The following is a 144,179-nucleotide window of genomic DNA, read 5'->3' on the forward strand; positions in this document are numbered from 1 at the left end:
CAATAGCGCAATGTATAAAATACGCGAGACCGTCTTCGTCTTCGATACGCCGAGTATCACCTTAGGTTTGCGCGAAGTATTTAAAACAATATAATGTTATTAATCTTTATATTTTATATTTTTATATACATAAATACATTATACACCTCATATATTTTATTAGCATACTTACACCTTTTTTAGTGTAGCTTATACCCTAGATGGCTATAGATATAGGTATTAAATGTCTTGCAATTATATATTTTACAATAATTATTAATTTCATTATAATATAATATAACAATACACTCTAAATTAAATTAGTTGTTATCAAGACAGACAGTCTTAAAACAAACTCTTTTCTGGACGTTTTCAAAACGTATTATGCTTAAAAAAAATTGCACAGTTGTCGTAGCAGTCAGTTGCTAGATCAACCCATGTGACATCAAATAGGAATTCTTGTTTTTTTGAAAAATATATGTAACATGTATAGCTCATATATAGACATATAGTTATGAATTTATAGTTAATGGAAATGCGGATGTTTATACTTCATAGATATTTTTTTAGTTAATAATCGTGTAAATAATTTGATTAAACAATAAGGTACTTACCTACTCATCACTAGTATCAATTTTATTATATTACGTGTAAAATCACCAACACAAGGTGCAGACTGCGTTTAAAAAATTAAAAACATAAAATAAAATATAAAATAATGTTGTAGTAGAAGCTGGAAACTGTAGTTTTTTTTAATTTATAATCCAATTAATGTAACCGAGAATGTAACTATTAAATTCATCATTGAATGATTATTCAGAGATCACTTTGGGATAAATGTAAATTAAATTAAAAATAATTAAAAAACATTTTGTGAAAGGAACAAGATTACTGCTAATATGTAAGTCTTAATTGTTATTAATAAATAAATACAAATAATAGATTTTTTAATACCTTTTTACTATTAACATTCAGTGGAAATATAGTTTCTGATTGACTTACCAATATGTAATAAACCTATATGTAATAAAATAATTATTCATATCAAATAATCCTAACAATTTAATGCAAGAATTCTCATAAATTGATCTTACAGCAGCCTTAAACCACCAAAAATACATTTGTACATCATTTACAAAATTTTAGTTCCCTATTATGGTGTAAATAATACAAACAATAAATTGCTATTCGAAAACAAAATTTCGTATACTTATTATTATTTACTAAATACCTACAATTAAATTAAACTAAAAATAAATATATGATTACATACTGAGTGCCTATAATATAATATTATATATGAAAATTGAATCTTTATTACGAATACTTATCGTTTACACAGACCACAAGAAAAAATAATTAAAAATAATTAAAAATATTTAAAAAAAAAAACACACATCATTGTAAAAATATAGTTGGTATTATAGTATTTGATGAATTTACTGTATACGTTTATGGCTTTATGTTAACTCTAAAATCCAGTAATCACATTTTTATTTAATAATATTCATAAAATACAATATGCTCTTATAAAAATATTCTTGTGCTTCTGATATCTATTCACCACTTTAATCAATAATTAAATTGATAAACGAAAATAATAATTTTAATAATACCTATATCATATTATTATAATTCAAATTCAAAATTATAAACTATTTTGGTTTATTGTCATATCAAATTTCAATGAACGAATTGGTCCTTAACACAGAACTCTTTGATATAAAAAGTTGCATTATATTATATCCGTGGATTCATCATATTGACGTACCTAGTATAATATCTATCATTTATTTATTTAATCTATGGCAAATCTCAAAGTCGTTGCAAAAGACACAGTCGATTAAAAATTCTAAAATTTCAATAAGCAAAGAAGATATGAGCAAAAAACTTACTGCGTTTCGTATAATTTTATTTTTCATAAATCACAATATTCTAAGTTCTGGCTGTATTCTGGAGCGTTTCCTCATGGGCGTCGCAGTTCACACACGTCACGGATTCCGCCGAAGGAGTCGATAATTAAAGTAAGTTTGTTTTTATATTCTTTTGGGGCTTAAATTTACTTTTAAGACTTAAAACAAATATTTAATGTCACGAAAAATGTGCTATCCAAGTGTTGTAGGCGCATATTTTAGTTCCGGACTAGAAATGTATAAAATACGCGAGATATAAACGCCGTCGTCGTTTTTCCAGTCCCTGTTTGTAGAATAATTATAATTAATAGGTGCATACCTATACAGGGTACTTAATATAAATATATAAATATTTTGGTTTAGTTTATAGAAATATATGTTATGACTTATAACTGATAATAGTCATAAGATACAATTTTAATTAATAACTGGTAATTTTTTTTCCAAATACAACGTTATAAGTTATAGGTAACTATTAATTTAGTGTCACATACTTAACTTCTATTGTTCACCTAATATCTATATTCTATATCATAGGGATTAGGGATGTATAACCATGTACACATAAAAGTATATTCACGGAATGGTCAACTGCCTATCCTAACGTGTGCGCACTTATGAATAATATACCTACTTATATACTCGTATAGGTATATAAATATACCTATATAAATAGTGTAATACTACATACACGAATGTGTTACCTATTATGTCCATAAATGTTCAACAGTTATTATTATATTTATTTATTTTTTAAATATAGGTAGGTACATTACAAGACTCTAATTAAAATCACATTTATTTTTTATTTTTTTGAACACAATGTTTTAAAAATTATTAATTAATATATAATTTATTGGTATAGTACTAAATAAATTAATGAAATAAAACAAACACAACTACTATAATTATTAGTAATAATAATATATCCACGTATAAATTATTAAAATACAAAACGAACAAACGAAAAACGATTCTGAGCAAAGATATCGTTGACTAATAAATAATATTGAGATTAAAGTAATTTATTTTTTCGGTAAAAAATCGGTATAAATATGAATTATAAATATTTTTTTATTTTCATACCATAACGCGTGTGTGAAAAATTGTTTATATTAAGTGTTTAAGATGTAATAGAATACCTATTCAAATTAACCAATTTGCGTCAAGTAGAAACAAATAAATGTTTTTTTGAAGATAATGTAAAAATATCCATCATCCATCGGTTAGGACCATATATATATTTTCTATGATTGGGACGGTTAGGTTATAATTATAAATAATCTATGGCAAATGACAATCGTTTGAGACGAACAGCGATTCCAATATGTACTCACATATTTCGTTCCATTCTGGTTATTAAGCTAGGTGCCTATTTTTATAAATGTCATTAATCTCAATACTTCCAGACTGAACTTTTGGATCGGAGATATGAAGACGCGCGCTGCATTTTGCTTGGCGGAGACGCACAGCTCTGACACTAGACAATATTATACACTCAAAGGGACCGCGTTTCGCCGGAAGAATAAATAATAACGTAAGTTTTTTCCTACTACTCTGTTGACGCGGTAGACCTAATGTAAATATTTATTGTCAGACAAACTTATATACCCGCTAGACGTAGAGTAGTTTTTAAAATACAGTTGTTATAGGTGTACAAAAATTAGGATATTATGAAAAATACCTTAAATTATATCCAGACAGCATTACAATATTTTACATCTATGTTATCAATATTTTCTGTGAACACGAAAATATTTTAAATTTGTGTTTAAATTATGTGATTTAAGTGTTAACAATAATGAAGCAATATTGTGACAACGACTCGTGGCAGAAAATTCCATATTGTGGAATTATGTTTTTTAAGATATTTTAACAATATGTGGTACCACAGATTTCTAAGATATAGTTAAGTAATATATTTCAGAAACATGTAAATAAACATATTTTTACAATAATAATTGATTAGTGTTGTTAACATATTTTTTCTAAATGTACTCAAATATTTAATGAGACAATTCATTATTTGATGCTTGTAGCTATATAATTGAGTACCTATACTACAGTTACTACTATATATTAAACTATATTCCATTTTATGTATATGCCTTAATCTTACAAACCATGGTACACTAATTAATGTATTAATATATCAGTTTATTCACCTCATAATGGAACTCGGTTCACCTTAATTTAATTTTTAGTTTTGAAGTTATTAATAAAATCCAAATACCTATTGTTCACATTATAATTAATTATTAAGTATTTGGATTCAATCCAATTTAAGTTCAGGTTTTAAGATTATTTTTTTTACTGATCAACAACCATTTTAATTTCTATATCCACAATCAATTCGTATACAGTAAAACTATGGTAAGACACAACTTCTGTAAGATTAGAACACAATAAAAAGAATAATTTCTATAGTCGCGATTCAAATAAATGTGAGCCCTCTATCAAGTCAGAAACTCTGTTAAAGATGGAAAAATTGGACGGGCCTAAGCGATTCTGTCTTAGCGAGGTTTTACTGTACTACTAATTATTACTCAATAATTTAAAATCCAAATCAATCAAATTTCAAAGTGTAACTATAAAATGCCATACAAATCTTCTTATTTATTTAAACATTTTTATTTTAAAGTTTTTTTTTTTTCATGTTAAAACATTACACTTTAATGTTATTTACAATTTTTCTTTAGTTTTTTTAGTAATACGATTAGTGGCTTGAGCCATCCACTTGCTTATTGTAAGTGCTATTTCCATATCAGGAACTTTTTCAAACTTTGAACAGTTTCGAACAGCTTCTAATAACATAAATAGTTAAACATAGATATAAATAAATATTACAATCAGAAAGTAAAAAATTATCAACTCTCACCAAATATTATTTTACACGAGTGCAAAGAAGAAAATTTGTTTTTGCCTTTAAATCCAATATAGGAGTAATTGCGTAACCAATCATCGACAAATAGTTTTTGCATCACGCGTCTTATGGTTTCAGGAATAGTTTTTCCGACTGAAAGTGATAATTCTGAAACCTAAAAGATAAGCAAATAACATACAATTTTGAAATTAAGTAATAGGTTAAATTGATATCTAAATGTTGATACTTACAACTTTATCTCTATAAGCAGAAGATTCGAGTAACATTTCAAAATTGTTTATAGTTTCTTCGTTAGATATAGGAAGGTTTTCATTATTTAATACAGATACAGCAGTTAAATTAGAGTTTTTTGTCACACCCAGTTCTGAGCATCTATTGTTAACATTTTCGAGCATTTTCTTAATTGATTCTGATACATATACCAAATGTTTAATATCATATTTTAAATTGGTAAATGATGTTCTAACTTCTAACATAATCATTGAGTCCTTGAAAAAATTAAAATTAAGTACCTACATCAATAAATGCAGTCAACTATATAACACATTGAATTATAATTAAATCATTACAATATTAAAATTCAAATTAATAACCTTATTTATTATAGTTTTAAAAAAAAAAAATACGGTATTACAGCATTATAACATAATAGATAAATAACTCACTATTAAAATCATCCACCTTTACTACATCTGCAGGTTCAATAAGACTTTGCTTAAAACTTACAGTACCCAATCATACAATTTTACTGTTATTACCTTCAGAGAAAAATGAACTTAAAGTTAATGGCTAAGTTTTTAATTAACATTATAGAATATAATATAAATTCATACATTTTGTCTTACACAATGGGAATAGTAGTAATAGCAATAATATTATTATAAGCAATGTCCAATAATTCAATTTCAAAATCTATGTATAGTTTTTTTTTTAAGAAGAGAACATAGAAAACTATAGTAGATAGTTTTAAAACAAATGTATGTATTATTAATATTATTAAGTTGTATTTTTTTAATTATTAAATATATTTAAATTTAAAAATCATAGAAATTCTACTTAAATAATAATTACAAGTATGGTAAATAGTATCATCATACCAGCATTTTTCTCCAGCACATCATCATCATCACTTTGAGCAAATAGTTTGCGTTTAACTTGAACTTTTGAATCTGGAGTATCTTTTTTTTTAATGGAATTTAATGAATCATCTGCAATAGTAACTGCTGCTCCATCTAGTACTTTCCACTTTCCAACAGGACTATTGATTACTTCTAAACAATCTAAAACTTGGTGATTGATTTACACAACACCAACCATATTTCTTAAATAAGGCTTAAATAATGATGTATTATGTATTATTATTCAACTTTATACTTAATAAATATCAAATACATAGTCAAGGTTTGAATAACTCAAAATAATTTATTATTTTGTAATAATTAAGAACTGTATTAGTGAAAATATGAGAGTACAGGCATGTGAAGATCAAAATAATATATTATTAGATTATAACTTTAAACAGCAATTTAAATTTATTAACTTTTACTACCTAAGCCATATTTGTGGCATTATAATTATCTTTTTGAAAATGGTGCATTTAAGGAAATTAATATTATATAAAAAAGTAAATATCAGACATAGGTAGTATTTACCAATATCGTAATTTTCCAAATGTTTGTAATTTAGTGGAGAGGCACATAATTGTTTTCCACACAGCAGTTCATTACAACTTACACAATTTATATAAGTATAAATTCATTTTAATTTTAGGTAAATATATTACTTAAGTAAGATTAACACTTGTGAATATAACCTTTTTTTTTAAAATGACTGTCATTGGGATTTAACGGAGGCACTTACAACATATTTTGATCTCTATCATAAATATCTGTATTTTCACTGGAATCTATATTATGAGCCTTAGCATAAATCATAATTATAATATTTTTAGAAGAACTTTATTCAGTATAAATACTATATTTATTTAATGAATACTTAACTATCATAATTATTTGTTTACTTATTAGAAATAATTAAAAATTAAATTTATAACATTAATTAACAATGTTGACGCCATAAGAAATTAATTTACTTAGAACCATAGGTAGGTACCTAAAGTTATTTTATTGATGAAATAAATGTACTGTTATTTAATTTATCATTGAAATATCATTTTTATTTACATACCTACCTATATCTAAATAGAAAATCATATTTTATTACTTACTTATAAATTAATAGAAAAATTATTATTTTTTTATGTATGTACTGAGAGTTCTGCAATATTTGTGCCATTTTAATTATAGGTATTGAATTTATAAATTAGGTGTACAAAGTATTAGGTTTATAATACATAGTAACATTTTAATAAACTAATAAAATATAATGATGTGGTATCTAATAAAATAGCAAAATAGGGTACTTACCGATGTGATGTATGTTGTGTACTATATTAAACTGTTATAGGTAAATACTTTTTACCGTCGCTGTAGTAAATAATAGGTATAACAATAAAATTGAAAACTAAGGGAAACTTCAAAATAGTAAGTATCAATAGTTGAACGCTGTATGAGAAAAATAATAAACATGACGTGTTCACTGCTCACTGTGTGTCTGTATAGTGGGTGCAGGAATGGCCATTCATAACGTTTTATGTTGCGGGCTGCGGGGTTGACGGTCGGCGATCGCTGTCTACGACGGCGGTGCGTCGTCGGCTTATCTTGGGTAATTCCGAAATTCGAACATTTTTAGTGTAATAATAATAATTGAATGATATCGCGGTTGTGTAGTGTGTTGTGTGTAAACCTACTTCGCATTCCTGTCCGATATCCCATCTATTAAATTTTGAATTAAATATTTATTGTCGCGGAAAATCTTTTAACTAAGTAACGTAGAAGCATATACGTTTACTACTGCCTACCAAAGGCGCAATGTATAATAATAATAAATTATACGCCAGTCCGAACAATCCAAACGCTGTCTTACTCGTAGTCGAGTTCTAGTTGATAACTGACTTGTGAATAAATGTAATTTTTGTTAGGTATAAAAAATAAAACTAATAAATCCTTGAAGACAACACTTAAAAATACAAACTCTGTGTAATAAAAATTAATATTAGGTATTTATTGGTAGGTTTATATAATATCTGTAGACTGTAACGCATAGGTCATTAGAATATTGTAGAACATTTTACTGCATAAGATGCGTGTTATTTCAGAAATGGTATTCGTCAGTGAACATTTTCAAACTGGGAATAATATATCATAAGCAGATTGAAATGTGTGAACGTTTCAGTGTTTCGAAGACTAAGTTTCGTAGCAGATTTTGATTCCGTCGCGGGGTATGTATTTTCTTATTTCTCAGTAGGTTTTTTTTATTATAGTTAATTGATCAGGGGATGTATTGCCCGAAAATTTTCAATATTTGTATTGTAACTATACTGGTATAACACTATTCGGGCTATCAATAAAGTCGTGTTAAAAATTAGAAAATTGGTGAGGTATGATATTTTTTTAAGCAATTCGAGTAGGGAATTCGCTCAATGATATTTAAATATTTTCATCGATAATCAAGTACGATGACTTGTAGGTAACTAGAGACTGAGTGAATAGGAATTAGGAAGTGTGTGATATGGCGAAGATAAAGAAATGGGTCAACAGGATTTCAGAATGTTTGGTGTATGAAAGGGAAAGATGAAAAAGAAATGTAAGGTTAGGGTAGGTAAGTGGAGTGAGAGTAGCAGATATGAGAATAATAAGTAAGGTGTTAAGGTACAAAAGAGGATAGAATAAGAAATTAATTAATTAAGGGTAGTGTAGGGTAGTGTACATATTGTAGTGAAAACAAGAGAGAATAGGTTTAGGTGGTTCGGTCACTGTATGATAAGAGATAGTGAGAGTGGCTATAGAAGTTAATTTAGGGGAGAAATGATGGACGAGAAGACTGAAGAAGAGATGGATAGACAGAATACCGATCATATGGAGGTGTGGAATGAGAGTGGCTGAACCTGTATATAGCTGTGAGAGACGGGGGAAGAAAAAGTGTAAAGGTAGAATAGTTATGTTAACAATGCCGAATACGTAGGAAAAGATCTTGAATTGCAAAGGCCCTATTGACTCTTTGGCTTCAACTAACCATAGGTTTACCTAACTAACCTTCTTATGACTCATTAGGACATTTTGAATAAAAAGATCCTGAGTCGCAGGTTGCCGAACTTAAGTGTTTGATTATCAAGTTGATCCTTTGATTGTTGACACCTTAATCCATGCTATGGATGAAGCCCATAGATAATAAAGATATGGATAGTCCACGCCTATGTTAAATACATTTGAGGCCGCGTTGCCGGACGGGAAGGCAATTGAGCTTCTTTATATTGATAGTCGATAGTCGATACTCGATATAAGTATACTTTATTTGGCCTCAATTTATTGTTCCCCTCGAAGACCGCTGATAAGACCATTATGTCCTATGCATATCTTTATTATCTATGATGGAGCCATACCCAGCTCACTCGTGTAAATTTGTTGCCGGTTGGGATGTCAGCGCACTATTTGTTTTTCATCTTTGACCCACGCATACCATACCAAATGTACGATTAAGAAAACACTAAAATGATTGGGTCAGAGAGAGAAATAAATGGTGCGCTAAAAATCTGACATCCTCTTAGTGTTATCAAGTTGAAGAAGCAGTTGATTGTTGACAATTTGACATTTAACATTAACTGTGGTAGGTATTATGATTGGAAGTAAAAGTAATTAGCAGGGCTGTGAATTTAATGCAATGAGAAAGTGTTAAATATTTACCTGCATGTATGCACTAAAAACAGACAAATATATGCGCTGAAATATTCAAAAATATGCACTTAAAATTCAAAAAAATACTGAATGAAAACGTTTTTATTAACATTTTTTTAAATTAATAAATTATAATTCAAATTGGTTTACAAAAAAAATTCTTTATTTACACACTTGGTAGGTAGGTATGTAGGTAGGTAACGGATGAACCGAAAATATAAAAACATTTTAAGAAAATAAGCATAAATACGAAGAAATCATGAAAACATGCAATTATATTAACTAACCAAAAAAAAAAACGCATATTGGTAACGGTGTTGTAATAATAGGGATCTCCCAAACAAAATACGTACTAATAGTTCAAACAAATCATAAAAGCCAACTGTAATAAATATTAATTTATGAAAAAGTATATTAAAAAGCATTATTATTATAAATGAAACAAAACTATGAACTATGGACCGTGACATAATATAGGTATTTCTATATTTTTAGCTCCATAATTTCTGTTAAAATATTAGGAAAATGTATTAAGTACCATAAAAGTGCTAAATTTGAGCTATTACTTAAAATATTATATTCATAACAAATTATCATAGAAGGTTAGGTACTGTTATTCCACATACTTATTGTACTTTTAGTTTAATTTAACTACAACATTCTAGTAGATCAAGTCATACTTGAAATCTATGTATAATATACGTATATTGATATAAAAAATTAACTTTAAAGTTCAATATAATACATTATAACAGGTGTTCAAATAAACATTTCATACCAAAAATTTTGTTAATTCACACAGTCTCTCTTCAATTTTAAATTTTTCTTCAAATTATCTACAAAATATAAATGTTTAGTAAATTGGAAGACTTGATAAAGTATTTAATCATTTATCTAAAATAGATGTGCCGGGTCGCCACATTACTATATCGAGGGGCCATGGTGCAAGTGTCGTCCATAAATATCATAACGTATATTATTATATTAGAAATACAAACTTAATATTTCACTAACAGTAAATATTATAAAAAAATATTACGAAATGTACTATACTCATATTATATTATGATTGTATTAGTTACAAACTCTTGAATTAAGAGTTATGTTTGAGGATTTAATTAATTTCCTAAAAGGAAATGCCTCAAGGTTGCCTAAGTAAGTTGAGGGACCTGTAATGAAACGCAATTGGTTGGTAATAAATTGTTTTTATTTATTGAAATATCATGTTTTGAACCAATAAGCTCCTCATCTTAGTTTTGTATAATTCAAATGTTTTGTATAACAATATTTTATAAATTATTTTAATTATACTCATCAGAGTGTACAATAAAAATATTTAATGGGGTTAAAAAAAAAAAAAAAACTTACGGCGATTAGGTTGGCTCGGCGTTCTCGACTCGCTCAATTGAGTATAACGATCGGACGGCGGCGGCGATGGCTCGGCGTTCTCGACTCACTCAGTGGAGTATAGAGTATAACGATCGGCTGGCGGCGGCGATGGCTCGGCGTTCTCGACTCGGCTGACGGATTGACTACTGAGGTGCCTGGTATTGGTCGTCTCACAGAGTGTACGTAGAGCAACGAGCAACAACAGCACACTTTTACACAGCGCACGGTCGTTCGGAGCGGAAAGGGAAAGCCGGGACAGACTATTGAGCATCCGTGTATAACGATGTTTTACTATCGTCCGGCTCACTAATATACCGCACTCAGCGGGGAAATTGTTGTTATGGGCGTGTTTCTGGCTGGTACTTATCATAGTCATGACTTTCACGGGATGCATAAAACTCATTAGAGTGTACAATAAAAATATTTAATGGGGTTACATAAAGTGGTGGGAATGCGAACATATAACTCACAGTTTTGTTCGGTAGCTGGTGAAGTATGCTCTGCTCTCGATGGCGGCGTACTTTCAATAACAACGGCTCGTACAGTGGCACGGTAACACTTTATAATGACTTAGCGGCGTGGACGTTGAATGGGATGTAGATGAGGACGGCGGTTAGGTTGGCTCGGTGTTCTCGACTCACTCAGTGGATTATAGAGTATAACGATCGGACGGCGGCGGCGATGGCTCGGCATATTCGACTCGGCTGACGGATTGACCACTGAAGTGCCTGGTATTGGTCGTCTCACAGAGTGTATGTAGAGCAACGAGCGACAACAGCACACTTTTACACAGCGCTCGGTCGTTCGGAGCGGAAAGGGAAAGCCGGGACAGACTATTGAGCATCCGTGTATAACGATATTTTTAATATCGTCCGGCTTACTCAGTCTGAGGGAATGCTGTTATCTGTTTGGGAATTGGCGTCCGTGTATAACGATGTTCTACTATCGTCCGGCTCACTAATATACCGCACTCAGCGGGGAAACTGTTGTTTTGGCCGTGTTTCTGGTTGGTACTTATCATAGTCATGACTTTCACGGGATGCATAAAACATGTAATAGGTTTTTGAAGATTGCCATGTTTTCTTTTTAGCTTAAAACCCATTGAAATCTATTATCGATAGTTCGGAACATGCTGATTTCAATGATGTCTTCAAAAGGGTTTTAAGTTGAGGGGTTCGGTACGAACATGAGTTTATTAACTCGGGCGGCGTGCCGTCGCAAAGCAAGTTTGCTTCTTCACGCGCTCTAGGTTGCGTCGTGAACGGATGTTGCTGCGTTCAGCGGGCGTAATGTGTTATTGATGCGCAAGAGCGCGTCGCGGTACTCGGTACGCGAGAATAAATGGTTAGTGCGAGAGTGCGCCACGTGAGCGGGGCGTCCGGTTTTGTCTCGTTACAGAACGTAGTTAAAGTGCCGTCCACCAATAAAGTAGATAGAGACTCGTTGATCGCTTTAATGTGCTTCAAATTGTTTACAAGAGTGAGCTGGGTATGGCTCCATCATAGATAATAAAGATATAACATAATGGATAGGACATAATAGTCTTATCAGCGGTCTGATCTTCGAGGGGAACAATTGAGGCCAACTCGAGTATCGACTATCAATATGAAGGAGCCTCAATTTCCTTCCCCTCCGGGAACGCGGCCTCAAATGTATTTAACATAGGCGTGGCCTATCCATATCTTTATTATCTATGGGCTCCGTCCATAGCGTGGATTAAGGTGTCAACGACCAAAGGATCAACTTGATAATCAAACACTTAAGTTCGGCAACCTGCAACTCAGGATTTTTTTATTCAAAGTGTCCTAATAAGTCATAAGAAGGTTAGTTAGGTTAACCTATGGTTAGTTGAAGCTATGGTAATGATAGACGACTAACATCACCGGTCGTGAGCTTTGCGATGATCTTTTCCTACTAACTATCAAGGTATTCGATATTGTAAACATAACAACGACCGAAAATATTTAAATATTATTAATTTGGTTAAGTTGGGTTAGGTTAGGATAGGGCAGGAAATTAGATGTTAACTAATTATCATAGTTTTTAACACGGTCTTAAAGACTGTCAGCAAGAGTTGTACCAGTATAGTTATTAAAAACTTAAATACAGCCAACATGAAATAATGATTTTTTTACCACAACAAATTATAAAATGTATTTTAAAATATAACAAAATATTATTTTATTAGGGTTTTATAAGGTTTTCAATACTTATGAGTTTTTGTAAATAGAAAATGTATAAAATCAATAGTTTTAATTTAATATATGGTTTTGTGTTTTAATATCCTATTGTCAAAGAATTCTCAGGGTTTCCTTTCCACATTTGTTTACATTGTACTAAATCTAACTTTTTTCCGCACATATTTACAAAGACTAAAACAGATATCTGACTATGTTTTTATTTGCATTTAGACTTTATAGTTTGTAATTTAATATTGACTGTAGACCCGTCAAACACAATATTATTTTAAATTAAACATTTTATGTCCTTTATAAATTACAATCACATAGTAGAGTCCGTGCAGGACCTTTTATCATTTAATTTCTTTGCATCCTTTATAATTTACATTCATTTTTATACATTTTCTAATCCATATGTTACCGTGATACACCTCTGATCATAATAAATTAATAACTGTTCGCATTATTATAATGTAAAGAACACCTAGTTTTTGGATTGTAGTTAATGTGTATTGCAGTATTTAGCTTCCAGAATATTCTTTTGCTTAGTATTATTTCACCCAGATTTCTCAAACAATTTTGTTTTTACTTCATTGAACTCTAGTAGATTTTTTTGTATAAATATTTTTCAAGATTAACCGGCTATACCTGGGAGTACGCTGAGTACCTGTGTACATAATATATAATTTGAAAAGAGACTGCCTAGGTTCTCTCACGTTCCCCATTAAATTTATTTTTTTATATATTTAACTTCTTTTGATTCTTTTATACATATCTTTTTTTAAAACATTAACAACCTGGTGCCATATGATTGTTTTAAAATTTTTTATCTACTTCTTAAAATGCGTTTGCCTGCGGTAGCCCACGTTCCCCTATCAATTTTTTTTCATAAATTTAATTCAATTGATTTTTAATATGAATATTTTCAAATTTGTGAGTCTTCAGAAAATTTTTTTCTGTTATTTAATTCCTATCTAGATCTTTCTATAAAGATTTTTTAAACACTGACAAGCCGGCGCCAACACCCTCCTTCATGTTATTTTTTTTTTGTAATGTTACTCTAGTTGAATATTTTGTATCGACTTGAAAATTGATAACTTGGTGCCCTATGAATAATCATTCTTTAATGAACTTAATATATTAAATGGTTTTTTTTGTTTAAGATACTGGGCATTTTAGTTTGTACTTTGTAATGTTTATTCCTACAGTTAAATTTTTTCAAAATTTTTTTTTGGTTTCCTAAAATGCATTTGCCTGCGGGCGCCAACACCCTCCTTCAATTTTTTTTTATGATTTTACCTCTAGCCAAATTTTTTAAACATTGACAATCGGGTACCCTTGAATTATTCTTATCTTTAATGAACTAAATATTTTAAATGGTTTTTTTTGTTTAAGATTCTGGGCATTTTAGTTTGAACATTGAAATGTATTTTTCTTCCGTAAAATTTTTTCCAAATTTTTTTTTGGTTTGCTAAAATGCATTTGCCTGCGGGCGCCAACACCCTCCTTCAATTTTTTTTTTATGATTTTACCTCTAGCCAAATTTTTTAAACATTGACAATCGGGTACCCTTGAATTATTCTTATCTTTAATGAACTAAATATTTTAAATGGTTTTTTTTGTTTAAGATTCTGGGCATTTTAGTTTGAACATTGAAATGTATTTTTCTTCCGTAAAATTTTTTCCAAATTTTTTTTTGGTTTGCTAAAATGCATTTGCCTGCGGGCGCCAACACCCTCCTTCAATTTTTTTTTTTTGTAATGTAACTCTAGTTGAATATTTTGTATTGACTTGAAAATTGATAATCGGGTACCCTTGAATAATCCTTATCTTTAATGAACTAAATATTTTGAATAGTTTTTTCTGTATAAGATTCTGGGCATTTTAGTTTGTACTTTGTAATGTGTATTCCTACAGTTAAATTTTTTCAAAATTTTTTTTTGGTTTCCTAAAATGCATTTGCCTGCGGGCGCCAACACCCTCCTTCAATTTTTTTTTTATGATTTTACCTCTAGCCAAATTTTTTAAACATTGACAATCGGGTACCCTTGAATTATCCTTATCTTTAATGAACTAAATATTTTAAATGGTTTTTTTTTGTTTAAGATTCTGGGCATTTTAGTTTGAACATTGAAATGTATTTTTCTTCTGTAAAATTTTTTCCAAAATTTTTTTTGGTTTCCTAAAATGCATTTGCCTGCGGGCGCCAACACCCTCTTTCAATTTTTTTTTATGATTTTACCTCTAGTCAATTTTTTAAACATTGACAATCGGGTACCCTTGAATTATCCTTATCTTTAATGAACTAAGTATTTTAAATGGTTTTTTTTGTTTAAGATTCTGGGCATTTTAGTTTGAACATTGAAATGTATTTTTCTTCTGTAAAATTTTTTCCAAATTTTTTTTTGGTTTCCTAAAATGCATTTGCCTGCGGGCGCCAACACCCTCCTTCAATTTTTTTTTATGATTTTACCTCTAGCCAAATTTTTTAAACATTGACAATCGGGTACCCTTGAATTATCCTTATCTTTAATGAACTAAATATTTTAAATGGTTTTTTTTGTTTAAGATTCTGGGCATTTTAGTTTGAACATTGAAATGTATTTTTCTTCCGTAAAACTTTTTCCAAATTTTTTTTTGGTTTGCTAAAATGCATTTGCCTGCGGGCGCCAACACCCTCCTTCAATTTTTTTTTTATGATTTTACCTCTAGTCAAATTTTTTAAACATTGACAATCGGGTACCCTTGAATTATCCTTATCTTTAATGAACTAAGTATTTTAAATGGTTTTTTTTGTTTAAGATACTGGGCATTTTAGTTTGAACATTGAAATGTATTTTTCTTCCGTAAAATTTTTTCCAAATTTTTTTTTGGTTTGCTAAAATGCATTTGCCTGCGGGCGCCAACACCCTCCTTCAATTTTTTTTTTTTGTAATGTAACTCTAGTTGAATATTTTGTATTGACTTGAAAATTGATAATCGGGTACCCTTGAATAATCCTTATCTTTAATGAACTAAATATTTTGAATAGTTTTTTCTGTATAAGATTCTGGGCATTTTAGTTTGTACTTTGTAATGTGTATTCCTACAGTTAAATTTTTTCAAAATTTTTTTTTGGTTTCCTAAAATGCATTTGCCTGCGGGCGCCAACACCCTCCTTCAATTTTTTTTTTATGATTTTACCTCTAGCCAAATTTTTTAAACATTGACAATCGGGTACCCTTGAATTATCCTTATCTTTAATGAACTAAATATTTTAAATGGTTTTTTTTGTTTAAGATTCTGGGCATTTTAGTTTGAACATTGAAATGTATTTTTCTTCTGTAAAATTTTTTCCAAAATTTTTTTTGGTTTCCTAAAATGCATTTGCCTGCGGGCGCCAACACCCTCTTTCAATTTTTTTTTATGATTTTACCTCTAGTCAATTTTTTAAACATTGACAATCGGGTACCCTTGAATTATCCTTATCTTTAATGAACTAAGTATTTTAAATGGTTTTTTTTGTTTAAGATTCTGGGCATTTTAGTTTGAACATTGAAATGTATTTTTCTTCTGTAAAATTTTTTCCAAATTTTTTTTTGGTTTCCTAAAATGCATTTGCCTGCGGGCGCCAACACCCTCCTTCAATTTTTTTTTATGATTTTACCTCTAGCCAAATTTTTTAAACATTGACAATCGGGTACCCTTGAATTATCCTTATCTTTAATGAACTAAATATTTTAAATGGTTTTTTTTTGTTTAAGATTCTGGGCATTTTAGTTTGAACATTGAAATGTATTTTTCTTCCGTAAAACTTTTTCCAAATTTTTTTTTGGTTTGCTAAAATGCATTTGCCTGCGGGCGCCAACACCCTCCTTCAATTTTTTTTTTATGATTTTACCTCTAGTCAAATTTTTTAAACATTGACAATCGGGTACCCTTGAATTATCCTTATCTTTAATGAACTAAGTATTTTAAATGGTTTTTTTTGTTTAAGATACTGGGCATTTTAGTTTGAACATTGAAATGTATTTTTCTTCTGTAAAATTTTTTCCAAATTTTTTTTTGGTTTCCTAAAATGCATTTGCCTGCGGGCGCCAACACCCTCCTTCAATTTTTTTTTATGATTTTACCTCTAGCCAAATTTTTTAAACATTGACAATCGGGTACCCTTGAATTATCCTTATCTTTAATGAACTAAATATTTTAAATGGTTTTTTTTGTTTAAGATTCTGGGCATTTTAGTTTGAACATTGAAATGTATTTTTCTTCTGTAAAATTTTTTCCAAATTTTTTTTTGGTTTCCTAAAATGCATTTGCCTGCGGGCGCCAACACCCTCCTTCAATTTTTTTTTATGATTTTACCTCTAGCCAAATTTTTTAAACATTGACAATCGGGTACCCTTGAATTATTCTTATCTTTAGTGAACTAAATATTTTAAATGGTTTTTTTTGTTTAAGATTCTGGGCATTTTAGTTTGAACATTGAAATGTATTTTTCTTCCGTAAAATTTTTTCCAAATTTTTTTTTGGTTTGCTAAAATGCATTTGCCTGCGGGCGCCAACACCCTCCTTCAATTTTTTTTTTATGATTTTACCTCTAGCCAAATCTTTTAAACATTGACAATCGGGTACCCTTGAATTATTCTTATCTTTAATGAACTAAATATTTTAAATGGTTTTTTTTGTTTAAGATTCTGGGCATTTTAGTTTGAACATTGAAATGTATTTTTCTTCTGTAAAATTTTTTCCAAAATTTTTTTTGGTTTCCTAAAATGCATTTGCCTGCGGGCGCCAACACCCTCTTTCAATTTTTTTTTTATGATTTTACCTCTAGTCAAATTTTTTAAACATTGACAATCGGGTACCCTTGAATTATCCTTATCTTTAATGAACTAAATATTTTAAATGTTTTTTTTTTGTTTAAGATTCTGGGCATTTTAGTTTGAACATTGAAATGTATTTTTCTTCTGTAAAATTTTTTCCAAAATTTTTTTTGGTTTCCTAAAATGCATTTGCCTGCGGGCGCCAACACCCTCTTTCAATTTTTTTTTTATGATTTTACCTCTAGTCAATTTTTTAAACATTGACAATCGGGTACCCTTGAATTATCCTTATCTTTAATGAACTAAGTATTTTAAATGGTTTTTTTTGTTTAAGATTCTGGGCATTTTAGTTTGAACATTGAAATGTATTTTTCTTCTGTAAAATTTTTTCCAAATTTTTTTTTGGTTTCCTAAAATGCATTTGCCTGCGGGCGCCAACACCCTCCTTCAATTTTTTTTTATGATTTTACCTCTAGCCAAATTTTTTAAACATTGACAATCGGGTACCCTTGAATTATTCTTATCTTTAATGAACTAAATATTTTAAATGGTTTTTTTTGTTTAAGATTCTGGGCATTTTAGTTTGAACATTGAAATGTATTTTTCTTCCGTAAAATTTTTTCCAAATTTTTTTTTGGTTTGCTAAAATGCATTTGCCTGCGGGCGCCAACACCCTCCTTCAATTTTTTTTTTATGATTTTACCTCTAGCCAAATTTTTTAAACATTGACAATCGGGTACCCTTGAATTATTCTTATCTTTAATGAACTAAATATTTTAAATGGTTTTTTTTGTTTAAGATTCTGGGCATTTTAGTTTGAACATTGAAATGTATTTTTCTTCCGTAAAATTTTTTCCAAATTTTTTTTTGGTTTGCTAAAATGCATTTGCCTGCGGGCGCCAACACCCTCCTTCAATTTTTTTTTTTTGTAATGTAACTCTAGTTGAATATTTTGTATTGACTTGAAAATTGATAATCGGGTACCCTTGAATAATCCTTATCTTTAATGAACTAAATATTTTGAATAGTTTTTTCTGTATAAGATTCTGGGCATTTTAGTTTGTACTTTGTAATGTGTATTCCTACAGTTAAATTTTTTCAAAATTTTTTTTTGGTTTCCTAAAATGCATTTGCCTGCGGGCGCCAACACCCTCCTTCAATTTTTTTTTTATGATTTTACCTCTAGCCAAATTTTTTAAACATTGACAATCGGGTACCCTTGAATTATCCTTATCTTTAATGAACTAAATATTTTAAATGGTTTTTTTTGTTTAAGATTCTGGGCATTTTAGTTTGAACATTGAAATGTATTTTTCTTCTGTAAAATTTTTTCCAAAATTTTTTTTGGTTTCCTAAAATGCATTTGCCTGCGGGCGCCAACACCCTCTTTCAATTTTTTTTTATGATTTTACCTCTAGTCAATTTTTTAAACATTGACAATCGGGTACCCTTGAATTATCCTTATCTTTAATGAACTAAGTATTTTAAATGGTTTTTTTTGTTTAAGATTCTGGGCATTTTAGTTTGAACATTGAAATGTATTTTTCTTCTGTAAAATTTTTTCCAAATTTTTTTTTGGTTTCCTAAAATGCATTTGCCTGCGGGCGCCAACACCCTCCTTCAATTTTTTTTTATGATTTTACCTCTAGCCAAATTTTTTAAACATTGACAATCGGGTACCCTTGAATTATCCTTATCTTTAATGAACTAAATATTTTAAATGGTTTTTTTTGTTTAAGATTCTGGGCATTTTAGTTTGAACATTGAAATGTATTTTTCTTCCGTAAAACTTTTTCCAAATTTTTTTTTGGTTTGCTAAAATGCATTTGCCTGCGGGCGCCAACACCCTCCTTCAATTTTTTTTTTATGATTTTACCTCTAGTCAAATTTTTTAAACATTGACAATCGGGTACCCTTGAATTATCCTTATCTTTAATGAACTAAGTATTTTAAATGGTTTTTTTTTGTTTAAGATTCTGGGCATTTTAGTTTGAACATTGAAATGTATTTTTCTTCTGTAAAATTTTTTCCAAATTTTTTTTTGGTTTCCTAAAATGCATTTGCCTGCGGGCGCCAACACCCTCCTTCAATTTTTTTTTATGATTTTACCTCTAGCCAAATTTTTTAAACATTGACAATCGGGTACCCTTGAATTATCCTTATCTTTAATGAACTAAATATTTTAAATGGTTTTTTTTTGTTTAAGATTCTGGGCATTTTAGTTTGAACATTGAAATGTATTTTTCTTCTGTAAAATTTTTTCCAAATTTTTTTTTGGTTTCCTAAAATGCATTTGCCTGCGGGCGCCAACACCCTCCTTCAATTTTTTTTTATGATTTTACCTCTAGCCAAATTTTTTAAACATTGACAATCGGGTACCCTTGAATTATCCTTATCTTTAATGAACTAAGTATTTTAAATGGTTTTTTTTGTTTAAGATTCTGGGCATTTTAGTTTGAACATTGAAATGTATTTTTCTTCTGTAAAATTTTTTCCAAATTTTTTTTTGGTTTCCTAAAATGCATTTGCCTGCGGGCGCCAACACCCTCCTTCAATTTTTTTTTATGATTTTACCTCTAGCCAAATTTTTTAAACATTGACAATCGGGTACCCTTGAATTATCCTTATCTTTAATGAACTAAATATTTTAAATGGTTTTTTTTGTTTAAGATTCTGGGCATTTTAGTTTGAACATTGAAATGTATTTTTCTTCCGTAAAACTTTTTCCAAATTTTTTTTTGGTTTGCTAAAATGCATTTGCCTGCGGGCGCCAACACCCTCCTTCAATTTTTTTTTTATGATTTTACCTCTAGTCAAATTTTTTAAACATTGACAATCGGGTACCCTTGAATTATCCTTATCTTTAATGAACTAAGTATTTTAAATGGTTTTTTTTGTTTAAGATACTGGGCATTTTAGTTTGAACATTGAAATGTATTTTTCTTCTGTAAAATTTTTTCCAAATTTTTTTTTGGTTTCCTAAAATGCATTTGCCTGCGGGCGCCAACACCCTCCTTCAATTTTTTTTTATGATTTTACCTCTAGCCAAATTTTTTAAACATTGACAATCGGGTACCCTTGAATTATCCTTATCTTTAATGAACTAAATATTTTAAATGGTTTTTTTTGTTTAAGATTCTGGGCATTTTAGTTTGAACATTGAAATGTATTTTTCTTCTGTAAAATTTTTTCCAAATTTTTTTTTGGTTTCCTAAAATGCATTTGCCTGCGGGCGCCAACACCCTCCTTCAATTTTTTTTTATGATTTTACCTCTAGCCAAATTTTTTAAACATTGACAATCGGGTACCCTTGAATTATTCTTATCTTTAATGAACTAAATATTTTAAATGGTTTTTTTTGTTTAAGATTCTGGGCATTTTAGTTTGAACATTGAAATGTATTTTTCTTCCGTAAAATTTTTTCCAAATTTTTTTTTGGTTTGCTAAAATGCATTTGCCTGCGGGCGCCAACACCCTCCTTCAATTTTTTTTTTATGATTTTACCTCTAGCCAAATTTTTTAAACATTGACAATCGGGTACCCTTGAATTATTCTTATCTTTAATGAACTAAATATTTTAAATGGTTTTTTTTTGTTTAAGATTCTGGGCATTTTAGTTTGAACATTGAAATGTATTTTTCTTCTGTAAAATTTTTTCCAAAATTTTTTTTGGTTTCCTAAAATGCATTTGCCTGCGGGCGCCAACACCCTCTTTCAATTTTTTTTTTATGATTTTACCTCTAGTCAATTTTTTAAACATTGACAATCGGGTACCCTTGAATTATCCTTATCTTTAATGAACTAAGTATTTTAAATGGTTTTTTTTGTTTAAGATTCTGGGCATTTTAGTTTGAACATTGAAATGTATTTTTCTTCTGTAAAATTTTTTCCAAATTTTTTTTTGGTTTCCTAAAATGCATTTGCCTGCGGGCGCCAACACCCTCCTTCAATTTTTTTTTATGATTTTACCTCTAGCCAAATTTTTTAAACATTGACAATCGGGTACCCTTGAATTATTCTTATCTTTAATGAACTAAATATTTTAGATGGTTTTTTTTGTTTAAGATTCTGGGCATTTTAGTTTGAACATTGAAATGTATTTTTCTTCCGTAAAATTTTTTCCAAATTTTTTTTTGGTTTGCTAAAATGCATTTGCCTGCGGGCGCCAACACCCTCCTTCAATTTTTTTTTTTTGTAATGTAACTCTAGTTGAATATTTTGTATTGACTTGAAAATTGATAATCGGGTACCCTTGAATAATCCTTATCTTTAATGAACTAAATATTTTGAATAGTTTTTTCTGTATAAGATTCTGGGCATTTTAGTTTGTACTTTGTAATGTGTATTCCTACAGTTAAATTTTTTCAAAATTTTTTTTTGGTTTCCTAAAATGCATTTGCCTGCGGGCGCCAACACCCTCCTTCAATTTTTTTTTTATGATTTTACCTCTAGCCAAATTTTTTAAACATTGACAATCGGGTACCCTTGAATTATCCTTATCTTTAATGAACTAAATATTTTAAATGGTTTTTTTTGTTTAAGATTCTGGGCATTTTAGTTTGAACATTGAAATGTATTTTTCTTCTGTAAAATTTTTTCCAAAATTTTTTTTGGTTTCCTAAAATGCATTTGCCTGCGGGCGCCAACACCCTCTTTCAATTTTTTTTTATGATTTTACCTCTAGTCAATTTTTTAAACATTGACAATCGGGTACCCTTGAATTATCCTTATCTTTAATGAACTAAGTATTTTAAATGGTTTTTTTTGTTTAAGATTCTGGGCATTTTAGTTTGAACATTGAAATGTATTTTTCTTCTGTAAAATTTTTTCCAAATTTTTTTTTGGTTTCCTAAAATGCATTTGCCTGCGGGCGCCAACACCCTCCTTCAATTTTTTTTTATGATTTTACCTCTAGCCAAATTTTTTAAACATTGACAATCGGGTACCCTTGAATTATCCTTATCTTTAATGAACTAAATATTTTAAATGGTTTTTTTTGTTTAAGATTCTGGGCATTTTAGTTTGAACATTGAAATGTATTTTTCTTCCGTAAAACTTTTTCCAAATTTTTTTTTGGTTTGCTAAAATGCATTTGCCTGCGGGCGCCAACACCCTCCTTCAATTTTTTTTTTATGATTTTACCTCTAGTCAAATTTTTTAAACATTGACAATCGGGTACCCTTGAATTATCCTTATCTTTAATGAACTAAGTATTTTAAATGGTTTTTTTTGTTTAAGATACTGGGCATTTTAGTTTGAACATTGAAATGTATTTTTCTTCCGTAAAATTTTTTCCAAATTTTTTTTTGGTTTGCTAAAATGCATTTGCCTGCGGGCGCCAACACCCTCCTTCAATTTTTTTTTTTTGTAATGTAACTCTAGTTGAATATTTTGTATTGACTTGAAAATTGATAATCGGGTACCCTTGAATAATCCTTATCTTTAATGAACTAAATATTTTGAATAGTTTTTTCTGTATAAGATTCTGGGCATTTTAGTTTGTACTTTGTAATGTGTATTCCTACAGTTAAATTTTTTCAAAATTTTTTTTTGGTTTCCTAAAATGCATTTGCCTGCGGGCGCCAACACCCTCCTTCAATTTTTTTTTTATGATTTTACCTCTAGCCAAATTTTTTAAACATTGACAATCGGGTACCCTTGAATTATCCTTATCTTTAATGAACTAAATATTTTAAATGGTTTTTTTTTGTTTAAGATTCTGGGCATTTTAGTTTGAACATTGAAATGTATTTTTCTTCTGTAAAATTTTTTCCAAAATTTTTTTTGGTTTCCTAAAATGCATTTGCCTGCGGGCGCCAACACCCTCTTTCAATTTTTTTTTATGATTTTACCTCTAGTCAATTTTTTAAACATTGACAATCGGGTACCCTTGAATTATCCTTATCTTTAATGAACTAAGTATTTTAAATGGTTTTTTTTGTTTAAGATTCTGGGCATTTTAGTTTGAACATTGAAATGTATTTTTCTTCTGTAAAATTTTTTCCAAATTTTTTTTTGGTTTCCTAAAATGCATTTGCCTGCGGGCGCCAACACCCTCCTTCAATTTTTTTTTATGATTTTACCTCTAGCCAAATTTTTTAAACATTGACAATCGGGTACCCTTGAATTATCCTTATCTTTAATGAACTAAATATTTTAAATGGTTTTTTTTGTTTAAGATTCTGGGCATTTTAGTTTGAACATTGAAATGTATTTTTCTTCCGTAAAACTTTTTCCAAATTTTTTTTTGGTTTGCTAAAATGCATTTGCCTGCGGGCGCCAACACCCTCCTTCAATTTTTTTTTTATGATTTTACCTCTAGTCAAATTTTTTAAACATTGACAATCGGGTACCCTTGAATTATCCTTATCTTTAATGAACTAAGTATTTTAAATGGTTTTTTTTGTTTAAGATACTGGGCATTTTAGTTTGAACATTGAAATGTATTTTTCTTCTGTAAAATTTTTTCCAAATTTTTTTTTGGTTTCCTAAAATGCATTTGCCTGCGGGCGCCAACACCCTCCTTCAATTTTTTTTTATGATTTTACCTCTAGCCAAATTTTTTAAACATTGACAATCGGGTACCCTTGAATTATCCTTATCTTTAATGAACTAAATATTTTAAATGGTTTTTTTTGTTTAAGATTCTGGGCATTTTAGTTTGAACATTGAAATGTATTTTTCTTCTGTAAAATTTTTTCCAAATTTTTTTTTGGTTTCCTAAAATGCATTTGCCTGCGGGCGCCAACACCCTCCTTCAATTTTTTTTTATGATTTTACCTCTAGCCAAATTTTTTAAACATTGACAATCGGGTACCCTTGAATTATCCTTATCTTTAATGAACTAAGTATTTTAAATGGTTTTTTTTGTTTAAGATTCTGGGCATTTTAGTTTGAACATTGAAATGTATTTTTCTTCTGTAAAATTTTTTCCAAATTTTTTTTTGGTTTCCTAAAATGCATTTGCCTGCGGGCGCCAACACCCTCCTTCAATTTTTTTTTATGATTTTACCTCTAGCCAAATTTTTTAAACATTGACAATCGGGTACCCTTGAATTATCCTTATCTTTAATGAACTAAATATTTTAAATGGTTTTTTTTGTTTAAGATTCTGGGCATTTTAGTTTGAACATTGAAATGTATTTTTCTTCCGTAAAACTTTTTCCAAATTTTTTTTTGGTTTGCTAAAATGCATTTGCCTGCGGGCGCCAACACCCTCCTTCAATTTTTTTTTTATGATTTTACCTCTAGTCAAATTTTTTAAACATTGACAATCGGGTACCCTTGAATTATCCTTATCTTTAATGAACTAAGTATTTTAAATGGTTTTTTTTGTTTAAGATACTGGGCATTTTAGTTTGAACATTGAAATGTATTTTTCTTCTGTAAAATTTTTTCCAAATTTTTTTTTGGTTTCCTAAAATGCATTTGCCTGCGGGCGCCAACACCCTCCTTCAATTTTTTTTTATGATTTTACCTCTAGCCAAATTTTTTAAACATTGACAATCGGGTACCCTTGAATTATCCTTATCTTTAATGAACTAAATATTTTAAATGGTTTTTGTTTAAGATTCTGGGCATTTTAGTTTGAACATTGAAATGTATTTTTCTTCTGTAAAATTTTTTCCAAATTTTTTTTTGGTTTCCTAAAATGCATTTGCCTGCGGGCGCCAACACCCTCCTTCAATTTTTTTTTATGATTTTACCTCTAGCCAAATTTTTTAAACATTGACAATCGGGTACCCTTGAATTATTCTTATCTTTAATGAACTAAATATTTTAAATGGTTTTTTTTGTTTAAGATTCTGGGCATTTTAGTTTGAACATTGAAATGTATTTTTCTTCCGTAAAATTTTTTCCAAATTTTTTTTTGGTTTGCTAAAATGCATTTGCCTGCGGGCGCCAACACCCTCCTTCAATTTTTTTTTTATGATTTTACCTCTAGCCAAATTTTTTAAACATTGACAATCGGGTACCCTTGAATTATTCTTATCTTTAATGAACTAAATATTTTAAATGGTTTTTTTTGTTTAAGATTCTGGGCATTTTAGTTTGAACATTGAAATGTATTTTTCTTCTGTAAAATTTTTTCCAAAATTTTTTTTGGTTTCCTAAAATGCATTTGCCTGCGGGCGCCAACACCCTCTTTCAATTTTTTTTTTATGATTTTACCTCTAGTCAAATTTTTTAAACATTGACAATCGGGTACCCTTGAATTATCCTTATCTTTAATGAAATAAATATTTTAAATGGTTTTTTTTGTTTAAGATTCTGGGCATTTTAGTTTGAACATTGAAATGTATTTTTCTTCTGTAAAATTTTTTCCAAAATTTTTTTTGGTTTCCTAAAATGCATTTGCCTGCGGGCGCCAACACCCTCTTTCAATTTTTTTTTTATGATTTTACCTCTAGTCAATTTTTTAAACATTGACAATCGGGTACCCTTGAATTATCCTTATCTTTAATGAACTAAGTATTTTAAATGGTTTTTTTTGTTTAAGATTCTGGGCATTTTAGTTTGAACATTGAAATGTATTTTTCTTCTGTAAAATTTTTTCCAAATTTTTTTTTGGTTTCCTAAAATGCATTTGCCTGCGGGCGCCAACACCCTCCTTCAATTTTTTTTTATGATTTTACCTCTAGCCAAATTTTTTAAACATTGACAATCGGGTACCCTTGAATTATTCTTATCTTTAATGAACTAAATATTTTAAATGGTTTTTTTTGTTTAAGATTCTGGGCATTTTAGTTTGAACATTGAAATGTATTTTTCTTCCGTAAAATTTTTTCCAAATTTTTTTTTGGTTTGCTAAAATGCATTTGCCTGCGGGCGCCAACACCCTCCTTCAATTTTTTTTTTATGATTTTACCTCTAGCCAAATTTTTTAAACATTGACAATCGGGTACCCTTGAATTATTCTTATCTTTAATGAACTAAATATTTTAAATGGTTTTTTTTGTTTAAGATTCTGGGCATTTTAGTTTGAACATTGAAATGTATTTTTCTTCCGTAAAATTTTTTCCAAATTTTTTTTTGGTTTGCTAAAATGCATTTGCCTGCGGGCGCCAACACCCTCCTTCAATTTTTTTTTTTTGTAATGTAACTCTAGTTGAATATTTTGTATTGACTTGAAAATTGATAATCGGGTACCCTTGAATAATCCTTATCTTTAATGAACTAAATATTTTGAATAGTTTTTTCTGTATAAGATTCTGGGCATTTTAGTTTGTACTTTGTAATGTGTATTCCTACAGTTAAATTTTTTCAAAATTTTTTTTTGGTTTCCTAAAATGCATTTGCCTGCGGGCGCCAACACCCTCCTTCAATTTTTTTTTTATGATTTTACCTCTAGCCAAATTTTTTAAACATTGACAATCGGGTACCCTTGAATTATCCTTATCTTTAATGAACTAAATATTTTAAATGGTTTTTTTTGTTTAAGATTCTGGGCATTTTAGTTTGAACATTGAAATGTATTTTTCTTCTGTAAAATTTTTTCCAAAATTTTTTTTGGTTTCCTAAAATGCATTTGCCTGCGGGCGCCAACACCCTCTTTCAATTTTTTTTTATGATTTTACCTCTAGTCAATTTTTTAAACATTGACAATCGGGTACCCTTGAATTATCCTTATCTTTAATGAACTAAGTATTTTAAATGGTTTTTTTTGTTTAAGATTCTGGGCATTTTAGTTTGAACATTGAAATGTATTTTTCTTCTGTAAAATTTTTTCCAAATTTTTTTTTGGTTTCCTAAAATGCATTTGCCTGCGGGCGCCAACACCCTCCTTCAATTTTTTTTTATGATTTTACCTCTAGCCAAATTTTTTAAACATTGACAATCGGGTACCCTTGAATTATCCTTATCTTTAATGAACTAAATATTTTAAATGGTTTTTTTTGTTTAAGATTCTGGGCATTTTAGTTTGAACATTGAAATGTATTTTTCTTCCGTAAAACTTTTTCCAAATTTTTTTTTGGTTTGCTAAAATGCATTTGCCTGCGGGCGCCAACACCCTCCTTCAATTTTTTTTTTTTGTAATGTAACTCTAGTTGAATATTTTGTATTGACTTGAAAATTGATAATCGGGTACCCTTGAATAATCCTTATCTTTAATGAACTAAATATTTTGAATAGTTTTTTCTGTATAAGATTCTGGGCATTTTAGTTTGTACTTTGTAATGTGTATTCCTACAGTTAAATTTTTTCAAAATTTTTTTTTGGTTTCCTAAAATGCATTTGCCTGCGGGCGCCAACACCCTCCTTCAATTTTTTTTTTATGATTTTACCTCTAGCCAAATTTTTTAAACATTGACAATCGGGTACCCTTGAATTATCCTTATCTTTAATGAACTAAATATTTTAAATGGTTTTTTTTGTTTAAGATTCTGGGCATTTTAGTTTGAACATTGAAATGTATTTTTCTTCTGTAAAATTTTTTCCAAAATTTTTTTTGGTTTCCTAAAATGCATTTGCCTGCGGGCGCCAACACCCTCTTTCAATTTTTTTTTATGATTTTACCTCTAGTCAATTTTTTAAACATTGACAATCGGGTACCCTTGAATTATCCTTATCTTTAATGAACTAAGTATTTTAAATGGTTTTTTTTGTTTAAGATTCTGGGCATTTTAGTTTGAACATTGAAATGTATTTTTCTTCTGTAAAATTTTTTCCAAATTTTTTTTTGGTTTCCTAAAATGCATTTGCCTGCGGGCGCCAACACCCTCCTTCAATTTTTTTTTATGATTTTACCTCTAGCCAAATTTTTTAAACATTGACAATCGGGTACCCTTGAATTATCCTTATCTTTAATGAACTAAATATTTTAAATGGTTTTTTTTGTTTAAGATTCTGGGCATTTTAGTTTGAACATTGAAATGTATTTTTCTTCCGTAAAACTTTTTCCAAATTTTTTTTTGGTTTGCTAAAATGCATTTGCCTGCGGGCGCCAACACCCTCCTTCAATTTTTTTTTTATGATTTTACCTCTAGTCAAATTTTTTAAACATTGACAATCGGGTACCCTTGAATTATCCTTATCTTTAATGAACTAAGTATTTTAAATGGTTTTTTTTGTTTAAGATACTGGGCATTTTAGTTTGAACATTGAAATGTATTTTTCTTCTGTAAAATTTTTTCCAAATTTTTTTTTGGTTTCCTAAAATGCATTTGCCTGCGGGCGCCAACACCCTCCTTCAATTTTTTTTTATGATTTTACCTCTAGCCAAATTTTTTAAACATTGACAATCGGGTACCCTTGAATTATCCTTATCTTTAATGAACTAAATATTTTAAATGGTTTTTTTTGTTTAAGATTCTGGGCATTTTAGTTTGAACATTGAAATGTATTTTTCTTCTGTAAAATTTTTTCCAAATTTTTTTTTGGTTTCCTAAAATGCATTTGCCTGCGGGCGCCAACACCCTCCTTCAATTTTTTTTTATGATTTTACCTCTAGCCAAATTTTTTAAACATTGACAATCGGGTACCCTTGAATTATTCTTATCTTTAGTGAACTAAATATTTTAAATGGTTTTTTTTGTTTAAGATTCTGGGCATTTTAGTTTGAACATTGAAATGTATTTTTCTTCCGTAAAATTTTTTCCAAATTTTTTTTTGGTTTGCTAAAATGCATTTGCCTGCGGGCGCCAACACCCTCCTTCAATTTTTTTTTTATGATTTTACCTCTAGCCAAATCTTTTAAACATTGACAATCGGGTACCCTTGAATTATTCTTATCTTTAATGAACTAAATATTTTAAATGGTTTTTTTTTGTTTAAGATTCTGGGCATTTTAGTTTGAACATTGAAATGTATTTTTCTTCTGTAAAATTTTTTCCAAAATTTTTTTTGGTTTCCTAAAATGCATTTGCCTGCGGGCGCCAACACCCTCTTTCAATTTTTTTTTTATGATTTTACCTCTAGTCAAATTTTTTAAACATTGACAATCGGGTACCCTTGAATTATCCTTATCTTTAATGAACTAAATATTTTAAATGTTTTTTTTTGTTTAAGATTCTGGGCATTTTAGTTTGAACATTGAAATGTATTTTTCTTCTGTAAAATTTTTTCCAAAATTTTTTTTGGTTTCCTAAAATGCATTTGCCTGCGGGCGCCAACACCCTCTTTCAATTTTTTTTTTATGATTTTACCTCTAGTCAATTTTTTAAACATTGACAATCGGGTACCCTTGAATTATCCTTATCTTTAATGAACTAAGTATTTTAAATGGTTTTTTTTGTTTAAGATTCTGGGCATTTTAGTTTGAACATTGAAATGTATTTTTCTTCTGTAAAATTTTTTCCAAATTTTTTTTTGGTTTCCTAAAATGCATTTGCCTGCGGGCGCCAACACCCTCCTTCAATTTTTTTTTATGATTTTACCTCTAGCCAAATTTTTTAAACATTGACAATCGGGTACCCTTGAATTATTCTTATCTTTAATGAACTAAATATTTTAAATGGTTTTTTTTGTTTAAGATTCTGGGCATTTTAGTTTGAACATTGAAATGTATTTTTCTTCCGTAAAATTTTTTCCAAATTTTTTTTTGGTTTGCTAAAATGCATTTGCCTGCGGGCGCCAACACCCTCCTTCAATTTTTTTTTTTTGTAATGTAACTCTAGTTGAATATTTTGTATTGACTTGAAAATTGATAATCGGGTACCCTTGAATAATCCTTATCTTTAATGAACTAAATATTTTGAATAGTTTTTTCTGTATAAGATTCTGGGCATTTTAGTTTGTACTTTGTAATGTGTATTCCTACAGTTAAATTTTTTCAAAATTTTTTTGTGGTTTCCTAAAATGCATTTGCCTGCGGGCGCCAACACCCTCCTTCAATTTTTTTTTTATGATTTTACCTCTAGCCAAATTTTTTAAACATTGACAATCGGGTACCCTTGAATTATCCTTATCTTTAATGAACTAAATATTTTAAATGGTTTTTTTTGTTTAAGATTCTGGGCATTTTAGTTTGAACATTGAAATGTATTTTTCTTCTGTAAAATTTTTTCCAAAATTTTTTTTGGTTTCCTAAAATGCATTTGCCTGCGGGCGCCAACACCCTCTTTCAATTTTTTTTTATGATTTTACCTCTAGTCAATTTTTTAAACATTGACAATCGGGTACCCTTGAATTATCCTTATCTTTAATGAACTAAGTATTTTAAATGGTTTTTTTTGTTTAAGATTCTGGGCATTTTAGTTTGAACATTGAAATGTATTTTTCTTCTGTAAAATTTTTTCCAAATTTTTTTTTGGTTTCCTAAAATGCATTTGCCTGCGGGCGCCAACACCCTCCTTCAATTTTTTTTTATGATTTTACCTCTAGCCAAATTTTTTAAACATTGACAATCGGGTACCCTTGAATTATCCTTATCTTTAATGAACTAAATATTTTAAATGGTTTTTTTTGTTTAAGATTCTGGGCATTTTAGTTTGAACATTGAAATGTATTTTTCTTCCGTAAAACTTTTTCCAAATTTTTTTTTGGTTTGCTAAAATGCATTTGCCTGCGGGCGCCAACACCCTCCTTCAATTTTTTTTTTATGATTTTACCTCTAGTCAAATTTTTTAAACATTGACAATCGGGTACCCTTGAATTATCCTTATCTTTAATGAACTAAGTATTTTAAATGGTTTTTTTTGTTTAAGATACTGGGCATTTTAGTTTGAACATTGAAATGTATTTTTCTTCTGTAAAATTTTTTCCAAATTTTTTTTTGGTTTCCTAAAATGCATTTGCCTGCGGGCGCCAACACCCTCCTTCAATTTTTTTTTATGATTTTACCTCTAGCCAAATTTTTTAAACATTGACAATCGGGTACCCTTGAATTATCCTTATCTTTAATGAACTAAATATTTTAAATGGTTTTTTTTGTTTAAGATTCTGGGCATTTTAGTTTGAACATTGAAATGTATTTTTCTTCTGTAAAATTTTTTCCAAATTTTTTTTTGGTTTCCTAAAATGCATTTGCCTGCGGGCGCCAACACCCTCCTTCAATTTTTTTTTATGATTTTACCTCTAGCCAAATTTTTTAAACATTGACAATCGGGTACCCTTGAATTATCCTTATCTTTAATGAACTAAGTATTTTAAATGGTTTTTTTTGTTTAAGATTCTGGGCATTTTAGTTTGAACATTGAAATGTATTTTTCTTCTGTAAAATTTTTTCCAAATTCTTTTTTGGTTTCCTAAAATGCATTTGCCTGCGGGCGCCAACACCCTCCTTCAATTTTTTTTTATGATTTTACCTCTAGCCAAATTTTTTAAACATTGACAATCGGGTACCCTTGAATTATCCTTATCTTTAATGAACTAAATATTTTAAATGGTTTTTTTTGTTTAAGATTCTGGGCATTTTAGTTTGAACATTGAAATGTATTTTTCTTCCGTAAAACTTTTTCCAAATTTTTTTTTGGTTTGCTAAAATGCATTTGCCTGCGGGCGCCAACACCCTCCTTCAATTTTTTTTTTATGATTTTACCTCTAGTCAAATTTTTTAAACATTGACAATCGGGTACCCTTGAATTATCCTTATCTTTAATGAACTAAGTATTTTAAATGGTTTTTTTGTTTAAGATACTGGGCATTTTAGTTTGAACATTGAAATGTATTTTTCTTCTGTAAAATTTTTTCCAAATTTTTTTTTGGTTTCCTAAAATGCATTTGCCTGCGGGCGCCAACACCCTCCTTCAATTTTTTTTTATGATTTTACCTCTAGCCAAATTTTTTAAACATTGACAATCGGGTACCCTTGAATTATCCTTATCTTTAATGAACTAAATATTTTAAATGGTTTTTTTTGTTTAAGATTCTGGGCATTTTAGTTTGAACATTGAAATGTATTTTTCTTCTGTAAAATTTTTTCCAAATTTTTTTTTGGTTTCCTAAAATGCATTTGCCTGCGGGCGCCAACACCCTCCTTCAATTTTTTTTTATGATTTTACCTCTAGCCAAATTTTTTAAACATTGACAATCGGGTACCCTTGAATTATTCTTATCTTTAATGAACTAAATATTTTAAATGGTTTTTTTTGTTTAAGATTCTGGGCATTTTAGTTTGAACATTGAAATGTATTTTTCTTCCGTAAAATTTTTTCCAAATTTTTTTTTGGTTTGCTAAAATGCATTTGCCTGCGGGCGCCAACACCCTCCTTCAATTTTTTTTTATGATTTTACCTCTAGCCAAATTTTTTAAACATTGACAATCGGGTACCCTTGAATTATCCTTATCTTTAATGAACTAAGTATTTTAAATGGTTTTTTTTGTTTAAGATTCTGGGCATTTTAGTTTGAACATTGAAATGTATTTTTCTTCTGTAAAATTTTTTCCAAATTTTTTTTTGGTTTCCTAAAATGCATTTGCCTGCGGGCGCCAACACCCTCCTTCAATTTTTTTTTATGATTTTACCTCTAGCCAAATTTTTTAAACATTGACAATCGGGTACCCTTGAATTATCCTTATCTTTAATGAACTAAATATTTTAAATGGTTTTTTTTGTTTAAGATTCTGGGCATTTTAGTTTGAACATTGAAATGTATTTTTCTTCTGTAAAATTTTTTCCAAATTTTTTTTTGGTTTCCTAAAATGCATTTGCCTGCGGGCGCCAACACCCTCCTTCAATTTTTTTTTATGATTTTACCTCTAGCCAAATTTTTTAAACATTGACAATCGGGTACCCTTGAATTATCCTTATCTTTAATGAACTAAGTATTTTAAATGGTTTTTTTTGTTTAAGATTCTGGGCATTTTAGTTTGAACATTGAAATGTATTTTTCTTCTGTAAAATTTTTTCCAAATTCTTTTTTGGTTTCCTAAAATGCATTTGCCTGCGGGCGCCAACACCCTCCTTCAATTTTTTTTTATGATTTTACCTCTAGCCAAATTTTTTAAACATTGACAATCGGGTACCCTTGAATTATCCTTATCTTTAATGAACTAAATATTTTAAATGGTTTTTTTTGTTTAAGATTCTGGGCATTTTAGTTTGAACATTGAAATGTATTTTTCTTCCGTAAAACTTTTTCCAAATTTTTTTTTGGTTTGCTAAAATGCATTTGCCTGCGGGCGCCAACACCCTCCTTCAATTTTTTTTTTATGATTTTACCTCTAGTCAAATTTTTTAAACATTGACAATCGGGTACCCTTGAATTATCCTTATCTTTAATGAACTAAGTATTTTAAATGGTTTTTTTGTTTAAGATACTGGGCATTTTAGTTTGAACATTGAAATGTATTTTTCTTCTGTAAAATTTTTTCCAAATTTTTTTTTGGTTTCCTAAAATGCATTTGCCTGCGGGCGCCAACACCCTCCTTCAATTTTTTTTTATGATTTTACCTCTAGCCAAATTTTTTAAACATTGACAATCGGGTACCCTTGAATTATCCTTATCTTTAATGAACTAAATATTTTAAATGGTTTTTTTTGTTTAAGATTCTGGGCATTTTAGTTTGAACATTGAAATGTATTTTTCTTCTGTAAAATTTTTTCCAAATTTTTTTTTGGTTTCCTAAAATGCATTTGCCTGCGGGCGCCAACACCCTCCTTCAATTTTTTTTTATGATTTTACCTCTAGCCAAATTTTTTAAACATTGACAATCGGGTACCCTTGAATTATTCTTATCTTTAATGAACTAAATATTTTAAATGGTTTTTTTTGTTTAAGATTCTGGGCATTTTAGTTTGAACATTGAAATGTATTTTTCTTCCGTAAAATTTTTTCCAAATTTTTTTTTGGTTTGCTAAAATGCATTTGCCTGCGGGCGCCAACACCCTCCTTCAATTTTTTTTTATGATTTTACCTCTAGCCAAATTTTTTAAACATTGACAATCGGGTACCCTTGAATTATCCTTATCTTTAATGAACTAAGTATTTTAAATGGTTTTTTTTGTTTAAGATTCTGGGCATTTTAGTTTGAACATTGAAATGTATTTTTCTTCTGTAAAATTTTTTCCAAATTTTTTTTTGGTTTCCTAAAATGCATTTGCCTGCGGGCGCCAACACCCTCCTTCAATTTTTTTTTATGATTTTACCTCTAGCCAAATTTTTTAAACATTGACAATCGGGTACCCTTGAATTATCCTTATCTTTAATGAACTAAATATTTTAAATGGTTTTTTTTGTTTAAGATTCTGGGCATTTTAGTTTGAACATTGAAATGTATTTTTCTTCCGTAAAACTTTTTCCAAATTTTTTTTTGGTTTGCTAAAATGCATTTGCCTGCGGGCGCCAACACCCTCCTTCAATTTTTTTTTTATGATTTTACCTCTAGTCAAATTTTTTAAACATTGACAATCGGGTACCCTTGAATTATCCTTATCTTTAATGAACTAAGTATTTTAAATGGTTTTTTTGTTTAAGATACTGGGCATTTTAGTTTGAACATTGAAATGTATTTTTCTTCTGTAAAATTTTTTCCAAATTTTTTTTTGGTTTCCTAAAATGCATTTGCCTGCGGGCGCCAACACCCTCCTTCAATTTTTTTTTATGATTTTACCTCTAGCCAAATTTTTTAAACATTGACAATCGGGTACCCTTGAATTATCCTTATCTTTAATGAACTAAATATTTTAAATGGTTTTTTTTGTTTAAGATTCTGGGCATTTTAGTTTGAACATTGAAATGTATTTTTCTTCTGTAAAATTTTTTCCAAATTTTTTTTTGGTTTCCTAAAATGCATTTGCCTGCGGGCGCCAACACCCTCCTTCAATTTTTTTTTATGATTTTACCTCTAGCCAAATTTTTTAAACATTGACAATCGGGTACCCTTGAATTATTCTTATCTTTAATGAACTAAATATTTTAAATGGTTTTTTTTGTTTAAGATTCTGGGCATTTTAGTTTGAACATTGAAATGTATTTTTCTTCCGTAAAATTTTTTCCAAATTTTTTTTTGGTTTGCTAAAATGCATTTGCCTGCGGGCGCCAACACCCTCCTTCAATTTTTTTTTTATGATTTTACCTCTAGCCAAATTTTTTAAACATTGACAATCGGGTACCCTTGAATTATTCTTATCTTTAATGAACTAAATATTTTAAATGGTTTTTTTTGTTTAAGATTCTGGGCATTTTAGTTTGAACATTGAAATGTATTTTTCTTCTGTAAAATTTTTTCCAAAATTTTTTTTGGTTTCCTAAAATGCATTTGCCTGCGGGCGCCAACACCCTCTTTCAATTTTTTTTTTATGATTTTACCTCTAGTCAAATTTTTTAAACATTGACAATCGGGTACCCTTGAATTATCCTTATCTTTAATGAAATAAATATTTTAAATGGTTTTTTTTGTTTAAGATTCTGGGCATTTTAGTTTGAACATTGAAATGTATTTTTCTTCTGTAAAATTTTTTCCAAAATTTTTTTTGGTTTCCTAAAATGCATTTGCCTGCGGGCGCCAACACCCTCTTTCAATTTTTTTTTTATGATTTTACCTCTAGTCAATTTTTTAAACATTGACAATCGGGTACCCTTGAATTATCCTTATCTTTAATGAACTAAGTATTTTAAATGGTTTTTTTTGTTTAAGATTCTGGGCATTTTAGTTTGAACATTGAAATGTATTTTTCTTCTGTAAAATTTTTTCCAAATTTTTTTTTGGTTTCCTAAAATGCATTTGCCTGCGGGCGCCAACACCCTCCTTCAATTTTTTTTTATGATTTTACCTCTAGCCAAATTTTTTAAACATTGACAATCGGGTACCCTTGAATTATTCTTATCTTTAATGAACTAAATATTTTAAATGGTTTTTTTTGTTTAAGATTCTGGGCATTTTAGTTTGAACATTGAAATGTATTTTTCTTCCGTAAAATTTTTTCCAAATTTTTTTTTGGTTTGCTAAAATGCATTTGCCTGCGGGCGCCAACACCCTCCTTCAATTTTTTTTTTATGATTTTACCTCTAGCCAAATTTTTTAAACATTGACAATCGGGTACCCTTGAATTATTCTTATCTTTAATGAACTAAATATTTTAAATGGTTTTTTTTGTTTAAGATTCTGGGCATTTTAGTTTGAACATTGAAATGTATTTTTCTTCCGTAAAATTTTTTCCAAATTTTTTTTTGGTTTGCTAAAATGCATTTGCCTGCGGGCGCCAACACCCTCCTTCAATTTTTTTTTTTTGTAATGTAACTCTAGTTGAATATTTTGTATTGACTTGAAAATTGATAATCGGGTACCCTTGAATAATCCTTATCTTTAATGAACTAAATATTTTGAATAGTTTTTTCTGTATAAGATTCTGGGCATTTTAGTTTGTACTTTGTAATGTGTATTCCTACAGTTAAATTTTTTCAAAATTTTTTTTTGGTTTCCTAAAATGCATTTGCCTGCGGGCGCCAACACCCTCCTTCAATTTTTTTTTTATGATTTTACCTCTAGCCAAATTTTTTAAACATTGACAATCGGGTACCCTTGAATTATCCTTATCTTTAATGAACTAAATATTTTAAATGGTTTTTTTTGTTTAAGATTCTGGGCATTTTAGTTTGAACATTGAAATGTATTTTTCTTCTGTAAAATTTTTTCCAAAATTTTTTTTGGTTTCCTAAAATGCATTTGCCTGCGGGCGCCAACACCCTCTTTCAATTTTTTTTTATGATTTTACCTCTAGTCAATTTTTTAAACATTGACAATCGGGTACCCTTGAATTATCCTTATCTTTAATGAACTAAATATTTTAAATGGTTTTTTTTGTTTAAGATTCTGGGCATTTTAGTTTGAACATTGAAATGTATTTTTCTTCCGTAAAACTTTTTCCAAATTTTTTTTTGGTTTGCTAAAATGCATTTGCCTGCGGGCGCCAACACCCTCCTTCAATTTTTTTTTTATGATTTTACCTCTAGTCAAATTTTTTAAACATTGACAATCGGGTACCCTTGAATTATCCTTATCTTTAATGAACTAAGTATTTTAAATGGTTTTTTTTGTTTAAGATACTGGGCATTTTAGTTTGAACATTGAAATGTATTTTTCTTCTGTAAAATTTTTTCCAAATTTTTTTTTGGTTTCCTAAAATGCATTTGCCTGCGGGCGCCAACACCCTCCTTCAATTTTTTTTTATGATTTTACCTCTAGCCAAATTTTTTAAACATTGACAATCGGGTACCCTTGAATTATCCTTATCTTTAATGAACTAAATATTTTAAATGGTTTTTTTTGTTTAAGATTCTGGGCATTTTAGTTTGAACATTGAAATGTATTTTTCTTCTGTAAAATTTTTTCCAAATTTTTTTTTGGTTTCCTAAAATGCATTTGCCTGCGGGCGCCAACACCCTCCTTCAATTTTTTTTTATGATTTTACCTCTAGCCAAATTTTTTAAACATTGACAATCGGGTACCCTTGAATTATTCTTATCTTTAGTGAACTAAATATTTTAAATGGTTTTTTTTGTTTAAGATTCTGGGCATTTTAGTTTGAACATTGAAATGTATTTTTCTTCCGTAAAATTTTTTCCAAATTTTTTTTTGGTTTGCTAAAATGCATTTGCCTGCGGGCGCCAACACCCTCCTTCAATTTTTTTTTTATGATTTTACCTCTAGCCAAATCTTTTAAACATTGACAATCGGGTACCCTTGAATTATTCTTATCTTTAATGAACTAAATATTTTAAATGGTTTTTTTTGTTTAAGATTCTGGGCATTTTAGTTTGAACATTGAAATGTATTTTTCTTCTGTAAAATTTTTTCCAAAATTTTTTTTGGTTTCCTAAAATGCATTTGCCTGCGGGCGCCAACACCCTCTTTCAATTTTTTTTTTATGATTTTACCTCTAGTCAAATTTTTTAAACATTGACAATCGGGTACCCTTGAATTATCCTTATCTTTAATGAACTAAATATTTTAAATGTTTTTTTTTGTTTAAGATTCTGGGCATTTTAGTTTGAACATTGAAATGTATTTTTCTTCTGTAAAATTTTTTCCAAAATTTTTTTTGGTTTCCTAAAATGCATTTGCCTGCGGGCGCCAACACCCTCTTTCAATTTTTTTTTTATGATTTTACCTCTAGTCAATTTTTTAAACATTGACAATCGGGTACCCTTGAATTATCCTTATCTTTAATGAACTAAGTATTTTAAATGGTTTTTTTTGTTTAAGATTCTGGGCATTTTAGTTTGAACATTGAAATGTATTTTTCTTCTGTAAAATTTTTTCCAAATTTTTTTTTGGTTTCCTAAAATGCATTTGCCTGCGGGCGCCAACACCCTCCTTCAATTTTTTTTTATGATTTTACCTCTAGCCAAATTTTTTAAACATTGACAATCGGGTACCCTTGAATTATTCTTATCTTTAATGAACTAAATATTTTAAATGGTTTTTTTTGTTTAAGATTCTGGGCATTTTAGTTTGAACATTGAAATGTATTTTTCTTCCGTAAAATTTTTTCCAATTTTTTTTTTGGTTTGCTAAAATGCATTTGCCTGCGGGCGCCAACACCCTCCTTCAATTTTTTTTTTATGATTTTACCTCTAGCCAAATTTTTTAAACATTGACAATCGGGTATCCTTGAATTATTCTTATCTTTAATGAACTAAATATTTTAAATGGTTTTTTTTGTTTAAGATTCTGGGCATTTTAGTTTGAACATTGAAATGTATTTTTCTTCCGTAAAATTTTTTCCAAATTTTTTTTTGGTTTGCTAAAATGCATTTGCCTGCGGGCGCCAACACCCTCCTTCAATTTTTTTTTTATGATTTTACCTCTAGCCAAATTTTTTAAACATTGATAATCGGGTACCCTTGAATTATCCTTATCTTTAATGAACTATGTATTTTAAATGGTTTTTTTTGTTTAAGATTCTGGGCATTTTAGTTTGAACATTGAAATGTATTTTTCTGCTGTAAAATTTTTTCCAAAATTTTTTTTGGTTTCCTAAAATGCATTTGCCTGCGGGCGCCAACACCCTCTTTCAATTTTTTTTTTATAATTTTACCTCTAGTCAAATTTTTTAAACATTGACAATCGGGTACCCTTGAATTATCCTTATCTTTAATGAACTAAATATTTTAAATGGTTTTTTTTGTTTAAGATTCTGGGCATTTTAGTTTGAACATTGAAATGTATTTTTCTTCTGTAAAATTTTTTCCAAAATTTTTTTTGGTTTCCTAAAATGCATTTGCCTGCGGGCGCCAACACCCTCTTTCAATTTTTTTTTTATGATTTTACCTCTAGTCAATTTTTTAAACATTGACAATCGGGTACCCTTGAATTATCCTTATCTTTAATGAACTAAGTATTTTAAATGGTTTTTTTTGTTTAAGATTCTGGGCATTTTAGTTTGAACATTGAAATGTATTTTTCTTCTGTAAAATTTTTTCCAAAATTTTTTTTGGTTTCCTAAAATGCATTTGCCTGCGGGCGCCAACACCCTCTTTCAATTTTTTTTTTATGATTTTACCTCTAGTCAAATTTTTTAAACATTGACAATCGGGTACCCTTGAATTATCCTTATCTTTAATGAACTAAATATTTTAAATGTTTTTTTTTGTTTAAGATTCTGGGCATTTTAGTTTGAACATTGAAATGTATTTTTCTTCTGTAAAATTTTTTCCAAAATTTTTTTTGGTTTCCTAAAATGCATTTGCCTGCGGGCGCCAACACCCTCTTTCAATTTTTTTTTTATGATTTTACCTCTAGTCAATTTTTTAAACATTGACAATCGGGTACCCTTGAATTATCCTTATCTTTAATGAACTAAGTATTTTAAATGGTTTTTTTTGTTTAAGATTCTGGGCATTTTAGTTTGAACATTGAAATGTATTTTTCTTCTGTAAAATTTTTTCCAAATTTTTTTTTGGTTTCCTAAAATGCATTTGCCTGCGGGCGCCAACACCCTCCTTCAATTTTTTTTTATGATTTTACCTCTAGCCAAATTTTTTAAACATTGACAATCGGGTACCCTTGAATTATTCTTATCTTTAATGAACTAAATATTTTAAATGGTTTTTTTTGTTTAAGATTCTGGGCATTTTAGTTTGAACATTGAAATGTATTTTTCTTCCGTAAAATTTTTTCCAATTTTTTTTTTGGTTTGCTAAAATGCATTTGCCTGCGGGCGCCAACACCCTCCTTCAATTTTTTTTTTATGATTTTACCTCTAGCCAAATTTTTTAAACATTGACAATCGGGTATCCTTGAATTATTCTTATCTTTAATGAACTAAATATTTTAAATGGTTTTTTTTGTTTAAGATTCTGGGCATTTTAGTTTGAACATTGAAATGTATTTTTCTTCCGTAAAATTTTTTCCAAATTTTTTTTTGGTTTGCTAAAATGCATTTGCCTGCGGGCGCCAACACCCTCCTTCAATTTTTTTTTTATGATTTTACCTCTAGCCAAATTTTTTAAACATTGATAATCGGGTACCCTTGAATTATCCTTATCTTTAATGAACTATGTATTTTAAATGGTTTTTTTTGTTTAAGATTCTGGGCATTTTAGTTTGAACATTGAAATGTATTTTTCTGCTGTAAAATTTTTTCCAAAATTTTTTTTGGTTTCCTAAAATGCATTTGCCTGCGGGCGCCAACACCCTCTTTCAATTTTTTTTTTATAATTTTACCTCTAGTCAAATTTTTTAAACATTGACAATCGGGTACCCTTGAATTATCCTTATCTTTAATGAACTAAATATTTTAAATGGTTTTTTTTGTTTAAGATTCTGGGCATTTTAGTTTGAACATTGAAATGTATTTTTCTTCTGTAAAATTTTTTCCAAAATTTTTTTTGGTTTCCTAAAATGCATTTGCCTGCGGGCGCCAACACCCTCTTTCAATTTTTTTTTTATGATTTTACCTCTAGTCAATTTTTTAAACATTGACAATCGGGTACCCTTGAATTATCCTTATCTTTAATGAACTAAGTATTTTAAATGGTTTTTTTTGTTTAAGATTCTGGGCATTTTAGTTTGAACATTGAAATGTATTTTTCTTCTGTAAAATTTTTTCCAAATTTTTTTTTGGTTTCCTAAAATGCATTTGCCTGCGGGCGCCAACACCCTCCTTCAATTTTTTTTTATGATTTTACCTCTAGCCAAATTTTTTAAACATTGACAATCGGGTACCCTTGAATTATTCTTATCTTTAATGAACTAAATATTTTAAATGGTTTTTTTTGTTTAAGATTCTGGGCATTTTAGTTTGAACATTGAAATGTATTTTTCTTCCGTAAAATTTTTTCCAAATTTTTTTTTGGTTTGCTAAAATGCATTTGCCTGCGGGCGCCAACACCCTCCTTCAATTTTTTTTTTATGATTTTACCTCTAGCCAAATATTTTAAACATTGACAATCGGGTACCCTTGAATTATTCTTATCTTTAATGAACTAAATATTTTAAATGGTTTTTTTTGTTTAAGATTCTGGGCATTTTAGTTTGGACATTGAAATGTATTTTTCTTCTGTAAAATTTTTTCCAAAATTTTTTTTGGTTTCCTAAAATGCATTTGCCTGCGGGCGCCAACACCCTCTTTCAATTTTTTTTTTATGATTTTACCTCTAGTCAAATTTTTTAAACATTGACAATCGGGTACCCTTGAATTATCCTTATCTTTAATGAACTAAATATTTTAAATGGTTTTTTTTGTTTAAGATTCTGGGCATTTTAGTTTGAACATTGAAATGTATTTTTCTTCTGTAAAATTTTTTCCAAATTTTTTTTTGGTTTCCTAAAATGCATTTGCCTGCGGGCGCCAACACCCTCCTTCAATTTTTTTTTATGATTTTACCTCTAGCCAAATTTTTTAAACATTGACAATCGGGTACCCTTGAATTATTCTTATCTTTAGTGAACTAAATATTTTAAATGGTTTTTTTTGTTTAAGATTCTGGGCATTTTAGTTTGAACATTGAAATGTATTTTTCTTCCGTAAAATTTTTTCCAAATTTTTTTTTGGTTTGCTAAAATGCATTTGCCTGCGGGCGCCAACACCCTCCTTCAATTTTTTTTTTATGATTTTACCTCTAGCCAAATCTTTTAAACATTGACAATCGGGTACCCTTGAATTATTCTTATCTTTAATGAACTAAATATTTTAAATGGTTTTTTTTGTTTAAGATTCTGGGCATTTTAGTTTGAACATTGAAATGTATTTTTCTTCTGTAAAATTTTTTCCAAAATTTTTTTTGGTTTCCTAAAATGCATTTGCCTGCGGGCGCCAACACCCTCATTCAATTTTTTTTTTATGATTTTACCTCTAGTCAAATTTTTTAAACATTGACAATCGGGTACCCTTGAATTATCCTTATCTTTAATGAACTAAATATTTTAAATGTTTTTTTTTGTTTAAGATTCTGGGAATTTTAGTTTGAACATTGAAATGTATTTTTCTTCTGTAAAATTTTTTCCAAAATTTTTTTTGGTTTCCTAAAATGCATTTGCCTGCGGGCGCCAACACCCTCTTTCAATTTTTTTTTTATGATTTTACCTCTAGTCAATTTTTTAAACATTGACAATCGGGTACCCTTGAATTATCCTTATCTTTAATGAACTAAGTATTTTAAATGGTTTTTTTTGTTTAAGATTCTGGGCATTTTAGTTTGAACATTGAAATGTATTTTTCTTCTGTAAAATTTTTTCCAAATTTTTTTTTGGTTTCCTAAAATGCATTTGCCTGCGGGCGCCAACACCCTCCTTCAATTTTTTTTTATGATTTTACCTCTAGCCAAATTTTTTAAACATTGACAATCGGGTATCCTTGAATTATTCTTATCTTTAATGAACTAAATATTTTAAATGGTTTTTTTTGTTTAAGATTCTGGGCATTTTAGTTTGAACATTGAAATGTATTTTTCTTCCGTAAAATTTTTTCCAAATTTTTTTTTGGTTTGCTAAAATGCATTTGCCTGCGGGCGCCAACACCCTCCTTCAATTTTTTTTTTATGATTTTACCTCTAGCCAAATTTTTTAAACATTGATAATCGGGTACCCTTGAATTATCCTTATCTTTAATGAACTAAGTATTTTAAATGGTTTTTTTTGTTTAAGATTCTGGGCATTTTAGTTTGAACATTGAAATGTATTTTTCTGCTGTAAAATTTTTTCCAAAATTTTTTTTGGTTTCGTAAAATGCATTTGCCTGCGGGCGCCAACACCCTCTTTCAATTTTTTTTTTATAATTTTACCTCTAGTCAAATTTTTTAAACATTGACAATCGGGTACCCTTGAATTATCCTTATCTTTAATGAACTAAATATTTTAAATGGTTTTTTTTGTTTAAGATTCTGGGCATTTTAGTTTGAACATTGAAATGTATTTTTCTTCTGTAAAATTTTTTCCAAAATTTTTTTTGGTTTCCTAAAATGCATTTGCCTGCGGGCGCCAACACCCTCTTTCAATTTTTTTTTTATGATTTTACCTCTAGTCAATTTTTTTTAACATTGACAATCGGGTACCCTTGAATTATCCTTATCTTTAATGAACTAAGTATTTTAAATGGTTTTTTTTGTTTAAGATTCTGGGCATTTTAGTTTGAACATTGAAATGTATTTTTCTTCTGTAAAATTTTTTCCAAATTTTTTTTTGGTTTCCTAAAATGCATTTGCCTGCGGGCGCCAACACCCTCCTTCAATTTTTTTTTTTTGTAATGTAACTCTAGTTGAATATTTTGTATTGACTTGAAAATTGATAATCGGGTACCCTTGAATAATTCTTATCTTTAATGAACTAAATATTTTGAATAGTTTTTTCTGTATAAGATTCTGGGCATTTTAGTTTGTACTTTGTAATGTGTATTCCTACAGTTAAATTTTTTCAAAATTTTTTTTTGGTTTCCTAAAATGCATTTGCCTGCGGGCGCCAACACCCTCCTTTAATTTTTTTTTTATGATTTTACCTCTAGCCAAATTTTTTAAACATTACAATCGGGTACCCTTGAATTATCCTTATCTTTAATGAACTAAATATTTTAAATGGTTTTTTTTGTTTAAGATTCTGGGCATTTTAGTTTGAACATTAAATGTATTTTTCTTCTGTAAAATTTTTTCCAAATTTTTTTTTGGTTTCCTAAAATGCATTTGCCTGCGTGCGCCAACACCCTCTTTCAATTTTTTTTTTATTATTTTACCTCTAGTCAAATTTTTTAAACATTGACAATCGGGTACCCTTGAATTATCCTTATCTTTAATGAACTAAATATTTTAAATGGTTTTTTTTTGTTTAAGATTCTGGGCATTTTAGTTTGAACATTGAAATGTATTTTTCTTCTGTAAAATTTTTTCCAAATTTTTTTTTGGTTTCCTAAAATGCATTAGCCTGCGGGCGCCAACACCCTCCTTCAATTTTTTTTTTATGATTTTACCTCTAGCCAAATTTTTTAAACATTGACAATCGGGTACCCTTGAATTATCCTTATCTTTAATGAACTAAGTATTTTAAATGGTTTTTTTTGTTTAAGATTCTGGGCATTTTAGTTTGAACATTGAAATGTATTTTTCTTCTGTAAAATTTTTTCCAAATTTTTTTTTTGGTTTCCTAAAATGCATTTGCCTGCGGGCGCCAACACCCTCCTTCAATTTTTTTTTTTTGTAATGTAACTCTAGTTGAATATTTTGTATTGACTTGAAAATTGATAATCGGGTACCCTTGAATAATCCTTATCTTTAATGAACTAAATATTTTGAATAGTTTTTTCTGTATAAGATTCTGGGCATTTTAGTTTGAACATTGAAATGTATTTTTCTTCTGTAAAATTTTTTCCAAATTTTTTTTTGGTTTCCTAAAATGCATTTGCCTGCGGGCGCCAACACCCTCTTTCAATTTTTTTTTTATAATTTTACCTCTAGTCAAATTTTTTAAACATTGACAATCGGGTACCCTTGAATTATTCTTATCTTTAGTGAACTAAATATTTTAAATGGTTTTTTTTGTTTAAGATTCTGGGCATTTTAGTTTGAACATTGAAATGTATTTTTCTTCCGTAAAATTTTTTCCAAATTTTTTTTTGGTTTGCTAAAATGCATTTGCCTGCGGGCGCCAACACCCTCCTTCAATTTTTTTTTTATGATTTTACCTCTAGCCAAATCTTTTAAACATTGACAATCGGGTACCCTTGAATTATTCTTATCTTTAATGAACTAAATATTTTAAATGGTTTTTTTTGTTTAAGATTCTGGGCATTTTAGTTTGAACATTGAAATGTATTTTTCTTCTGTAAAATTTTTTCCAAAATTTTTTTTGGTTTCCTAAAATGCATTTGCCTGCGGGCGCCAACACCCTCATTCAATTTTTTTTTTATGATTTTACCTCTAGTCAAATTTTTTAAACATTGACAATCGGGTACCCTTGAATTATCCTTATCTTTAATGAACTAAATATTTTAAATGTTTTTTTTTGTTTAAGATTCTGGGAATTTTAGTTTGAACATTGAAATGTATTTTTCTTCTGTAAAATTTTTTCCAAAATTTTTTTTGCTTTCCTAAAATGCATTTGCCTGCGGGCGCCAACACCCTCTTTCAATTTTTTTTTTATGATTTTACCTCTAGTCAATTTTTTAAACATTGACAATCGGGTACCCTTGAATTATCCTTATCTTTAATGAACTAAGTATTTTAAATGGTTTTTTTTGTTTAAGATTCTGGGCATTTTAGTTTGAACATTGAAATGTATTTTTCTTCTGTAAAATTTTTTCCAAATTTTTTTTTGGTTTCCTAAAATGCATTTGCCTGCGGGCGCCAACACCCTCCTTCAATTTTTTTTTATGATTTTACCTCTAGCCAAATTTTTTAAACATTGACAATCGGGTATCCTTGAATTATTCTTATCTTTAATGAACTAAATATTTTAAATGGTTTTTTTTGTTTAAGATTCTGGGCATTTTAGTTTGAACATTGAAATGTATTTTTCTTCCGTAAAATTTTTTCCAAATTTTTTTTTGGTTTGCTAAAATGCATTTGCCTGCGGGCGCCAACACCCTCCTTCAATTTTTTTTTTATGATTTTACCTCTAGCCAAATTTTTTAAACATTGATAATCGGGTACCCTTGAATTATCCTTATCTTTAATGAACTAAGTATTTTAAATGGTTTTTTTTTGTTTAAGATTCTGGGCATTTTAGTTTGAACATTGAAATGTATTTTTCTGCTGTAAAATTTTTTCCAAAATTTTTTTTGGTTTCGTAAAATGCATTTGCCTGCGGGCGCCAACACCCTCTTTCAATTTTTTTTTTATAATTTTACCTCTAGTCAAATTTTTTAAACATTGACAATCGGGTACCCTTGAATTATCCTTATCTTTAATGAACTAAATATTTTAAATGGTTTTTTTTTGTTTAAGATTCTGGGCATTTTAGTTTGAACATTGAAATGTATTTTTCTTCTGTAAAATTTTTTCCAAAATTTTTTTTGGTTTCCTAAAATGCATTTGCCTGCGGGCGCCAACACCCTCTTTCAATTTTTTTTTTATGATTTTACCTCTAGTCAATTTTTTTTAACATTGACAATCGGGTACCCTTGAATTATCCTTATCTTTAATGAACTAAGTATTTTAAATGGTTTTTTTTGTTTAAGATTCTGGGCATTTTAGTTTGAACATTGAAATGTATTTTTCTTCTGTAAAATTTTTTCCAAATTTTTTTTTGGTTTCCTAAAATGCATTTGCCTGCGGGCGCCAACACCCTCCTTCAATTTTTTTTTTTTGTAATGTAACTCTAGTTGAATATTTTGTATTGACTTGAAAATTGATAATCGGGTACCCTTGAATAATTCTTATCTTTAATGAACTAAATATTTTGAATAGTTTTTTCTGTATAAGATTCTGGGCATTTTAGTTTGTACTTTGTAATGTGTATTCCTACAGTTAAATTTTTTCAAAATTTTTTTTTGGTTTCCTAAAATGCATTTGCCTGCGGGCGCCAACACCCTCCTTTAATTTTTTTTTTATGATTTTACCTCTAGCCAAATTTTTTAAACATTACAATCGGGTACCCTTGAATTATCCTTATCTTTAATGAACTAAATATTTTAAATGGTTTTTTTTTGTTTAAGTTTCTGGGCATTTTAGTTTGAACATTAAATGTATTTTTCTTCTGTAAAATTTTTTCCAAATTTTTTTTTGGTTTCCTAAAATGCATTTGCCTGCGTGCGCCAACACCCTCTTTCAATTTTTTTTTTATTATTTTACCTCTAGTCAAATTTTTTAAACATTGACAATCGGGTACCCTTGAATTATCCTTATCTTTAATGAACTAAATATTTTAAATGGTTTTTTTTGTTTAAGATTCTGGGCATTTTAGTTTGAACATTGAAATGTATTTTTCTTCTGTAAAATTTTTTCCAAATTTTTTTTTGGTTTCCTAAAATGCATTTGCCTGCGGGCGCCAACACCCTCCTTCAATTTTTTTTTTATGATTTTACCTCTAGCCAAATTTTTTAAACATTGACAATCGGGTACCCTTGAATTATCCTTATCTTTAATGAACTAAGTATTTTAAATGGTTTTTTTTGTTTAAGATTCTGGGCATTTTAGTTTGAACATTGAAATGTATTTTTCTTCTGTAAAATTTTTTCCAAATTTTTTTTTGGTTTCCTAAAATGCATTTGCCTGCGGGCGCCAACACCCTCCTTCAATTTTTTTTTTTTGTAATGTAACTCTAGTTGAATATTTTGTATTGACTTGAAAATTGATAATCGGGTACCCTTGAATAATCCTTATCTTTAATGAACTAAATATTTTGAATAGTTTTTTCTGTATAAGATTCTGGGCATTTTAGTTTGTACTTTGTAATGTGTATTCCTACAGTTAAATTTTTTCAAAATTTTTTTTTGGTTTCCTAAAATGCATTTGCCTGCGGGCGCCAACACCCTCCTTCAATTTTTTTTTTATGATTTTACCTCTAGCCAAATTTTTTAAACATTGACAATCGGGTACCCTTGAATTATCCTTATCTTTAATGAACTAAATATTTTAAATGGTTTTTTTTTGTTTAAGATTCTGGGCATTTTAGTTTGAACATTAAATGTATTTTTCTTCTGTAAAATTTTTTCCAAATTTTTTTTTGGTTTCCTAAAATGCATTTGCCTGCGTGCGCCAACACCCTCTTTCAATTTTTTTTTTATTATTTTACCTCTAGTCAAATTTTTTAAACATTGACAATCGGGTACCCTTGAATTATCCTTATCTTTAATGAACTAAATATTTTAAATGGTTTTTTTTTGTTTAAGATTCTGGGCATTTTAGTTTGAACATTGAAATGTATTTTTCTTCTGTAAAATTTTTTCCAAAATTTTTTTTGGTTTCCTAAAATGCATTTGCCTGCGGGCGTCAACACCCTCTTTCAATTTTTTTTTTATGATTTTACCTCTAGTCAATTTTTTAAACATTGACAATCGGGTACCCTTGAATTATCCTTATCTTTAATGAACTAAGTATTTTAAATGGTTTTTTTTGTTTAAGATTCTGGGCATTTTAGTTTGAACATTGAAATGTATTTTTCTTCTGTAAAATTTTTTCCAAATTTTTTTTTGGTTTCCTAAAATGCATTTGCCTGCGGGCGCCAACACCCTCCTTCAATTTTTTTTTTTTGTAATGTAACTCTAGTTGAATATTTTGTATTGACTTGAAAATTGATAATCGGGTACCCTTGAATAATTCTTATCTTTAATGAACTAAATATTTTGAATAGTTTTTTCTGTATAAGATTCTGGGCATTTTAGTTTGTACTTTGTAATGTGTATTCCTACAGTTAAATTTTTTCAAAATTTTTTTTTGGTTTCCTAAAATGCATTTGCCTGCGGGCGCCAACACCCTCCTTTAATTTTTTTTTTATGATTTTACCTCTAGCCAAATTTTTTAAACATTACAATCGGGTACCCTTGAATTATCCTTATCTTTAATGAACTAAATATTTTAAATGGTTTTTTTGTTTAAGATTCTGGGCATTTTAGTTTGAACATTAAATGTATTTTTCTTCTGTAAAATTTTTTCCAAATTTTTTTTTGGTTTCCTAAAATGCATTTGCCTGCGTGCGCCAACACCCTCTTTCAATTTTTTTTTTTAATTATTTTACCTCTAGTCAAATTTTTTAAACATTGACAATCGGGTACCCTTGAATTATCCTTATCTTTAATGAACTAAATATTTTAAATGGTTTTTTTTGTTTAAGATTCTGGGCATTTTAGTTTGAACATTGAAATGTATTTTTCTTCTGTAAAATTTTTTCCAAATTTTTTTTTGGTTTCCTAAAATGCATTTGCCTGCGGGCGCCAACACCCTCCTTCAATTTTTTTTTTATGATTTTACCTCTAGCCAAATTTTTTAAACATTGACAATCGGGTACCCTTGAATTATCCTTATCTTTAATGAACTAAGTATTTTAAATGGTTTTTTTTGTTTAAGATTCTGGGCATTTTAGTTTGAACATTGAAATGTATTTTTCTTCTGTAAAATTTTTTCCAAATTTTTTTTTGGTTTCCTAAAATGCATTTGCCTGCGGGCGCCAACACCCTCCTTCAATTTTTTTTTTTTGTAATGTAACTCTAGTTGAATATTTTGTATTGACTTGAAAATTGATAATCGGGTACCCTTGAATAATCCTTATCTTTAATGAACTAAATATTTTGAATAGTTTTTTCTGTATAAGATTCTGGGCATTTTAGTTTGTACTTTGTAATGTGTATTCCTACAGTTAAATTTTTTCAAAATTTTTTTTTGGTTTCCTAAAATGCATTTGCCTGCGGGCGCCAACACCCTCCTTCAATTTTTTTTTTATGATTTTACCTCTAGCCAAATTTTTTAAACATTGACAATCGGGTACCCTTGAATTATCCTTATCTTTAATGAACTAAATATTTTAAATGGTTTTTTTTGTTTAAGATTCTGGGCATTTTAGTTTGAACATTAAATGTATTTTTCTTCTGTAAAATTTTTTCCAAATTTTTTTTTGGTTTCCTAAAATGCATTTGCCTGCGTGCGCCAACACCCTCTTTCAATTTTTTTTTTATTATTTTACCTCTAGTCAAATTTTTTAAACATTGACAATCGGGTACCCTTGAATTATCCTTATCTTTAATGAACTAAATATTTTAAATGGTTTTTTTTGTTTAAGATTCTGGGCATTTTAGTTTGAACATTGAAATGTATTTTTCTTCTGTAAAATTTTTTCCAAAATTTTTTTTGGTTTCCTAAAATGCATTTGCCTGCGGGCGTCAACACCCTCTTTCAATTTTTTTTTTATGATTTTACCTCTAGTCAATTTTTTAAACATTGACAATCGGGTACCCTTGAATTATCCTTATCTTTAATGAACTAAGTATTTTAAATGGTTTTTTTTTGTTTAAGATTCTGGGCATTTTAGTTTGAACATTGAAATGTATTTTTCTTCTGTAAAATTTTTTCCAAATTTTTTTTTGGTTTCCTAAAATGCATTTGCCTGCGGGCGCCAACACCCTCCTTCAATTTTTTTTTTTTGTAATGTAACTCTAGTTGAATATTTTGTATTGACTTGAAAATTGATAATCGGGTACCCTTGAATAATTCTTATCTTTAATGAACTAAATATTTTGAATAGTTTTTTCTGTATAAGATTCTGGGCATTTTAGTTTGTACTTTGTAATGTGTATTCCTACAGTTAAATTTTTTCAAAATTTTTTTTTGGTTTCCTAAAATGCATTTGCCTGCGGGCGCCAACACCCTCCTTCAATTTTTTTTTCATGATTTTACCTCTAGCCAAATTTTTTAAACATTGACAATCGGGTACCCTTGAATTATCCTTATCTTTAATGAACTAAATATTTTAAATGGTTTTTTTTGTTTAAGATTCTGGGCATTTTAGTTTGAACATTAAATGTATTTTTCTTCTGTAAAATTTTTTCCAAATTTTTTTTTGGTTTCCTAAAATGCATTTGCCTGCGTGCGCCAACACCCTCTTTCAATTTTTTTTTTATTATTTTACCTCTAGTCAAATTTTTTAAACATTGACAATCGGGTACCCTTGAATTATCCTTATCTTTAATGAACTAAATATTTTAAATGGTTTTTTTTGTTTAAGATTCTGGGCATTTTAGTTTGAACATTGAAATGTATTTTTCTTCTGTAAAATTTTTTCCAAATTTTTTTTTGGTTTCCTAAAATGCATTTACCTGCGGGCGCCAACACCCTCCTTCAATTTTTTTTTTATGATTTTACCTCTAGCCAAATTTTTTAAACATTGACAATCGGGTACCCTTGAATTATCCTTATCTTTAATGAACTAAATATTTTAAATGGTTTTTTTTGTTTAAGATTCTGGGCATTTTAGTTTGAACATTAAATGTATTTTTCTTCTGTAAAATTTTTTCTAAATTTTTTTTTGGTTTCCTAAAATGCATTTGCCTGCGGGCGCCCACACCCTCCTTCAATTTTTTTTTATGATTTTACCTCTAGCCAAATTTTTTAAACATTGACAATCGGGTACCCTTGAATTATTCTTATCTTTAATGAACTAAATATTTTAAATGGTTTTTTTTGTTTATGATTCAGGGCATTTTAGTTTGAACATTGAAATGTATTTTTCTTCTGTAAAATTTTTTCCAAAATTTTTTTTGGTTTCCTAAAATGCATTTGCCTGCGGGCGCCAACACCCTCTTTCAATTTTTTTTTTATGATTTTACCTCTAGTCAAATTTTTTAAACATTGACAATCGGGTACCCTTGAATTATCCTTATCTTTAATGAACTAAGTATTTTAAATGGTTTTTTTTGTTTAAGATTCTGGGCATTTTAGTTTGAACATTGAAATGTATTTTTCTTCTGTAAAATTTTTTCCAAATTTTTTTTTGGTTTCCTAAAATGCATTTGCCTGCGGGCGCCAACACCCTCCTTCAATTTTTTTTTTTTGTAATGTAACTCTAGTTGAATATTTTGTATTGACTTGAAAATTGACAATCGGGTACCCTTGAATTATCCTTATCTTTAATGAACTAAATATTTTAAATGGTTTTTTTTGTTTAAGATTCTGGGCATTTTAGTTTGAACATTGAAATGTATTTTTCTTCTGTAAAATTTTTTCCAAATTTTTTTTTGGTTTCCTAAAATGCATTTGCCTGCGGGCGCCAACACCCTCCTTCAATTTTTTTTTTATGATTTTACCTCTAGCCAAATTTTTTAAACATTGACAATCGGGTACCCTTGAATTATCCTTATCTTTAATGAACTAAATATTTTAAATGGTTTTTTTTGTTTAAGATTCTGGGCATTTTAGTTTGAACATTAAATGTATTTTTCTTCTGTAAAATTTTTTCTAAATTTTTTTTTGGTTTCCTAAAATGCATTTGCCTGCGGGCGCCCACACCCTCCTTCAATTTTTTTTTTATGATTTTACCTCTAGCCAAATTTTTTAAACATTGACAATCGGGTACCCTTGAATTATTCTTATCTTTAATGAACTAAATATTTTAAATGGTTTTTTTTGTTTAAGATTCTGGGCATTTTAGTTTGAACATTGAAATGTATTTTTCTTCTGTAAAATTTTTTCCAAAATTTTTTTTGGTTTCCTAAAATGCATTTGCCTGCGGGCGCCAACACCCTCTTTCAATTTTTTTTTTATGATTTTACCTCTAGTCAAATTTTTTAAACATTGACAATCGGGTACCCTTGAATTATCCTTATCTTTAATGAACTAAGTATTTTAAATGGTTTTTTTTGTTTAAGATTCTGGGCATTTTAGTTTGAACATTGAAATGTATTTTTCTTCTGTAAAATTTTTTCCAAATTTTTTTTTGGTTTCCTAAAATGCATTTGCCTGCGGGCGCCAACACCCTCCTTCAATTTTTTTTTTTTGTAATGTAACTCTAGTTGAATATTTTGTATTGACTTGAAAATTGATAATCGGGTACCCTTGAATAATTCTTATCTTTAATGAACTAAATATTTTGAATAGTTTTTTCTGTTTTAGATTCTGGGCATTTTAGTTTGTACTTTGTAATGTGTATTCCTACAGTTAAATTTTTTCAAAATTTTTTTTTGGTTTCCTAAAATGCATTTGCCTGCGGGCGCCAACACCCTCCTTCAATTTTTTTTTTATGATTTTACCTCTAGCCAAATTTTTTAAACATTGACAATCGGGTACCCTTGAATTATCCTTATCTTTAATGAACTAAATATTTTAAATGGTTTTTTTTGTTTAAGATTCTGGGCATTTTAGTTTGAACATTAAATGTATTTTTCTTCTGTAAAATTTTTTCTAAATTTTTTTTTGGTTTCCTAAAATGCATTTGCCTGCGGGCGCCCACACCCTCCTTCAATTTTTTTTTATGATTTTACCTCTAGCCAAATTTTTTAAACATTGACAATCGGGTACCCTTGAATTATTCTTATCTTTAATGAACTAAATATTTTAAATGGTTTTTTTTGTTTATGATTCAGGGCATTTTAGTTTGAACATTGAAATGTATTTTTCTTCTGTAAAATTTTTTCCAAAATTTTTTTTGGTTTCCTAAAATGCATTTGCCTGCGGGCGCCAACACCCTCTTTCAATTTTTTTTTTATGATTTTACCTCTAGTCAAATTTTTTAAACATTGACAATCGGGTACCCTTGAATTATCCTTATCTTTAATGAACTAAGTATTTTAAATGGTTTTTTTTGTTTAAGATTCTGGGCATTTTAGTTTGAACATTGAAATGTATTTTTCTTCTGTAAAATTTTTTCCAAATTTTTTTTTGGTTTCCTAAAATGCATTTGCCTGCGGGCGCCAACACCCTCCTTCAATTTTTTTTTTTTGTAATGTAACTCTAGTTGAATATTTTGTATTGACTTGAAAATTGACAATCGGGTACCCTTGAATTATCCTTATCTTTAATGAACTAAATATTTTAAATGGTTTTTTTTGTTTAAGATTCTGGGCATTTTAGTTTGAACATTGAAATGTATTTTTCTTCTGTAAAATTTTTTCCAAATTTTTTTTTGGTTTCCTAAAATGCATTTGCCTGCGGGCGCCAACACCCTCCTTCAATTTTTTTTTTATGATTTTACCTCTAGCCAAATTTTTTAAACATTGACAATCGGGTACCCTTGAATTATCCTTATCTTTAATGAACTAAATATTTTAAATGGTTTTTTTTGTTTAAGATTCTGGGCATTTTAGTTTGAACATTAAATGTATTTTTCTTCTGTAAAATTTTTTCTAAATTTTTTTTTGGTTTCCTAAAATGCATTTGCCTGCGGGCGCCCACACCCTCCTTCAATTTTTTTTTATGATTTTACCTCTAGCCAAATTTTTTAAACATTGACAATCGGGTACCCTTGAATTATTCTTATCTTTAATGAACTAAATATTTTAAATGGTTTTTTTTGTTTAAGATTCTGGGCATTTTAGTTTGAACATTGAAATGTATTTTTCTTCTGTAAAATTTTTTCCAAAATTTTTTTTGGTTTCCTAAAATGCATTTGCCTGCGGGCGCCAACACCCTCTTTCAATTTTTTTTTTATGATTTTACCTCTAGTCAAATTTTTTAAACATTGACAATCGGGTACCCTTGAATTATCCTTATCTTTAATGAACTAAGTATTTTAAATGGTTTTTTTTGTTTAAGATTCTGGGCATTTTAGTTTGAACATTGAAATGTATTTTTCTTCTGTAAAATTTTTTCCAAATTTTTTTTTGGTTTCCTAAAATGCATTTGCCTGCGGGCGCCAACACCCTCCTTCAATTTTTTTTTTTTGTAATGTAACTCTAGTTGAATATTTTGTATTGACTTGAAAATTGATAATCGGGTACCCTTGAATAATTCTTATCTTTAATGAACTAAATATTTTGAATAGTTTTTTCTGTTTTAGATTCTGGGCATTTTAGTTTGTACTTTGTAATGTGTATTCCTACAGTTAAATTTTTTCAAAATTTTTTTTTGGTTTCCTAAAATGCATTTGCCTGCGGGCGCCAACACCCTCCTTCAATTTTTTTTTTATGATTTTACCTCTAGCCAAATTTTTTAAACATTGACAATCGGGTACCCTTGAATTATCCTTATCTTTAATGAACTAAATATTTTAAATGGTTTTTTTTGTTTAAGATTCTGGGCATTTTAGTTTGTACTTTGTAATGTGTATTCCTACAGTTAAATTTTTTCAAAATTTTTTTTTGGTTTCCTTAAATGCATTTGCCTGCAGGCGCCAACACCCTCCTTCAATTTTTTTTTTTGTAATGTAACTCTAGTTGAATATTTTGTATTGACTTGAAAATTGATAACTTGGTGCCCTCTGAATAATCGTTCTTCAATGAACTAAATATTTTGAATAGTTTTTTCTGTTTAAGTTTCTGGGCATTTTAGTTTGTACTTTGTAATGTGTATTCCTACAGTTAAATTTTTTCAAAATTTTTTTTTGGTTTCCTTAAATGCATTTGCCTGCAGGCGCCAACACCCTCCTTCAATTTTTTTTTTTGTAATGTAACTCTAGTTGAATATTTTGTATTGACTTGAAAATTGATAACTTGGTGCCCTATGAATAATCGTTCTTCAATGAACTAAATATTTTGAATAGTTTTTTCTGTTTAAGTTTCTGGGCATTTTAGTTTGTACTTTGTAATGTGTATTCCTACAGTTAAATTTTTTAAAAATATTTTTTTGGTTTCCTAAAATGCATTTGCCTGCGGGCGCCAACACCCTCCCTCAATTTTTTTTTTACGATTTAACGTCTAGCCAAATTTTTTTGACATTGATAATCGGGTACCCTTGAATAATCCTTATCTTTAATGAACTAAATATTTTGAATAGTTTTTTCTGTTTAAGATTCTGGGCATTTTAGTTTGTACATTGAAATGTATTTTTCTTCCGTAAAATTTTTTCCAAATTTTTTTTTGGTTTGCTTAAATGCATTTGCCTGCGGGCACCAACATCCTCCTTCAATTTTTTTTTTATGATTTTACCTCTAGCCAAATTTTTCAAACATTGACAATCGGGTACCCTTGAATTATCCTTATCTTTAATGAACTAAGTATTTTAAATGGTTTTTTTTGTTTAAGATTCTGGGCATTTTAGTTTGAACATTGAAATGTATTTTTCTTCTGTAAAATTTTTTCCAAATTTTTTTTTGGTTTCCTAAAATGCATTTGCCTGCGGGCGCCAACACCCTCCTTCAATTTTTTTTTTTTGTAATGTAACTCTAGTTGAATATTTTGTATTGACTTGAAAATTGACAATCGGGTACCCTTGAATTATCCTTATCTTTAATGAACTAAATATTTTAAATGGTTTTTTTTGTTTAAGATTCTGGGCATTTTAGTTTGAACATTGAAATGTATTTTTCTTCTGTAAAATTTTTTCCAAATTTTTTTTTGGTTTCCTAAAATGCATTTGCCTGCGGGCGCCAACACCCTCCTTCAATTTTTTTTTTATGATTTTACCTCTAGCCAAATTTTTTAAACATTGACAATCGGGTACCCTTGAATTATCCTTATCTTTAATGAACTAAATATTTTAAATGGTTTTTTTTGTTTAAGATTCTGGGCATTTTAGTTTGAACATTAAATGTATTTTTCTTCTGTAAAATTTTTTCTAAATTTTTTTTTGGTTTCCTAAAATGCATTTGCCTGCGGGCGCCCACACCCTCCTTCAATTTTTTTTTATGATTTTACCTCTAGCCAAATTTTTTAAACATTGACAATCGGGTACCCTTGAATTATTCTTATCTTTAATGAACTAAATATTTTAAATGGTTTTTTTTGTTTAAGATTCTGGGCATTTTAGTTTGAACATTGAAATGTATTTTTCTTCTGTAAAATTTTTTCCAAAATTTTTTTTGGTTTCCTAAAATGCATTTGCCTGCGGGCGCCAACACCCTCTTTCAATTTTTTTTTTATGATTTTACCTCTAGTCAAATTTTTTAAACATTGACAATCGGGTACCCTTGAATTATCCTTATCTTTAATGAACTAAGTATTTTAAATGGTTTTTTTTGTTTAAGATTCTGGGCATTTTAGTTTGAACATTGAAATGTATTTTTCTTCTGTAAAATTTTTTCCAAATTTTTTTTTGGTTTCCTAAAATGCATTTGCCTGCGGGCGCCAACACCCTCCTTCAATTTTTTTTTTTTGTAATGTAACTCTAGTTGAATATTTTGTATTGACTTGAAAATTGATAATCGGGTACCCTTGAATAATTCTTATCTTTAATGAACTAAATATTTTGAATAGTTTTTTCTGTTTTAGATTCTGGGCATTTTAGTTTGTACTTTGTAATGTGTATTCCTACAGTTAAATTTTTTCAAAATTTTTTTTTGGTTTCCTAAAATGCATTTGCCTGCGGGCGCCAACACCCTCCTTCAATTTTTTTTTTATGATTTTACCTCTAGCCAAATTTTTTAAACATTGACAATCGGGTACCCTTGAATTATCCTTATCTTTAATGAACTAAATATTTTAAATGGTTTTTTTTGTTTAAGATTCTGGGCATTTTAGTTTGAACATTAAATGTATTTTTCTTCTGTAAAATTTTTTCTAAATTTTTTTTTGGTTTCCTAAAATGCATTTGCCTGCGGGCGCCCACACCCTCCTTCAATTTTTTTTTATGATTTTACCTCTAGCCAAATTTTTTAAACATTGACAATCGGGTACCCTTGAATTATTCTTATCTTTAATGAACTAAATATTTTAAATGGTTTTTTTTTGTTTATGATTCAGGGCATTTTAGTTTGAACATTGAAATGTATTTTTCTTCTGTAAAATTTTTTCCAAAATTTTTTTTGGTTTCCTAAAATGCATTTGCCTGCGGGCGCCAACACCCTCTTTCAATTTTTTTTTTATGATTTTACCTCTAGTCAAATTTTTTAAACATTGACAATCGGGTACCCTTGAATTATCCTTATCTTTAATGAACTAAGTATTTTAAATGGTTTTTTTTGTTTAAGATTCTGGGCATTTTAGTTTGAACATTGAAATGTATTTTTCTTCTGTAAAATTTTTTCCAAATTTTTTTTTGGTTTCCTAAAATGCATTTGCCTGCGGGCGCCAACACCCTCCTTCAATTTTTTTTTTTTGTAATGTAACTCTAGTTGAATATTTTGTATTGACTTGAAAATTGACAATCGGGTACCCTTGAATTATCCTTATCTTTAATGAACTAAATATTTTAAATGGTTTTTTTTGTTTAAGATTCTGGGCATTTTAGTTTGAACATTGAAATGTATTTTTCTTCTGTAAAATTTTTTCCAAATTTTTTTTTGGTTTCCTAAAATGCATTTGCCTGCGGGCGCCAACACCCTCCTTCAATTTTTTTTTTATGATTTTACCTCTAGCCAAATTTTTTAAACATTGACAATCGGGTACCCTTGAATTATCCTTATCTTTAATGAACTAAATATTTTAAATGGTTTTTTTTGTTTAAGATTCTGGGCATTTTAGTTTGAACATTAAATGTATTTTTCTTCTGTAAAATTTTTTCTAAATTTTTTTTTGGTTTCCTAAAATGCATTTGCCTGCGGGCGCCCACACCCTCCTTCAATTTTTTTTTATGATTTTACCTCTAGCCAAATTTTTTAAACATTGACAATCGGGTACCCTTGAATTATTCTTATCTTTAATGAACTAAATATTTTAAATGGTTTTTTTTGTTTAAGATTCTGGGCATTTTAGTTTGAACATTGAAATGTATTTTTCTTCTGTAAAATTTTTTCCAAAATTTTTTTTGGTTTCCTAAAATGCATTTGCCTGCGGGCGCCAACACCCTCTTTCAATTTTTTTTTTATGATTTTACCTCTAGTCAAATTTTTTAAACATTGACAATCGGGTACCCTTGAATTATCCTTATCTTTAATGAACTAAGTATTTTAAATGGTTTTTTTTTGTTTAAGATTCTGGGCATTTTAGTTTGAACATTGAAATGTATTTTTCTTCTGTAAAATTTTTTCCAAATTTTTTTTTGGTTTCCTAAAATGCATTTGCCTGCGGGCGCCAACACCCTCCTTCAATTTTTTTTTTTTGTAATGTAACTCTAGTTGAATATTTTGTATTGACTTGAAAATTGATAATCGGGTACCCTTGAATAATTCTTATCTTTAATGAACTAAATATTTTGAATAGTTTTTTCTGTTTTAGATTCTGGGCATTTTAGTTTGTACTTTGTAATGTGTATTCCTACAGTTAAATTTTTTCAAAATTTTTTTTTGGTTTCCTAAAATGCATTTGCCTGCGGGCGCCAACACCCTCCTTCAATTTTTTTTTTATGATTTTACCTCTAGCCAAATTTTTTAAACATTGACAATCGGGTACCCTTGAATTATCCTTATCTTTAATGAACTAAATATTTTAAATGGTTTTTTTTGTTTAAGATTCTGGGCATTTTAGTTTGTACTTTGTAATGTGTATTCCTACAGTTAAATTTTTTCAAAATTTTTTTTTGGTTTCCTTAAATGCATTTGCCTGCAGGCGCCAACACCCTCCTTCAATTTTTTTTTTTGTAATGTAACTCTAGTTGAATATTTTGTATTGACTTGAAAATTGATAACTTGGTGCCCTCTGAATAATCGTTCTTCAATGAACTAAATATTTTGAATAGTTTTTTCTGTTTAAGTTTCTGGGCATTTTAGTTTGTACTTTGTAATGTGTATTCCTACAGTTAAATTTTTTCAAAATTTTTTTTTGGTTTCCTTAAATGCATTTGCCTGCAGGCGCCAACACCCTCCTTCAATTTTTTTTTTTGTAATGTAACTCTAGTTGAATATTTTGTATTGACTTGAAAATTGATAACTTGGTGCCCTATGAATAATCGTTCTTCAATGAACTAAATATTTTGAATAGTTTTTTCTGTTTAAGTTTCTGGGCATTTTAGTTTGTACTTTGTAATGTGTATTCCTACAGTTAAATTTTTTAAAAATATTTTTTTGGTTTCCTAAAATGCATTTGCCTGCGGGCGCCAACACCCTCCCTCAATTTTTTTTTTACGATTTAACGTCTAGCCAAATTTTTTTGACATTGATAATCGGGTACCCTTGAATAATCCTTATCTTTAATGAACTAAATATTTTGAATAGTTTTTTCTGTTTAAGATTCTGGGCATTTTAGTTTGTACATTGAAATGTATTTTTCTTCCGTAAAATTTTTTCCAAATTTTTTTTTGGTTTGCTTAAATGCATTTGCCTGCGGGCACCAACATCCTCCTTCAATTTTTTTTTTATGATTTTACCTCTAGCCAAATTTTTCAAACATTGACAATCGGGTACCCTTGAATTATCCTTATCTTTAATGAACTAAGTATTTTAAATGGTTTTTTTTGTTTAAGATTCTGGGCATTTTAGTTTGAACATTGAAATGTATTTTTCTTCTGTAAAATTTTTTCCAAATTTTTTTTTGGTTTCCTAAAATGCATTTGCCTGCGGGCGCCAACACCCTCCTTCAATTTTTTTTTTTTGTTATGTAACTCTAGTTGAATATTTTGTATTGACTTGAAAATTGATAATCGGGTACCCTTGAATAATTCTTATCTTTAATGAACTAAATATTTTGAATAGTTTTTTCTGTTTTAGATTCTGGGCATTTTAGTTTGTACTTTGTAATGTGTATTCCTACAGTTAAATTTTTTCAAAATTTTTTTTTGGTTTCCTAAAATGCATTTGCCTGCGGGCGCCAACACCCTCCTTCAATTTTTTTTTTATGATTTTACCTCTAGCCAAATTTTTTAAACATTGATAATCGGGTACCCTTGAATTATCCTTATCTTTATTGAACTAAATATTTTAAATGGTTTTTTTTGTTTAAGATTCTGGGCATTTTAGTTTGAACATTGAAATGTATTTTTCTTCCGTAAAATTTTTTCCAAATTTTTTTTTGGTTTGCTAAAATGCATTTGCCTGCGGGCGTCAACACCCTCTTTCAATTTTTTTTTTTGTAATGTAACTCTAGTTGAATATTTTGTATTGACTTGAAAATTGATAACTTGGTGCCCTATGAATAATCGTTCTTCAATGAACTAAATATTTTGAATAGTTTTTTCTGTTTAAGTTTCTGGGCATTTTAGTTTGTACTTTGTAATGTGTATTCCTACAGTTAAATTTTTTAAAAATATTTTTTTGGTTTCCTAAAATGCATTTGCCTGCGGGCGCCAACACCCTCCTTCAATTTTTTTTTTACGATTTAACGTCTAGCCAAATTTTTTTGACATTGATAATCGGGTACCCTTGAATAATCCTTATCTTTAATGAACTAAATATTTTGAATAGTTTTTTCTGTTTAAGATTCTGGGCATTTTAGTTTGTACATTGAAATGTATTTTTCTTCTGTAAAATTTTTTCCAAAATTTTTTTTGGTTTCCTAAAATGCATTTGCCTGCGGGCGCCAACACCCTCTTTCAATTTTTTTTTTATGATTTTACCTCTAGTCAAATTTTTTAAACATTGACAATCGGGTAACCTTGAATTATCCTTATTTTTAATGAACTAAATATTTTAAATGTTTTTTTTTGTTTAAGATTCTGGGCATTTTAGTTTGAACATTGAAATGTATTTTTCTTCTGTAAAATTTTTTCCAAATTTCTTTTTGGTTTCCTAAAATGCATTTGCCTGCGGGCGCCAACACCCTCCTTCAATTTTTTTTTTTTGTAATGTAACTCTAGTTGAATATTTTGTATTGACTTGAAAATTGATAACTTGGTGCCCTATGAATAATCGTTCTTCAATGAACTAAATATTTTGAATAGTTTTTTCTGTTTTAGATTCTGGGCATTTTAGTTTGTACTTTGTAATGTGTATTCCTACAGTTAAATTTTTTAAAAATATTTTTTTGGTTTCCTAAAATGCATTTGCCTGCGGGCGCCAACACCCTCCTTCAATTTTTTTTTTACGATTTAACGTCTAGCCAAATTTTTTTGACATTGATAATCGGGTACCCTTGAATAATCCTTATCTTTAATGAACTAAATATTTTGAATAGTTTTTTCTGTTTAAGATTCTGGGCATTTTAGTTTGTACATTGAAATGTATTTTTCTTCCGTAAAATTTTTTCCAAATTTTTTTTTGGTTTGCTTAAATGCATTTGCCTGCGGGCACCAACATCCTCCTTCAATTTTTTTTTTATGATTTTACCTCTAGCCAAATTTTTCAAACATTGACAATCGGGTACCCTTGAATTATCCTTATCTTTAATGAACTAAATATTTTAAATGGTTTTTTTTGTTTAAGATTCTGGGCATTTTAGTTTGAACATTGAAATGTATTTTTCTTCTGTAAAATTTTTTCCAAAATTTTTTTTGGTTTCCTAAAATGCATTTGCCTGCGGGCGCCAACACCCTCTTTCAATTTTTTTTTTATGATTTTACCTCTAGTCAAATTTTTTAAACATTGACAATCGGGTAACCTTGAATTATCCTTATTTTTAATGAACTAAATATTTTAAATGTTTTTTTTTGTTTAAGATTCTGGGCATTTTAGTTTGAACATTGAAATGTATTTTTCTTCTGTAAAATTTTTTCCAAATTTCTTTTTGGTTTCCTAAAATGCATTTGCCTGCGGGCGCCAACACCCTCCTTTAATTTTTTTTTTTGTTATGTAACTCTAGGTGAATATTTTGTATTGACTTGAAAATTGAAAACATGGTGCCCTATGAATAATCGTTCTTCAATGAACTAAATATTTTGAATATTTTTTTCTGTGTAAGTTTCTGGGCATTTTAGTTTGTACTTTGTAATGTGTATTCCTACAGTTAAATTTTTTTTAAATTTTTTTTTGGTTTCCTAAAATACATTTGCCTGCGGGGGCCAACACCCTCCTTAATTTTTTTTTTTTTTATGTAACTCTAGTTGAATATTTTGTATTGACTAGAAAATTGATAACTTGGTGCCCTATGAATTATCGTTCTTTAATGAACTAAATATTTGGAATAGTTTTTTCTGTTTAAGTTTCTGGGCATTTTAGTTTGTACTTTGTAATGTGTATTCCTACAGTTAAATTTTTTCAAAATTTTTTTTTGGTTTCCTAAAATACATTTGCCTGCGGGCGCCAACACCCTCCTTCAATTTTTTTTTTATGATTAAACCTCTACCGCTCTACTATTTCTAGACGTTTACATGGCAATAGTAGAATTCTATTAAACCTATTAGGTACGTAAACAACATTTATTAATATGACAAATATTTAAAATTTCAAAAAAGGGGGACCCTCGAGTTAATACCCCTCACTTTGTTTTTTGGATAGCGCTGGTAGTTTTTGTGCACAAACGTTGGGACCTGGTGCACATTTCTGCACAAACGATGCACAAACGTTTGGCACCTTAAAAATTTCAATTATCCAAAAAGAGGGTGTGTCGTTTCAATGGCCCCCCCACTTTATTTTTTGGATAGCGCTGGGAGTTTTGTGCACAAACGTCGGGACCTGGTTCACATTTCTGCACAAACGATGCACAAACGTTTGGCACATTCAAAAATCCAAATATTCAATGTGGGGGGGCTACCGTTTCAATGGCCCTCCCATTTTGTTTTAGGGATAGAGCTTTCAGTTTTTGTGCACAAACGATTGGACTTGGTGCACATTTCTGCACAAACGATGCACAAACGTTAGGTCCACGCTAGGTCAGAAGTTCAAATTTCGAAAGTGGGGGGGCCATTGAAATGGACCTATAGATAGACGGGAAACGTATTCATTGCCCTGTCAATGTATAACAATTGTACTCAATATCCGTATAATTTAAGACAATTTTGAGTTTTACCTATCACAAAGGACATTGGGCACATTTCTAAGAAATTTCATAGAATAATAATATTTTCTATTTTCGTCCGTATCATATTATGTTAAATTATATAGGCTATTTGTGACGATTTTTAGAATCTTATGAAAAGTATACAAACAAGTTTTCACGCAAATAATATTTACTAATTAGTACAACTAGCAATTCATTCAATTTATTCAACTAATTAAATGTTTTAAAAACAAATAATATCTTATGAAATCTGAACACTACCCGAGTGACATTCAGCTGATCCACATCATATTAATTAATACAAAATGATTATAAACTTAATATATTAATATATTTCTTGTATTTTTTTGAAATTTGAAGTTGACAGAACTAACTAGAAAATTATATTGATTCGAGGACTCTTTTTCGATGTTGTCATTTTTTTCTAATTTTAGATAATTAATAATCTAATTTTTTACACAGTGTTAAACGTCTTGATAACTGTTTGTGTAAATCGTAATACTAGGGCCGTTTATGACTTAAAAATATTGTAACTTGAAATAAAATTACTTTTTTTTAACTGAGTTAAGTTAAATTTATTTTCTATCTAAACTTTAAACTTATCTGGTTAAATTTTTTTTGTTAACTTTTAACTTAACTGAAGGCAATTTAATTGAATTAACTTAACTTGCCCACCTCAGCTCATTACCGTTATATAGTTTAACAACTTATTCTAACTTTTTTTTTCACAAATTACACAGTATTCAGTCATGGGAAAATTCGTGAGTGATCAAAACGTTTACAAATTAATTTATCGTTATATCGATCAAATAGAATTTATAACGCTCCCTAGCTATATGTTTTTCAAATGGTATGAATCAAAACTTTATTATTGATAAAATTTAGTTTTAGCATGCGTTTGCACATTTTTGCATCGTGACCCAATAATTCTCTCTGAACAAAAGCCGCATTTCACAAAGATATTTTACAATATATTTCGCTTTCTTCACGGGCAGCACGGCGTTTTATACAACCATCGTTCGTCGCGAGCTTGCATCGTATTCGTCCGCCACGTGTAGGTATAGGCACCTGAATTACGTAGTTTCTCCTTGAAGTCTCCACCGTGACTGCAATGGGACGCATAGACAAAATAAAATAGCTTTACGAGCCTCGTATCATAATAAAGACGCTGAAATAAATTTCATATAATGTCGCAATGTGTTATTTGTACTTTGTTCAAATTCAAAAGAACCGATTTTATACGGTTACTGCAGCCGCCATGGTGTTTATTTCATCCAGTCGATAAAATAATATGATTTACTCGAACTTTTTGCACATATTATCTTATTATAATATCGTATGTATACCGATATTTTATAATATATACAGAAGTATAAGTTTTACAAACGGATATTTGGATTCCGTTCGCGTCGTATATTTTACTAGTTTATTTAAAGATTTGATTTAAACGAATCACTATACGGTGCAGATCGGGTCCTAACCAATATATAGGTAAATAAACGAGATCTCGGATGATAAATGCTGGATTTTTGTCGAATACACATGAGTAATATTCTGTAATCACGCTTTTTCTTTTGACGTGGCCGGGATTCGAATGCACAATCCGCAAATAGTTTGATGATTTTTTTCCCCTCGGACAACCAACACGTTAAGTTGAAGGTGATAAAAAAAAAAATTGAATATACTGCTCAGGCGCTCAGATTTTAACCGAAACAAGCGCAATATCAATATTGTACTCGTGATAGGTATATTACCTAGGTAAGTTGTCGTGGGTGCGGACGTAGGCACTCGCCGAGTAGTAAGTTTTGATTTACATACAAGGTCCAAAAATGTGTGGAACACATGAAAGTCGAACAGAAAGGACTTACTATACCGACGGATCGCCTTTGTCGACAATCGTGTGCAAACATATTATTAGTAAGAAATAGCAATCAAAAGGTCTGATATACACGGTCTTGAAATTAACAAATACATTTTAATACATACTTTGGATCGCGCACAACAAACAAATCACTGCAAGAAATGGTATTACATTTTTCACTCGCATCAAAGAGAAATCTGCAAGACCATAAGCTCACGGTAAACATTAAACGTTCTTAGTAATCATTATTCCATTCCATAAAATGCTTCAAGCGCCGCTCGACGCATACTGTCACTACTTTCTATTCGGCTATCGCATTTGATTAAAATGTTTGTTTTATATAATACTATTATATGGGCACATGAAAATAATATTATATAGTACTATACGTAGGCTAAAGCGAATAGACAGTCCCACGTATTTAAATTGTAAAATATTTAAATTATATTTACTTAATTGGGTCATTATTGACGAAGTCGTGAGATAATTATTTCCTCTGCTATAAATATTCAAATATTTTTAACTTTTATAAAAGTTTTATTTATTCACAAAATAATAAATTGTAATTTTAAAATTCATAATGACACAAAAAATATAAGTGCTGATGATTAATGAATCTGCGAAGAATAATATTCAGCATGTGTTCATTGCATATTATTATCACTTATTTAACATTCGCATAATATATATTTATTATTTACTTTTAACCATGGTTCAAGAACTATATATACACATTTATTTACATCAATAAAAACTAATAAAATGTCTCAAGTAGTACTGTTTGAATAACCTGTTTAGAATAAAATATTTTAGATATTATTACATTTACAGATCTATAAAAATTTTAGTTGTAAGACATCTCACGGTTTTTTTTTATTTTACTTCCCGGTTTTGTGTAATCAGTTTTTATTATATTATATTTTTAAAATAATTATTTTACGAAAATATTTACTGGGAATTATGCAACTATAATAATTTATATTATATATAATGTATATTGTATACACAATTATAACTATCCACATTTAAGTTGATAATATTAGATATAATATTTAGATAGTGTATTATTTGTTCAATAAAAACTATAAAAGTTTGTATGTAGTCATAAAATTTATCCTTTTATTGTTTTTACTGGCGGTTATTACAATTATCCACTCTACGTTGAAACAGTTTAAACTAAATTAAATTAATTTCGTAATATTTTTAAATTATTAATTTTAATCAAAATCGCTCTTATACACAAACGTGTTTACTATACGCATATTAGATATTTGACCTATGTAGGTCTCAAATTATTATCGCTTATACATTATTAATACGATTATGAAATCTAATACAGTTTAATTTGATCTTAACGTGTATAATTTCCGTGTGGTTAGGTAACTCTCTAGGTTCCAAACATTAGCACTTAATTATATATTTTAGCTTATGAAGACAGTTTCACTGCAAAACACCGTCAATCTCGACATGGTTCACAAATAAATCAAATACGTGGCCCGTGTCCAAGGTAATATGTTCAGTTTGAATCTGTGCAAAAGCTTTTAAGCAAACGATATGAGGCAATCGTTAGAGCGACTAAGACGTGTTTGATGTAAACAATTTAAAATAAAAGTCTTCTCCACTTTGCCGGCGAAACAAATATTTAATCAGCGTCTCACAGGTTAGTGAATTATCACTGAATTTAAGAGCCTACTCGTGATAGTATAATAGAAGTTAAAGAATATATATAATTATACTGGCAACTGGCTAAATGTCCGCTTAACTTAATGGAAAACATTAATTACAATATAAATTACGGGGAACGACGGACGTGTCACATAATATTATTATGATGACGATAACGTGGATTTTATACTTGAAGATTTATATCAGATTTTTAATTGAAAATAAAAAAAGCAAAAGAAGCAGTTGCAAATTTCAATAAATAAATTAAATAAAACTGATACGAAATATTTATTTTTAATACCTAACTATGTATTGTTGGTTTTTAAAGACATTTTTGTATTTTTTATCCGTATGCTTAAATATCATATAATGTATATTATTTTCTATACTGTTCTTTGTTTAAAACATTTTAAAACGTTGATTTTTATTAAATTAATTTTTTTTTTTAAATTTTCCTTAAGAAATATGATTTGTATACAAATTTTGAGCATATTTTACTGTATAAAAAAAAACCACTTGCCATAAGGAATTTATAATTCAATTAAATGATGGAAAAGATTTTATCAATTTCATTTAACATTTAATTTTGTACAAAATATTGAAATAAGGATAATTCCAATAAAGATGGCTTCCATACCAGTGAATTCTAAGAATAACTTCATAGTATACTTATCAGTTATCGTATTATATTCAATATGGGTAGTGGGTATATATATATATTTATTTCATCTGAGCCAATTTAAATATCTTACCGAATAATTGCATAGTGTTTGACCACGATACTCCACATCAAAATATTACCATATATATATATATTCCAAGGAAATTAAAATAGTCCACAAGCTGTGAATATTTAAAAATATTCAGATTAATAGATTTAAAGCTATTATAAATTGTTGCTATTTTGTATTTTTTTTATAAAACTATTTTCTACGTCAAAAAACCTTTAATATAAGGTTCATTTATTTTACTAAACACCCACAAATGTTATTAACAATTACATGGTTTTTGGCAAAGATTTATTCAACCTACAGACATAATTTATTTACATTACCTACAGTCATATAAATAAATTATAAAATATCATAAGAAATAGAGGCTGCCCACTGTTCCTCTCAAAATAATTGTTTTTAGTATTCAACGATTTAATTATAAATTCAAACTAAACTCATCCATTATAATATGTATTAATGTGACCTCCTATATGACAAGATAAACTTGAAACTTACAATACAGCAAGAACACTTCACCTGTTTCTTCTCTACACATTGTTAAAATTAAAAATAATAAACATTCAATATACATTATATACCTAATACAATTTTTTCAAAATTTCACTATTCCATTACTTCTCGATGATATAGTATCAAAATGCAAAAATTATAAAGAGCTATTTTACCTTTTCGAGTATTTTATAAAAGAGAAAAAAATTTAAAAATGATAACAAATGTATAATGCACACAATGATCTTGTTGAAACTTAAGATGACCTATATAATATATTATTTCATTGTGTTTAAGTATTAAAATAGTTTAACGTGTTTTGGTGGAATATTGATCCATTCAATTATTTTGAAGTTCTATACTTACGCCTATGAGACAATAATCTCGCAACATAATAATATAGTTCTATCGTACGTCGACTGAATTTATAACAGTCAAGTGCACTTTACATCCAGTAACAACACTTACCGTCCCAAACATACTTTACGTGTCCACACTCGTATCGATACACAAACAAAACCCCGAATGTCACGGTTAGTTTTGTCTTGTATTATCTTGTCTGTATCACGGGGTTGCCCCCCCTCTATAAATCGTTAAAAAAAATTTATTTTCAACAATCAACAATGTAACTGGGTATAACACTACTACATCATTTTTATCACGTTTAATAGGTATACTTATTGCAAAAACCATCGAAAAAAGTGCACGAAATATGCTCTTTGAAAATTATTTGTATTTTTTGCAATGTTTGGATTAGATAAGTAGTTTTTTATCTAGATAGAGATAAAAGATAACTTAACTCATGTTTATCTAGATAAAGATAAATACTTTTTTATCTAGATAAAAAAAAGATACAATTTTTTTTAAATGGGTTTTAAATTTAGGTATATTTTAGTTGGGCACTAGGAACATAATAATAATAATGATGATAGAAAAAAAAATAATTACATTATTTATAAACCATAAACTTGGTTTGAGAATCTGTATAAATATTTAAATGCGCGTTCGTACAATTTCGCGATTGTTATCAATAAAAAATGTATCTAGATGAATTCATTTAGATGAGTAAAAAAATTATCTAAGATGAACGTTTAGATACCTTGTAACTATTTATCTAGATAAGATAAAAGATGAAGAAATATTTACCTAGATATTCATCTAGATAAGTCCGAACACTGATTATTTGTGAATATTAAATTTGTGTTAAGCGTTTAAAAACATTTTATGTGCACTGGTTTTTCAATTAAACACATGCATACTTAACTAGTATATACTATGTAGAGGAAGCCAGAAATAAATGAGTATACACTATTCGAGAACTTTTGTCGAATCCAAATTTACAATCACTAAATATGTCTTGTCTATTTGTAGCTAGACTAGAAGTTTACTCCAATCAGTGCCGAGTCCATCGATACGTTATAATAATGTACACTAACCATAATAGGACTGTTCAAAGACTTTTTTTAAAACAGATCATTTGTCATCTTATTGTTAAAATAATATTAAAGTTTAAGATGCACTAAAACAAAAATTATAGTTTTTTTTTGTACAAAAAAATATAATATATAAAACACGATTTATTTAAAAAATATATACCATCCATGACATTTCCGTACATAGGTACATGATTTTCTTCATGAATTAATTTATTGTTCATCTATGTAAAATTAATCTAATCTATTTATTTTTCTAGATGTATTTATTCACATATTTATCATTTTGTAAAATATTAGGTAATTAAGTATTTAATTATATTAAATTCTTTTATTTCAGACCTGCTAACACAACTTTTAAATTCATTATTCGATTATTATTTAAACTTCAAGTCGGAAAATGGAACTTTACAAAAATGTTGAACAAATAAATAAAAATAATATGTTGTTATTATATTTTGGAAAAAAATATACAATTTTAATACTATAGATGAATTTTATGTGGTAAGAGTTAAAATTACACACACTGTTAGTGGATAAATAATACCGACCACAATAACACGTTCTACTCTATTTTTTTTGTGTTATTATTATTTCACGATATCTCAAGTAAGAGATCACGACACAGTTATGTTTTAGTCGCTTGGGTGAATTCAACAAATGTAAATGGAGTTGACAGTTTTTTAATAAGAATATTCGGGATGAGATTCCAAACGTTTGTAAAAACATTTCACTTTTTTGTGTAGATTTTCTTTTTATTATTTTCAATGTAAACATGACTGTTAAAAAGTGGCACTTCTATACTTCAAGTAAATGCCTGTTTTGTATATCGTTTTTTGATTAGAAAATAGAAAAAAAAAATAACAACAATCATTTTTGATAAAAAAAAAAAATTCAAATTCGGTATTAATCCGAAGTTTAAATCCATTCGAAAATGTGACAAAAATAACGGTCAACTTTTACTTTAAACGAAAAGAGTAATTAATAACAAAATGAAAAACACTTTGAAATGAAAGAATTCTTAAAAACAAGGGTGACATTTATTATTTTTATATAAACGTCAGCTACAATGATAACGTTTTATTCGGGGCGCGTACGAAAACAAATTAAATACGACGCCACTGCCACTGCCATTTCAACATTTATATAGCGATGGTGTATAATAATATATACTATACAGTATAGTCGGTATGACAACACAACAATATGAAATATCGAAATAAAAATAATAACTGATATCTGCGATTGTATGACTCTAACCTTTATTCGCCGATGAATATTATATATATTTTATGTAGTTAGTAAACACTCAGTAACTTATTATTTTTATGGGTGACGACCCCTCTCAAACTTGGGAATTCGACCTTGGTCTTTTGAATACAACTTTTAAACGTCGTATATTAACCAATATTGCAATCACCATTTCATCCCTTCTCCCGTTCGTGGAGCATTAGACACACCACACACTATTAGTTTTACTCAAATATTACAATACTCGATGTACATGTGCACATATAATACTATTATGTACTCGCAAATTATACGTCATTGGCTGTGTGTACCTCTACGGTCATTTCGTGCAGTCAGATATCGGTATATGACTGCAGAACAATTATTGTGTGCGCAAATCTCTAGAAATTGCAATGTCCACAAATACAGAAACGTCGTTCGAGAATATTTTTTCGAACAACCGGGGTTACGCGATCGGACCTCACTTATTTTAGTTTGGTCACGTGGTCCTGAGCGTTACACTTTGAGGTGGCCCGGGTGTGTTTAGCTCCACCAGTTTTGAAATCGGCAGCTTCATAACATATTTGTTTTATATTTTTTATGTACGCAATCACTTCTAGTAAAGTCCTCGGTTTTTACAACGCAATATGTATAGTTTTATCGATTTAGGTTGAGTAGTAATTGTTAATATTTTTATCATAAAACTGAATCTTATATTTTTAATATTATAATATAGTATCACTAATCTACAGCTATCCGTCGCGAGCCCGTATAGGGATAAGTACAAATCCATCATTGTAAATATCACCAACTATACCTAGTCGTGGTAGGAGGATATGTGGGAGGAAATAAGCGAGTGGCTCATCATGCAATGATTACACTGTAAATTGTAAACTACCTATATTATGATCATAATACTCACTCTAACTTAAAAATATGCGTCTCCAGACTTCAACACTCATAATCAGTCATTTAATTGAAACTGCGCTCCTATTCGTGGTGTTATTTCGTATCGCTTTTCTGGAACATAACACGATGTTAGTAACAAGTTTAAAAGACAGAGTTGGCCCAAAAATCGATACCCGCAGCGGAAAAATGTTTTCTATCGTCGCAATAATAAAAATAATAATAATAATAATAATAATATATAATATGCTGTTGAGAACAAAAGAATGCTTGATGTGCGGCCGTGGTAGGATAAAACGGTAGAAATATTTTGTGCTATAACCGTATTGATCTATTCGGTACGGGATTTCTTCTGCGTTATAATAATATAGTATACATTTATCGTTCTATTTTGTATATTATGATAAATTCTCTAGCCACACCATACACCACCTAATCTCTATAATATATATATTTATTGTATGGTCACGGACGACGTTTTATTTTTCCAATATCACGGTCGGACGGGCCACTGCCGCAACGCAGAACAAAAATAATATATCACTTATGTATTAGATATTATAATGAAGTATCGTCAAAGATCGACCCACACGTTTCAATAATAACCGTTCAACCCCGGCTACCGGTCGTCATTAGTCTTGCACAAACAGTACCTACAGTATTTAAATCACGTGAGTATCGAGATTTTTTGAAAACGTATTCAAACATGTTTTATTTCATAGTGGTAACGGTGTGACTGGCGCGAGGATATTTGCTTGGCGTGTAAGAATCAAATGCGTTAGTGACTCGAGTGAGTTGTCTGTTTCATCACTCTCAAGATAAACTGTAGTATTTTTGAACAATAGTCTGCTCGATAGACTCCATAGTCATCGGTGCAAGAGAAATGGCTATTTAAAAATAACATTTCTAAGCTTTCGAGTTCTTCTGAATGGAAGCATTATAAAAACAGAAGTTTGTATCGTCACAAGACACTTCTAATATAATACAAAAATGTCAACAATTCTAAAAGATGGTCTTTAAGTATATTTGAAAAATGCGTAATATTAAAGTACACATGTGTACATGTATACTAATTGTAATAAATATTATTGTATGAAAAATATGGGGGAGTGTCTCCAAGCCCAACAATATAACTCGGATCACTTAGCTGATTCCAAGCATTTCGTTTACTGTAAAAATTGACAACTCTTAAAAAAAATTGTGATTGTTCAACTCCTTTTGGGTGTAACTATCGCTGCAGAAAGTTCAACTTAGCCACCTCGGTAGGCGATATGTGAAAATTCGATTTGATGCATGATTGTACCTAATCTGCTCGATTAACTAATGGAAACCAATAAAATAATAAACACTAATGTCTACTAATTATTTCTCATATAACCAATAGCAACCATTTATAAACAAAGATTTCCATCTTAAATCTCAAAATCCCTGTTTGAGCACCTCCTCGAGTTAGGCCTACCTGGTCCAATTGTGAATCCAAACCATCCAAGGACCCACTCAAGCACACACAAAAAATCTCATCGAAATCGGTGCAGCCGTTTAGGAGGAGTTTGAATACTTACACACGGACAGAATAAATATAACATCTAATATAATATATAAAAAGATAATATACGTCGTAGTACGCCGACTCTAAATGCGGCGTGTGCAAATAACACCTAACGCGCCGTGTAAGTACTACTCACGACTTTTAACTAGGCGCAGTATTAATGTTTACCTACCGCCGAAACGTTTGGTCGTAATCAAAGTTACGGTGTGGTGTTTGCCGCAGAGATGTCAACTCTCCAGTGAGTTGTCTGTTTCATCACTATCAAGATAAATAATAGAATTTCGACCAAATACCCCATAGTCGTCGGCGCAAGATAGGCGTGGATATCTTTTGTACGTAAAACTAACATTTCTAAGCGTTCGAGTTCTCAATGGAAGCATTTTAAAAACGGAAGTTGATATCGCTACAAGGACACTTCTAAGGTAATACAAAAATCTCAACAGTTCTAAAATGTGGTCATCAATTATTATATTTAAAAACATCTAGAAATCAGAAATGTGTAATATTAATTTTATTGAATATTATTATACGAAAAAAAATGGGGGTGAACAATTATACGCCACCGAGTAGGTTGTTCCTACAACAGAAGAACTCGGATCACCTATATAGTATTACTGACTCTATGCGCGGCGTGAACGAATAACACCTGCCGCGTCGTCTAAGTACTACTCACGATTTTTAACAGTATTAATGTTTACCTACCGCTGAAGCGTTTGGTCGTAATCAAACTTACAGGGCGGTGTTTACAGCAGAGACGTCTACATGGTTGCACGTTTATTTCAGTGTGTACTCGGGTATTTCAATATCGCGATGCAGAACAAATAACATTATCCGCAGGCATATAACACCGATCTGTTTGCGAATAAACACTATAATATAATTCGTAATTAGTCGAAACGGAGTGGTGTGGACTTATAATATTATATCGCCCATACAATATTATGCACGCCCGAACATGGCTCGATTTTGGAGTGGTTAAACGAAACAAATCATTTGTCAACCACTCTAGTATAGGTAGTTTTTAATTTTTTTTATTATTATGAAAATCGATGACATCTATGGCAAATGGCAATATAATATCTACCTGCGTGACCATATAGGATTATTACATATCTTTATTCCAAGCGAGTTAGGTAGATATAATATATATATTATATAGGTATACATAGTACATACTTTATAATAATACGTATAATATGAGTCACATAATAATATTAATAATATTAATTGAATTAATGAATGATAGAATATTATAATAACATATAAGTACATATTATAATAAAAACGTTTATTCATGTTAAATGTAGCAGCTGAGCATCATTTGTAAATTTGTATATTAGGTATATAATACAATTTATAGATATTTTTACATAAACATTCCCCTTGGTTTGAGGTTACAAATACTTACAATTAGACCACACTAACTTTAGCTAATATTTTTGGAGGTGAAAAAATCGAATATAATTATACAATATTATAACATTATTTCGGCGCAGAAGCAAAGTTACAAGGTATATACGGCTCTAAGAAATACAACCTCGAAATGGCACAAAACAGGTGGCGAAGAGCCGACGATGGTGCATGAAATACGTGAGGCAAGCCTACACTAACTTGGTAAAAACGATCATGGAGGACACGATAAACGGTTTCAGAATAGTACCAGCGAACATGGGAGTGAGATAACGGTGGGAGGGGAAGGGACGTTTAAAAACTTTTTAAACTCTATAATATACAAATTACTGGTCTATCATGTCAATAAAATCTATAATTTGGAAATTTCGAAAATAATACTAGATACGTATGACCAAAGAAAATTAGAATATACAAATCGAAATAATTTGGTGTTTTGAAGGGTTATGCGGTACACATTACACGGGATATTTTCATAAAAACCCGGCCAAAATATTATAATATAAAATTAACCAACATTTGAATTTTTCTTTTTTCTCTATGAAACATAAACGATTAAATTAAATATCGTTCCAAGCGAGCGCATTGTGCTCCTGTGTTGATATTTTATTAATTACTAATAACAATAAAAAATAATAACAATCTATATATATATATATATATATAAATGTTTGTCTGTATGTCATTGAACTCCCCCTAAGCCACTGGACATTTTTCGTGTGTTTTTGAATGAGTCCCTGAATCGTTTAGATTCACAATTATATCCAGTTGGTTCAACCCGGAGAGGTGCTCAAACAGGTATTTTGAAATTTACGATAGACATTTTTGTTTATACATTTTGCTATTGGTTATAGGAGAAATAATTAGTAAAAATTAGTATTTTAAATGATTGTCATTAGTTATACTATGGAAGATGAGGTAAAAGCATCCATCAAATCGTCGCACGCTTATGGTTTCGAATAAAGAAATTATATCTTAATACAAATATGAGAGTTAAATGTATTATATTTGTAGCTATTATATAGGCTCTCAAAAACTACTTGACATATTTCGTGAAAATTTCGAATTGTTCTTGGAGATACCAGGAATATTTAAAAAGTAGTTTGAACCACGTTCGATTTATACCAAGTGCTATACCTAATGCACCACAAATAAATTGTTCGCCTTGGTCGATTTAGTTCGCGAAGTTACCGAAATTTATCTATGAACTGATGTACCTAAGTAGGTACACCAAAACCAAGATACACTTATATAATGTTATAATTTTTTTTTAAATTTTTTGGCTGGCGAAATTGGGTTATAGGTACAACTAAAATTGGATGTTGGTTTATCCGAAGTTAATAGCCTCAAAAAATGACCGGACCGTTCTCAATAAAAGTTATTTCAATAGATTATTACTTGAAAATTGGAGGGTGTATACAGCTTGAATTATCAACTCATATAGATTGTAGATAGGTAAAGGGTAGCTCACACGTGATTTTTTTTTAGCATACGAAAAAAGAAATTTTTATTTTCAATCTAAATGGTTGCAATTTGTTACATATTATATTGATATTATAATTAGAAGAAATATGGTATATACATTTTGTACAAATATATTTATTGAAAATACAACTCTTTGGCCTGGACAACGTCGGTCGGGACAGCTAGTTATATTATAATATTATCATTCCGTGCAAGAACAGGTCAAATCCATTTTCATCATAAAAACTCAATTAAGATAATTTTTAATAGCGAGTAGATATTATATAACTATTATATTATCTTTGCAAGAATATCACAGATTCAACAACTTGTATGGAAAATATAACGCACTTGAAAGTTGGAGCTGTCTGGTTTTATTTTCTGGTGAAAAACCGGGTAAGCCCAAGGGAATATTATAAACATAATAATACAATATTATTAATGAATTAACGGAGTTCCAGTCAGAACTAACCAGCTAAAATGTCCAAACATTTATTCTGTAAAAGTTTTAAAAAGCGGAGTTTTCCGGTTCATGCACGGACCTCTTATTCGACAAAGTCGTGGATTTCGATACAAATCAAACTTGGGAGGCGACAACGGCGTCAAAATCAAAAAATGATTTCGGTACAACACAACTTACGGAGAACGAATGCCACGCCGCCGCCACTAGGGTAAAGCTCTACGATTTGCGGAGGATACGAAATTCTGAGAATCACACGACATACTGATTATTGTACGAGACACGATTTATTGGTTTTGACACAATACTATATTCTATTATGCTATTATTATTATTATTATTATTATTTCGGTTAATACCACAGAGGACGGAAACGCTGCGTATATTAACAACGTACTTGTTATGTAGCGGCGACTGGAGGACACGATGACGAGATAATTGTTATTATTAATAACGGCGACGCAACGGAGAGGCGAACCGAGATGGATATTATGACGTATATTATAAGTACCTACGTCAATTTTCTTGATTAAAATTCGTAAAAACAAGACGACTCGAGGAAGTTGTAATAATAATAATAATAATAATAATATTAATTATAATTATCATAATATGTGCACGGGAGAAGGCGCTGCGAAATAACGGTAACGTTCTACGAAACGTAATGTTATGTTATCAATGCGCGGAATATTAACAATTATTACTCCTGCGACGAAAGCCGTCGGGTTACTTAAAATATAAAATATACACAATACGCAGAACTACGCCTATTTGTTCGAGGAGAAATGTGTCAACGCGCTGACTCGGCACAAAAAGTTTAATACAATACTATAATCGGGTTAGGTCATGATATTATTGTGTTGGTATATTATATACCTATATGCTCGACGGCGCGTTTACGACTATAACTATCAATTAAAAACACATATTTTCTTCGTATAGCCCCGACGACTATGTAGCCAAGGGCCTCCGGGGACGATCTCTCCGGTCGTATTAATATAATAAGTTTTTGTTTGACAATAACTCGCGTCCCGGCAACGCTGCAGTCCACCGGGTGCATTATATTCGATATTATATTATGCAAACATTGTTGTCGTATATATTATTATTATTATTATTATAATATTCATATAGGTACACGCCATTACGCACGACCTACAGCAACACCCCTCGCCACGTATTATTATCACGCGAAACATAAAATATACTAAAACACGTTAGCGGAATTACAATATAATAATTACGACGACGATGATGATAATAATAATAATAATAATAATAATAACAATAATAATAATTGTAGCCGGTCCCCGCGTGCACTTAATAGGAAGATTCGCCGTGGAACGCAATAAATATATCAGTTCGATTAATGAACGCAAATGGATTTTATACAGCTGAAGCGTACTATGTCCAGTTGACAATAACAACAATATTATAATATTTATTATGTTGTTCCGCGAAAACGCCTCGTAGGACCTTTATCAGTCGACTGGTTAGGTTGACTGGTTGATTCATACCACTATTATTAATATTATTATTATGTGGCAAGTCGTACCAACTGGAACCTTGATGATTTTTACGGTTCCGGTTCCGGTTCGGTTCTTAGAAAACTAACAATTCTGTTTGGGTTTTCAAAAAAACCAAAATTTAGGTTCTGATTACTTTTCGGTTCTTGAAAAATTAAAATGTCGTTTCCTGTTTTGGTTTTATACTAAAGCGTAAGAAATCTAGTTTCTATACGAATCTTAAGAATCTAACCGTTTCGATTCTTTAAAAATTATAATAAAATATTGGTTTTGTCAATTGCCGTATCAATTGTGGCGGGTCAATACCAATTTACAACCAGATGTCTTAACATTTGTTTAGGACTAAACAAGTAAAATATGTACTCATCCAGTGATGTAAATTGTATAGTACAAATTGTATAATATTGTATTATACTAGCGTATTATACGTCATGTATAAAAAAATACAATACAAATGGTATAAAAAAAATCAGTGATAAATGGTAGATCAATAATACAGATAAAATATACGCAGCACATAAATGGGCCAGAGATTTTGTATGGAATTGTCTAAATACTAAAACTGATGGTAATCATATGAACATAATAACATGGTGGAATGGAATTTGTTCATCTACAAATTTGGAAAAAGTTGCATCGGAAATTTGACAATGTCCACCTACTTCAGCTTCGACTGAGAGATCATTTTCAACTTATGGACTAGTGAAATATAGCTAAAAAGAATAGATTAACAACAGAGATAGCTTCTAAACTAGCGTATGTTAAGCACAATCTAAAATTGCAAAAGAGTAATGATGGTGATTACTAATTAAGTATATTTTACATTTAATTATTAATATTTTTCTGATAAATTGTTTCAAAAAGTTATAAATTTATGTTTCTGTATTTTACAATAAAGTTGCTTTCTATTTTTGTTAAAACATTGTTATTATTAGAACTATGGTGTTTTGGGTCTACACTTACTAGTTGTGTAGCCAGTAGCCACTTACTAATTAAATAATTACATTTATAGGTGCTAATTAATATTAATGAAACCCGATACCTATTCAAAACTTAAAACTAATCTATTCCCATATACTTATTATAAGTTATTAATTTATTACCAGACTGCGATTACATAATTTAATAATCAAATTGCATCATTATTCATCAATAAACTGCAATATTATAAATGCACTCTAGTAGCTATATGTATACTCATACTTAACATTAACCCAAACGCCATACAATTTTTGTAAAATACTGTATTATACACGTGCAATCCCTATATATAAATCAGTAACCCGAGGGCGCCCCCTGTGACGAATTTTCCAGTTTTTTCCAGTTCATCACCTTTTCCAGTTTCCATCACCTTATTCCAGTTCATCACCTTTTTTCCAGATTTATCACGGTTTCCATCACCCTTTTTCCAGTTTCCATCACCTTTTTTCCAGTTCATCACCTTTTTTGTAATTTTCAATCACCTTTTTTTCCAGTTTCCATCACCCTTTTTTCCAGATTTATCACGGTTTCCATCACCCTTTTTCCAGTTCATCACCCTTTTTCCAGATTTATCACGGTTTCCATCACCCATTTTCCAGTTCATCACCTTTTATCCAGTTTCCATCACCTTTTTTCCAGTTCATCACCTTATTCCAGATTTATAACGGTTTCCATCACCCTTTTTCCAGTTTCCATCACCTTTTTTCCAGTTCATCACCTATTTGCCATCATCCTTTTTCCAGTTCATCACCTTTTTGGTAATTTGCAATCACCTTTTTTCCAGTTTCCATTCCCCTTTTTTCCAGTGCATCACCTTTATTCCAGATTTATCACGGTTTCCATCACCCTTTTTCCAGTTCATCACCTTTTTTGTAATTTGCAATCACCCTTTTTCCAGTTCATCACCTTTTATCCAGTTGCCATCACCTTTTTTCCAGTTCATCACCTATTTTCCATCATCCTTTTCTCAGTTCGTCACCTCTTTTTGTAATTTCAATCACCTTTTTTCCAGTTCATCACCTTTTTTGTAATTTTCAATCACCTTTTTTCCAGTGCATCACCTTTTTTCCAGATTTATCACGGTTTCCATCACCCTTTTTCCAGTTCATCACCTTTTTTGTAATTTGCAATCACCCTTTTTCCAGTTCATCACCTTTTCCAGTTTCCATCACCCTTTTTTCAGTTCATCACCTTTTTTCCAGATTTATCACGGTTTCCATCACCTATTTTCCAGTTCATCACCTTTTCCAGTTTCCATCACCCTTTTCCAGTTCATCACCTATTTTCCATCACCTTTTCCCAGATTTATCACAGTTTACATCACCCTTTTTCCAGTTCATCACCTCTTTTCCATCACTTTTTTCCATTTTTATCAGCCGTTTTCCAATCACCTTTCCCCATCTTTTTCACCCTTTTCCACTTTCTGGCACCATTTCAACCACCTTTTTTCCAGTTTCCATCGCCTATTTTCCAGTTTTATCACCTTTTCCATCACCATTTCCAACACCTTTTTCATCTCTTTTCCACATTTTTTTCGCTTTATTAATTGCCCTATTGACGAATTCTTTACCATTAATAACTTCTCTATGAATCAAATTATGACAACAATAAATAACATGTCCTTATAAATTCAAATTAAAAAATAATATTTTTTACGAAAAGTGCTCTCAAATATATTAACTTGTTAACAATTTCGTTAAGCTATAAATATCAGCTATTGCGTACATTCAAATACAATATAGCCTACCCTTATTACTACGGCGAACGTCATTCGAGGTGACTGACCTGCTAGACACTCAAAAAAAGACGTCAGCTATATGATTTTCATGGATGCCCGAAATGTTTTACATTTTTTTTCACGTAATTTATTCCTTAATTTGCGGTTTCTGCAGCAGTAATGAACACTGAGACATATAGTCCAACGTCGAGGTAGCTGACTGACCGGCTAGACCTCAAATGGCCCAAATAAATCGAGGTGGCTATACGATTAGTTGGGCAGTCCGAAATATTTGAATTTCATTACTTGATTTGGCGTTTTTGACGGCAGTAAAAAACTTACAGCTGTCCGGTTAACTAATTTACCATCCTTATAACATATCCACCACTCTTATCATTAATCCAACATCCTTATCAGTAATCCACTTTTCTTATCAAAATCCATTATTCTCTTCATTAATCCAAAATCTTTATCACTAATTTTCATCAATAATCCACCATCCTTATCACAAATCCATTGTTCTTATCATAAATCCAAAATCCTTTTTACTAATTTTTTTCACAGATCCCTATCACTAGACCTCTGTATCACCCATACACCGCATCGGCTTGAGTTGACGACGAGAAGATCACTGCGGCTTCCGACATCGACAACACTCCTCACCAACCACGGGGGTTTGGGGGTCTCCCCCAGTGACGCTCGGAGAGCTAGTCCTTATATATAAAACAGTAACCCGAGGACGCCCCTTATGGCGAATTTTCGTACTTCTATAGAGGAGAATGGAGGGAAAACAGGTCTCCCGGCAGCGGCGGAGCCGTCGCTGCGTTATCACTCCTTCTTATCCCTCTTCGAGATTTTTTTCAAATTTTTTTCAGGTTTTCGACTTTTACCCCCCCCCCCCCCCCCCCCCCCCCCCCCCCGGCGGCCCCCGTTTAGACCTTATTCGCGTTCCCCGCTAAATTTATAGGCCGCTCGCGGCCGTACTTTCTCCGGTACGAATCCCGAAGCCGTGGGACGACGCCGAGAGCCGAGTGCCGATATCGCCACCGTCGAGTGGGTATTACTATATACAGGCATAAATACATGCGACGGAGAGTTCGATTTTTTTTGAAAATCTCGCCGTTTCACCGTTTCGACGTCCGAGGGTGGCGGAGCCGGTCGTCCGCTTACCGACGCAGTCGCGTCGCCCTTTACGACTCCCTCTGCGGACGTCAAAACCACGTTTGCAATTCGCCGGGACGGCGAAACGGCTTAAGAGTCATAGATTCGACACCAGTTTTCAACTCAGTAGGTAGGTAGGTAGGTAGGTAAAGCGTTGGTGCAGATGACCCGGGGTCGTGGTTTCGATGCCGGCCACCGGGATCGAAGTCAATTTGCGGCGGCCGTGTAAATTCGGAATTTTTTTTCCCTTTTTTTTTTGTCATTTACCTTTCGCTATCACTTCCGCCTTATCAAAATATATTCGTATTTAACGAACATTTTACGTTTTTTTTTTTAAAATTCGAGACATCGGACTTCCCCGTTGATGACTTATTCGCGTTCCGCGCTAAATTTATTGACCGCCTGCGGCCGTACTTCGTACTTTGAAGAGTTCAATTTTATATTTTACAGACTTTTGCCTACTCGGTCTCGGTGACGCCGTGAGCTACTCCTATCGGTATTTATATATTTGATACACGATATAGCCACAGAAGGTACTGTAAGTACATGCATACTTAATAAATAAATGTCTAAACGTTAAGAGTTGATACGGTGGTTGGGTTAGTTAAATTATATAATAATATCCTAGCTCCACGATGGATGTGACAAACGTTTGAATACTTCAACGCAGAGTGTATACTATACTACGGGTAGGTATATTTTGTATGCTACACTAAATTTTTGTTTACCAAATTTGATTCACCTAAAAACTGTAATATATTAAGTACCTACTACATAGTAAAGAGCATAAAATCAAATTAATAAACCGTTAATTTAAAGGTAAATAACAAATTTATATACACAGCTATTGCTTTTATTGTCTACATTTATTGAGCAATATTTATTGGGCTCGATTATGTGGTTAAATATTAAATATGTAATACCTATACTATGCAGTAGGTACTTAATATATTACAGTTTTTAGGTGAGTCAAATTTGGTAATCATAAATTTAGTATAGCATACAAAATATACTGCAATAGATTCTAAATAATACAATAACAAAATAGAACTTATGGAATATATGGGACGGTTATTTTATACTTGAATTAGACAATAGTAATATAATTTACCTACATGTATACTATGTAGGTAGTACTAAATATATTACAGTTTTTAGGACAGTTGATTGTTTAAGGTAATATAATTTGCTAATTATAAATTTTATGTATGATACAAAGCTGCTGCAGATACTATATAATACAATAATTATTATAAACTAATAGATCTACATGTATTTAATTAAATTCTGGCAGTTAAATTGTATAATGATATGGCTATACTATTTGATATTACTTATGTAGGTAGGTTTAGTTGCTATCACTTCCGCCTATATTATTCGTAATTAACGAAAATTTAAATATTTTTTTCAAAATTCGAGTTTTACCTCCTTTTTGGACTCCGTACAGTTCCGTTGAAACCTTATTCGCGTTCCCTCCTAGATGTATAGGCCGCTCGCGCCCTCGCTTCGTTCGCGACGAGTCCCGGGGGCCGATTGACATCGCGGAGAGCTCCGCCGTCGTGTCGCTATTACTATCTTATACAGGCTTGAATATATGCGCCCGAAATGTTTTGAGTTTATTACTTAATTTTATGTTTAATCGGATAGCCTATACCCTTATTACTACGGCGAACGTCATTCGAGGTGACTGACCTGCTAGACACTCAAAAAAAGACGGTGGCTATATGATTTGCATGGATGCCCGAAATGTTTTACATTTTTTTTTCACGTAATTTGCCTACCCGGATAACTGAGGTGACTGACCTGCTAGACACCAAAAAAATCGCGGTGGCTATATGATTTTTTTTACGGAATTTCGAATTCCCAGCGGCATAACCTGGGCTCCCACGTCGAACCGCGGTGGTCCTAACCTTATCACCAGACCTCCTTATCACACACAATCGGGCTCGAGACCGTCGACCAGATCAAAAGACCATTGCAGCTTCCGACATCGGTTAAAACTCTTCGCCAACCCCGGGGGGTTTGGGGGTCTCCCCCAGCGACGCTCGGAGAGCTAGTATATGTATAATACACGTATTATACGATTGAAAAATAAAATATGGTATTTTTACATCACTGTACCCATCACTGTCACTTAATATACGACCCTGTTTCAAATAAGAAACCAAAATTAATCTCAAAAAACCTTTTCGTAAAAGAAAAATTATCGGTTCCTGTAAAGTTCCGGTTATTAATTATATACCAACTGACACATTTTTTGAAAGGTCACGTTAGGAATCCGGAAATTGTTTGCGGGCCATCGAAATTGCAGACGTCGGTAAAAAACGGGAAGGGTACAATTTGTGCTAGATAAAATAGAGCCCGCTGGCTGCCATTTAGTGACCCCTGACCTATATCATTGAAGGGCATAGAAACAATTCGATTGAAGCCCAAATTAGTCAATGAAGACTATTACAATACTTAGGGTATCTTACTTATTGGAATTTGAATACATTTTTTACTAGAACCACTCCACATATTTTAAAAATAATACTAGAGTAATAAGTAGGAGGTATAGAAAAAATACGTTCACCAAAATGTTCACCAGGAAAATACTAATAACGAAAAAATGCATTTTAACATTTTTAGATATTTTAATTATTAAATACACAAATTTATTGTGTTAATGTTAAAAATTAGTTTGACTAAATTGTAAAAAAATACGAATAAGATAAATTTTGAAATTTGTTCAATACAATATTATGTTATGGTTGAGTTTAAAAGTTCTAAATTGCCTTAGTTAAAATAAATGATTGAGAATTAGTGTTGAAAAAAATTAATCTAAAATATATCTCGAGGTTAATACGTTCATATGGTTCATCATAAAATCGTTTCATTTTTGTAATGATAACTTATTGCTGACTTCACAAATCATCGTCTATTATATTTTCAACTTTTCCACGTCTTGTATTTTTCGTGAACTTATATTGTAGAATTATCGAAGTCATTTTCAAGATTATAGTTTATAACATATTTGGTACTTGAACAGCGTCCGTTGCAACCGATGTATCGCATAGTTTTTTTTTTTATTTTCACCTACAATTTTTGGCTCAGATGACATATAGGTACCCGATCTACCCCCCACGCCACTCCGAAACGCGACACCCACCAACCGTCCCACCACCCCCGTCATTGCCCGAGGCTGTACATCATATTGTACATGACGTTTCATAATATCATTATAATAATATGTAATAAGTGTACGACACGTCGCGTTGTTTTTTGGACGAATTTCGGGTAGAACGGATCACGTGGCTCATTTAAATATTAATTTATTAACACCGTGCGCCACTATATATAGGTACAGCCGTACAGCTGCTGACACGCTCATGTCCAGACGGATTATTATTATTATTATTATTATTATTGCTATCGCTATGACGTATACCACAGAATACTCCTCAGAATTAATGCGTGTGTGTGTGTGTGTGTGTGTAGGTGCGTTATTATATACCAACTTCCGTTGACGCGGCATTAGATTTCACATTATTGTCTACACCACGGTCGTGGTACATATTATAATACGCATATTATGAAACACGCACCGTACCAATACGGTGAAATTATTAGGAGTCGCTTTTAATTAATGTTGACAGGTGGATCACAATATCGTCATAACGTTATTATTATATTATTAATTATATATTACGAATTACAATAGTGATCATCATCCATATAATATATGTATATAGATTACGTATAAGTAATTAATTTGTATCTGAAACGTATTGTGGTGGGTGGTGCCAAGGCATCGGATCAATTTTCCGTAAAAAAAAGTTTTGGGGAATATCTTACAAGCTCCGTCCTATTCATCATGGCCTCTAACGGCTCTGAGTACTTCATGGTAATGTTCTCATGACTTAATTAGCCTTCCCTCAGAAAAATGTCTCAATAGTTGCACCTAATAAACTTATAACTAATATGTTTTATTTTGGTACCAAGATTGATGTCCCGTCACCCGCATACAGCATTTTTAAAAGGTTTGAGGATAGTCTTATCAACAAAATTTTAATTTAGATGTATTCAAAATATTTTCTTATTATACTATTATAGAAATGTATGATTAATAGTGATGAAAATCGAATAAAAACCAATTAAATAGGTAACATAACAAAGACGTTTATTTGAGTAAATCAATATAATATAGGATTTTCATTCTAACCATATTATTGCCTTTGAACGTTATAAATTCTGATACAGACTATACTAGTATATTATATATCAAACACGACAAAACATGCGTCGAACGAATTTCTTCATCCAGCTCCACAATGAGTGGCGTTTAGGTTTAACCACGGTTACCGGGTCCGGTACATCACTTGGGTTACCAGGTTCTGCGAACGAGCGTGCACTTTAGCTGTCTGCAAGTGGGATTTCTTCGGGCTGTTTACGTACTCGGAGACGTTCCGGTCGAAACATGCACCGCGACGGACTCGATCTCGGGCCCAATATCAAACCTCACTGCCAAGTTTGGCATTCAACAATAACGTCTTCTCCCAACCGGATCCGCGAGAACGCGACTTGACTGCTGCTTCGTCCGGCCGAACCTGCGGCATCGACCAGACGAGAGGTGGCATCGGATAGAAGGAAGGCGTCTCGACCGTGACTTCTGCGTCGACCTCATCACTGGCATGTTCACCGACGAAACATATTATCAAAACATCGGACCGCCGTACATTTTGCCGCGAAGATTTCGGCCGGGCCCGCACTTGACGGAAACTTTTTCACCGAGTCGTCGGTGGACGGTAAATATTGATCGATATACCAGTCGATATCCTGCATAGAGGCGGCAGACGGACACTCTATATCGGGTGCATCACTAGCTGCGAAATTCAACTGCACTGCGATGTTTGCAGGCATCGAACTGAATTCCCTGGCCACGACGAAATCACGATGCCTTTCCAACGCGATCTTGGTCGGGCCATTTGTCTGCAGCTCTGTGGATCAAGTCGGCCGACAGAGTGCGGATCTCGACTTCGGTCGACGTCTGTACTGTAGCGATATTTATATTATATTCCGATATTCGTCGGGATCATAGATATACGTGAGTATAATATTATTATAAAAAATTGCGTTGTGACTTTTAGAACGGAATGAATTGTTCGTAGTGTTCGTTGTATCGATACCTAATACTGAAATAATACTGTGAAACAGAGACGAATAATAATATATGTATATTTCAAACACTACAAATACACATTGCTACAATATTTTTATAGTTTTTTTCATAAGGAATACAATAATATATTAGTTTATTAATTAGTATTGCATTTTAATTTAAAATTGTTCAACGAATTTATTAAAAACGGGTAGATCGTTTGACGTAAGAATCCAATCGATTAATTTTAAATTATAAAAAATATATATAAATTATATAATTGAATAGTTTTATTTAGGTGAATATAACATAATAATATAGTTTAAATTATTTTTATTTAAATGTTATAATATGCTCTATAAAATCTTATTCTAACTTCCAACTTTTCGACTTTTTTCAATATTCATTAAAACATTAAATATAATATAATCAACTATTACAAACATAGTACATCCATACATACATTCATACATACCTACATACCTTTATTTATGAAACACATCTGTTTACCTACTATGATGAAGAAAAAGTGGCTTGACAATGAAGAATTTTATTTGTTTGCACCCCTATTCTAAAACTCAAATGACGCCACTAATTACAATATTGTCCCGGTTATGGTCCTTGACAACCATAATTACTTAGTCTAAACGTATTTATTTAATACAATGTGTTTTAGTGTAGTATTTCTCGTGAACTAATATTGTAGAATGATCGAAGTCGTTTTCAAGATTATAGTTTATAAAATAAGCTTATAACTACAACTACTGGAGCAGAAATAATGCATTAGATTCAAGAACTATTTAGAGTAAATGTTTTGAAAAATTATAGCTTATTATTTGGCAATAATGGATTCTATAATAATCAATCTTAAGTATTGATTGTTCTAGGAGAGTTTACTGATGGAAAATGCAATTGATTATATTGTTAAAATGGATTTTGAAAAGTGCTTTTTTTAAAAACCCTCCGAAGGGCAGGGATAAGATATTGATTAAACATAATTTAATATTTTTGAAAGACAATTAATCGTGTTAAGTTGTAACGTTGTACGGTGGTTAAAGGGTTGTTTTGTAATAATTGACCTAAATTCCAAACGCCCTAAATTGGAAATGTTTATAAAACTAATTTAGCTGTTAAAATTCACTTAGATAATAAAGTTTATATAAAAGTTAAAACAAAAATCTGGTTAAGATTTTACTCGAGTTTATTCTAAATTTTATAAAACGTAGAAAATACCTGTACTAAAATCAATACATTTTATTCGAACTGAACTTTATTTTATTCACAGATTGGTTTACCAAATATATTTTGTACAAAACTTTGCAAGACTGGTTTTTGATTGGACCAAATATATATTATATTTCAATTTATTAATTAATGCTACAGACGCATAAATGTGTTAAACTTACACAGCACCTAATACCAAATATACGAAATTTATAATATATTTTTTCTCTACCCGTATATTAAATATATATTTTTGTTTTATTATTACTGCAAATCGAAGTTAAATTATTACACATAATATATTATTATACTTAATCAAGTAGATAATAATTAACATAAAATATAAATATATAATTCAGGTTAAAGTAAATGGTTGGGAAAGTAATATGAAAACTAGAAAAAAATATCATAACATAAATAAATAAAACAAAAAGGATACAGTAAACATAAACTCATGTAAAAAGGTAAAGGCGTATATGTATCGTATAAATCAATACAATCCAAAAGCTGTTGAGAATTCTATGTTAAGAATTTCCCAATTTTTCACAATGTTATTTGCACTTTTTGTTTCAAGACTATATATTTTTTTAAATCTTGATAGTTGCAAATTTATTGATTTGTAAAAATTTTAACTAAGATAGACCACACATTTTTTACTAAACGTAGTGTTTGATATACAGAGTGACTCAACAAGTATGCTCAACCCTATTTTTTAAATTTAATAATGAGTTCCTTCAAAATCTGATTTTTGAAGTTTTTAAATATTCTAAATAGCCTAAATGTGAAAATACAAACTTTTGTTCAACCTTTTTTTACTGTAAATTATTAATTATTGGATATTTTATTTAAATATGTTGTTAATTCTACTTTAAAATTCAAACGTGCTGTTTCTCAGTTGATAAAATGTTAATAATAGAGATAAAAGTCCTTAAAAATGGCGTACTGTTAGTAAACCTGGACCATTTTACAAATTATAAATTTCGATAAACCATTATTTAATTACTAAAATGGTCCGAGTCATAGAATCCATAACTTCCATTATAATGGATCTATAAATATGATTAAAAACGTCTTAGTTAAATTACTAATTTAATCTACTCAACTAATAGATTTTTATTTTGAAGCTTCAACATTTTTAGAAAAACTAAGCTATGCTAAATAATGTACACTGTAAAAGGATGTTGTCATTTGAAAAACGGTAGTTTGTATCTTAAAATGACATTCCTTAAGCTAGTACAAAAATCAACAATTTAAAAAAAAAAATTGGGAATAAAATGTTATTGAGATATTTTATTTGTAATTAAAATATAATTCAATACATTTAGTTTATTGTAATGTTAAACATCACCATCTAATTCAAAAAAAATTTTTATTAAAAGTACTATAAAAACAAACAGTCAGGTATTGGAAAAATTAACAATTAGTTAAAAAAAAATTAAAAAGTCGATCCAAATTATCAGCGAACATTAAAATTGTTAAAAAGTTACTCTGTAAGCTAATATGGTTCTGAAGCGATCGTCCCTACTTTACTTCAAATATCATTAGACCGTTGTTTTTCTCAAGTTTCTGCAAAACAGTACCATCTGTATCCAATTTTTAATCAATAAATAAGGGGTTGCATATGAAACTTTTGGAGCACCCAAACTGCCGTAAGAAGTGTTAACGAACATACAAAAGCACAATGTTATATTTCACCGATACATTATGACGTCTCGATTTGGTCTGAGTCCACGATATTCATTTTAATAAGAAATACTTTTTTAAGTATAAAACCGAATTAATTTTCAATCAACGACATTAATTTCTACTATCTGGTTTCTACTATCTGGCCTATGTGTATGTATTTACTGCTGTAAATTACAAAGCAACTAATATTGCAATTACAGTGGATTCCGCTTAATGTGGGCACGTTGGGACCAGCTCTGTTTGCCCACATTAAACGGTTTCCCATAAAAACCGAAATTAGTAAAAAAAAAATTATAATACAAAAAATTTTTTATTTTTATTATCATATATGTAATTGAAAAAAAGTGAAATAATTACTATATAAATTAAATTAAATATAATATACAATAAATACAATTAATATTTGAATGTGGAAGGTTTACAAAAAGTTGTAATTGTTCGTTGTCTAAGCTGTTTAGTGTGGATCTGGTTAACAAAATGGGCACACGCTTCAAGCTTATCACACGGACTATTTTCGTTACCCTCTTGCATGAAGAACTTCTGCAACAAATCAATGCACTTAAACCTCTCTGTAACTGGTGGTTCGGTATCTTCTTCTTCTTCTTCATCATCATCATCTTCTAACTTCCTTTTTTTAAGAACATTTTGTGCTACAACATCACAAATTTCTTCATTATCATCAAAACAGGGAGCATTTTCATCAATGTTTTCAAATTCGTTATGGTTTTGAACAAATAAAAATTGTTCATCCAACTCAGTCAACTCAGGTTGTGGACCAATAAAATTAGAAAATCCACGATGAGCGAAACAATTCATAATAGTTGAACAGCTAACTTCTCGCCAACTCTCGGATACAAACTGTATCGCTTGTAATATTATGTTTATTTAGCCACTTATTTGATTAGCAGTTGCAGATTGATCAAATAGGTTTTCCTCAATCTCTTCTAGAATAAAATGAACTAGTTTCATTCTATATCTCACCTTGAGGTTTTTGATAATACCCATATCTAAGGGTTGAATTAAGGATGTCGTATTTGGGGGCAAAAATTCTAAAGTGATGTTTTTGAGTTGAACGTTTTTTGGATGTGCAGCACAGTTATCAATAAGAAGAAGTATGGACCTAGATTTTGCTTGCAATTTCTTATCCCATTCATATAGCCAGTTTGAAAATATGGTTGAAGTCATCCATGCATTTTTATTCGCGTGGTAATGCACTGGCATTTTATTTATAGACATATTTTTAAAACATCGAGGTTTTAAGCTTTTCCCCACTACTAGCAGCTTTCTTTTGTCACTCCCGGTCATATTGACACATAATAAGACTGTAATCCAATCCATTGCTTTTTTTGAACCAGATAGAACGTCTTTTTTGAAACATAAAGAACCGTCGGGTTTCGCTCGATAATACAGTCCAGTTTCATCTGCATTAAATATGTTATCTGGGGAAAAGTCGTTCAAATTTATTTTTAGCCTGTCAACTTTCCAATCATTAGAGGCGGATTCATCTTTTTCACCATGCACACGTTTGAATTTTATCTCGTGTCTATTCTTCCACCTGCTTAACCAACCATCAGTAGCAATAAACTGATTGTTACCAATTTTCCGGGATAATTCTTCGGCTTTACATTTTAACATTGGCGCAGACACGCGAACACCGCGACTTGTTATCAATGAAAACCACTCACTTAAGGCCTCGTAAACTTCGGGATCTTTCCCTTCTCGTTTACGTTTTTGATTACTAGTTTGAGTTAAATTGAAGTTTTCACGTAAAATGACTTCTTCTTTAAGCAGTATCGCCACCGTTGATTTCGGAACGCATAATTTTTCAGCGATTTTATGCTGTGAAGTGCCTGGAGGTAGCGATTTAACTTTGTCTAAAATCGCGATTTTTTACCTATAGGGATAGATCTTTTCATTAAATAATAACATTAAGGTTTAAATAGCATAATGATTTTTATTACTTTCGATAAACACAATCTCATAGATATGACGAAATCCGATTAAATTAGTCGTTTTTAATTACATACATACATATTATGTGTATTGTGTATATTCTAACGCTATGATAAAATAAAATTGCCCACATAAACCGAATCGAGTGCCCATATTATGCGGTTCGATTTAACATTGTTAATATACATTTGTATTGGGACCAGACCTGTTTACCCACAATAAGCGGATGCCTTAACCGGTGCCCACAATAAGCGGATTCCACTGTATTAAATTTATACTTATATATACCGGGCGATTTTTTTCAAGTGTAAATATTTTTTTACATAGTTTCAAGTCACTTATAAAACAACGTTTTTATTAAAAATATTATATTTTTAAATATTTTTTTTATCCTTATGCTTTGGAATATAAAATTAAAACCCTATGTTGGTCATTCAAAAAAGTAATAACTTAAAAAATTATAAGGATAAAAAATATTTTCAAAAAAATCTACACTTTTTGAAATAATGAGTGTTCTTTAATAAAAGAATCACCCGTGTATATATAATATATACCTATACATATAGTGTTTAGTATTTACTTTTTTTTTAACTAAATGGCAAATTGTATTTTGTAAATTAATAAATATTGTATATAAACTGGAAGAAAATAATGATATTTAATAGGGATTTTTGGAGCCTTTTTCGGCACCGAAATAGCGCACAATTTTGTTTTTATTGACATTTTTCAAATGGTTATAATAAAATAATTGATCAAAGTCTCTGCATTTTCATCCTTAAGTTTAAAATATTAGTTTATTCTTCATAATGTAATAATGTGCAAAACCCACTGTCTAATAATGTATTATGTGTTATTTTCGTGAATGGAATTTTAGGTGTTATACTGCAAATTATAGGTATGTTATAAGAATTCATGTGATAGGTACGTGTGTGAAACGCAGACCGTTCAAGGACGCTCCGCCGTGATACGAAATTTCCCTTAGGTAATAATTCAATATTATAACAATAACCTCCCATCATTGAACTATGTGAGCATGTGGTATTTAATGTACACATTAGGTAATACTCGCAATTAAGTAGGTATATAATATTATTCAGTTATTAGTAAATATATCATAATCTATATTATATCAGTAATATAATATTATTCAGTTCTACACCGTCGGCGTGTGTGTTAGTAGTGTTGTATTAACCATATACCTAATACACTCACAACAATTAATACTATGATCGCGTAATATTCGATATCCAAGATGTCGGTCATGCATACCATAATAATACGGCGTTATCATAAATTTAAGATGACGTCATCTTCGTCATCGCCCAAACTCGGGGAAAATATGTTTTTATTTCACTTCTCTTTCCGTGGATGAAGATTCCTCGTCCTTATGAAGAATCATAAGTAACACCTTCGGTCAGCTCTTCTCCTATCATAGTACCGTATCCGGTCTACTGCAAGGTAAGTACACTCGGATCACAGCATTGAGGATAATATTCAGTTCAGTCTTCCAAAAGAGCTATTTCTAACTCATCGATCTCGCCAAATCATGATAATGAAAATGCAATAACAGTTATATCACCTTAATTTCTTGCACAATGTGAACAAAATATAACAGTCCTTTTCACTATTTTTTTGTGTACCTCATATCTCAATATAACAATATCAATATTTATAATATCATACTGAGTTAATTAATATGAAAGAGATAATATTGATATTCCTCAAAAACAGTAATAACTGCCCACCGCAATGTTATGAAACTGTCAAACTTATGGTCACACACGCAACCACCATTGCAATCATAAGTCCCGATGCGTCAAACACGGTGAGGATCACCTATTGGAGGGCTGTACTAAAGACCGAATGACAGCTCTGATAAGTAAAAGTCCTCTACATCAAGGACAACACAGCCAGATTAAGATATGTCGAGTCATCAAATTAATTATCTGCAAGCGCAGGGAAATCATTTCAACTGTCTCAAAAATAACCCTAATCCCGAAGCAAAATTATTTGTGACCCTCCCCAATACTCTCCATCAGGCGGATCTGCCCTGTTACTTGTGGTATTATATTATAGCTTATCTTAAAATCCTAACATTGAATCAACATCATAAAAGTACCGTTCCGACATAATACCATGCACTAATAAATCTTTCTCGCCACTGAATTTAATGCTCAAATTATTCCATAGTCAATAAGGACCTCCATATTTAAATTGTAATGAGCTTATCTTTCTATTCTATTCTGTTTAGTCGGTATAATACATTTTAATCTATAGTTATTAAACTTGTATAGTGTAATCATCAATACGCTATTAATGTTTAAAATAAATAGTAATTACTGCTGATATTTCAATAAAAATAATAATAATTTGCAGAAGTCGTCCACAATAGCTCGCCAATAGTGCCATATTATATAAAAATATGTCTAATTTTTCCAAGCTTAAAACAAATGTGATTTGTTTATTTCGGGATTTAATGGGTCTACATTTACTAGTTAAAAAAAAAATAATGTTTGCTGATCACATGGAAGTCTTGGATTACTGCAATATGTAGGTTTTATCTTTCCGTACTTTTTACCCAATTGTGATCGCTGAATCAGATTAGTTATCCATAGTTCAATCCGCAGTTTACATCAATCAGTTTTACCCACAAACAATGCCAAAGCAGCCATTACTGAATTAGGTTTCTTCGTAACAAATGTGCATAATACGTCGGCCAAAGTGTAATGAAACTCCCAATGTTGGTTTTTTTTTATCTCAAACAAAACAATATTCAACCGGATAGACATTACATTTATCAATTATGTTCAATTAGAATTTCGAAAGTCTTCAGACGTAGTATACCTTAAATAAATGTATTAAATACGACCGGTTTGTTAACAACTCAAAATTATAACGAAATATTAATGACAAAACCGAATTATTCTGGAAGATGGAAAAACGGTCGTTGAATCTCAACCTCGCCGACGAAGAAAAATCACGTTCAACACATTTTAATCAGAACGTTGCACGAAATTAAAACGGTAGATTTGTAGTAAAAAAAACTTTTTATGTGTTGAAAATTTATCATATCCATAAACAGCTCAAAAATAGACAAAATATTTTAAATTGTATGGTTGAAATGTATGGTATATTAAGTTATTTGGGATTTTTTGAGAACATAGATCCTAAGCAAACCTCATGAAGTCATGAGTAATTTAGGTATGTTTTCCGAAATTGTACCACTCTATTAGTTTTATCGGTATGAAAGGCTAAACATTGGATTTTTATATTGTGTTGTTTTTATTGTAATATATTGTTTAAGATTTTAAAAGTTGAATTAACGTTTTTTTTTTGTATATGGGTTTATTTACTTATATGTTATTACTTATCAGTTATCATAATATTTTGTTAACTAAACAGTATTTTAAAAGCTTTTATAACGATTGATTAACAAATTAATATGTTTTTCAATTTTTTATTTCTTTAATACCTACGTCCTATATAGTCACCATACCATTATTATTCCGTGTTTCGATTCCATGTTATTAGCATTGCCCTTGTGGAAAACAATATTGATAAAAAAAAATAATATTAGTTATCCTAATAAATAATATTATTTAGCCACTAACTAATTATATATTAAAAGAAAAACAAATTACAAGTGAAATCTGTTGATTTAAGTTCATAGAAATGATTTTGGTTTAGTTGAGGAGGGAATGGAACCTCCAAATTCTCTTATACTCATGTTTAGGTAGTAAATAATGTCCGTTGAATGCGTTTGCAAAAATTTGCGTTTTTCATAATTTTAATTTGTTAGGCTCGCAAAAGCTTCTGGCCAAACACCCTTCTACGTAACCATGGAATTTAACATATCTGTTGGCTGTCATTATGCAGTGTTTCAATAATTATTGTGTGCTCACCTTTACAAGTCATTACATTTTTGGTATTCGTTTTAAACGTTCTAATAAGTTGAATAATTATTAATTAATATGATTAAGTTTTGTAATTTTTTGATATTTGGAAAAATATCTCCCGGTCATATAAAACCAGAGATTTTTGAAGAAAGAGTTACGGAAGAAAATTCTGTACGTACCTTCCAATCATTCATTTTATACGTCATATATATTTTTTTTCAGTTAAACCTCCCTTAACGGACACCAATCAATAGAGGACACCTTCTAATAGCGGTAATTTTCTTGTGAACCAACTATACAAACGTTCTACAATCTGAGTCCCATGGTGAATTCAACGACTGAGAGTGTCCGGTATTTAGAGGGTTAACTTTTCATATAATTATCTATATTGTATACAAATTAAATAATCCCGCTTTCAATACAATGCTATCCATTACAAGTAATCAACTGTTAATATTACATTGATTTTTCTCTTGTTCATATGAATCGCGTATAATATCATTACAATAATATGTATTGTACCTACGCATACAATCGTTGAAGTTTGATAATTGTATTTAGATCAGTAATGTTATAATTTCACTACAAAGTCAAAGATACGTAATGAAAAGCTCGTCTGTAATAACGACGGTGAAGCGATATGTCAAGATGAGCGCGATGTACGTATTTTTCATATTATACATATTATACTATACAATATTAAATTATTAAAAAAATTATTACACCGGCACGCTTCTATTCCGGACGAGTTTTAAACTATTTGAACGTATAGACGGTCACGACATTTTTGAATGCTCACACTTTTTTCATCTATGTTATAAATCACGCAGGTATCATTATTATTACTATTATTATTATATACATTAAATCATTAAAATTCAATAATACAATTCAGAAACATCAGCTGCAATTAAATATGCAGGAATTGTGTTTATAATATTAATACCGTGCAGATCTCTAGCCATTATTATCACATCATATATATACATATATATATTATATAAAAAATTAACCTGCAGATCTTTATCCCTCACATATAATAAATATTACATACCTACCTAAATATTATGTGTAATCATTCTCTGTTTACGGTACATCCAAATTAAGTATAATTTACAATCGTCGACGTTTTATAATGTTTTTTAGATGGGTTATATGGCCACGATGTTTCCGTTTTCACCACCGGGTGAAAATAATATGCCACCCGTGGAGGAAATTAGCGATTATGCTGAAGAACGTAAACATTGGCTTACACAAGTTCATATAAAACAATAATAAATTATTTATTGTTAAACTATATTATAATTTTATGATAACATTACATAGGTGAAACGTAAAAGAGGTTTAATGATTCCCGAAGACGAACCTCTGTTAAAAAAAACATATAAACGTCATGCTGAATACAAATTTGATTTTGTCTTTACGGTTAGTACCTATATATAAACTAACACGTCTTATAATATTTTTGTTGTACACATTAATTAATTATTGTTTAGTTTAACATTATTATATAGGTTAATCCTGAAACCGTATCGAAGATTTCGTTGGCCAAGCCACCAACAAGAAACAACAGACGCGTGGTAACCAGTTATCGTCACGAAATGTGTAACCATCCAATTTTCATTATTTAGATTAATAAAGAATCATTTTTAGAGAATTATATATTATGTACTCGTATATTTATTCATTTAAATTTGATAATATCATTTAGATGAATTACATTGCTAAGAGTTTACTGAGTTAATGAAACCTGACGAAGCATCTCAGCGTAAAAGAACCTTATATATAGAATCAATATTAGTTGAAAATGTCGTAAAAACACACACACATTATTATAAAATCAATACTTTCATCCCTCCGCTCAGAGTTTAAAATAATATTACAGTTCAGTGAAATTCGATCGAATTAAAACAAATTGAGTTGTTGACTTCGTAACAATAAAAGTTGTGTTTGCAAAACATGAATCGCATAATTACCAAAATTAAATTTTAGATATGAATCAAATTAAACGCGCTCACGGGTGTTGAATTTTAGTACCAGAAAAATATCACGATTATCAACACATAAGTACTCTATATATGGAGATCAGATCCAAACGATGAAGTTAAGATTTTCAAATTGTGCACCGTTCACCTATATTTCATTTATATAACTTTATAATTTAATTGTATTGTTAAAATATAATTAAATAATGGTAAACATTAATATTTTATCCGTCGATCCGTCGCACGAACTATTGAAATAAACAGCATTTACTGCTAATGTTTCAACAATAAAAAAAAAAATAAATAAGAAATCATCCATGTAGCTAACTCCTTCTGCGATTGGACCGAATTCTTAGGGTATAATCAACGTTTGACAGTTAACAACCACTATTAATATAAAACTCAGAAACGTACTTCATCGTTATAGGTTATCTTTTCTCTAATGTACGCCATTTTATTTTACAGTGTTTTCTTCGTTCTAATAAACATTAGTCACAACAACTAATAAATATTAAGCTTAGTAGTTACATTGACTCGACCTGACGTCGATATTGTGACATTTCGATATTAAAATCAATTCAATCAGTTTTTAAGTATTTTTTCCGGAAATAAATTAGTTATAGAAAATAAAAACAATAGGTGCAGTTGTGAGTTTTATACTGGTTTTTTTTTCGAATAACATTTTTTCAGAAGTTTTCCGAAACTTTTTTTATTGAAAATGTTATGAATAAGATACTAAAAAAGGGCTATTTTACAAATTTCTAGAAGTTTTCGTGAAAAACTACAAACAGATTAAATAAATAAAGGTAGGTAGGTACTGTTTTCATATATAAAATCTACACTATTTCTTACAGAACTCGAGACCACGTCCCACACTTGAAAAGGTCCCGTGCTTTTTGACATGTTACACAAAATAACCTAAACTGTGTGTAGCTCAACCAGTGGATTGACAACATGAATAAAATATTATTATTACCTACCTTATTATATTATGTTAATACAATTTACTGTTTTTCATTTCAATAAATATTAAGGGGTATAAAATAATTACCTTTGTTGTGATAATATATAATATTTGATTTTAATTTTAAGTCTGCACCATATTTAGTTATTTTTCTATTTTTTTGAATCTACAATTTTAGGTCCCGAAATGTTTTATTAGCTCTCTATACCCAAGTTCTCAGGTCAACACTGATTTCTGAGAATGACTATTCTAATGCAATACATTGCATATATTTACATATATTTATCAGTGATCTTACAAATGTCATTACAATCGCCACAGTGATAAAAATAATTGTATATCTATGTCCAACTAATTTAACATAATATACTTACAACATTTGTATTTTGTATCACGGTACAAACTAAACCAATACTACCATCTATTTATTACATAACGTTTATCTATACTATTATTCGTAATATTATACAACAATTGGCTGCAGACAGTAAAGGAAAATTAAACACACGATTTTTAAGTGCAACATTAATAATATTATGTGCAGTTTACAGCATTATATAAAATATAAATATTAAGAATTAAATATTTTTAGCAGTATCTATTCAAAACTGTTTCGATATATTAACAAACAATATTAAATAATTATATTGTTATAGTAATATATAAAGCATGTATAATAAATGGGTGTACCTACCAACATGATTTAAACATTTAAATAAAGAAAATATACAAAATAATAGAGGATAAAAATACATTTATAAGTTGCATAACGATGAGTGCATAGCACCTGCATTCAAAGTTTCGTAGGTTTTTACACAGTGATGAAAAAAACCTGACCTATATAGTAATAGTTGTAGTAACTGTTATAGTGTAACATGGTTGGGGGAACTACCAGTTAAAGTATACAATATCCAGGAAGAGTCGTAAGACCCTATATAGATATAATTACCCTGGCCAGGGGCAGATGACTAGAAACTTAAATAACTGTTTAAGTAAATTGGATTCAATTTCTGCTGCAGTTATTATTATATGTAACTAAATACTTACAATACTCACAAAATATGTAAATTAGGTTTTATCATACTATGTGACTGTATCGTCGTCATGCGGAGTTCGACAGTCTAAGGTGCAGTACAGCGAACTGACTTTCTTACACATATGGAGTGAGTTGGCGTGTGGGCCTTGCAATTGCGTGTGTGCAGCGGCGGATTTAAGGGGGGGGGGGGGCAGATATGTCAACCCCACCAAATTAATATTAAATATTTATGTCGTAAAACTTGAAAAAAGACTATACCCCCCCCTCCCCCCCCCCCAAAAAAAAAAAAGTTAAATAAAAGTATAAAATACAATAAGATGGCAATATAGATTGTTATATTGGAAGTTAAGCAAATTATCGGTGATACCCCGATCAATTAGGATAACGATGGATATATACCTACGTACTTTTATCGCTGTATGGTATATTGTCTATTTATTTGACAAAAATATTGATAGGATTACAAATTATTGCGAATCGTTCCATTCAAAGCTGAATAAAGAATTTACAAGTGCCCATCCTAATATATTTTATTTTATGGAGACTTTAAACAGCATTCAGACATTAAATTATATTAAATTTCGAAGTAATAATACTAGGAAACTTACTCGCAAACAGGAAAGAAATAACAAATACTTGGAAAATTGTATGACTGAGTACATTAATGAGAAGCTTACGCGAATTGAATACTTAAAGAAAGTTTGCTTCAAATTTGAAAATCAACGATTTTAAATAATCGTTTTTATCGTAAGTAATCGTGTTTATTATATTTTATTATTTGTATTTTGTACACCTAACCTGAGAGATGACAAGTTGACTTCCAAATCGAAAATGTATTATTTTATATATTATATCATTTTTATATCTCACACTAACGCACATTTTTAACCAAGCCTACTTTTAAGTTGACAGTCCTAAGCCTGTAAAATTGAGAAGGAAAATGTGCGTAATTAAACGGGAACCAATTCGGTTCAACTTTATAAAATACCTTTTTTGAACGGGAACCAATTCGGTACCAGCCGTTGAAAATATTATTGTATCGGTCAGCTGCAGTTTATCGTATTGTTTCTGATTGTATTCTACGAGTATGTACACATTGTTGAGTTTAGAATGTGTACGCACAGCTGGAGTCAAGTAACATATTTATAATTGTCACAACGGCATAAAATTCACGCTAAAATATGGTTTTTTTTCACGCTCAAATGTCGCGAATCCGTGTACACTATTAGGTACACTGCAGTATACCTGGTGCGGAAAATCAGTAGTTTCCAATAAAGATTTCAACTGATATATTTTATGTCGGGCTGTAAATCACGTAAGCCGGGGTGAATTATTCATGCACTTTTACGTCATTGGATTCCGTCAGAAGCACTCCGACAGACAGCACTGCACATTCCCTCATAACACACGACTCGTTTCGTCAGTTTTCAATTTCAATCATTTTAAAACGATTTTTGTTCTCAAAGATAATAATATTATGATAGACAATCCGTTGAAAAAATAAACAGATAGTTTTTCCATAGTAATAATGTATCGTATGCGCACAGCAGGCTGCTCTTGTTTTATTTATTACGACTGACCGCTGCAATATCCGTGATTGCTATTCGCCGTTATATCCGAATACGGTCTTCTCCTACGCGTGCGGAGAATATAAGAATGTCAACGTAGGCCTAACATCGAAAACAAATCGTATTTAACATCCAAAGGGTCGAATGTTCGGCCGAGCGAAAATAGCTTAAACGTATAATAATAATAATAATATGTAAAACGAGCGCATACCTAACGCTGCAGGTATGGGTACAAAACAAATGGCGGTATTTATTTGTTTGCATAAGCGGACTATTATGTTTTTCTTTCGTTTTATATTATTATATTGTATTAACGTATGGTTGTTGGTTGGTTGTTCCGCGAGTGTACGTTATTGCGGAGGAAGAAAAAAAAAGAACAGACTATACAATTCCTACTTACGACTTCGGGCCGCGCGATTCGTTAGTTCGATAAAAGAATATAATAATAATATATACGATACGAAAAACACGAACGGAGTACGTAAAACGACTTCTGTATAATATTTTATATATATATATATATATTATGTGCAATTATCGTACACGGTTAACGCGGCTGATCGTCACGTACACTCTCAAAAGTGTACGATTTATCGCGGTTCGAAACGTTTTTTTTTAATAAAGTCCTGCAAATGCAGGTCTGGTTTTGTTTTTTGGTTACAGCAAAAATGTTCCGAAAGATGATTTTTTTTTGTCCGCAAACGAAAAACTATTCTATACAAAATTCAACATGGCCGTCCGCTAAACTGAGTTCTGCTGGAAACATATTTTAACGACAGCAATCGAATTATTATTTACTATTATTCATATTATATTATTATTATATAATATGACGAGTCCGTAGGCGTGCGAACGGGGGTGGGGCCCACACTGCGAGCTGTTCCATACTTGTTATACACTGCTACTTAGATCACACACATAGTAGTATATATAATAGTAATAAATAACATAATAGTAATAAGACATTATTCTGTGGTTTTAGTATAATTGTGAATTTTGATTTTTTTTTTTACATCACGAAACCTTAATAATAACTACTAGCACATTAAATATCTAGAAAAATTATACAATGCAATTATTGTTGGATTATGATATTAAGTACCTGTATAACGGAGGAGCCGGTTTATCTGTTATATTATGTAATTGTATTATGTTCCCCGTTATGTATCTTGTAATCTTTAGGCCCACAATAGCCTAGCAAAAAAACATGTGTTTGTCACAAATATATTATATTTCATATCTTAAATAGTGGCTGGTGATGATCAGTGAGTAAATGAAAGCTATTTTATATTAACTAAATACATTTTTTTTAAGCATCGTTGACTTGACCCTCTCTGCCACAACTGCGCACGCCTACGAGAACAAAAATTTGAAGACGTTTCTATAGCGTTTCTCGCTATAAATACCTAGTGGTTCTGCCCGAGGATGATAATATTTCAAACGTTCAGGAAATATATTATACACTGTATTATATCGTAATATTTAACTCGGCGATAAATTCTAATCTAACATCGACTGCTGTTGTAGTTATTGTATAGATGGCTCTTACGCAATAATAATCTATAATATAAGAATTTTATGCAATTATTCAACGCGTTGGAACTCCATTTCTCTCTCTCCTCTCACACCAATTGCATTTCCCACAATAGTTGAAGAGAGACTACAGAGCAACAGAATGCATTTTGTATAATAAATAATATTACAATAATATCGTGTCCGCGAGATAGGTGTGAACGATCAAAATTAAAATAGGATGCTTTAGGACTGAATATTCAGTAACGCTTTTAGCTTTTTTTTTTACTTTTAAACTGAGCTTCGAACGCATATAGATAGCTGCTTTCCTATGTGATAAACGCGCAGGGCCTATTAATCGCACTGTATATATTATTATTATTATTCGTTATATTCCGTCGTGTGATGATGACGATGATGATGATAATATCACAAAAGAAGATTTACACTCTTATATATAAATATATTATCGATCGGCAATTTATACCGTGATTATTGAATACTGCATATGATATGAGCCTACAAATGAATAATGCATAATAATATATTATACACCTATCGGACTGCTTTAGTGACGCGTGTGTCCCCATAATAACAATACTAACACTATAGTCCGACACTTTTTATGGTAATCTGTAACAATATATAATATATTACCGTCGACCGTTATTTGATAATTATGTATGGGCTGACTTTGAGTCGGAACGGTATGCGTGTTGAGGGATGGGGGTGGAGTGGGGGAGTAGAAGCATTTCCATAACAAACAAAAAATGGTTTAAACAAATAATAATAAAAATATACCGTTGAAGAATATACGCTATAGGTAGGAATATTAGTCGAGATAATTTAAAATCTATTGTATAATATATTATTTTTCTTTTCTTTTTAATAATTTCGATATTCGCTGAGGGTTTTTCGTTTTATACAACGTCAAGACTCGAGAGAAATGCAAATTCAATAACTATTAATGCGTTCGGATATACTATTTCTCTCTGCAGGAGAACATTCTATACATTACAATTTACAAATAACAACGCTCCGTTGCGGAAAAGGATCTGATATATACTTATTTTTTTTTTTTTTTTACATTCAGCCCGTTAATCGTAAATAGTAGACTATAATTTATAAGTATTTAAAACCATTAAAGTTATTAGTTATTTAATAATTTAATAACTCTTAAAGACTTTTACAATGTTTCATAATACCAGTACGCCAAAGATCGATTTATTTATTCAAATCCAATAGTCTTTCGGAGAAATGTTATACATTTTTTTTTTCATATTGCGAGATTGCACTGTACAATTATAATTTCAAATTTACTCACAACAAAAATCCTAATCACATGTGCAATAAGACATATAATTGTATTATTATGTTCTTAAATTATTATTTTATGAAAACGTTTGTAAATTATATTTCATCATAGTCCATAGACTCGACGTTTAAATTTGTAAAACATTATACATATTATCGTGAGTATTAAATAATATTTATGTTTATATAAAAATTGTATTAACAAAATATTTAACTATTACTCGATGCAATATTTTCAATATAACGTATTACCGGTACCGATATTATATTAATTACTTTTACCTTTGTGCTTGAATTGTTTAAAAACTCCAAATGAGGTAATATTCTTATACTGCAGTATGTTTAATATAATTTGAAAATGTTCAAGCATTATGAACACGTCATAAAACACGTTAACTTTAAGAAACAATATAGTGTATTTCAAAAACTATCATAATTATAAAAATGTTGTTTCTCGATAAAATGTCTTGAAAACAAAAAAAAATAAATCTGGATTCCCACGAAATGTGTTCACGGAATTTCGTTCAAAAAATTGTTTTACTTGTATAAACGGGTTCTCAGGCGGATGTTTTTAGATTTAATAAAAACACTTTTTGTTTATTATATTATCATTACTTTTACAGTCTTTCTGAATACAACCTATAGTTATTGTTCGTTGTTTATAACGTATTATATGTAACTTAATATAATAATAATAATCAGGGCTCCACTCTATCCGTCTCATTATTTCTAGTTGCAATCAACGACCTTTGTGAAGAAATCAAATTCCCCGTGAAATCATCACTTTTTGCAGATGACTTAAACATATGGTGCTGCGGTAAAAACACCCAAAATATACAACCCGTATTACAAGACGCACTCTTATCTCTAGAAAAATGGTCATCAAAATCCGGTTACCGTTTCTCCGCCCCAAAATCTCAGAGCATCATTTTCACCCTTCAAAAAAAATACCAGACATTAAACATAAAAATAAACAATACCCCTATACACAACACAAGACTTTTAAAAATATTAGGAATCGTATTCGACACAAGAAATAATTGGTGCGCCCACCTGAAAGAACTTAGAAAAACAACAATAACAAGAATAAACATCCTCAAGATGTTGGCCCACACATCTTGGGGCGCAAATTCGTCCTCACTCAAAATGATATACAAATCCATCATACTTTCAAAACTAGAATATGGGTCCTTCCTCTTCATAAATGCGAGTTCTTCGAACTTAAAAATGATCGAAACAGTGCACAATTCGGGCCTAAGATTAGTCTCTGGAGCATTTCGTTCGAGCCCAATCCCCAGCCTACTTAACATTACTCAAACCCCCCCCATTTGCCTAATAAGGAAAAAGAATGCCATGCTTCTAGCCGCCAGGCGTACACAAAACAACCTCCCCATACATCAAGGTATCGAAAACCTCCTTCAAAACACAAATATTGATATTTCCGGAATTATCAGACATGAAGGTCCCCTCACTCCCCCGTGGATCATGGATTTCAATATAAACACCACATTATCCTCACTCCCCAAAACCGATACTTTGCCCAGCATATACAGAAAAGAATTTCTTTCAATCTCGGAAAATCACCAAGAGCATACTAAGTTTTTCACCGACGGTTCTAAAACAAACTTGGGTGTAGGAGCAGCAGTGGTATATAACGAAACAAAACAAATGTTCAAGCTACCAGATTTCTGCTCAGTCTTTACAGCCGAAGCAACTGCGATTTCCCTAGCTCTCGACATAATATATGAAAATAGAATGAATAAAGCCATAATCTTTAGCGACTCTCTCAGCACCTTAACCAGTATCCTAAATATCCACCAACCCAACAGTATATCCGGAAAAATCCACAACCAGATACACCGCCTCAAATCCAATACACAGACCATCATTTTCTGTTGGGTTCCTAGCCACGTCGGAATCCGAGGTAATGAATTGGCCGATACTTTTGCCAAAGAAGCCATCTCCTCCCACCTCTCCCGACAAATCCACACCTGTACTTTTCAGGACCTCAAAACTACCATCGACAACCACATTCTAGCCCAATGGCAGATCCTATGGTCAACTCTACACACCAAGCTCAATAAAATAAAGCCCACAGTCTCCCCATGGCCATCCTTCTTATTACCTAGACGCCAGGAAGTAATATTAAACAGACTTCGGATAGGCCACACATGGGTGACTCACAAACATCTTATGGACAGATCCGAACCCGAACAATGCCAAACTTGCGGTGAAACCTCCACGGTTGAACACATAATATGTCACTGCCGTAAATTCGCCGACATCAGAATTAACCTCAACATATCAGACAACCTGGAAGAAGCCCTTAGCCCACAGTCTATCAACATAAAGCAAATAATTAACTTTTTAAAATTAACGGGATTATATCACTTAATATAACCTAGATATTTCTCAAACATACTGTTCATTATTATGTACTCATTTTTCTATTTATCTTTGTATCTATCTATTGTTATTTTCATATTCTATTTCTCTGTACATATCACTATTAATGTTTCTTTTTGTTAAAAAATATTAATGTTTTAATGCCAATAACCTTTGCTGTTGCGGCTTATGTAAATAAAAAAAAAAAAAAAAATAATAATAATAATCATAGATAGTTTTATGTAACACATTGTTCATATAATAATATTTTCAATGCATTTTCGGTCACCAATCATAAATCTAATTATTTCTCACAGGGCATAGGATGACACGCTTTCGCCCCACGATTTCGACAACTACTACAACTTAGTAATCTCCTTGATACATGATAATTCTCAACGTTTAATTTCGAACACTAAATTAAGAGCGATTAAATTAAATTTTATTACGTTTTTGCACAAAAACATAATATTATAAAAGCTTTGCCTCCGAATGGTGTTTTAAAGTTTGATCAAATCCTGCAAAGGATCTTACTGTTTCACGTATCCAGCTATTTTCGAATTGTTAAAAATATTCCACTTTCACTCGTACATAACATAAAGTTGTATGCAAGACTATAATATAATATTATTATTATATATTATATTCTGATATATGGGACGTCGTGTCTCGGTCATATTATTATTTATCCATTATTTAGGACGACGTTCGTCGTTAATATTATAACGATTATAATATATTAATACTTCATCTGAAATGCGTGCGAAATACGTAACCATCATGTGCAGGAGTAAAAGTACAAAAATAAACGTACGTGAATTTAAGGGAAATGACGTGCAGTGAATTTATGTTCGCCCTTGTTTCCTAGTATATTCGCCAGTTTTCGACTCGTGTGTATTAAGTCGGAGGGTGTTTGTGAAAAAGGGCACAAGTCAGTTTTTAAAAATTAAATACCATACTTTTTTTTCGTAGATAATTTTAGGCAGGATCGACTGGTGGCACTGCAATTTGGCTATCTCTATAGATAATATTATTAAGAATGAGATAGCCAAATTTCAGTGCCACCGGTAGATCCTGCCTGATCTGGCGCGAAATAATTTACATAACAAAAGTATAATATTTAATTTTTAAAAACTGACTTGTACCCTTTTTACAAACACCATCCAATTTAACATTTTTATTTTTGTTTTTGTTTTTGTGCACTGTCTGTGCATTTGAGGAGACGTTGCACGCGCATGTGTTGTCTCCGCATTACACACGTACTACATACCAAATTTTCGATCGCCGGATTCAATAGTGTGCTGTTAGTTTTGATATTTGAGTGAATTTACCTATTATAAATTTTAAAGGCAAGATTATTATATAGGGTCCCACGTAGGTTTTCATTGACTTGAAGTTATGACCTTTTTGAAACCGTTTCATTTTAAAATGATCATATAACTTACTTAAAAATAATAATATAAATATTAATTTATATTAATAAATAAATATCAATAAAAGCCTACGTGGGGCTTATAGATAATCTAACCTCATATTTAAATTGTATAATAGGTCAGTACATTCTAATATCAAAACTAACAGCACACTATTGAATCTGGTGAACGAAAATTCGCTATGTCGTACGTGTGAAAGACAGATATTATGACACACGCAGGTACGACGTCTCCTTATATAAACACTGTACATCATCTTAAAAGAACGTATGTAATGTGTTACATTGTGTGACGATATTCTATTTGAGCATAATAAATTGAACGAACCGGAGTCATAATAGTTATTCAATAACATAAAATATTTACGAAAATATATTTTTCTTTTATTCTGACACGCCAACGATATCATAGAGCAGCGTTAAATTTTAAAATTATCTGAATTCGTCCGTTTCGAGACGAATATAAGTTATAGCAGTTTAATTAACAATGTTCTATGCACAGAAAAAAGTATATTCTTCCCATAATAGCTTCCGTTATAAATGAAAACTTAAATTTTAAAAAGAGATTAACCAAATTATACTCTTATTTTCCTATAAAAGTTTGAAAATAACTTAGACAACTCCCGATGGAAACTTTAAGTTTTAATTCCATAATTACGCATTTTTTGACCTTAAATAATGAGAATAAAAATGTCATAAAAGGCTAAATAAATCGTGTTTCCGCCGAAAACGTTCTAAATCATATTATCTAAGAAATCTAATTATTTCCCGTTTTCGTTCGTAATGTAAGTACTTAGTACATACTACGATAATTTTACTCTTCGGATTTAAAGTCCTGAAAAAAAAAAACTATTACGATACTAATCGACAAATAATTTAAAAGCCTTTAGTAGTTATGTAACCGTTTGTGTTATTATATCATTTTAATTATAATTTACATATTTTTTGGGTCTGAGGTCACTGTTCTAATAATTATATTATTATTATTAATATTATTTACTATTATTATTATGACGGAACATTTGTACTTTTCAACAATTTATTTTACACATTTTTCAGTGCCGTTTCGTGCTTGTCGTTATGTTGTTTAGCGTTGTTTCTTTCGTACCACATCAATGTATATGCCATGCAATCGACTTGTCTTTTGCCGTCGTTTACAATATTATTTTTCTTATACGATTCGAATTTGTGATCGCGTCACCTTCGTCACTAATAATAACGTACAGGAAATTTCGCCCGGAGGATGACATGATATACAGTTTCGTCACTTTATATTATACGACATAATAATATAACCACCTACATGAGTCGCGTATTATAACACGTAAGTTGTTCGAATATTTCATTTCGTTAAATGAAAAGTGTATATCCGCCCAAAGCTCAAGCAGAGTAATTCATTAGAAATCACACATCGACGGTCGTTTAGCAACTCCTGCTGGAGCGATGTATTAACTGTATTAATTTTTTTAATGGTTTGGTAAAACACACTTGAAATGATTTGAACTTTTGAAACTTAACCACGAGAAATGGAATACATATCAAAATATAAAATATATAATATCATTTTTAATTGAATATGTGATTTTCAATCAGAGTTGGTTTATTTGTTCATTTTTGAAAAACAAACAAAAAGACTGTATTTTTTTGTTTATTTTTTACATTGGTCTTAAGCCCGGCAACTGAGGCTATTAGCTGTAGGATTTACTGTAGGGTTTTTGGTACGGTGGGTAACGGGTTTTTGTGTTTAGCAGAATTTTCTAGTGGGCACCCGTAGGTATCTGCGATGGCCGGGTGGTGGATGATGGCCTCTCTCTCTCCAGACACCGTGACTGCCGAGGAAAAATGGCACCCGTGGCCGGGATCGAACCGGCGTTGGGGCGCGTGACATCTTAGTTCGCTCAGCCACTCCATCCCTCATAAAATAAATTGTTTGAGTTTTAAACAGTATATTAATTAAAATATCTTAATTTTTATTTAATATGTAATTTACTTATATGCCATAATGCCGTGTACTAGTATATTATGTTTCACTGTTTATCTATTACTTATTTTAAATCTTAAAAGTATTTGAAATGTATTTTAAATATTTTCTGAATGGATGTTATATGTGGACATTATATTATGTATATATTAACTATTAAGTAAAAATATTTTAAATTTGGTAATTTATTCATTAAAATTAAAATGAAGGATGGTAAAAGATATAATATATTATTTAATACTTTTTATTTTATAACTTTTTTTCTGAAGGATATCTATTATTATTAATAATAAACCAAAAAAAAAAACAATATTCACTTGGATTTTACATCATATTAAACAATGAAAAAAACGTTTAAAACAAATGTTTTAAATTCATGTTTAAAACAATTTGTTTCAGACATAACAATGTTATTAATTATTATATAATAAACCCGGTAAAAATAGAAAATATTTGATCCCCAAATGTATGTAGGTACTAGGTAGTATTAAAAAAAAAAATTATAATTGAGTACTTCGTTAAACCGAAGGTCAATAATTTAACAAATAACTGTATAGGTAACAACACTACGCGCGCAGACCGTCCGTCCGGACGAGACATCGCAAAATTAACGAGCAAATGTCGATACAACAACGCAAGCCAATCTGATTTGATTTCATGACGTTACCTGCAGACTTGGACATGTGCACTTGCGTTATAACCGTTAATTCGTAGGTTTATGGTTAGGCAGATCGTTCACCAAAGAACGTACCTATATTATTATAACATGATATCCTTGAAGAGTTGTCAATGGTCACAGTCGCGTATTACGATGATTGCGGGGTACATGCTATAAGGGAATACTCGAGAACTTAAAAAGGCGCTTTACACCGCTGGAACGTGTGGTGAGACGTATAAATATTATACACAGAGTGCTATGTTATATTTTACAACACGTTTATGGATAAAAACAAACATATATACTCTTAACCGACCGATGTCGGTGCGTATAATATAAAGTTTTCGAATGATCGAGAACGCCTGCCGAGTGGACTGATTTTCAGCAAACAATCGTTAAAAAAACGAAACGGCAGAGGGTCGCATATTATATGGAACCCGAGTAAGTACGTATCAGCGGCAGTGGTACGATAAAATTGGTTGTTTCCCGCGAGGACTTCAAATGAAAGCGAACTTCATATATTATTATGATCGTTATTATTTTTCAAACGGTACACGCCAATTACGATGTTATATTATATGTAGGTACTCAATGTATTATGTAGGTAACAGTGTATCATGACCGTCGAAGCACAATCCGACGATCAGAAGATGAAATAAAACATTGACGTTTTCGAAAAACAGACAAATTCAATGATAATATGACTGATAAGAACAAAACTACTCGTGTGAAAAACGTGCAATTCATCAATCTCTACCGATAAAATCAGTTGTTTTAAAAATAACGCGTATGTAGTTATTACATGTTAATATATTATTATAATAGTTATATGCTCGTCGATAGATTTGTATTTATAAAATATGCTTTGGACTTAAGCGTAAAAATTTGGAAAAAATATGATTAAAGGATAAAATATAAAACTTATACACATTTGGATATTAAATTGTCCAGTCATAACAATAATATTATATTGTCATATTGTATGACACTCGTCTTTGACCTCAACTTACACAATGCCATAGTTTGCTAGTACGTATTTACCATTTTTACCACATCGGTTTTCATAGGGACGTCCTAATAAGTGCATAACTATAAAATGTTTCTCGTGTAACTATTGGATTGTCAGGGTCACAGATAGGACAAAATTGTCGTAATAATATTATTAATCGACGGGCAGCTAACGGTGTGAATGGCTCATAAGATGTCCATCATACATAATATCATGCGTACAACAATTTAATTACTTTACCTTTCTAGAAGGACCTAATCGAATTTCCGGCCACGTCACCCATCGACATAATATACCTACTTTTACCTATGTCCGATTTATTTTTAAGTGTAAGCTAAACGCCACATATTATTTTTACTGGCACACGAAGACGTATATAAGTTAATTAATATCAGTTTTTAACGTCATCAGCTGAAGTATATTGAGTTATTGTCGATACACGCCAGGTTGTGTTATTACAAGCTGGTAAAAAGTCGTAGGTAGTGACTTTTAAAACGTTTGAAAATCAAAATATAAAATAGAACAAAAAAACTGCAGCGTGGCTATAGTATGCAAAAACGTAATAAGTAACTGATAATATCAAACCATGACTAATTATATAATAACACATTATAATATATTTATTTTTTAGTATTGGCCGACCAAGTCCGATATTCCATTCAATAATAGCTTTAAATGAATTCGTTTTATTCAATATGGGTCAAGTAAAAAACTTGATGCAAACAAATCGAGTGTATTATTTTAGAGAAAAGTGCGTTTGTGTTTTTTCGCTTAAAATACTTTTTGGAAAACATATATTTTTTTAAAACCGTATATTTTTATAAAAATAAATAAATAAGAATATTCATACTCTCTAAAAAAAACATGGCAGTAAATATAGTTTATTCATTCTTGTAAAAGCGAACATAAAAAATATAAACGTAGTTTTGGAAGTTGTATTAAAATATATATATTATATAATATATGGTATCTAACTACCTCTAAAGGTTTCTTCTCCGTTTAGATAATAATTTTATCATGAACCAACTAGGCATTTTTTCAATCGTGTTCAAATACTGTACTTACTACATATTATTTAAATACTTATATTTCAAATAATAAGAAAAACCATTCATGCAATTAATAGATATACTATTCGCTTCTAGGATTTCGATGAGGTTTTTTTTTTTTAAATTTAGTAAGTTTTCCACAAGAACGTAAAAATGGCAAATGTCTGCATTGTTTGTGATAGTTGGTTTTTGGTTGCATTCTTGTTGAACGATAGTGGAAAATGTGTTAAATAGTCGATATGATAATATGGACTAACATTATTGCTATTATCAATAATATTGTTAATTTTCCTATAGATATATACTCGTAGGGTTGGACATTACAAATAAATTCGAAACACCGATGGTAATAATTGTCATATGATTTTACTAATTGAGGACGTTGACGATTAATGAAATTATACATCCAGACATTATGTCAAAATAGTTAAGTTAATAATTAGTTCTATAACTACCAAATGCTCGTCCAATCGTTCAAAATTGTTATTAGGAAATCATGAATTACATAATTTTGAGTTACGTAAATGGAATATGTTATAATAATAATAATAATAATTTATTGTAAAGAAGAATTTACAATAAATGATAACGCCCTTTGTGAGCAAAGAGTACATTAGGTAATATTAAATTTATAATTTAAAACAACTAATAAACAACTAATTAAACAACTAATTCAAAAATATGAGAATGATAATAGGTAATAATAATAATATGTATAAAGTAGGAATGTAAAAATTAATCTTAAAATTAAATACAATATATTAAATTGATTGCATTTATACATAAGTCTTTAATATTAATATCAATTATAAAACCATGAGTTATTACTTAGAACTTTTTTTCAAATTGTTCAGTGAATTAAAAAAAAGTCAAAATTATTATTTAGAAATTGATATTTAATAAAATTGTATTTAGATGGGTAACTATAAATTATAATGACTATAGTTTTGTTTTTGAGGATATACATAAAAGGTATTTGTAGACCAGAGATTGTGGATTGGTAATATTTAAAGGATTTTGGCTCAGAAGTTAGAACACGGGACAATCGATTAAATTGTTTAATAATTTATATAAGAAATAAATATCATTGTTAAACCTCCTATCTGTTAGAAACTGAAGATTTAATTCTTTAGCCAGGTAATACATTAGATGGGGTGGTCATTGAACTGACAATTTTTCCAAGTCCTACTACATAATATGGAGAAAACATTTGATCAAATTTGACCAATTTGGTAAAAACTCCATAATATGATTGAACCATATTCCACTAACTAACGTAATAATGAACAATGTAATGTTTTCCAACAAGTTGGGTCTTTAATCTCACTACGGTTTCGTTTAGAAACCAAACATACATGTTGTTTTATTGCACATGAATGTAATAATATGTTCATTAGTTAAACTATATAGATTTTTTAGAAGCTTATTATTTTTTTATTTTTAGAAGAATATATATAATCTATATCTAAGACATAATTAGTGCGATAAGAGGGAAACAAATAACATGATTTACATAATTTGGGGAAAGAAGCCACCCAATGATAACACTTTCTACTTAGTTTAAATTTTCTAGAAGTAAAAAAAAAATGCGTGTTTATTAACAGCGATGGTTAGGTTAGGCAACGGTTTATCATACTGGTTATTTGTTGATTTTTTAAGAATTATAAAATTCTTATTATTCATTTTGGTTTTTTTCGTTATGGTTTGCGATGGTACCTAGGTATTAGGATATAATAATCAGCTCGCATATTGTTCGGCGTCCATATAGTCATATGACCTATTTACATTAATATACCGTTTTCAAAGATTTTGGATCGAAGTATTTCGTCCGAATCGGTACTCGAATAACGAGGATGGTCTACATAATATATCGACGGAAAACTACAGAGGTCGACAAATGCTAATAGCAATTCGGGCAAATAATTGCACATTTATTAGCATTATTGTAAGAGTTTTGAATTCGTGGAACGCGATTCTAACTTGTAGAACTATCCAAATTAAATTTCTCAAACTCTATAGGGGTTTGTTTGGGTCGTTGTCTGGCAAGCGAACGTGAAACATCTAACGTCAACATAACCACGTATAGGTACGATATAGAAAACAATATATTAGGTCAGCCAGGCTTGCACCCCGCATGAAAATACCCTAGTTTTTGGTGAGGGTGATATTATGTAGGTCAAAACATTCATATTTTTGTTATAATATAGTGTCGCAAATAATATTCCTTCCGTGTACTAATTTTCTATAAAAGCCATAGACGACAGTGTAGAATTCAGAGTGATGGTCTGACTACGGATCTCTCCTTGGCCAGACGACTGCATACTATATTATACAGATTTCTGGGATAAATTGGCACCGAGCCGATTACTTTCACGAGTAATCTTCACTTGGTTCTAACCTTAACCTATCCGACCACCGAACCTATGCAAACGCAATCACATTGTTACGCGGTTGTACGATGTCACTGAAACGCTCTTTTTATACCGCGCTTATGGTCAAAAAATGTAAGTTAGCAATAGCAATAAGGGTGTAAGTACCGTATGACAGGTCCATTTCCCCAGCACCCCGCCATCAAATTTCAATACGAAACCCATATCAAACGGCTGTACAACGTTTGTACCTGATTTTGCTACAATTCCGTTCGTTTTCATCCGTAATCCAGCTCTGGTTTACTATTGGGGGTAGCTATAGGGCCACACAAAATCAGATTCAGTCCCTCGAGTTTTGTCGAAAATGTTGTTTTACGTACTTACAGAGATAAAATTGGTCCATGGATACCCGTCAGTGATTTTTCGTATATTTATCTTATCTAAACGATTGATATGAGTTTCAACTCCTATTTTGAAAGTGGTTGTGCTGGGGAAATATACCCTTCCGTATAACAGCAATATTATACCAAGCTAAAGTGTTATTTAGATACACCCGGAAGACTTCCAGAGTGTGTAATAATAAAATGATAACAACACTGGCTGAAACAACAAAACGGGTGTGTATTTATATGTACCCGTGTCTTGTCCGGCTTACTTGGCTCCGTCGGAGAAAGTTCATCAGTGATCGTATAATATTATCACTGTGCTTATAGACAAAATAAAACTGCACGATTTAGAGTTTTAATTGGAAGAAAAAATATAATGTAATGGGTTTAAATCAAATTAAAATTATAATATGACAGTATAGTATAATAATCTGCATGGTAACAAAATGTGATTATTCATAATCCAATAAATTACATTTTTTAATCCTATAATTTAATCCTATGGAAAACAATACCTATAAGGTTTTTTTTTGTGAACACCTCATTGTAATATTATCTTCAAATCTTGATTTAATGGAATATATTAATAAACAAAATTAAGTGAATACGTCAATTTACATTTAACCCTTAATCAACCCTGCATTAAACCTAAGCTTACAGATGTTCTGCGAGGATTTAACAACTAAGAGTACTTATACAAAATGACCATTGTCCTCCGTATTAAATACGCAAATCCTTTTGAATACTATACCTTGTTTAAAGTCTAAGGATCCCTCTCGGTCATCCACAATTTATACTTTGATCTTATCCACGTACCCAACTATAATAAATTATTTTTTAAAAAAACAGAGCGTGCATTATACCTATGTTTTCTGAGTATAATGAACTATTACATTTATTCATTATGTTAATATTATTATTATAAAGATTAACCATTTAACATATTTTAAATCTCGTCTGTGTAATGTAATTTCGTTTTAATTTGGTATTTTTTATTATGAACTTAAGCGCATTCACATTTATACAAGTTAAGAAATCAAATAAACGTTCTTTTAATTTATCCATGTACAATCATAAAGTACATTAAAATGAGTACGAATACTATGAAAACTGTACAAACGTTGACTGTTTAGAACGTATCTACAGTATTAAAATTGAAGATGAATTGCATCAAAAGAAAACTAAATAAAAAAAAAATGTGGGCAAGTGGATACCACTCCACTCTATACGAGGTAAGGTATAGGATATATATAACCAATGGAAATTCATTTTAGGTAATCCGATAAGTCGGTCTAAAAAATTAGTAACCAATTAGTGACAATTTGCAACCGCAAAATCAGAATTTTGACCTAAGTCTTAATCCCCAAATTTGTGTTTCATTTTTCGGGTGCTGGGATTTTCCGATGGTTATTTTTTTTACATATTATGTACTTTTGAGTAGTGACTAACAGCAATTAGTCCTTAAGTACTACGAACATCCAAAGCAATACCAAAAACACTTTAATAATATTGAAGTATAGTAACGATGAATATTTGGCTTTTACATTTATTTAGAATAAAATGTCTGTATCAGATCGTCTTTAAAATGGGAATTTTCTAAAATCCCTTCGTATTGCACATCTAGAACCATCAATGTATGAAGAAACCACTAGGTATTCAAAATGTCAAGTCCATACGTATTGCCATTCCATTGAGTAGGAGCGATGAGTATTTGACTTATATATATTATATAATACCTGTAAAGAATAAATGGTGAAATTTATAGAATTTACTTTTGGACGTTGTTGTTTGTTTTTTTCATCAACAAGGTTTAACGAATAGTTTAAAAATTACCAACCAATTCTGGTTTTTTAACTTACAGTGCACGGGCATGTCATAGATATTTAGTTTTGTGAACGTTTCACGGTTATTTTTCTTAGCCCGCAAACCATTTGAAAATATTTTATAATATACAACCATAACTTATAATAGTATGATATTCACGTAATATTCACGGGAATGAATCGGGCTCGATCGATGGATACAATATATCGTGTGTGTTATGCTGTTTGACTATAATAACTCAAACCAACCCGAGCCAAGTCATCGGTTTCGCTTCAGGACGCCAAACACACAACCGATGTCATGTGCATATTTTATAATAATACAACCTAGGCGGAGGATATCACCATCACTGCAGGTACATTCCTCTTCACGCATAATTTACGAGTGTTCACTGTACGCTAAAGCTAAACATTTTGACTGGTATCTATTGGTACAACATGTTATATTCATCCGGGGCACCTCTTGTTATTCCAAGAAATATACCTACCTATTATGATTTACATTTATATTGAAGATCCATCTCGTCCAGAACACGCGGCATTAGGTCAGAGCTAGGCATTGGCACGAGCGTGGACGATGTATATCTGTTTGAATTTGTTCGTCTATAAAGCTGTCATATCAGGCGTCTACGATGGTCTAAGACGAGCCAATAATAAGGATTCAAAAAGTATGTACCGGAAATCTTGGTATACCGTCAACAGCTGATAATGGTCAATTTATAGTGCGACAATAGATAGTGGACAATTAGGTCACGCGACTACTGCAGATAGTCTACGGCGTTTTAGAACTATTTAATTTTTATTAAATTATAATTTATTTTTTAATTACGTTCTTATAATTATGACTTTACAATAGGTACATAAAAAGTGAAAGAGGCACCGACATTTTAGTCGATGATGGATAATGATCGATATGTATCACCGTGAATGTGATAGGCTGGAAAAAAACATTTGGTGGTGCGTGCAATACAAAACAAAATGTGGAGGAAGGGTTCATGTATCTGATGGTGAAAAAGTAAAATACATAGACCACAATCACGTTCCGGACATTTCCAAAATTGAAGACAAAATACAGGTCGATGAAATTAAGGAAAAAGCCATAAGTGCATGTGAATCGACACACTCTGCTCTTGGAACGATAGCTCTGGTATTCATATTAAAAGTTTTCCCAATCTTTATGAATTAATTGAGAACAATATTTGTTCAATTAAAAATTAGTAGTTTTCGATTTTTATCGTATTAAAACCAATTCTTGTTATTTTAATTAGATATTGACAGGTTTATTTGTGAAAAATCTCATCAAATCTACGAGTATTATAGGTATATTATACATAATTATATTTTATTTATTGTGCATAATAATTTATAAAGTATAAATAATATAATATTTATATACAGATGTATCTTAGGATACTATCAACTGTCATCATACAATAGCTAAACAGTGTCAATTATTGACCACTATCTATTGACATGGCTCCGAAATCGTACCTACATGAAAGCTATAGTGTAAACGGTTTCGTGGACAAGTGCAGCTGCAGTGATGAAAGCGAATATATTCCTATTCGGGTCGGGCGAACGGTGACGACACGACATTAATATAATATAATATTTTTAAACATCCTCTTGTACTTACGTTTGTTACACGACCGACTGCACGCGAAGAAAAATTGTATCCAAAGTATCTACACAAAAATAATATTTCAAAATATCGACGCGACAAATACCGACTGTTATGTCGTTTGACTTTATGCGAGCAGGCACTCCATATCTTCGATTTCTTAGTCGGTGTTTGCGTACGTATGAAAACGTTTGTGTGTCATTTAAATTTTAAGCAATCGTAGATTTACTAAGACATTCATAATTATTATAATATGATCATTGGTAATAATTTTATCATAATATTATGATACACAATATGCCAATGAACAACTCGTAAAACATTTAATTATGCGTATAACAACGTCTAACGGGATTTTTTTTAAAGGAGCCGCCTCGGTAGATCATATTAATAGTGTCAACTGAGAATTAATTGCTTCCACATAGTCCTATATTATCCACTGGGTCTCTCGTCATACAGTATCCAAAAACGATGGTCTTAATTTAAAAAAGAAAGCCTTCGATGCGATGTATGTGGACTTCAGTCGTCTTTGCGACGTCTGTGCTGGCTTTCCGGTCATATTATATGCGTCTATATCAGTAGTGGACATACCGCCGCCGATTTCCCAGGGGCCACCACAGTTCGGATTGACATCCTCCACACGATGTGCGATGTGACGAGACACTATTCAGCCATAAAGACTTATGAGTTATGCCATGCAAGCCGTTGTCATTTGAGGCTTGAGACAGATTTTCAACACGTTCAGTATCAAAATATTATATGCAGATGGTTTACCTCAATGAAGAGAACACCGTCGTAACCAGTACATTTCCTCATTATACAAACTTAAGCCGTAAATTGGAAAAATAACATGTCAATAGTTGTATTAATAGATATAAAGTTTATTAATACCTATTGTTTTTACAAATATAAGTTTTTAAAGTAGACTAAAAACCACTGCATAGTTGGAGCCTTTTACCTGAAAATGTATTATATAAAAAAAAAAAAATTATAAAACAAATAGTATGTACCTAGTAATGAATGTAATTCGTTCGAGTAAATTTATGAAACCGTCAAATGCTGACAAACCATAAATAATTGATTATGTCCACGTGTTGTTGAGCAACGTGCCTTTCTGGAATGCCAATACTAATGTACCTACGGGAACACACATTTCCTTACAACCCTTTAGAGTAAGTGTCAGACTTCGACATCCCTATTTTGTGTGCAATGTTCATACAGTTTTCAAAGTAAAGCTTCACGCAGTCGTATTTTCATGATCCATTTTTGTCTTACTAAATGTATGGCTTAAAAAGTAATCGTGGACACAGAGTTCGCTTAATTTTAATATGATTGATTGTAGTTAAAGAGATTTGAATTGGGCAATAGTTATGGTATTTTACTCTATGGTTTGTTGGTGGTTCTATTGTATATTATATTCATTATATTTATCTCTCTAAAAAAAAAGAATAAATTGGTTAAAGCATACGACTTGACACAAAATAATTAATTATCTCATTCCACGATTTTACATCAATTTGTAGCAATAATTATAATGAATATCTCTCCACCAATAATCAAATTTAAAATACTGTCTAAAAAAGTAAGTTACTTAATATTCTAGATAATAAAGCAATATACTATGCCATGAATATACTGTGAATTGTCTTAGTTCTTTGATTTCCTTTCTCACATACTGCGTATTTATTTGGCTAAAATGACTTTCAGTGTGTAGGTAGGTACATGAAAGTGTTTTCAAAGCCTTTGTGTCTATTACATAATATTATAATATTTTATAAAATTAATTATGTGGTTTTTGTTGTCATCTAATATCTTTGACTAAATATAAACAAAATATCTATCATATTACCGCAAGATAACATTAAATACAAAAATAGATTATCATTGTTCTCAAAATAAGTAACATTAATACCTAATATACAGTGATGTACGATATACAAACTGAAAGTTGTTTGCTTATTATTATTATAAATTAGTATTTAACATGTATTTGTTAAATGAAAAAGCAACAACATTTACCTATATGCAATGGAGATAATGTATTATTAAAATATAACTATTTAGTTGTATAGTTTCATACCTACTAAATTAAATGGAACATTTCCAAAAAATATCAAGAAACATAATCAAAAAGTTTGAAAAAAAATAATAGTCCATTATATGCAGATATTTAAAAACATTTTTTTTGAAAGTGATCTAAAATGTGTATACAAAACTGTGCTTATTAATTTTTAGTTTTTTTAATTTCAATATGAAGAACTTCTGAAGACTCTTGTGGCTTGTAGTAATTTGTTAAGTCCAAAATCAAAAATCAAAAATGTCAAAAAGTTCAAAAAGATTCAATATCCGTTGAATTATACTATCCTAATATAAAAGTTTGGTAAACATTTCCAGTATCTTCAAATATTTGTTTATGAATTACAAGAAAATGTATTTTGACAAATTACATCAAATTAATTTTGTCATTTTATTGCGTTCCAATTCCTTTTTTCCTTTAATTTGTCTTTCTGTGTTTCCCGATTATTTTGAAAAGTATATGAAAGTTTCATCATTTACCATCTAGAAGTACCAAATAGATCCAGTTTGCTAAATAAAAACATATCATTGTATATAAAATCAAAACATCCATCCCTCCACTCAAAATCTAAAATATAACTAAAATATTAATTTAATCACTATTACAAAATTGTGGATGCACGGATGCAAAATAAATAATGAATTATTCTTATTAACAATTGTTGTTCGCAGTTATCTTATTTACATTGCATATATATCGAAAGAGTTTATAAAATAATTTTTATATCACGTCTTTAGTATTTCCTAGTTAAGTTAGTTCTGTCTCCCTCTCTTTTTTTTCGTTGTCCTCTAGAGCCCAGGCGTCCCGTAAGATGCATAGCTTCAAAAATATTTAAAAATATAATTTTGAAAACATGTAAAAAAAATATTTTTAAAAACATTTATATAACTTTTCGAATAACGAGTGTCCAACGATAAATTAATCATCCGGTATGAGTATTATAATATGACCGCAAGTCGCAGAGTGCGCAAAAGTTTTATCAAAGGTGCTATTGACGATATTATAATATTATCATCTCTTTGCGGGTATGCTTCTCGCCGTTTGTCCCGATAACTACTTACCTACCTAGTACCTACCTACCTACTGATGTAATACGCAAAATCATTACTGTACACACATAGACAGGCGTGTAATATGTATATAATGCACAACATACAATATTGCCCATATTATGTATAGGTACGCACACGCATTGTGTCCTGGCAACGATCACGCGTGCATGTGAATGGCGTGCCTTTATTATCGTATCAAAATAATCTGTTACGTTTCCTATCTCTCGCCGGTGTGTGTACAAAGATACATCGTAATGGCCCGAGAGGGGGTCCATGTCAAACGCATTATTTTATCTATAATGGGTTTTTCGTGTCTGCTGGTAACGACAAGACCTATAATACGCGCTGAATCTTTTTCTTCCCTCCGAGTTCACCAAACCACACTTAATTCGCCGGCGATACGCTGGCCAGTGAAATGTTTGATATTAGCAAAACTTTCAGGAGTGGTAGGTAGACGTGTGTGTGTGTGTGTGTGTGTGTGTGTGTGTGTGTGTGTGTGTCGAACAACACTTGGCGTCGTCATCAGCACTATACACATTATACAAATATAGGGAGTCAGTGATGCTAAGAGAAGTAGGTAAGTTGTTATAAGGATGATCCACGAAGAAAACGTCGAGTTATGATACGTCCTACAGTTTTTGGCCGTCTGCGTGATAATATTATCGTTATTATTATTATGCCATACCTGCTATTATATATTTAATATTACACTTACCTAAGCAACAGTATATTAATATTTCATAACGTAAAACCGCACAGTAGTTTACAACGATCTTACGAAACATTTTTGCTGTTATAAAATAACACGATAAAATTCTAAAAAGTACGTAAGTATAAAAAGCAATGTATTATACAAGAGCATAAGACGATACTTCGTACACGTCGAGATAAATAAAACATATTGTTGATTCAAAAATTATAATATGTCCTACGAACAACATCTCAATGTACTAATATCGCATTAACACTATAAACTATTGTTTTATTTATGTAAATAATAAAATATATAATCTAATTTGATATCGCTTGCAGCTCACCAACACACAACACAATGCGTGTTAAATTAATATTCATATAGGGTGTCACATTGAATTATCGAACGAAATGTAAATAATTATTCCTAGGTATATATTATTCGATGTATATAGTTCACATATTAATATATTTTAACTAGATTAAAACAACAATAAAATATTTTATGGAAGTACGAATATAATTATTTATTCACGTTACATTGTCTTATAATACCTTTTTAAATGACCATAAATAAAAGCCTAAAAAGTAATTCAATTACTAAATACTTTGAACTTTAAACAAAATTCAAACTTTATTTCACATTTTAAATTGGATAACTTGTTATTCTTTTGCATTTTTACATACCTATAAAGAGCAGAAAAAGTTTTTAATGATAAAAATTTAGACATACAGAATATTGTTAAAACATATTTTTATTCATACTAATGTTGAGGTAAAAATGAGTCTTTCTTTAGATCTTCATTTTTTTAATAAAAATAACTATAAACTGTATAAACGCGATAGCCAAGCGGTTATAAATGATAAATATTTCATTATAATAATTTACCTGTACAGCTTAAAAAAATTATAATCACTTGGTAATATAAATATAGTTAACAAATATTATGTATTCAGTAAAATTAATTCCATTGCGTGGGTTTGATATAAACCTTAATCTTAATTATGGGTAATTTTTTACCTCTGTCATGTCTAAATTAGACGATAATAATATGTTTCCCATATTTATTTTTTATTTAGTATTCATTTATTTTGCATAAGTATACCGATAGGTACCTTATTATGCATTTTATAATTTTTAGGTCATCTTTTGCGTTTTTATGTACAATTTACGTGAAATGTAACAAAAATTTAAAATTGCATTCGAATACACAATAGTATTGTATGTTTAGTGTGGTGATACTTATATTACAATTCTACGTCACGAAATCTGATGGAACGACAAACATAGGACGAATGAAAACATTTAAAATGTAATTTAAATAAATTTTACATTAATTTAAGAAATCGTTCTCCGCGTTAAAATCAATATAACATGAACTTAATTTTCAGAAGACGTTTTTATAGCTTTTGAATCACTTAGGTAATAGTTGCCAATTATTATTAAATATAAAACCAAGTTTCTGAATAAATTAACAAATGACAAAACGGAACAATAATTATAATGTTATAATAACTAATCATTTTACATAATATTATCATTACATTTGGCTAAAATATATTTTATGGCATAATATATTTTTATTTTTATTTTTAAATAACGTTAATATAAATATTTGTATGAGGTTTGATGATGTATTTACCTGCTATTACTGTAACGAATCGTTTGTGAATATATACTTTATTTCAGGGAACAAACAAATTATAGCTTTTTAAACCATTGTGGACCGTGGTGATGTCCATTATTTTGGTTGAAGCGGCTAGCAATAATAAACGACAAAAGACTGTCATTTTACACATTATAAATGTAACAATTTTCGGATATATTATAACAATGTTATTATTGTTTAAAAATGTAATAATAATTATTTGAGCTCGATGATTTCGTGACGCGTAGGTTATTATAATAATTTCTAAAATGATTACGCCTAGCCGAGTATGTTGACCACGGCTTACTATGTTTCAATAGAATTCTATTATATGTCTATGTTCTCAATCAACGAGATGGTTAATTCAGTCAAATTACACTCATCACTGGTGCAATTACAAATCGTGGACTTTCTGCAACGTCAACTCGTTTTCTGCATACATAAATAAACTCACTGACCACTCGACTTCAAAGTATACCATGTGACTAAAATTAACAGTAACATCAAAATATATTATATTAATATTATAAAATGATTTCCGATTTGAATTCGGGTCTTGGTGGTGTACACTGAAAAGTACCCAATCCATCGGAGTAAGTATACCTATTTCACATTTTGTATTGGAAATTACGTGTTTGAGGTTATATAACCATCCAATAACATGTTTAACTACTAATATTGTTCTTGTTCATTTTCTATTTTTTTTTCTATTTTTCTATTTTTCGTTTACTTCATTGTTAATAACGATCATTAAATAATAATACAAATTCGTGTCACAAACTCTCTCTTTTCAGCACAATCTCTACTTTTGAAAAGAGCAACAATGTATAATATTAATGTAGGTACCTATCTTATTTGTAACATCTATATTATTTAAAAGTTTTCATTTGGTGTCAAAAAAATATCTTTATTATTATTTTTATTATTATTATTATTTATGACCAAACATTTGAACTGAATTAATTTTTTGAATTAATCAGAAAATTATTTCACTTCAAAATTTACCAACTGAGCTATTGATGATTTTAATAACTGATGTTGTGGTATAATGTATATGACGCTGAAATCATGAAAGTTGAATTTCTAGGTAAACTAAAGCAGTACATATTTCGCGAAAGATCGTCCAGACTCATGCAAATCGCGTGCGGATTGCACGGAAAAATTTGTGAAATTTGAAATGGATGGGGCTGGAGAAATGTACGAGAAATCAACAATGCTCATGCCGAATACGTGAAATCAGCAATAATTTGGCTAGCTGCAACTTCACGGAATCAGCCATAATATATGTTTGCTGATTTCATGAATTTGGTATAAATTTTCTGCAGAATGTATATAAAAATTCAGTAACACAATGTAGTAGACGATGCTACAGTTCTATTATGTTTTAGCAAACGAAATATGTTTTATACCGAAATCATTACTATTATTATATAAAATATTTATACGACCCCATACGGATACGATGTACCCATCAGACAAAAATTAAAAGCTATTTTGGTTTTTTTTTTTTATTATTATTATACAATTTTTGTTTCCAAGCCAAAAATTGAAAATTTATAAACAAGCCTCCACAATTCCACATTCTATATTTTTTTTTATAGTTTTTGTAAACATTTTAAAACATACATTGTCATAGTTTTTGTTGTGAAATTTCTGAAATGTATTTAATTTTAAATACAACCTTAATTGTTTTATTGATAAATATTTAAAAAGTTTGAAATGTTTTCAATTTAATTTATAGTTATTATATTTCATAAGTATGACTTTATTCATAATCTTTGATAATATTATTAAACCTAATGTCAATATTTAAATATATAATATATACAGGGTGATTTTTTAAGCATGCTCAAACTATTTTTATGCTTAGACTTCTTAAAATACTTCTGTTTTTTTTTCAAATAGGAATCCCCTTTTTTTCACTTTGAAATATTCAACAGATATTTTTTTTGATAATTTTGAACTAAATTCGAACGAGTAGCTTTTGAGTTATATAACTTTGAGTATTAAGGATAATATGTCTATGCTAATGGGTTAGTAAGTAGATTTTGGGGCTTGGATGATTTTAAAATGTTAGTAATTAGTATTTATCTATCAATATAAATAATTTATAAAAGTTGAAAAAATCACCCTGTGTCACTGTATATAATATAATGTATAGGTTAGGTTAGTGTTATGTATATATTATATTACATTGTATTCTTTAATTAATCATCGTTTTACAAAATATATCATAGATGTAAATATAAATAAGTAACCATTAAACAATTTTTAATATAAAATTTTTTCTAAAAAATTCCGGTAGCCTAAAATTGCTTACTATAACATCATTATGATTTACATATTATTATTTTCATAAAGATAAATGTATTTACACTATACAATAATAGCTATTATTTTTAGATTCTGAGCGAAGCGAGGAAGCTAGTGGTTTTACAATGGTGTTTATTTTTTATATTCTGTATACAACATTTCTACCAGAATAAGAAGTGCTTCCATTTCAACATTTAGTACCTTATCTTTTAGCAAATTGGATTAAGATGGTACTTTAGAGATGTAATTTTTCGATTTTCTCAATATTTATTTTATGCCACTGGAAAAACTACTGACAAATTACGAGAAACCGCTTAAAATGGGATTTTAATTTCCAACGATTTGTTTATCACCGTAGCAACGAATAAAAAATTATTATATTATAATATTTATTAAACTTAAAGGCTATAATAAATAATAAAAAGTTAAAAAATCCAGACTGATAAACCGTCTCCGCTTAGAATCGTTTTTCTTATACAATGATATTATATCATTAAATTCAAGTTTAATACAATCCATTATACATTGAGTCACTTGTAACCTACAGCAGTAACCTGTACAGCAGAGTGATATCCACTTATCCGCTTTTTTAAATGTGAATTCTCCCTTGGAATAGATTGATGATATTGAGCAGTAATTCTGTAGAATTTTATATTAAAAATTTAGATCTAAAAAAAATAGTTAATTATAAAATTTAAATTAACGCCCTTGTATTTCCATGCGAAATCACGGTCCAACGGTTTTAAATAAAATATAAAATAAAATATGAAAACAAACAAACCACAAATAAATAAATGATTTGAATATCAATTGTTCTATATAAGCAAATATAAATATGAATAGAAAGTTCTCGGGAATATTTATTAAGGTAAAATTTCGGAATATCAACTAAAAAGAATTGTCAATAAGAATAATTCATCTTTTTTGAAATATATTATTATTTTTTTCACGTTCTTAGTATTTTTTTGTTCCCTTGAAATTTAAATATTTTAGTTGAATGGTCAGATCAAAGTCCAAACATTTATCATGAAGAGACGTATTGAAGATCCGAGGGCCCGAGTCGTTAATCACATAAAGCCAATGGTATAGACGTAAAATTGGAGAACGGTTTTCAATCTCCTTCCAACAAACCTTTTGATCGGTCGATATATTTAAATTGGATGCACTAACGGAACGTGTTTCAAATGAATAACGAACTAGTCACACTAAATTCGATTTTTATGAGAGATAAATAACAAAATTAATTATTGCGAAAAAAACATACATAGAATAATGTATTGGGTAATATTATTATTACACATTATAATAATAACTTATGGAAAAATAAACAAACTTTACACCAATCACTAAAGATTAAGCATTTTCAATTATAAAAATTGTTCATAATAGATAGGAAAAGGATTTGTTTAAATAATAAAAAATTATAACAGTTATGCATAAATTTGATGAAAGTTGGTTTTATTATAAACCCAAGGAAACAGTTTTAATCTAAAATAATATTGAATAAAAAAATAATGCGTATTATTATATTTTTTTATACCACGAAATTTTATCTAAATCTACTTTATCGATTACAGTTTTATTAAAATTTTTACATAGTTATATTTTATATAACAAACTGTGCTTAAAAGTGATGAAAATAGAAAAGTTTACTTTGATCTCCATACTATTTTTAGCGTTTCATACTTCCATGTATACTTAAACAATTCTTATAACCTAACGGTTTTAGTTTTATAACATTCTCGAAACAGGTAGGAGAAGAAGGTCATTTTGTTAATTAGTTTTTTAAATCTCTATATTAGTACTTCCCCTTCCCCTTCTCCTACTGCTAATATTATCTTTATTTTATTTTTGTTACTATTTTGTTTTTAGTTTAAGCTCTAGCATTAATTTTTCCAGAATCAAAATTGCTTAATAATTATTATATTATAACCAATACAATCATTGTATTGTATGGAATCATAAGTCGTACCCAAATGTGTTGTCTCCGTCTTACTAATACAATATTTTATACAATATTTACGTTCATTCGTTTCAATTTTGTGTTGTTGGCTTAAATATTAGAGTCCACCTCACTTCCTGGCAATGTAATTAGAAGACTCAAAAGACAGTGGCCTAGAGACCTAATAAAATAAGAAAAAAAAAAAAAACCACGACATCTAAAATGTTCTCGGTCGGGTGGTGCTGCTGAGTGCCTGCCCACAAATGTTAAATTCTGTTACTTTATATTATTAAATATCCTATTTTCTCATTGTACATAAATTAAATGTTGTATAGATTGTAAATTACTCAAATAAATAAAAAAAAAAAATAAATAAATAAAAATATTAGAGTGAATTCATCGATTATCAAGCCTGAAGGTTTAAGGTCTCGTTATCTGCATTCTCTCTTTGGATTTTCACAATGTTCAAACTTAAAGGTTATTTTATTTAAAGGTTAGAACCTTTTTTCAAGCACTGCACACTCTGCTCTTCACAATATTTTCACGGTACATAAGTATATGAAGTCACAGCCATGAACAACTTCTCTTCAACGAAGACTTTTTTGTTTATAGGTCTTTAATTTTTACGCCAACTTAGATGAACAAAATTGTACTTCATTTTATATTAATACCAATTTATTTATGTTTTATAATACGACTTTTTATATTACATTTGTACCTAAAGTAATTATTATGAAAATATTAATTTTTATTGTTTGAAATATATTTTGAAATGTTGATAAATTTCTAATAAATTTTTTAATGGATACATCTTATATAATACATTTTGTAGAAATGTGAGTTTGTATTATACAGGTTGTATAAAAAAAACTAGTACAAGGAAAATCTAGGAATCATAAATATGTTTTTGTTAATAAGTAACTATGACAACGAAATTGGTCGAAAAAATAAAATATCTGTACCCAGCCCAAAAACATATAATATATGTTAAAAAAAAAACATTCAAAAGCTCGTGATACTCCGGTTGGAAACTGCTGACCTAGAGCGGTCGCCCGACGGACGGGAGAGTATAATATTATGTTGAAGTATATAATTTTAAGGGAGACGAAGAACAACGCGAGACTGCGAGACGAAGGAATTTCATAATGCAGCACGACGGTCACCTTCCCCCATCCTCTCTTTGTCCCATCTCAGGAGCCCTGAAAAGGACAAGACGTCCTCGGCCGACAAAGACGGGGGTGTTAGAGCGGGTCTTCTACAAGGGTGCGTTTAGCCTTTTTTTACGCATGTATAGAGTATTATAGTGTATTTGTCCTTGTCACCGACGGTTTTGGCGAACTATGTAAGGGGGGAGGGGTGAATACGACCAAAACGTCAAGTTTGTGATTCACGCGATCCAAAGCCTTAGTACACATATCATACAATAACAACGCGCGTCGGACGTTATACTCGCTAGTCTGGTCTGATCACGTCGGAATGGCTTGGGGGCTATATAGTCATTTCACGTGACGGAGATTCCAGGTCACCGCAAGCGATCGTATTCATGGTATAAGAAACGTGGTATTTAGATTTCAAAGACGGAACGCATTCACGCCATCGACACGTGTCAATGGTGACCGACCGGATGGTGCAAAAACCACGCGTTTGTGGAAGTTGCCGGGTATATATCAGAGTGAAATTTCGGGAACGCGTTATATTGCGTTTGGATATGGAATCGATATCGTTTTCCGAAATGCACCCAATACAGCATTAGCAAGGTGGCGAGAAGAAGGTCACAACCAGTAAACCGCAACTAAGATGATAAAAAAAACCACCCAGACGTTACGAAAATCACTATAATTATAGTATGATGCATATAATTTTATGAGCAGAAAAACCACGCTAAACGCGCTTCACTTACGTCTGACTGGTGACTGTCGTCGGCGAGCAGGAGACGATGTTTAAACCATGCATGGCGTGGTTCCGACCATACACTATTACTGCAGAGGTTCTTTTCAGTTTTTTAGTTGGCTAGACGAACAGCTATATGTATAGTGTGCCGTTGTGTTTTCCCGGTGGGTCAGCACAGGAAAACACGGTGAACCTCCACCCTGTATGTATAATATTAATGACGTATATAGGTACGAGTATGTATATTTATAAATCATACAGCCCTCGTTATACGTATGTTATTTATCTATAGGAAATTAATAATAATAATAATAATAATAGTTTACATTATAATATTTGATACAAATCGATCACTTCCCTCCTCCTCCACACAAGTACACAACTGCTATTGGATATCCAATCATCTCGATGTTGCCACAGTACAATTATATCAACATACTATTAATGTATAGAATAACAATGCGATTCGAGCGTGATATAAAGAATTCAAAGGGAGCAGGTTTTCATTGGATTCATTAAATGGTTATCACTAAAATTTAATGGACCAATCATGGGCCACTTAATCATGTAAGTATACAGAACCATTAGCTCATTGTTGAATAATTAAATGTTTAGTGTTGTTTATGCAACATGGCAAAGGAATAATAAAATACTAAAACGACATGTAAATAGAGAGACGTGCACGTTTCCAAATATTGTTCATCCAAATACATCATAATGGGACACGGTAAATGGAAAAATAATTGACACATTTAGCCAATTTTCGTTTTTACCAGATACAGACTTCAGACACGTCCACTGGCCTGCACCACACCCGCCACAACAAGACTTGCTAATGGTTTTTCAAGTCCATGATTAAACTGTAGTTAAATTCGAAAACATCAACTGTATTATATTATAATGCAATTATTATAACTTATAGTAAAAATACCAAAATCTAAAAATTTAACACAATATAAATAATATTTCTGCGTACAATATCATAAATAAATAAATACGAAACAATATAAAAAGTAAAATATGAAAGCCCACATACCGATTCGACGGAATCAAATCCGATTCATAGTGTCGATTATGGATACCACTCGCGAAAATTTTCGGAAACAAGTTCGCAGGTGATGGCCACAGGAATGATAAAAAGTGCACATTTTGTGCGGTTGTTTATAATTGTGGGTGGTTGTCATGAAAATTATGCATGGTAAATGATAGATTTGAACATATTTTTGCCAACGTCGTGCAAATTGTGATATTATACACGCAAATTCACGCTGTTTGCGTGCTAATTATTAATTAAAAATAAATTGATATTTTTAAATGGTTGTTGCTGGCGTGACGTACGTCAACACATCGATTGAAGACATCAGTTGGAGTTTAAAACGTGATGTAATTTTTGCGTACCCATAATATATGTTCTGAACGATGCCTACTTGATCGAGTGACCGAAGTTTCGAAGAAGTTTTGGGGTGGTGTACATTTGATATGCATTGCTTTTCGCAATGCGGAATCACAATATTATTCTTTACAGATAATAAACAGTAATCACGTGTATAGGCACATGTATATAAGATTAAATTCGTCGTAGTAAAAATTATTGGAGTTTCCAGACGTAATACATTATTCATGTTTGAGACTAAAACAACATTGAGATGGTATATGTTATTATAAGAACATTTTAGGGGATTGGATGTTTTTTTTTTTCGAGTAGAATTTTGAACTCTCCGAGTATCGTAGTCCGAATGATCTCACTTCCGCTGGGCGTATTATGACGACAACGATGTGCCGTGGTGTAGTGTTGTGCCTTCGTATACAATTATCGCTTCGACCGCATAATCGGAGGCTGTGGCGGTAACGGCCCAGGACGGTGTGTGGTAATTTACTCGGTATTTTTTTCCCCCGCCGACGAAGTCTATTTATTTAAACTACTTACTACCAACGGTTCGTTTGTTTTTCATTTAAAACTACACTAGCCACATAATATGTACCGGGGTGGTATACGTAAAAGGCTCTAACGACGTGTATCCGCAGACCGACTATATAACGCCACGAAACGAGACGGCCACGAACAAACGTTTCGGATTATACGCGACTTTTCCGAGTTTCCGGAAGCCTACGTTTGTAATGTTAATAACTTTAAATTGGCTGAATGCAAATTTACCCGACAAGGGTAACAGTAATTATGGCTATTTTTTTTTATTATTTTCACGTTGTCATTAATTAAGACGTGGTAGCTGGGGATCGCCTACTACCTACGAGTATGTGTGTGCAGCAGCTATTGTCACGCGGTGCATGCATGATAAACCCGAGTTTCGTTGCGCTCACCACATTTTGGCTCTCATAAATATTTTACCTGTTTTGTTTTCACGTATCATTACTCGAAACATAATAATAATATATACGACGATAAAAGATTAAAACCATTTTTTTTTCGTCTAATAAACACGTCGGGAGAAGCTTCGATGAATACAACTGTTATTATAATATATAATGCCTTGACGCCCAATAGTCTTGATCGGGCTTCTATATTTTCGGAAAGTCGTGAAATTTTATAGTACGTTTGTGTATAATTTAATATGAATAGCGTAAAGAATGTAATTTGGAGTATATTGAACGAGAAAATTAAGTAATAAATACGATAGAGTTCAGGGAGGAGAAAAATAAATAAACATTGGCGGATTTAAGGAGGAGGCCAGAGATGCTTATGACTTAGCACCTAGGTTGATAAATTGGGCCAAAAAATACTTAAGTTACAAGCTTTGGAGGTTTCTGATAGAAAATTTGAGTTAATAGTTGATACATTTGAGAGGTCAAAATTTAAAATGACCAGTATTTTTCGAGCGATAATAATTTAAAAAACCAGAAACATAATAATATGTAAAGGAGGACGGATTTACTGAGTGAACTAAACCGTCGGTTGCAATACGCACCGTCGCCGGTACGAACCTCTGTCACGGGTGGCACTTCTCTACGGGCAGACATCTGTCTGGAGAGAGAGGCCGCCATCCCCCGAACCGGGCATGGCAGATACCTACGGGTGCCCAAATCAAAAAATTCTGCCAAAACAAACACACACGTGTAAACAAATCTACATTATCCTCCCCCACAGTACCACAGGCTAATGACCTCAGTAGTTTAAGCCTTAACCCTAATAAAAAAATAATATGTAAACAAAATCCAAACAATCACGTTTATTTTCACTCTAACAGACAACTGATTCTCGCATACTATAAAATTACGAAAAACTCTTGGATAGTTCATATCATCTCCCCACCATCATTGGTCACCCGAAGTTAATACTATACCAGCCTGGTATAATCTCTCATTTAGAATATACCAGGCAGATTAGGTTTACCAGGCACGTATAATTCATATCTCCACATATTTTTGGTTCTTTGCTAATTCATATTCAACTTATAATCATTTTGTTATTCATATATTAAATGACTACAGACTATAATATTATTAATTCAAAAGTATTTATTATTATTTCCAACTCAACCCGAAACAGCAGTTATCACTTATCATTACGCGCGACGGGAAAATATTAGATAAAATATACTTTGTAGGTACTTAACTGTAAGTTTTCAAATAGCAACAGTTAGTACGCGTGAATATTTTATCATAGTGTACTTACTTGTAATAGTTTCGTGTAAGTAACTAATGTAAATTACATTTTTTTTCTCGCATCATTTCAGCAAATATTGTTTTAGAAACAAACGACACAGAATTTAAATTCTAATAAAGCATGTAAAACAATGACAATCTTTAGAGTTTAAATTGTTAATTCGTTTGTAAACAATTATAGAATTTATTTTTTTGTCGTTGTCGTTGTAAATATATCAAGTGATTAAATTATATTTACAAAGACAAAAAATGTTAATTTATTAAAATAGAAAACTTATACATTCAATGTTTTAAACATTTACATTTAAAAGAAGACCAATAAAAATACAAATGCAAATGCCATTTGGATTGCAAAAAATGATTGGTTAAACAAAATGGTAAATTGAGAAAATTTAATTTTAAAGCTAAACGATGTTTTTTTCAATACCTATTACAGTATTTATATTTTATTTACGACGGTAAAAACAATAACTCAAAATGTATAATAAATTATTACACTATGTAAGCGTTACGATTCACGAATATTATTTCGACACACGTTTTAGAATTAGTTTTTGGAATAAACAAAATTATTGTGAAATTATTAAAACGTATAATCCAATGAAACATTATTCAATCCTGATAATTAGTTCTGTTGAATCGAATTTTGTGTTATAACTGTATAAGCTTACGAAATTAACTGTTGGTTAATACATTATTGATCCGAAAGGAAGAACTTGGAAAATATAATATCGCTCAAAAAGTCGAAAGCATCGGACCGTCAAGTCGATAAGTAAACTTTCGTTGGTATTTTACCGATCGTCGGACATTTGACGGATACGCATCCAGCGTCGTTGGATGATGTGATTTTTGTTAAGGTCGGTCGAGGGCAGTTAATACGGGAAGTCACGGGGAATCAACGGAAATTGAGATCAGTTTGCAAAACGTCGGCGTCGTAAAAAGTTTGGAGAAAATTGGACATTGCAGGCCCCGATGTGTGCGACAGACGCCTGAACAGGGGTCGGTGCGAAGGGCCGAAGCCGCACCGGTAGTAAAACGCCAAAAGAGGGGGTTGGTTAACAGTGCAACGGGGGGGTTGATACACCTTGAGTCCCCGGAGACTTCGCGTACACCCAAAACGAGAGCAGCCGAACGACGTGACTGGACGGTGGCAAAGGAACTGTGATTAAAGCAACCCCGTGGCCATTCAAACGCGGTCCAGGGGTAAATACCGTCGTATAGTTAGTAATGATAATAATAATAATAAAATAAATTAATGTATAACGCGCATCCGGTTTATCTTGCTTACGCCGGAAATAACGAAATAAAAACAGGCGGCGAGCAATACACGATCCCGACGCATTAAATATAGATATTATATAAATTGGTCGCGACGTCCGTGGGGAGAAATCTATTGAAAACATCCAATTTGTATTAACACGATGATATATGTATTTATATACCCATACATAATCCAGTCAGGCGAAAAGAAAAAAATAGGTCACACAGACGAGAGTGAACGCGTTTGTTCATAGCGTTAGCCCTGCAGATGACTAATAACCATATAATCGTGTTGTGTATTATCAAAACGAAACCAAATCTAATATAATATTATCCAGATAAGTGTGTTATCAATCTTCATTACATGATAGTCTAGATACAATTCTTGAGCTATCGAATATTTAGTTATTATGAACTTGGTCGACAATATCACATTTAACCATATATACATTGATTCTCAACATATACTGATTTTAAATATTGTAAGTGCTTATGGTTTTGAGAAAACGTGATCGATATGATGAAATGTGTTATGCATTTTCGAGCAACGGTTAATCTTACATACATATTATAACAACACTACAGTAACTACAGTTAGTTTTTTGTTTTTCAAACTTATAGTGAAAAAAAGATACACGAAAAAAAAGATGCTCTGTAACACGAGCCTAAGACTTGTTCGAAAACGATTACTGTGCACGAATTTTGACGTCATTTACTTTACCTACACTGCCCACCAAACGGTTATAAACGAAAAACGCATAGGTACCTACGTTACATTCGTCGGAATCACATCTTTCGATTTATTTTTATCCAGTGGACTGCACACTTTGAAAACGTTTTACTGACAATTTTTCTTCTTTACTCGTGCAATTAAATTTTTCGACATAAAATTAAAAAAAAACAATTATTCCTAAACATCGACGGTGTGTCTGTGCAGGACGAGAGTCGGAGTTTCCAACTACTTCCAGTTGAGTTGGTATACGGACACACTCTATTATACTAACGCGATAAAAATTTTCCTTGCGTGAATGGTTTCACTCACGTGCAGCTATCTATACCTTTGCCATTATACACGTCCGCGGTCCGTCCTCCATGTGGGCTGGAAAGTTTGCCAATTAACCCCGGCGATTTCGTTGCCGGTACAATATAATCCACGTGCACAAAATACTATTCCAGTTCCCGAATCATTGGATATATTTTTTTTAAACCATTTTTTTTGTCTCCCCTAAATCCCCTTTTCTCTTTGAAAGTAATTTCCAGCGGGCCGCCGGGAGATTCCGTGAAATTCCATTAGCTACAAACCCGTACACGCAATTTACGACTGGGCTTTAGAATAAGTGAACGTCCGGGTCGTCCGGGGCACCAATTAAGATAAAACCGATCAATTTAAAGCCAAAATAACCTATATATGTATATAGTGGCGCACACGCATATGACGCCGCCGGCCGTACACATACCAGCCGCTTTCTAATATGCTGAAATAACGCCGGACCGTAAAGTATACGAAATATTTATTTTATATACGCTATATATATATATATATATATGTGTGTGTGTGTGATACCCAGCCATGGAGAAATTCAATTGTATAAAGCGCATAACGAGCCTATCATTGGGGAGAACTCGATAAAGGCATTACGCGATTCGGCTGATGCGACTTTATTTACTTTAATTTTTTTCCTCGACACGATGTCGCCGCCGCCGTTATAACGAAGTAATAGAATATCCAACGAGTTTATCGTATTATCTTATTATAATAATATAATGGTATTATGCTTTTGTGCAACTATTGCAGCTGCTATTCTTAAACGCTCTGAAACCTTCGTCGTTGGATTCTCCTTTCAGGTATTATAGGTTACCTATATGATTATTATTGACATTGGGTAGTATAAAAAATATAAAATTTAAATAAAACGTTATTTATAATAATATCATGCTATAATATTATTATGTATCTCAGAGAATTATAACACTAATTTGATGATAAATCATTCACGCGCTGCGTTGTGTGATAAAAATTTAATATTGAACATGTCATTTCGACGTTAATATCGCGGAGCCGTCTACTTCACCTGCATGTATGATAATAACCTAAATAATGCAGTAAACGTACTCTCATTTGATGTCTCAACTTATTAGATAGGTATCTAGTTAATTCGGCGTCAATATAAATGCTACGGACGTGCGTGGAACCCTAAAACACCTCGTAAACCATCTTCACGACCAACATTCGGTGTCTCTTGTTAGTGCTGTGAGCAATGAGCATAAATTTCGCGGTTTTATCTGATGAAAAAACTGACTCGGAACCATCAAGTGAAACTAAAAGTGCCGCCATAAAGTCACAATGACGTGAATCATGTACTTATTCGTATATATTTAATGAACGCGGTAGTTTAATTCCCGGTAACCCACAGCATAGTCATTTCTTAAACAGATAATTAATAATAACGAATGTGCTCTTATAATATTTCAGGTACCTACCTACTCTCTGTGCATGTACAATGTTTTTGGCGATGAGATTATATCGATCCGTCGCACAAAACATTTAAATTAGACGCGTAAGTATAACAATAATGTTATTTTATATTAATAATTAAAATTCGAAACCGTAACAAATAATATCGTCATTATCACTGTTAGTACTTGTATTGATTGTATACTGTGCACCTATCATAGCTTAGGACAAATATATTTTTATTTTATTATAAGTATACGATTTAAAGATTGTAGGTAGTTATAATAGTTATTATTATGATTTTTATCATTATTACGTTTTAAACCACAATACTTTATTGACATAATTAATATGTTGTTTTTTAATTATCATAAACAAATTATTTTATAATTTACAATCTGCAAAATTAAAAACAACAATTGAATTCGGTGATTACAATTAGAAACAAACGTACAAAATCAGATGACGCGATTGGCGTTAAGCGACAGTACTTTAAAAATTTTCGTAATTCTAATATTTTATAATAATTATTTTTTATATATTATAAACTATATTTGTATAAGAAAAATATTTAATAAATTACATTCTACGTCATGGTAGGTAGGTAGGTATACATTACCTATTTATATACTCCATGTCTCCATCATATACTTCTAAATCGCAGTATAATAACTTTACTTTAAGAACATTATAGTGTCAACTATAAGTTATAATGAAACTTTAACACACCCAATATTTCCTCTCCAGCATTGTATTAACAACAGCAACAGAAGAAGTTCCTGCCAAATTCACTATTCAATTTCAAAAATAACAAGCCCCTAGTAAATTTATTTTTCAATAAAACTTTAAGTTCCTTTGATGAAAAAAAAACTTTTCTTTATTCACCATTGGCATTTGTTGTACACGTAATAGCATATTATTTAGATGTATACAATTCAGAATGGAAATTTATTTTGAAAATTTATATAGGTTTCATTATAATATTATTGTGGTTTTTCTTCTGCAACTATTCATTAAGGGGGGAAATAATAAAAGCTCCTAAGATATTTACAAACTAACGAAACGTTAAAAATTATGTATTATAATCTAAATTCTTTGGAATATAATTCCATTAAACTTTGGCGGATGAAAGAACTTAACGAGACGTGTTTAAATAAATCTTAATACTGTATTCATCCGTGGAATTATAATTATAAGCAAATAATATCATAATAATAATTTCAAATATCAAGAATTGTTTTCAGAAAAATATGAGTATGGCGGAAATTAAAAAGTTGAAATACTATAATAGTACCTTTGTACTTTACCAAGTAGTAACATACAATTTATATTTATTTGGATTGTAGGTCATCATTGTTTAATTGTTTTTACTCTTGAAATACTTGATATACGAATATCAAAAAAAAGCAAAATATAGTGTTCAAAATCAGCTCAAGTCAATTATATTTGTACTAAGTTATATATTTAAATTAACGTCATGAGTATTGCTAACGGTATATAATTATTATTTGTTACAACACTGAAAACAATAAATGAGCATTCAAAATAGTTTGATAATTCAATGTATGTATCACAGCATGTTCACCTCTGTGAGTCTCGATTTTAACTATATTTTAAATTATTCGAGTAATAACGTTGGAATTCACTAGTACATTAAACTTACTCTAATTGTCCGGGGTATCATAGTTTACAATCAAACATTTAGAATTAGTATACAGGAATATTACATTTTAAAATATTTCTATTTAGACACAACCTAAATGTTCAAATTTTGACAAAATTCATCAAAACTTCGAAAATTATTTTGTAGTTAAAATATTTAGAAAACATTAAATTTTTATAGCTAAGGATTGACAAGAAAGATTCTCATAAATAGGTTATACTACAACCAAAAAATCTAATAAATATAATATTTACACTGTTTTTTAATAGACGATTTAAGTTCAAGTATGAACGAAATTAGATATTTTAACAAAGAATAACGATTTTAGTAATTTTGTTGTAATTTAAAAATATTATTCTTAGGCACTTGAGACTTGAAAATATACTATTATTTTTTATACACACAATAACATTTTAAAATGCAATTTTTCGGGCAGAATATAATTTAACCTACTGTTGTAGTACTAACGCCTAACAGTAAAATAAATCACTTTAATAACAATAATATCATCAAATATACTCAGTTATATTATAGGCTGATGGGCGGTCTTCGCTCAGAATCGTTTGTCGTATACAATGGTTTTATATCATTCAATTAAAATTTAACACATCCTAATGGAATCAGTGACTTCTCTAGACACCTAATGTACAGCAGAGCGTCAAGCCCTTGCCCGCTTTTTAATGTACGCCTCTCCCATGATTCGTGACTAATGGAAGCTACGTGTAAAGATTTCTACTGCAGAAATACCTATTTGCATATAAATAAATATTATCGAAGCCTAAAAAGTCACGTTGCTAATATTGATGATATCCATCTATATATCTTCTATATTCTACGTACAATAGTTACCTAATCGTTTTTCAATAATAGTTAACATGCTATAGTGTAACCGCACATATAGAGCTATAATTCCCCAGTAATCATCACCATTGGAGAGCCCTCCGACCCTTATGATATGTATTAAAAATATCTAGACACGTTTTGTCACCTTAATTGTGTAGTCAACAATTTTGAATATCCTCTACCCCAATTAATTGTTAGGTAATTTATAATTTTTGATTTTTGATTTGAAATTTACATATAACTTGCACGCAAATCGAAATCGACTTAAACAGAAATACACAGGTACCGTATTCAATAATCTGATCCTCTGATCCTCTGTATTTCCCAGCCAGTCATTTATTTTCACTAGAAATTACTATAAGCACCCAAACTCTGCTCTTTTATCAATTTTTACATTCAAAAAAGTTCACCAGACATGACATCAGACTCCCAAATCATTTTTCTAATCGTGTACTAAACATTACAATCAAACTTTTAAAGCTTTTCCACTTGATTCTCTCAAAGACTATGTTTCCGACCAAGAGTACTAAATTAAACCGAGTTATACTATAGCAGCTAGTTACTAATAATATATAACTTCACGTGTTTGGTCTATTTTTATACAATAAAAAATTAAAATAAAAAAAATTTTAGAGAATTTTAAATTTAGAAAAATTGGGTCGTAATAACTTGTACGCATACGAAAAATAATAGAAATAGTTACAATAATTATTAGTTAAAACAATTTCATTGTGCACGGATGTGGGTATGTTGCATAATCATGACTCGAGAGGTTACTGGTTTAAAAATAATAATAATTATTATTATTATCGTAGTAATAATATGGATCTATTGAGCAGAAACTAAATTATAAAAGTTTTGAAACTATTAAAACAATTAAAAGTTGTATTTGAACCGTCATTATGTTTCGACAAGCGATTAATTATTTTTCATCGGTTACTTAGAACAATATTACAATTTGACTTAAGGGGCCTTCACAGTTTACCCTGCATCGAGTGGTTCGATTTGAAAGATATTTAACTAAAAAGTTAGGTTTCCACCATACCGTGTTCGCTGTTGTACATCGTGTATACAATATACATTATTGGTTACCAATAGTTTGTTATCTATACGATACGAATCGACAAGATATGAAAAACTTGATAACCGGGTTATTCACCGTGTGCTGTTGTGGTTAGATGGTTATTACGAAAGTATCTGAAACATAAAATTTATTTTTATACCAAGTAATTGAAAAACGAAACAATATAAGTGAATAAAAAATTGAAAGCAACTACATATTATAAAATAATTGTATTGAATTAATTCACATGTAAATTATATACATTTTATAATGCATTAACTACCAGCTGCATGCACGTCTAACGTGGCTCATGGGAAATTAATAATTATTATTAACTGTAAAACGTAACCAATTGCAACTCTTTAAATAAATAAAAAAACTGTGTTTTATCGTGGGGTGAAAAAAATGTTTGCGTGAGTTACTCTTTTGCTACCTATAGGGGTTGAAATAACCCAACAACTTTGTATGCGATTTACTCCATCGTTTAAAAATCCCCTCATGATTATCGGATGATCGGTTTCCAAGATCATTGGCATTGGCATCAAAGACTCTCGTTTTTGCATGTATACCTAATACCTACAGTATGCATAGTTTAATACCTAAGTTAAATGATTGATTTCCTTTTAAACAAATGTGGTGCTCGGATAGACAATAGTGTAGATCGGATTGATTTTACCATCGGGGCGGGTGGTCATATGACAAATCCAACATACTCAACATTTTTTTTTTTTTACTTTAAGGTAACTTAACATGATAAATGTCTATTGTTGTCATTTAACCACGATTTGCGTACTGCACGAATGCAATTATTGCAATTGCAGTTAAACACGTCCGTCGCACTACGCGTTTCCTGGAAGTCTAGTTAGCCCATTGCGTTTGATAATCGTAAATAATAGAATAGGTCTGTCGCGCACATCAACAGCAAACTCGGAAATGCATCTTGTCCAATTCCACGTTCCACAGACAAAAGCTTCTGGCATGGCAAATATTTAAATTTAGTTATTTACACCATCTTGTAAAATATACTAGATCGTATTGATTGAGTTCTATAGTCCTATTCTGTATGGTATTATATTAAAATACGTAAGGCAAATAGATTCTGCTGTATGAATACGTTGACAACCAATGAATACAAGCTATATAATATAGTACGGATACAATTTATGAGCAGCATCTGTTGTTTTTCATAAAAAAAAAAAAAAAACAAATATAGCGTACTACCAATATTTACACTTGAGAGTATAATATATTATACATAAAAAATAAAGTGCAAACGTAATAAAAAATAAAATGTACTTTTTCAATCAGTGTAACACAAATGTTATAAAAAAAAAACACCACTAAAAACTGACCACGGGAATTTATATTTTTTAGGGAAGCACCAGTATATTTTTATATAATATCGTCTGATTGAAAATCTTTGGTATTGACGATGAAAAAACGTACTTAGGTACACATCACCGAAACAAAATCCGTAGCTAATTTTAAAGAAATACTATTGTCACTGCTCTGTTATCTCTGTACAACGATCGTTATACATTTATGGGAAGGAATATTGCGCACGCGA

General features: G+C 30.3%; 1 protein-coding gene and 1 pseudogene across 1 annotated transcript; both read right to left on the reverse strand.

Moving 5' to 3' along the window:
- Window positions 1–4,364: 4,364 nt before the first annotated feature.
- Window positions 4,365–91,966, reverse strand: LOC132951359 (uncharacterized; annotated as a pseudogene).
- Window positions 91,967–92,035: 69 nt separating this feature from the next.
- On the reverse strand, window positions 92,036–106,688 carry LOC132951360 (tigger transposable element-derived protein 4-like). Its single transcript, XM_061023176.1, has 2 exons — window positions 106,547–106,688; window positions 92,036–93,024 (listed from the first exon to the last, which is right to left on the reverse strand). Exons 1-2 carry the CDS (start codon window positions 106,686–106,688, stop codon window positions 92,036–92,038), a joined length of 1,131 nt encoding a protein of 376 aa, XP_060879159.1.
- Window positions 106,689–144,179: the final 37,491 nt, after the last annotated feature.

The sequence above is a fragment of the Metopolophium dirhodum genome, chromosome 8 (assembly GCF_019925205.1).
Source record: "Metopolophium dirhodum isolate CAU chromosome 8, ASM1992520v1, whole genome shotgun sequence".
In the NCBI taxonomy this organism is placed as follows: Eukaryota; Metazoa; Arthropoda; class Insecta; order Hemiptera; family Aphididae; genus Metopolophium; species Metopolophium dirhodum.

Bases quoted from the DNA above. Each gene is read 5' to 3' on its own strand.
- LOC132951360 (XM_061023176.1), bottom strand. From the start codon at position 106,688: ATGTTAAGTAGGCTGGGGATTGGGCTCGAACGAAATGCTCCAGAGACT. The intron at 93,025-106,546 runs GTATGATGGATT...TCGCGATTTTAG, and splicing joins CCCATATTCTAGTTTTGAAA to ACAAAGTTAAATCGCTACCT.